Source organism: Fundulus heteroclitus, chromosome 17 (assembly GCF_011125445.2).
Source record: "Fundulus heteroclitus isolate FHET01 chromosome 17, MU-UCD_Fhet_4.1, whole genome shotgun sequence".
NCBI lineage: Eukaryota > Metazoa > Chordata > Actinopteri > Cyprinodontiformes > Fundulidae > Fundulus > Fundulus heteroclitus.
This window is the reverse complement of record NC_046377.1, coordinates 2,618,211-2,762,389: the sequence shown is the minus strand read 5'-3', so window position 1 is coordinate 2,762,389 and position 144,179 is coordinate 2,618,211. Positions and strand designations below refer to the sequence as shown.

The 144,179-nt window shown below is 41.5% G+C and overlaps 2 protein-coding genes and 2 long non-coding RNA genes across 8 annotated transcripts; 1 reads left to right on the top strand and 3 right to left on the bottom strand.

The window, feature by feature from the left end:
• Positions 1–344: 344 nt before the first annotated feature.
• Positions 345–854, bottom strand: LOC105933919. Its single transcript, XR_004933146.1, has 2 exons — positions 483–854; positions 345–412 (listed from the first exon to the last, which is right to left on the bottom strand). It is a non-coding gene; the product is annotated as an uncharacterized LOC105933919 (long non-coding RNA).
• Positions 855–15,185: 14,331 nt separating this feature from the next.
• nfyba (nuclear transcription factor Y, beta a) lies at positions 15,186–21,330 on the bottom strand. Of its 4 annotated transcripts, none has more exons than XM_021319103.2 (8): positions 21,200–21,330; positions 19,770–19,863; positions 19,558–19,688; positions 17,294–17,491; positions 17,000–17,078; positions 16,824–16,900; positions 16,438–16,446; positions 15,186–15,757 (listed from the first exon to the last, which is right to left on the bottom strand). In XM_021319103.2, exons 2-8 carry the CDS (start codon positions 19,861–19,863, stop codon positions 15,725–15,727), a joined length of 621 nt encoding a protein of 206 aa, XP_021174778.1. In that variant the 5' UTR covers positions 21,200–21,330; the 3' UTR covers positions 15,186–15,724. The 4 variants fall into 4 exon arrangements, with proteins under 4 accessions (XP_021174778.1, XP_036005058.1, XP_036005057.1 ...); XM_036149165.1 differs by lacking the exon at positions 21,200–21,330 and adding an exon at positions 21,081–21,177; XM_036149164.1 differs by lacking the exon at positions 21,200–21,330 and adding an exon at positions 20,898–21,061.
• A 14,788-nt stretch (positions 21,331–36,118) lies between these two features.
• chst11 (carbohydrate (chondroitin 4) sulfotransferase 11) lies at positions 36,119–131,517 on the top strand. Of its 2 annotated transcripts, none has more exons than XM_036149088.1 (4): positions 36,119–36,400; positions 104,259–104,344; positions 127,986–128,215; positions 130,144–131,517. In XM_036149088.1, the coding sequence occupies exons 1-4, from the start codon at positions 36,298–36,300 to the stop codon at positions 130,766–130,768; spliced, it is 1,044 nt and encodes a 347-aa protein (XP_036004981.1). In that variant the 5' UTR covers positions 36,119–36,297; the 3' UTR covers positions 130,769–131,517. The 2 variants fall into 2 exon arrangements, with proteins under 2 accessions (XP_036004981.1, XP_036004980.1); XM_036149087.1 differs by having other exon boundaries at positions 36,120–36,415.
• On the bottom strand, positions 42,657–43,628 carry LOC110368830. The gene is made up of 2 exons (XR_002428438.2): positions 43,484–43,628; positions 42,657–43,369 (listed from the first exon to the last, which is right to left on the bottom strand). It is a non-coding gene; the product is annotated as an uncharacterized LOC110368830 (long non-coding RNA).
• Positions 131,518–144,179: the final 12,662 nt, after the last annotated feature.

Sequence of the window (144,179 nt, the reverse complement as noted above, 5' to 3'; positions counted from 1 at the left end):
AGTGAATTTCACGAGTCAATCTGCTGGGCTTCCTTAGATTGAAAACTGTTTAGACAATCTGTCTGGATGATTTGATACAAGGGTCTTTGTCAAGTGCCTTGAGATGACATGTGTTGTGATTAGCCGTTATATACATCAAATGAATTGAATTGACTATTATCTTACAGAGCCCCCAGAATGCAGTAGGCAGGCTTTAAGGAAACAACTCTGGACTGATATCGATCATATTTATCTGACAGATTCATAGTTGTTCACGTAAATTATAAATCTTCTGTACTCATCAGGGTCTTATGTAGTTGTAAGGAACGGAGACTGGACCCAGTAAACAACCAAGACAAGGTCAGTGACGCTTTCAAGTGTTTATTTAATGGCGGTCGCACGGCAACCCGAGCGGCTCACGTCTGCAGGAACCCTGGAGGCAGAGCAGCTGGTTAATGACCAGGAAATGCTGGCGTTTGATGGACAGAGGAGTAGGCACTAACCTGGAGAGTCGGGTAATTCGAGCGCCGGCTAGTAACGAGGAAGCGGGGCAGAGAAACGGGGGTCCGGGGAAGGAGCCGAGGGGTTAGAAGTCCAGAGAGGGTCCAGAGACGGATCCAGAGCGGGTCGGGGTCCAGCCCAGGTCCTTAGTCCGGCTGAGTTCAGAGGTTCACAGGGGTTAGTCAGATGCGGTTACTCACAAACAGATCAGGGTCGGGCAACAGGCAGGCAGTCCAGATTCAGAGGTCCAGGATGAGTCCAGTCCGATGCAGAGGACCACGGGCTGATCGGTGGGAGTCCAGACCGGCAACAGAGCTTGAAAGGGGTTAGGCAGACTCAGAGACAAAAAACAGATTAGGTCGGGCAACAAACAGGCAGGCAGGCAGGCAGATAATAGAGAATGCTGGATAGCCTCACCGAGGTGGCACAAGACGTTCTGGCACTTTTGCTTGGACAGAAGGCTGATTAAATGGAGCTGGAGACAGGTGGATCAGATGAAGGCTGATTGAGGACTTGGCAGAATTTGGGCAGGTGTGTAGGGTGGATGATCAGCCCAGCAAAAGTACTGAGATCATTACAGTAGTACCAAAGTGCTTTGGTTAAGTCGATTCACAACAAATGTGTTTCTACTTAGTAAAATTATCAGACGGCAGGGGATAAAATCTGTTGTTACGCTGATGATACTCAACTATATTTGTCCATAAATCCTGATTATTCAAATCAGTCAGGTAGACTACAGGCATGTCTTGATGACATAAAACCCAGAAAGACTCTCTTATTAAATTCAGACAAGAAAAAGTTGTCAACTTTGGACGAAAGTATCTACAAAAAACTGTTTATTCTGTCAATCTGGATGGTGTTGGTGAAAGGTGGATGATGGACTGGTGGTTCCTAATTTCTAAAAGTAGAAAGGGAGGCATGTCTTTTAGTTATCAGGCTCCTCTCCTGTGGAACCAGCTCTCAGTTTTTGTCAGTGACACATACGGTCTACCATATGCATTCTCAGTATGAGAGGTTGCTGAAATTAATGACTTGATGTGGTTAACTTTCCATTGTCTATACATGCTTAAGGCAGCGGTAATGAGTCAATGCAGTTTGATGGTTTTGCTTAGAACACTAGTAAAAGTTGTCAAAAAAGCTGCTCTTGGCTGCATTATATCATAACTAAGGTCAAATTGGGATGTATACAGTTGAATTTGAAATTAGCTAGCACACATTCAGTAGATAAATTAGGCCTGTTTACTTTGAACCTGGACAAGTGGATTGATTTTTCTTAAAATTTCTTTATTTGTCTATTTATTTGAAGTAGGACAATGCACATTCATCAACATGTCAACTTAAAGCATCAATATAAATATGCCAGAATTACCACAACGGCTAATTTGCATCCGATGTCCTAAGGCAGGTAAGAACAGTGAACATTAAACATTAAACAAGACACAATGGGAGAGAACAGAGTGGACACAAACAGATGCCAATAACATAGTTATAATATGACATAAGTCTTGGTATCTAGCTGGTTATAGATCAGCAGAACTGAACCAAATTGAATCCCTATAATGAAAAATTGACGATGGAAGCATCATGCTGTGGAGATGGTTTTCTTCCACAGATCAATGGAGGTTGGTCAGAATGACGAAACCTGTTCAGTTGCTGCAAAGACAACCAGAACTATAGTAAGATATATCAGATTAGAGCTGCACAGTAGATCAAATCTTCTGTCAGTACCATATCTATGTGTGTGACGTTGTAATCGTGAGGGACTGCTGCAAAGAAATTATTAAGAGCATATATTATTTCAAGCGTCATGCATTAACACTCTGCATGTCTATAATGTCTTTAGGACGTCGAATGGACTCTAACTTCCATGAATGCCAACAACAGCAGTTTTTCTATAGCCGCTGAAATGTTAGGGCTTGTGAACGAGTGCCGAGGCTATCGTGTAACGGTGCTCGGAAATGAAGGTGAATTTCAAATAATATTATTACTGCAATTTCCCAAACACATTATCATTATTATATATTTTCCTAAAATTGTTCTGGCCCAGTTCAGGTAAAAGCATCAAGCCAAATGCCAGACCTAAATCCAGTTGAGAATCTGTGACGAAGACTTGAAAATTGCTGTTCCAAGACACTTTCCATCCAATCTTACTCAGCTTGAGTTAAGTGGGACAAATCCAAATAAATGGGACAAATCCAAATAAACTCAATGCTTCTCAGTTTTTTGTTTTTTTTTGAAGCCCATGTATCATTGTCCTTCTACTTGACAGTAATGTAATGTTTCATATTGGTCTATTTAACACCCTAATAAAATATAATGAAGATTGTACCAAACCAGGCACTGTGTATCCCATCAGTGTAACTACCATTATTCACAGTTTTTTTTGCAGCTTGTGGCCGGTTGTAAATAACTGCTTTCCTTCATGTGGTTCAGCTTAAGGGAGACTGATTTGATAGCCCGACGGTTGACGTGAGAACTGCAAATCTTTCATCGGCGACAGATACCCTCTGGTGTTTGCCTCTCTGTTCTGCATCATGTGTGGGAGACGCCGTGACACGAGAGTAATGAAAGCACGCAGAACACTCCACATCTCGTTATCAGCAGCCTGGTACCAGGCAGAGCCGCAGGCTGAACTAAGTATGCAGACTTTCAGTTAGGTGGTTCTGCTCCATTCAAATGTGTTTTTCACGCTTTGACAGCTCAAACCCCTCCTTTCTCCTGTTCACAAAAACTTTGCAGGGGAAAAAAAGAGGAGAGGTCAAAGAATGAGGGAAGGAAGTAGGTGACGTAGGATAAGGCAAGAAAGGAGTAGAAGGATGAAGGATAGAGTGTGTGTGTGTGTGTGGGGAGGGGGCATTCCCCAGACGTGTGGAATGAGAGGAAGGTTTCAGTCCAAGGAGGTCCAGAGGAATGAGTGACAGCAGGGGTCGAGCTAATTGACACATATCTCTGTCGGGCTGAGGCAGGACTTATCAGGAGGTGCTGCTGTAAGGATCCATCCCTGACTGACACCACACGGACTGTCAGGCTGATGCTCCGCAGATGTAAAGTGTCCTCCGTGAAGCTCCGTGATTAGATCTGTGCTTTTAAAGGAACAAAATCTCCCAAGATGGATTCCATTTCCCGGCACCGAACAGCAAGAGTGCACGAAACTCGTGTTTGAATACGCATGTTGAACTGTTTCTCCTTTTGGTTGGGCGATATTTTTGCTTCACTGTGCTTTATCTCTTAGCATGATATTTCCGCAGGATTTAATCCTGACATATTGGTGAGTTTAGTCAGTAATCTCTGCCTAAACACAGTCCCAACTCACCGATTATTCTCACCACTGTATAGAATGGTTAAAGTTACCACCTTATTAGTTTATTAAACCTCACTTTAGACATATTTTCCAGGAACCAGGGAATTTGTCCTGGGCTGCTGCAAAGCCATGGACAATGCAGACGACTCTCCCTGTAGCTCTACGCTTCTCCAGGAGTGAATACTGCTTGTCTAGACTTTGATGACTTTGGTTCCCTTATATAGGATTTTTTTTGACCAATCTGTATATTCTGACCCAATCTGTATAATCTGATTGAATTTGACTTTGTAAAGTGCCTTGAGATGACATGTTTCATTCAATTCAATAAAATTGAATTGAATTGACATTTAATTATTCACCTCCTCCTTGTCTAGTGCATTTACCAGGGTAACAACAAATTATCAGTATAGAAACTTATCCCAGAAGATGGCTCTGTCGTGGTTTTTTGTTCGACTCTGGTGTGGGCAGCAATTATAAACGCAATAGCAGATGTTCAGGAAAGTATTTCAGCATTCAGTATTCAGCAGGTATTAGGACTAGGGGGATTTGTAAGCTGTCAGTCTTCCTTGCAGGACATTATGAGAATTGAACGAATATTGCAAATCTGAGTTTACTGGTACAGAGATGTTCCAGGAGAACGTGAGTCGATCCACGGAGTTGAGGTTGGTATGTGTTCAAGGTAGCGTTTCATCCTTTCTCCCTCCCAGGAAGGAGCTGTTGAGGGAAGAAGCAACGGAGGGTGGATGGGCAGGTGAGTGGAGAGGAGTCAGAGGTAAAGACACTGAGGGCAGTTACCTGGAGAGCAGACGGAGATCTGGGTCGGTGATCTTCACACAGATGCCAGGAAACAGATTATCAGGGTGGCTTTTTGGATGATCTTAAGAGATATTCCTGGCATGTGTTAAGTGATATAGTCTGAAGAACATCAGGACCGCTCTGATCTCTCGAGGATATTCAACATGTTGGATAGTCTTGGCCCAATATCCTAGTGTGTGGTAGGACTGAAAGATATAGAAAAAAAGCATGTCGATAAAATAGAAATCATATTGATCGATATCGATAATTATCCAGAAATTCAAAACATATAAGTGCAGCCGTGGCCATTTTATGCTGATGCTTGGCACCATATTTTTAGATACAGAACACACAAACACTGAGTTCAAACTCAGCCCTTCATTCAATCAACCTTTTACCAAAACTACAAGTTTTTAAAAAAAGAAAAAAGAAGCATTTCTGAGTGTGCGTTTGGTTGGGAGGATGTCCATCCATCCATCCATCCATTTTCCGACCCGCTTAATCCCTCATGGGGTCGCGGGTGCCTATCTCCAGCGTTCACTGGGCGAGAGATGGGGTACACCCTGGACAGGTAAGGATGAAGATTGACAAGTTTGGTATCCAGAACAGGTGGTGATGGACTTTGCAAAGAGATTGGAAATGGTGTAGTGAATCCTTTCTTGCAGAAGAGGCAGGGACACAGGGTGACTCACAAGAGCAGAGGTAGGTGCACACAGGTGGATCTTGTGTAGGAGATGTAACCTGAAGGAACTCAATGAATGCAAGGGAGTGGTTGGTGAGACTGTTGCCAGACAACACAGGATGCTTGTGTGTATAGTGTCTCTGATGGTGAGGAAGGTGACAAGGTGGTTGAAGCTGAAAAAGGAAGAAAGTTGTGTGGCTTTTTAGGGAGGAGTTGAGACGGGCTCTGAGAGGCCAGGAGGCACTTCCAGATTACTGGTCTTCTACAGCCAATGCTACCAGGGAGACAGATAGGAAAGTATCTGGTAGTTCTTCTGGAAGGAAAGATGACGAGGAGACTTGGGGCTGAAATGAGGAATTACAGGAGTGTATTTGGAGAAAGTGATCAGCTAAGAAGAAGTGGGACACTGTGAGGACTGAAGAGCATCACCAGGACTAGAGAGATTCAGCGTAAAGAGAAGGTAGAGGTAGCTGAGGCCAAACAAATGGGATGCAGTGACTTGTATGATATACTGGACAATAGGGAGGGAGGGAAGGCTTTATACAGGTTAACGAGGCAGAGGAAGAGATGGGACGGATGTTCAGCAGGTTAGGGTGAGCAAGGGTGGAAATGGAAATGAACTGACAGGTGCAACAAGTGTGATAGGAAGGTGGAAGGAGTATTTTGAAGAATTGATCAATGAGGAAAATGACATCAAAGAGCAGAGGAAGTGACCTTTATGGATCGGAAAGTAGCAAATATTTATAAGGATGAAGTGAGGAAGGCATTAAAAGAATTAAAAGTACAAAGTTTCTCCTGATGATATAGCTGTGGTGGTATGGAAGTGTCTAGGACAGGCAGCTGTAGAGTTTTTGACTAGGCTTTGCAACAAGATCTTAGAGAGAGAGAGAGAGAATAAGGCCTTAGAAATAGAGAAGTGTGCTGGTGCCATTTTTTTCTGAAAACAAGGGAGATACACAAATTTGGGGCAACTACATAGGAATAAAGTTGGAACATCATACAATGAAGTTATGGGAAAGAGTAGTGGAAGCTAGACTGAGGTCAGAAGAGAGCATCTGTGAGCAGCAGTATAGTTTCATGCCAAAAAGTACTACGGATGCATATTTGCGTTGAGGATGTTGATTGAGCAGTACAGAAAAGGTCAAAGGGAGCGGCATAATATTTTTGCACATCTAGAGAAAGCAAATAACAGGGTGCCAAGCGGGGAGCTGTGAGAAAGACTGGAGGAGCAGAGAAGTATGTTAGTGTGGTGCATGACATGTATGAGAGCTGCTAGACAGTGGTGAGGTGTGCTGTAGGTTTGACGGAGTTCACGGTGGAATTGGGACTGCGTCGAGGATCGGGTCTAAAACTCTTCTTGTTCGCTGTGGTGATGGACAGGTTGACAGATGAGGTCAGACAGGAATCTCTATGATGTTTGTAGATGACATTGTGATCTGTGGAGAGAGTGGGGAACAGGTGGGGGGAAATCTAGAGAGATGGAGGTTTGCCTTGTAAAGGAGAGGAATGAAGGTTAGCCAAAGCAAGACAGAACACACGTGTGTGAATGAGAGGGAACCAAGTGGAGCCGAGAGGTTACAGGGAGCAGAGATAAGGAGGGTGGAGGATTTTAAGTACTTAGGCTTAACAGTATAGAACAGGGGTGTCAAACTCATTTCTAAATTGGGCCACTTTGGCATTATGAAGTCATTAAAGGAGCCGGTGTAGATGATACGTTTGATTTCATAATTTCATTCCAGTTCAAATAGAAATGTAAATAAAATCACAGTATCATAAAATTAGCACTCATAGGCCCATGACAGCTGTTTAACTGCAAAAAAAGTTGATATCGGGGTGAGTTAAACTTTAAACTCATCATTCTGCATCACTTATTCTCTTTTTGGACATTTCTGGGTTGTTTTAAGGTGTTGTGGTAAAATTGACATCTAGTGGCAGGATGCTGTTACTTCACAGTTTTAAAAAAAAATCAATATTTGTTACAGGAGGCACAGTTTCAGCCACTTTATACACTTTAAAAGAATATATGCCTCTACTTTATAACATTTTTTGGCTCTTAAGGGCCAGATAAATCTCCTCAATGAGCTGGATTTGGCCCGCAGGCCTTCAGTTTGACACATGGGGTCTAGAACAACAGTAAGTGTGGAAAATAGGTGAAGAAACATGTCCAAGCAAGTTGTGTGATAAGAGTATTAGCCAGAATGAAAGGAAATGTGTATAAGACAGTGGTAAAAGCAGCAATGTTGTATGGTTCAGAGACAAGGCACTGAGGAAGCAGAGATGAAGATGTTGTAGTTCTCTTTGGGAATGACAAGGATGATGGAATGAGAAATGAGCACACTAGAGGGACAGTTTGTGTTTGTTTTAGAAATAAAGAAAGAGAGGCCAGATCCAGATGGTTGGAAGATGTACAGAGGAAGGGTAGTGAGTAAATAGGTAGAAGGATATATGTAGGCTGGAACTGCCAGGCAGGAGCCCTAGACGAGGACCAAAGAGGACATTTATGGATGGAGTGAAAGAAAACATGAAGGTTCTTCATGTGAGAGCAGAAGATGCAGAATATAGAATTAGGTGGAGACAGATGACTTACTGTGGCAACCCCTGGAAAGGAAAAGCAGAATGAAGAAGAAAGAAGAGGGTGCTTTCGTTTTAAATTAGTTAAATGTTTTCAACATCATAAATTGCTTTAAGTTGTCTGGAATTCATATTTTCTATTCACTGTAATTGTAAAAGAGTTTAAATTGATATTTGGCAATAGATCCTGCAAAAATAATATTTCACTGTTTAAATGTATTATTATTATTATTATTATTATTATTATTGTTGTTGTTGTTGTTGTTTGATGATGATGATGATGATGATGATGATACATGTTATTTTATATATTTTTTTAACATACATATTAAAAATACAAATTTTTTGTATTTGACTAGTTGTCAAAATATTCCCTAGATTTTGCTGAAGGGTATAGTAGTAAATGTGGCTGAACACGAATGCATGGCACACTTTATAGGAGTATGTAAACTTTTGCAAGCCACTGCCAGTATAAAATGCTAGACGAAATGGCTATATTTGGGGAATGGCATAAATCATACGCTGATGATCTCATTCCAATGCTATGTTCTGTTGGGGAAATATCAACGCTGGCATTCAGCTGCTCCACCCATGTACAGTCTCATTGGAAGATTTTTCCCCCTGCAGAACTAATCTCTGCAGCCCTTAGTCACCCAAACATCTTGCCCATGTTTTCATTTCCTTGTGGTTTCTCTAGTGGAGTATCCTGACCTTGACAGAACGTTTAATAGTAGATCTGAATCGGATTGATAGTTGATCTCAGGATCACAGAATAACAACACAGCCCCTCAGAAACTTAGAGTGAGTCCCCTTTGAAAACGAAGCTAATCAATGATAGGACGCAGGCTCCCTGGTTTTGTTTGGAGCTGCATACTTTAAAGAAGACCTCTGGGCTATTGGATACAAAACGGCGGTCTACATATTTAGAGGAGTCCTACCTAATCTGGAAAAGGTGTCAATTTAGGTAGACTATAGGGGCAAAAACCTGCCTGAATTAAAATGTTTTTGCTTTTAGATCAAGATGGGACATATTATAGTCATCTTCGGACCAGAGCCTAAAAAGTAGACTTCTTCGTAAGTCATATTATATTCCCAGAAATCACTCCATATATTTATTACTTCAACACTGGACTGGTGTGACTCTTTCCTATCAGGAACTAAAAAAAAAATTTTGCAGTTAAATTTCTCTGTTTATTAGTCTTGATAAAAGTGACATCTGGTCTGGCATCTGTTCACCAGTGGCTCCCTTCCAGAAAGAGCCATAAACGCAGGTATTGCTGCCAGTTCCTTTTCTATAGCTGATATACCAGGGGCTCAGTTTCTGTTAAGCTGTGTTTCTAGATGGCACCACTATACGAGCTATAGCTATAACTCTTTATTTTTTGTTTCGTAAAGGGCAGTGACGGAACATTCATTCTGAATCTGTCTTGTATAAATAACCTACATTGATTGAGCTGAATTCAGTTAAACATGTTTCTGTACCACTGATTTTTTTTCCCTCATACATTTTTCAAATATAGCTAAATACTGCCATCTCATCTTGCTTTACATTTGTAGGTGTCATCTCTTTATTTGCAATAAGTAAAATTATCAGTGTATTCAATTATTATTTTTTTTATTTACTATTAACTATTCATTATTTGTTCATTAGGCATTTAATCAAATGTCACATGCTTAAAATATATCCACAGGATTTCCAGTTCCTATGATTTTACCAACATTCTCTATATATTTAATATTATTATTGATAAAAGCTATTTGAGTTCCATAACTGTGTAATATTGTAAAAATGGTACAAACTAAAAGCGACACATTTCTTTTGTTACATGTTATCTATTTATACTATAGAAGACATGATTAAGCCGGTGTGTATTTTTTTTATTACAGAAATTACCTCAGATTTAGACAGTTTAACAACCTTTCTTAGACAGGTGTAGTTCATACTCTGACTGCTAGACAGTGCCAAAATACTTCCAGTAGGCGGTATGAACCAGCATTACTGGTATGCGTATAAAAACCTTGGCTGATTTCATACCAGAGTAGGTTTGATGTCAAAGTGCGACAGTCGTCCAAAATGGACAAAGTCTAAACAGTTAACTACGGCAACTTGCAAACACATTCAGAGCTTTGACAACAGGCTTCACTGTATGTTACTGGGATTTTATGTGACAGACCAACACAAAGAAACAAATGTTTGCAAAACAGAAGCATAATAATCCATGTTTTTAAATTTTTTATGAACAATTATCTGAAAAAAAAAGAGCCAACATAGAAACTTCTGCTCATTCGCTTCTGCAAAAATAGCTCAAACTCAGTCAGAGTGGATGGTGATATATCATGCTTTTCAGTTCTTCCTTTTCACACTGAACCACTCCACTGTAAGTCTTGCTGGATGTTGAGGTTGCTTGTCTTCGGTAGGTTTGCAGTTGTGCCACACTCTTTCCATTTGCAGTTGCCACTTTGAACAGAGCTCAGCGAGATGTTCAGGGCTTGGGATTTTATGACTAGCGTCTCTACAATGTTCTCCTTGGCCTTTCTGCTGTATGTCTCACTCCTCGTGATGATGTTTTTTTTCTTTAATATTCTCTTATAAACGTCTGGGGATCTTCACAGCACAGCTGGGTTTATTCCAAGAATAAATTACACTTAGGGTGACTCAACCGTATTCTTAATTAAAAGGCGACTTCTTGAGGTAAATTGGTTGCCCTTAATTTTTTAGTGGTATCACAGTAAAGTCAGCTAATATATAAAACATCTTGAAAACCATGCCTTATTTTCTCTCCATTTGACAGCGAGACACTAATTTGTGTTGCTCCATCACATCTTAATAACACACATTCAGGTCAGTAGTTTTGCAACATGACAAAATGTGAAAAATGATTAACATTTTTACAAGATGTTGATGTCATAATGGCAACATCATTGGTAATCCAGCACGTGGAGAGTGTTAGATGTCAGAAACTGCGTAATGTGATTCATAAAACCTGCCGTGCATTGTAGTTCCAATATGAAAAAAAATTATGCTTCTTTAGAAGTGATACTAGACGTCTGAGCAAGTGTTCTCTGTCGTTGCACCTTCATATACTTCAATGAAATGGAGCTGGGAAAAAAACCCTCAGTGTGTGCCATTGTGGAAAGAGGCCATCTTGAGTTGTACTATAGTTTGTTATACAATATAGTCACCCTGTATTGTCTGTTCTTATTTATAGACACTTACTATAACAAAGGTAGGGGCACAGGATGAGGTCAGAGGATGAGGGTAAAGAGACAAATGGGGAAAAGGAGAAAAAGGAAAGGGAGGAGGTCAGGTTCTGTGAGTGAATGCATTTTTTTTTTTTTTTGAAGGCGGGTCATCGTGTATGTGTCTACCTGTCTGAAAGTCTGTGAAGGCATGTGAAAGTCGGCTGGCAGAAACGAAGTGTGCTGTTTATTCACAGAGTGGGAGAGGCTCAGGAAACAGCCAACAGGAGCTTCCTGGGGAAAGAGTCTCAGGGCCGATCCCTGAGGTTCTATTGGAGGAAATGAGCATTGTGGGGTGGCGGCTGCTTCCAAAAACAGGAACCCTGGAAGTGGGACTGCCCACAGGAAACGTGACATATTATATGTACATTATAATATCACAGAGAGAATGTGTCTTCTCAGGAATGACAGCACGACGAGAAATATAACAAGCTGCAAGATCTGAACAATTTCCTGAAACTACATGAGAGCTGAAGTCACCCTTAAATGTTCCTGAACCCCCTGCAGTTCAGGTAACAACTAGGTATTTAAAAAGACAGGTGACCCTTTCTTTCCCACTAGTTGACAATAAATTAGAATGAAATGTTCCTGATCTGTGTCAGTTTTTACCAGACGAAAATGTTGTAAAATGTTTACTTAATATTCTTACAAATCTGTTATTTTAGACACAAGTAAAAGCTTTAAACACAATACAGTGTAAAATGCAGCAAATGATTGGACAACATCAGCACAGCAATTTGATTGTGTGACTAGGTGTTACTGACATTTGTTTTACATACAGTAACTTTACCAATGTTTAGCCCTGTCCTCTACACGTAAAACAATCTGTTGAAATTTACCCAATAAAAGCTCTGCATTTATATTACTACATGTTCTTTGTGTCGACTTGAACCACTTTGGGCACAGCCTACATCGATTAACTTAAAAGACCAATGAGGGACTTTGGAAAATAATTATTTTCTTTGGAATATTTGTGATCGATATCCAGTCTCAGCTATAAGGGAAATCACCCAGCAGAAGTTTAAAACTATATAGACCAGTTAAAAAATAAAGATAACAAATGCTGTAATAAAACCAGCTAAATAAATGAAATTAGTTTACCTAGAAGGTCTCATACTGCAGGAGTATTCAGACCATTTATTTGAATAAACCCTGAATTTTTCTTTTCTGTTATTGCAGAACATACATTTGTTTTTACTGAAGGTTAGACGTTTGTATTATGCAAAGCTTTGACCAGTAATCTTTTCCAGGATTAGAGAGTCCGTTGTGCTTATTGACATATCTGAATTATGTACTGTACAGATAATTGTTACATGTCTGGGGTTAAATGTGAGGATGGGTAAACTGCATAAACAAACCTTTATTCTCATTTGTTGTTTTCTGACATCTCGGCTTCATCATCTGAACCAGCGCTATAACCTATAAGGGGATTATAACTTTTGACAGTCATACAGACAATGAAAGTGATAACCTGGAGCGCTTTCTAAAAGGTAACCTAAAATTTCTACAGGTATATCCATTCCTTTCCCCACACTCTAGATCTGGTGCTGACATGTGCACAGAGAGTAAGCAAATAATAGTATTTCCTCACAACTCCGTCATGTTGTGTGGAAATTGCCTCCCATTTTCGATAACCTTTGCGGTTAGCCTAACTAACTAAACCCTTAAGTCCTAATAAATTTTTAGATTAGATAATGTGACAATTTTGAAACTATCTCCACTGCTGTTGATTTCCTAAGAAAAGGAGTGCCGCCAAGAAGGGAGATTGGGAGGCAATGCTAACTCCTAAATTAATAAATAAATTAATCACCACCTCACTGACCCTCCCCTGATCAGAAAGTCTCATATGCAGAAGATAGAGAGAGAGAGAGAGGCTTCGGTGCCCCTTCTCGGTGTGTTGTGATGCCGTCTGTCTCCTCTCTCTCTTCAGCCACACGTGTTAACGGGGAGGAATCCAAATAGCCAGCAGAGCCGGGTTTGTCTTGAGTTCAAACGTGTGGTTGACATTCTCGCCCATTTATCTTGAGCAAGCTTTGACCCAAGCTGACCAAGGCAGCTGCTGTTAGATTGTTGCTTATAAGGAAGAGGTGCTGCTTGCCAAACAGTTGTCATTTAGATTTCTGTGTAATGTATTTTAGTTATTGAAATCTAGTGTCAGCCATAACTCATCACCTTCTTGGCCTTGTACTCGTGCCTTTCTCTCTAGCAGTGGTTCCGGGTTAGGCTTGAGACTACCCTGTGGGTCATCAAATGATTTATAAAATATAACGGTTGTTTTCTCTTAGTACAGCCACAAGCTTTAATCTTCAGTTCACAGTACAGACCAACAGAGAGCGGAGGAAAACCGTAAAGTGGAAGGGGAATTGCACAGGTTAGGTTTTTGAAAAGGCCTGACAGCAACAAAAATGGCTTCAGCTCATTTGCATTATTGGACTTTCCAGTCCTTAGGGAGGGATCTACATGCAACAGCTGTGGCCCGTGTCCTGGCTGGGTCTCTGTGCGGCGGCTCTTGTAGAAAGTCCAACTGATGTACACACCCTGGGGATCTTCCCCAACTCTGCTTCACATAAAGGCAGCAGTTATTCCACAAGATATATTTACTGAGCAACTCGTGTAGTTACAAATTATTGCTCAGTTTTTATATTTCACCTACGAGGTAAACAAAAAAATAGAACATATTAAAATACAATCCGTCCCCCACCCAACTAGGTTAGAACTTACAACAGTGTGGAACCAAAAACCACAGCCCATATGACCATAAAAACCAGGCAAGAGAGCCCACATTTTACTAAGCAAGAAGAGTTTGTCAGAAACACTAAACCCTATTCTTTCTAGATGTAATGGATTTCCAAGTTTATAAAGCCAGGGCTTTTAGGGAGGAGCATCTCTTATTTTCCAATGAGTAAGAAGAAGTTTCTGTGCAATGTTAATACAACAGGATATAAAACAGATTTACACTGTTCAGCGCCACGGTATTATCAGAAGGGCCAAAAATAATTAAAGGATCAGGATTCAACTGTACACCAACAATATGAGACTTTAAGTCAAAGATGTTTGTCCAGTTTTTTTTTAACCTCAGCACAATAATCAAAGCTATGGCTTAAGGTTATCTTCAGCTAGGGAGCATTTCCCACAGACGGGAGAGACCTCAGGGTAGATTTTATGCAAACTCTCTGGAAAAGTAGAAACGATGTAGAGCTTTGAATTGAGCAGCGTAAGAGCATTTACGGACACTCTCCAGGCCGTCTTCCCGTCAGGCATCAGCGATACCAAATTCCTCCTCCCAATTTAGATTTGATGAAGGATGAGTTCACTGGATTTATTGACATCAGATTCTCATATAGAACAATTCTTTTCACTACAAGGTGAAGTTTAAAGACATCAAAACAAGAACAAGAGAGAATTTCAAAGCTCGGTATGTGCTTCCTGCCATCTCTTATCTATAAAGTATCAAAAGAAATCACTCTCTGATAACTGATGAGGGAGGCACATCCACCGTCTCAGAGTGCCTTCTGCCTCCAAAGTCTATGGGGTAACAATACATCGATCCACCAAATAAATGATTAATGATCCAATTAATGCAAAATTCAAAATATTGATCATTTTGTCAGTTTTAAGAAACGCCTTGGTTTTGAAACTTAGGCGTGAGTCTATAGTGAACAGGTGATCTGTTATTTGAAGATTAGGAAAATGCTGATTTGAACACCTGTAAGAGTTTAGAAATAAAATGGTCCAAACTTGTTTTTTTGTAGTTAATATCCATATAAATAGCAGTGTTAGATGGGCAGATGATATCCCATTGTAACAGACTTTGTGACATTAGCAAATATCATAGACATTGTATTGTGATTTTCAAGCAGATCAAGGCTGCTGTTATCCCTGATGGCTGTGCACTTCTTTCTTGCAGCTCAACTTCCACACTAACTTATAGCTTGCACTTAAATGTGGGTCGGTACATTTGAATCTGGCTGCTTTTTGCTCATTTGGAGACGAGTTGGGAGCCTTGGCCATACGTTTCTGCAGCCCTGCAGTCAACTGACATATACAGGCGTATATGAGAGCTGTGAAGGAACGGAGGCTTGGGGGGGAAAAAAAAAACAAAAGAACAAAATCAAATCGCTTTTGAATTTTTATTCAAAAGGTTTCCATTACATTAAACCACATGGGTAAAATGTGTTCACTTCCAAAAGAGCTGCTGCTTGTTCTGATGAGGCGGTAACAAGGTGGCTCCTTCTGAACACAAAACGTTCAAAAAAAAAAAAAAACGCTCAAAAAAAAAAAAAAATAATCCCTCCCTAAGTAAATCCTCTCTAACCCACCCCACCCCCCACGATACATCAAAATGCATAAACACAAACATTAATACACAAGCACAAACAAAATTCAACACTAACCCAAGTAGGAGGACGAGTTTTTAAAATAAAGCCTTGTCTTTCCCAGCTGACTTGGGAGTTCTCCAAAACATTTGGTACCTCACAACTAGATACGACACACTCTACTAAACAGGTAGTGATTTCTCTGTACACGAGGACTTCTGCCGACGCTTCCCTTCCTTTCTATTTGACAGCCGTTCCCAGTGGTAGGATCAGAAGTCATCGGGGGAGCACGTGCCCCCCGAGTAAAACCCCAGCATTTGGGCTTGGCGTTGGTGCTCGTCATGAAAACTGGATCTGCTGTACAGTGGGAATCTGAAACGAAGGACATTTAAGATTAGAACAATCAGAACGTCGTTTCCTCCACTCGGCAGAATCTCAGATGGACTTCAGTGACTCTGTACTGAATTGGGTTCAAACTACCCAACAAGGAGAAACCAGTGTGTTTCTATAGAGAACGTCTATTTAGCGTATGGCTTGTTGATAACTTTCCATTTGAGGTTCTAAAGCGCCTACATCAAAGATGTGTTTAACTTCCTTTGAAATATTATTTTGTGACAGGCAGCTGCGTCCTAGATGCACAAAGCAGCGTTATCACAGATCCTTCTTCCCCGTTGCTGTTAGACTTTAGAACCATCGCTGCTCCAGGCAAACTCAACAACTGTTTACCTCCCTGCTGTTTTTATACAGCTTTTTCATCCTTCTAAAAATGTCTGCTGGTGTTTTTAGGCATAAATACACGTTTCTAAAAATCACCCTACTCAGTTGCACACTTATTTAATTTGTTGGGTACACTAGTTCTATGAACTAATAACTCCACAGTATTTTATGTAGCAATTTTGCTTTTTACTGTTGGTTCACCAGGATTTCCCCACTGAGGGACAATGATGGATCTTTCTCTACAGGATTTTCAGTTTTAAACTACTGCAATATACCACACCCATTAAAAAAAACAAAAAACATTGTATGTGCATTCATCTATACTATATACTCACCGTTGTGAACTTTATGAGGTAATCAATAGGACATCATTGTCACATAGAAGAAAAACGTTAATTTGAAATTAGTGGAAAGTTGACTGGAAGGTAAAACTGTCGCATGAACTGATTTTTGGGGTTTTCATTAGCTCTAAGATCTAAACAGTAACAGAAATAAACGTGTTAAATACATCACTGTGTGTAATGAACCTTCCTGTTTTTTTTTTTTTATTCATCCCTGAGATAAATGAACTTTTCAATGATCTTCTAATTTATAGTGAAGCACCTGCATGTGCACTGGGTTCATACAGCAGTATAATTCACTCACTGTCTCATTACTGTGTTTTCAGACTCCACTTTTCACCCAAAATAGCAAACCATTTCAACCGTGAGTGGAATTTCACCTGTTGATATGAGGTGGTGTATACCATGACGTTCTGCTGCTGACCATCTGTGATAATCCCAGTTGGAAGCTGATTCGCTGTGGAAACAGGAGGGGGAGGGGGAGATGAAATATGAGAAAAAGCTGGAGCCTAAATCAGAAACTCTTCATTATTTATAACTTCAGTGTTTCACTTACTGAAGCTGTCTTCTGTCAGGTCCTCGCCCAGGCTCTCTCCCACTGCCACCCCCGCTATCCCCTTCTCCCCCTTCATTGCCTGGGGGAAAAAAAAAAAACACATGTTTGCACTCAGCTACATGTCAGATATCAACAAAAATGATCAATTATCTGTTTATTCCAAGCTACTGCAATAGTAGTGAAAAAAGTAGGGCTTAGTGCAGCATAATTTAAACCAATTAGACTGAAACAGAGCTGGAAACCATACTGGGGCTGTGAAATGGCGCCGGGTGTAGAAGTGCGCTGTGGCCTCACCTCTCTGAACTTCTGCAGGTAGAGCTTGAGGGGGTCCACGTACATGTCGAAGCCCAGCGTGGACATGGCGAACAGGATGTCCTCCCCGTTGATGGTCTTCCTCTTCTCTTGGTGGCAGCGCTCGCTGGCTTCAGACGTGATGAAGCTGATGAACTCGCTCACGCACTCCTGCACGCACTCTTTGGCGTCTTTGGCAATCTGTGGGTTGAAGGTGGAACAGGAGACGGGCTCAGAACGTCCGGTGCTGAGAATGCCACCCGCTCAGGAGGAGCTGGGCTAATTTCAACATTTCTGCAGTCAGAAGAAACACTTTACACAATTGTTCAGAATAGTGAGAGAACCTTTTTTTTTTTTTTAGATAATCTTTCTATTCCTCGTTAAAGGCTGCATCCATGACTGAAGGGGCTACGGTTTTTGTCCATTTCCAGGTCAGTCTCATCATATCTAACAGTATGAATACTTTATTTTTTTGCAACATCACCAACAACGAGGCCCATTTTTGATGTTTCTGTAACGGAGTGGAACTTTAGACGCACATTTTCTGCTTTAAAGCGCCAATCTAAACTAATCAAAAGAAAGTGCTACAGAAAAAGAAGCCCATTTATAAAGACAACATCTAAATTAAAGCTACAGATTAAGACCACTTCAAACCATTATTATTATAAAATCAATTTAGGACTTTAGGCTGTTTGTGGGCATGAAAAAGTTGAAAAGATTAGAAGTGAACTTAACTACAAGGCTTTGCAAAGCAACAGGGATGTACCAAGTTTGTGATAGCTACATAAACTGCAGCTAACCCATGCTTTCCCGTCTTAGTCTTCCATCATCTCAATGATCCCATCACTCTGCGGCTTTATTCGCCCAACGGCTGTAGTTTACTAATCCATCAAACAAATAACTAGAGACGTACGATCCCTCGGCCAGAGAATCGATTTGGAGTTTCCCCTGGATTGCCTCTGACCAGTGAGTAACAAGTCATACATTAGAAAATCTGGCAGTTTTGCATCTAGCTAAACTAGATTTAACTATACTGAATGAATGCAGCTAAACGAAGAATTCTTACTAGACTTGCTCTCTAAATGGATCAGCAAACAGCTTTTACGCCGATATTCTTTTTCTGATTTTAATCTAAGATAAAATGAAGATGAGGGAGAAATCCTGTAGTTCACAAGAAGGATAAAACCTTGTAATTCCTTCATTTCTTTTGTTGGTTTTAAAACCCATTACCTGTGCCAGAGAACCTGCTGCCCTTCTTTTAGTTCTGCGTGTTCCAGTACTTTGAAAAGAACGCTTGGAATCAGCAGGTCAGAGCTAAACCGAAACGAAAATCAGTTACTGCCGGCTAAACCCTGGGAATCATGTCTGGATAGACAGTAAAACCGTAGAAGCCAGTATATTTAGGAGAGTCTGATGGTATGAAAAAGTACAGCCCATCCCTAAATAACATGAGCTTTAAACTAGGGCTCAACGATTTTGGAAAATAATCGAATTGCGATTTTTATATCTTAATATTTCGATTTAATGTTTTTTTTTTCTTCCAGTTTAATTTATCATGTCTTTTTAAACATATACAAACAACAAATGACTCTGTTTCATCGCCGTGCAGATCAGGTGCTAAAAGAGCCGCTGCGTCTCAACTCAGATCAGAAATGATAGCGTTCTGACTACCTTATATTTGAACCAAAATTACGATTTGATTTAGACTTTTCTCTGCATTAACCACAAGCAACAAAAATAGCCTCTAGATAAAGATGTTTGTAAACAAGGACTATTTAAAACAAGAACTTTTAATGTTTCTATTAATCAGAAAATTATTCAAGCGAACAGCTTTTATTTGATTTGGACGTCAGTCCTTGTTGAACATAAAGTGCAACCAACAAACAAGTCTATATATTAAACAGTTTGACCGGTACTTAATGCTGTGGTGAGATTCCTGAAAGTTTCTGCTAAAACAGTATGATCATATAAACTCTAAAACAAAAATTAAAATTAGATTATCTCACTGCTGCAACTCTCTTCCTTTCTATGTGGAGGCAAACCCACTTTAAACATATTACTGACACCTAAAGGACGTCTGATTCACTAATTGTTACATAGCCAAGAATTGCAGACCTCTGCGATTCTTTTAAATTGCAATTATATTGCTAATGCGATTAATTGTGCAGCCCTACTTTAAACAGGAGCTACATGGAGTGGACGGACTCCTATTAGCTCATGAGAAACGTTCCTAGTAATTATCAGGTCGTCTCTCCTCCCTTACAAACCTTTCCAGTCTGTGGAACGGCATTCTTCATGATGCGAGCCACATTGGCAATAGGGAGGTAGATGTCCTGCTCCCTGTAGTTCTCCTTGGTGCCGCCGTCTTCGTGGTCGTTCATATTCTCCTCGCCATCATCTGCAAAGCACAGTCGCATTAAACCCAATGAGCCGGTCAAAGGCCGAGCGCCGAGAGTGAAAAGTAAAAACCTTTCCATACCATCCTGGGGTTGGAGGACATAGTGGCCGGACGCCATGTACTCCCCTGTGATGCCCAGCTGGGAGGCGTCTGTGGTTGAGCTGTCCCCGTCCATCTTGGAAGACAAAAAAAAACCCAAGACCTTATTGCTACCTGCAGCACGTGTTCCTGAAAATCCGCTCTCTACCAAAACATATATGTGGATCCCTGCAAGGCACAGGGCTGGACGATGTAGAAAAAAAGCATATCGATAAAATAGAAATCATATTGATCGATATCGATAACTATCAACAAATTTAAAACATATTTTAAGTGCAGATCTGGCGGTTTTACACTGTTGCTTGGCGACCTATTTATCAGTAAAGAACACACAAACCAACTTTTTACCCAAAATGCAAGGTTTTAAAAAGAAAAAAAGAACGCATCTCTGAAGTCCTATAAGGGGGCGGAGCTTGGTTCCTCATCTGTGTTTCTGATTGGTTGGGAGGATATAATGACTAATATTAACCTACATGATAGGCTAGAATGCAAAAGGAAGTCTTATTCTATTTAACTTTTTATGACCCTTTTTCTATCATTTGATCGATATTTATCGTTATTGAATTATTATGACGTTTAACCGCTCGTTGATGCTAAAATTCCTCCACAGCCCAAAGAGAAGACCCCTGTGAGGGGACAAGATGTTCATCCTCCTATAACCTGCTCATTTAATCTGATAACGGGGTCAGTTTCTGCTGAAGGACCTCTGGGGACTTTTATGATCAGGCAGATGCGGCTACATCGGTTTACAATGACGTTTGTATCCAGCATCTGTTAAATCCTCATGCCTAGTTCATAAAGCTAGACCTGCTTTGGTCACTGGAGACGGATTTTACATGTTGAACATGAAACCAACGCGGTGTTACAATTAAATAACCACGCTTTTAAAAACAGTGTGCTCTATTTTTTAGAGAAAAAAAACATTAATTTTTTGTGTTGACCACCGGCATCCTGCTAGCTTTCTCCGTGTGCTAGCTTAGCAGCTGTTAGCCGAGCAGTTAGCTCCTGTTAGGCCAATAACCCGGAGCTAGCCTCGGTGGCGTTTCCCTCCCAAAAAGCCCGCGGTTCTAGCGAATTAAAAAAAAAAGCGACCGTCCCTTAGAATATTACCTTCTGAAGGTAAATTGTTCAGCCGCATAATGTCCCTCGCACACGTTCCTAATTTTAAATCCGCTGGAACCCGCGTCTGCGTTGGCCTGCTCCTTTGTCACCCGCAGCACAGAGAAAGACGTGGCCGGGGCCGCAGAGTTTAACACTTATTTTTTTTCCAAGTTTCGCCGGGCAGAGACTTGCAGATGAGCTGCGTTCATTCACTCAGACAACAAATGGAAAAAAAACTGGCAGTGACGGACATTTCCATTCGAGCTAACAAGCAATCGGTTAGCAATCATTGGCCGGAGCCAGGCACAAACCTGCAATGAAGCCCTGGTTGGTTACCTTCCTGAGACGGCTGTTTGGTTGGACAGAAAATGGCTGCGAAACGACCAGTCCCTGCGCGGAGCCGCGGCTGCACTACCGAGACTGACCAGCAGGGGGCTGTGCTGCCTTCCGGGACTCCTCGTAAACTCTGATAACGGAAAACTAAAACATGGAAGCTTTGGTTTCATAAAAATAATATTATGTTCGAAGGAAGCTGTTGGAGACAACAAATTGTTTTGTTTGTGTGTGTGTTTTTTAGCAACAAGCAAGGCACTAAAGCAAAATGGCAGACAACACATTGCACATTCTTTCCTTTTTTTCATAGTCACCCATTTATTATTTTATAATTCCTACTGTTAAAATAACATTAGAACGCACCGGCTCACAAGACGTGCCAGTTTTTTTTTTATTAATCTCTTGTGATGGCCCATAATCCTCTGAAATGAATATTAATCAAAGCAGATGCTTTAATTAAATAACTTTGTAGTTAATTAAAAAAAATCACTCCCAAAGGCTTTAAGCAAAAACAATAGATAGTACGCTAGCCTTCCAACCAGGTTTTAAACAAAGTGTCACTTAATTAATGTTATTAAGTGACACGTGTGCTAAAACGGGACACACCACGAGCCCGACTAAATATTTAATCTAATATTAAATTGAGACGTTCTGTCAGCAGATGGCGCCATTGTATTTTAAAAACTTGGTCATAACATTTGATTTTTTTTTTACATCAGATGAAAGTATCTTGATAAAGATTATTAGCAGTTCACTGCATAACAGTAAATATGCTTACATTTTTATTTAACTATATTCTATGAAATTTGTTGACTTTTCCCTCATGAGCAACATAATTGCAAACTGGCCTCTTTAAATATTTTTTTCAGCATGAAATAACTGCCATTGTAGCACATTATCCAATCTTGAAAATAAAATCTTAAGAAATATGTACAACACTGTCTGTTCACCAAATAACTCATTTAATGTGATTATGAAGGGAATTTGTTATGGGAGGGCGGGCAGAAAACACAAAACCTGTTAGACATTTTAATGTTTTTATCTATAGATATCTATAGTTACTTCTGGTAGCAACGTGATCTATCATTATGCTACCACCACTGTGCCTTACAGTTAGCACAGTCTGCTTGCGTGTGATAGCCTCACTTTGACTCATTCAAAGTTACTGCTTGTGTCCATATATTGAATATATTGTGCATTTTCTCTCATTCAAAATCAGTCCAAATGTATGATTACATGCTCAAATGTAAGCTCTGGATGTTAACAGAGAGGCTGCTGATATCCACAGGTCAAGTAGGAGAATTTGTCGACAGGACAACTATAAGTCATACACTCCGTTTTCTGGCCTTGATGTAAAAAATGGCAAAAAGGTGGCCATTGTTGAGTCCTGCTGCAGCACTATGTCTGTTGATGCAAGGTGCCATGTTATTCTGGTTTTGATAGACCTCACTGCTTCCTTTGACACAGCTAATCACAATGTTCTTCTGTCTCTATTAGACCACTGTATAGTTGTCTGTGGCACAGTTTTGCAGTGGCTTACATCGTGCCTGACAGACAGAACTTTGTCTGTAATGATCAGTCTACTCATCCTTCACTGTTCCTCTCTCCTGCGGGGTGCCTCAAGGCTCCATTCTTGGCCCTGTCCTTTTTTCTCTTTATTTCCTGCCTCTTGGATCAGTTATAACTCAGCACCAGCTGTCGTTTCATTGTTATGCTGATGATATACAGCTTTACCTATCCTTGCAGCCAGCTCACAACAACATTTATCACACCCTCCTTAAATGCATCACTGCTATCAAACAGTGGCTCAACCAAAAAATGTTCTTTTTTAAACGAAGAAAAGACTGGATGCATGCATTTTATTGGGTTAGCTTATTGCTACCACTGACGTTGGTTCTCTGAATTAAGAACAAATTGATTCAGTCGTTAATTCAAGCTTTTACCTTTTATGTCTGATGGCCAAAGTAAAACCTTTTCTGAATCATCCTGATCAGGAGAAGGTCAAACATGCCTTGATCAGTTTTAGAATTGATAATTGCATTGCCCTCTACTTCTGTCTCCCTCAATTAACTTCAAGTTGTCAAATGGCGGCTGCTCATCCTTTAACCAACACCTCCAGACATGGTCTTATTACCCCTGCTCTCTCTTATTTACATTGGGTACCTGCCTGTTTTAGAACACATTTTAAAACTTATATATTTTCTTGTTTTTAAAGCACATAATGGCCTGGCCTAACCACATTGTGTCTGTTTTCATTGCTGTGTGTTTTTATGATGTTGATTGTAAAGCAGTTTGGTTACCTTTTTTGCCTGTGAAAAGGGTTATTCAAATGATTGATTGATTGATAGATTGATTGGTTGATTGATTGATTGATTGATTGATTGATTGATTGACAGTTTTCCAAAACCTGAGATGACAAAAGACAAAATCTAACTTTTTGGTTGACATATAATACAATTACCCCCTGAACACACGAAATGCTCAGTAAAACATTGCAGTGGAAGCGTCTTGTTTTTTTCTAGCAGGCCCAGAGAAGCTGATCAAAGTGGATCGAAAGATGAATTGAGTTGTATACCAGACATACCATAAAGAAAACATGTAGGAGACTGCAGAAGACTTGAGGCAAGGTTGCGAAGGTTCGCCTTCCAGCAGGACCATAACCCTGAATACGAACGTCACACTTTGTTTTTGTCAATCACATAAAATTTTTATAACATATATTGAAGTTTAGAGTCATACCGTGTTCTTGACATACTGTAGAATTTAGCGATCTGCCTGTGCAGCGTGTGGTTTCTGGAGTCAGCAGTGTTGCTGTGGGTGCAGCTTGAGTTTATGTGATGTCTTTATAATTGACTCAGAATGATGTAAACTCAAATATTTTTTTTACAAACTGTTGGTTCACTGACCCCGCATAAATCTCCAGTTTCACTCTGAAAGGTGCCACATGCCAAAGAGTTGCCAAGTTATCAGCAGCAGCAGACATAATTGTTTTTAGATCTATTTGTGTGACAAATGAAAGCAGGGGTTCTAAAAGGGGAAAAAAAAGATTCAAACAGCATATGGACATTGTATTGGCAAGCAATCCTAAAAATGATTTTTTTTTCATCATAATATTGGAATGCCTACTTATGTTGGTGAGAACTTGCCCAGCTGGTGGTAATCACAGACTTATTGACAAGCTGCAGCTGACATGTGTTTTCAACAAGCGGAATTAATTTGAGGTTAAACCTTTTCTCCTGCTGAGTTTAATTAGAACTTTCAAATAATCTTGTAATAGCTTTAATCTTTCTCCAGGACTGCACCGAGTCTGTAACTACTTTACACCATGACCAAGAAAGCAGCTTTTGGTTAAACTGCATTGAATGGACTTTTTTTAAAATCCCAGACTAGCACTAATCTCCATCTGGGAAGCCTTTCTCCGAGTCAGATAGAAAGTCAGATAATTGAATCAGAAAGTCAGAAAAATGCCACAGATGGAGAAACTACAGGAAAATAAAAACACTCTTCCAGGTCTCCATCCAGAGTTGCAATGCTGTGAAAATACTAATGAAAAATACTCTTAATAAACAGTACACTTGTTCTGTAACCCGTATTTCTTGCTTTGTAGCTTCTCTGGTATCTGTGGTTGCATGGAAAGATGGACTACAGTTGTACTTCTAACTTCTTCATTTATATCCGAATAGCAGGACCGCATACGTAGAACCACAGCACATAGAAGTCTCCCTCAATCCTCCACCACCTCAACTGCTCCCCCTTTAAACAGGGTGAGTGGGGAACCGAAAATCATGAGGTGCTGCACAAATAAAAACAAAACCTTATTAAAGTCCCAGAATATCATTAACCAACAAAATACCAAATACAAAAAAATATCATTGATTGTATAAATGAACCAAGGTTAAAAAAGAAATTAATTTATGGATGATGTCATGCCCTGGTTAGAGAGCTCTGACAGCTTGTTCTCAAAACATCCTCCGGGCAAAACCTTTCTATCACGAGGCGTCTGACAACTAATTTAGGACTGGTCTGAAACTGAATGCGGGCGATGTTAAAATTGAAAAGCGGTACTTTTGTCCTTTCAAGGGATTCTGCACCTGAACTTATCACCAAGCAGGAAATGCCCTGGTTAGAATAAACCCTGTGTATGCCGCTTGAAATAGCAAAAGAAATGTCTCTGTTCGGTTGGAGAGTTGTAAAAAGAAACAAAAGTGCTTTTTGTGACATCCTACAGCTCCAACCCCAGGTCTCAACCCTGAGTGGCCATGGTGGTATGCCATTAAAACACACACACACACACTTCAGCTAACATCACCAGAGTTCGGCAGCTTCCAACTTGAACCTTAGTAGTTCTTAAATTGTTGTTCTTAAACATCCAAATCAGTTTCTGGTTCATCTGACAGTGACAGTTTGGATCTCCTTTACGTAGCTTTATCGCAGCTAATCATCCAGAAACTCTTTAACATCCCGGATTACATTTGAGGGACACGATTTTGTTCCGAAATCCTTGTTAGGACTGTGCAAAAAAAAACATTCTTTTTCAGCACATTGTTGAATGAAATCTCCCCAAAGGCATTATAGCGTCTCTCTCTTCCCACTCTTTTCAAACTAATATTATCTGAACACCTAACTGTAGTGGTTTACATCACAACCGGATACCACGAACACAATCCTCTTCTTTTGCACTATTCGGTAAATTGCGGCACGTCTTATTTGCAGTCGACGGCGGGATGTTTATGAAGTTTTTCAATCTGCAAAACAGCACGAGCACCTCCTGGAATCTAAATGGCGACAGAGAAAGGCAGACGTCGCCGAGCAACACGGATGCATTGCACATACTGTAACGCGGCAAAAGTTGCAGGTATAAACAATTTACTAACTGTTGTTGGCAGTTTGCGTCTCATTGTCATTCATTGCCAGGATCTGGTCATTTGCAGCCGGTTATCTTCCCAGAGCTTCACTTGCTTCACTGCATTCCTGAGTTTGTGATTTGTTTTTGGATTTGATTTATTCTCTCTGCTAGTGCAGCACTCCTTATTTAACATTTTGTTTCGCTATTACGGATCGTTTTTCTCCAACGGCTGGAGTTTACCTCTATTTGGGTCTCTGACACAACATCACACTATTGACTAGTAGATATTTAACCGGCAAAAAAACATCATTACAGCCAACCTGCTCTGAAATGTGCTCTTTGCTGAAGCACAACTCACATAATTATCATATTAATGAGCTTTATGGTAATAGGATGATCTGCGAGCCAAGTGTAAATGAGATTAAAGGGCAAAAGCTGGGAATGTTGAGAAGGACAACTGCTTAACCTGTTTAAATATTTAATTTCTATTGTCTCAGTCACCATGTGACTCTCGCCTCAGGAGGCTCGGGGTTGAGGAGCAAGGTGCTTATTCTTGACCTCACTGGACCCTCTTCCAGAGGGGCAAAGAGCGGTGAGTTTTCCTATCATCAATCATCCAGGTTCTTTTTTTTTTGTATCTTTCACTTTGTGTGTCTTTCTTTCTCTCTACTCTCCCCTGCCCTAGACTGGGTAGCTCAAGTTTAAAAATCACGTAATTTCTGTTGGAGACTTTGCTGTTCAGAAAAGCCATCAATATTCAACTCCAACGTGTGGCTGCGGTGTAGCTGGCATCAGAGATTGTCCATCAAGCTCCCCTTCCACAGCTCTTTCCCGAGGGCTTTTAAAAAAAAAACATCACTTTACGTACACATCTCAGTAGAACCATGCTGCTGAAGAATCTCGGCCATCCAGGACATGGCGATTCCAAAAAGTCTACACAGACTGGCTCTTCTCTTCTCTTGTTTTTAAAAAATGTTATTGGATTCTCAGTAAAACCCATCAAACAGCTCAGGGGTCTCATTTATAAAGCTTGCATGCGCACAAAAAAGGGGGACTTAAACTTGTATACGTCACTTTCCACGTAAAGGTTGGGATCTGCAAAAAAATAAAAACTTTGCGGGAAAATGTGCATTCCTCACGGCAACTCTGACCCAGACGTACGCTCATTTTGGAGACAGGGGAAATTGGCAACAAAGATGGTAAAGTAGTGAGTTGCAGTTAGATTGCATGATTATTCCTCTAAGACGTTCAATTTCACTCCATATCAGATTTTAATCATAGATCGACTTAATTATAAGCATTTAAAACCGCAGTGTTATTCATGCTTGCACTGCTAATCACCCATAAAATGTTTTTTTAACATGTCCTGTCTGGCAGTGTGGCATTAAGAATGGCTGTCTTAATGCCAAAGAGAGCCCAACAAGAATTTACTTTCACAAGTGGAGCATTAATGATTTTGCCACAGTGTTTCCCTTATTTATAGAAACAAAAAGCTCCATTAGATTTTATTCTAGAACTATTTCATGTTCAATGGACACAAAAACAGAAAGGTAGAAGAGAAAAAAGAAAGAGAAAAGGATGGGACAAAGTGCTAAAAGGGAGAAAGGATGACAAAAATAGAGGAGAGGAAAAGGAGAGAACAGGATAACATCCTTGGAATCTGCTTCTACACCTGCAAAGAGAGATATAAAAAGAGCAGCGAAACCAACCGATAAAGTTTCAAAAGGTACAAACAATCCAACGCCTTCATAACATCACTGAAAAATACACAGTATATGATATGTATAAAGTGACAGCTAAAGCTAATAATAGGGCTTTTCTGTATAGAGGTTAATCTGTAAGCACCTCAATCCTAGCACCTGTAGGTGTTTGACAGAGTGTAAAAATACTCAATAGTGGTTGTTAGGAGCTAAAGACCAGCCCCCCAGAGCGCTGAGGCAGACACTGGGGAAACCAGAACCCCAGACGCCCAAATTGTCCCAGTAGAGGGACAACAGTTCACAAAAGCTGCATTATGTAGAATTCTGCTATAACCTGCAGGGGACAGCAGCTACAACCCCGGGTTTCAGGGTCCAAACCAGAAGAGTGCAGAGAAAGTGCGCGATCATCATGCAGCACTCAGATGATCTCCCTGTCAGCTTCCTAAACTGCTTTTTGCATTTATTTGGGGGGTGGGGTGGGGGGGGGGGGGGGGTTTTTGTCATTGCGGGGAAACCTCTCAATCCTCATGGTCTCTAAATGTCGATCTGAACACACAGTCTCATAGGAATTTCAACACAGAGTACAGCTGTCGTTCGGTGTTTAAATCTGCAATCAAGTGTACTCCTTAAAGTAGCAATAAGCACAATTGAATCATTTCAGATAGAAATAACTAAAAATAGTGATGTGAAGAGCTAAAGGTAATTTTTTTAGATAGACTATGGTCTGATGTCACACTGCATCTCTGTTTGTTGTTCTCCAAAAATAAATATCACTTATTGCTCCTTTAACAAGTTCTTTTATTGTGAAAAACATCTGTGCTTTACCTCTGATTTACACATTTAATAAACTCCTTTCTGAGATTGTTTCCCCAGTGATTTTTGCCTTTTCTCCATGGTTGCCATTACACCATGAAAACAAAAAAAAAGATCAGCTGACCCATTTTTAACACACATTAACATTGAGGAAGTGCTTTCCATCAACCGTTTATGGCTGAATCTGGACATATAGAGGGCAGAAGGTGAGGCGGAACCTGGTACGCAAGCGTTCAGGTACAGCTGTGATAAAAGAAAATTGGAAGCTGGTATGTGTGCCCATGGTTTTACAAATGGGATTTTTTTTTTTTTGCCATACACCTTTTTCTTGGCTTAAGTGTCTCAGGGTTTTGTTCAAAGTTTTAAAAATGAGCCCCCAGGTGATGAACAGGTAGGCCAGGAATGATGGTATAAAGGCACGGACTGCCACCCAGAACAAAACAAGCTATTTGGATGGAGAAATACATTTCCTGCCTCGCGTTGTTCATCCGGCCTGTTTTCTGTTGTTTTTGGACTGGCTGGCTGTCTTCCACCTTCTTCTCTGCTCCACTCAGCTAATTAGTGGAGCAGCTTTACCTGCGTCGAGCCTGTCTGCTTGCGTGTGCTTCACCTGGGACTCTGCCTATTTACACTTGCCTCTCACAGCTAGTCAGTTTTACGGTTTGTTCTGATGAACCCGAACACAACCACACACAGAGCTTCGCTTCAAGAGTTTTATTAAGGGTTGATGGATTATGGATGATGAGAGCCAGAGAGTCTTTACCAGGGGTGGAGTAGGTGGATGTAGATGGCAGGAGCTGGCGGACTGAAACAGGAGAAATGTCATTTTAATATGCTCGACCTGTGAGAAGGATTAGTTTGGTGAATCTTGATCAAGTAAAGTCTTGGTTAAAGGATGGACAAGATGGACTGAACTTTTCTTTCTGCCAATACCTAATGATTAGATTATAAAGCTTTAGCTTCTGAGTAAATGACATTTGCAAATTAAGTGACATTTTGATGTTGTTTCTAATATATTTCTTTTACCGAATCTCAAGCTATATTTTGCCCCTGCCGAAACTTTGTGATCAAAGTTCAACCAAAGATAAAATAGCAATTGCAAGCAAAACCATCGGTGCCTTCATTCAGGCTGCTAAAATATACCTATTTTGTTAACAAGAGCCAGAAGTAAATGAGAGGAGAGCTGCCATTAAAGGGCAGGGTGGTGTGAAATGCTGGCTGCGAGGCTACCTAGCCTGGGTCCTGCACTAGAGGAAACAGGTAAAGACAGTCAGATACAGGCAGGGAACGACTGAGCACACTTGTTAGCCAAAATGAGCCTAGAGCAGTACTACTGAACTGGTCTGGTAGAGAAGTTTGTGGACCCTACTGGTTTGTTGCTGGTTTAATTCTAGACCTTCCTGGGACATGATAAAAGGTAAAAAGGGTACCTTAAAAGGTAAAAAGGGTAAACCGATCTGCTTCACCTTGTTCAAGGCTTTCTGGGGGAAAGATCTTCCACACTATGGAAGATAATGTTTGGGGTTCCTGCTCTGAGACCCACAAGAACTTATTACTGCAGACGCACTATAAATCCAGCTGCACACAGAAGGGTATACCCTGCTTTGACATCCACTTGGAGCTGCATCATTTCAGACACGTATTGTCTTTGCAGTTCCAGATGCACCTCTATGGTTATCGACAGGGTATGCTCAGATGTCGCTGTGACTATTTAAAGAGAAAAGCAAACAATGGCTTATCATATTAGTCTGTTATTGGCAATGTTCTATAATATTTCTTGTAGAACCAGCATATTTTGGGTTTTCAAGCTTATTAGTGGTTTTTCTTTTAAGCAGCCATGGTCTGCTTTTGATCAAACAGATTTTCATCGCGACATTTGTGTGTGGTTGTGTGTGTTTGTGTGTGTTTTACCTCTGATGGACCCTGACCATTGAAGAAAATAACACAGATGACAGGCCTTCAACACATATTGCAATGCAGTCCTCGCTCAGAAACAGGTTTCTGCTTGTTTCCTGGCTTTAATTAGTCCTCCGCTCATGCTGCTGCTTTCGTGGTGACACATTGAATAATATCCACTGTGTCTTTTTTGTTAAGTTGTTGAATCTGTCTCGCCTCACATCTGGCTGTCAAACTGATGATTTAGAATGCTTTGCTCTTGTGTTATGATGCATGAAAGAAAATAATTTTCCATGTTGGATTGGTTTTAGCCGCTGAGCTGATGACAAACAACGAAGACATCAAAGAAGAGCTACAGTCGGTGAGATGTGACGTCTCAATAAGTTAACGAGCACATTTCGGCTCCTGCCAAAATTAGCTTTAAAATCTTTACGCTGTAAAATTAAACCGTACGTTTCCAGACACCCAGAATAAAATATTACTGTCAGTATGTCAAAGTGTTGTAAAGACTGCCCACAGCCAGGTGCAATTCTGATGAAAAAAGCAGTGTGTCTGTACTTTATATGTGTCCCTGGTCCGAATAAACCAGTTCAGTGAAAAAATAATATCTGTGCCCCATACTTTATTTTTTTCTGTTGTTGCATTTATTTGTGTACTTACATGTTTCAGATTTATTGTCAGAAAAAAGATAGACTGAGTAAATACAATTTTATTCTTAAGTAACCTGGAGATCAGATCCTCCAAGTGCAGGGCCATGGTTTTCAACCGGAAAAAAGGTGGACTTCTGGGGCTGCGGAGGCTTCTTCCGTGAAGGGAAAACAAAGTGGAAGATCAACAAACGGATCAGCCCGACTGCTGCAGTAATGTGTACGGTGCACCGATTCATTGTGTTTAAGAGAGACACTGAGCCTGGTTCTGCTTCTGCTGAAGGCTTCTTCCTGTTAAAGTGCAGTTTTCCTCTCCACTGTCGCTTCACGCATGCTCAGTATGAGGGATTGCTGTAAAGCCATCGACAATGCAGACGGCTGTCCACTGTGGATCTACGCTCTTTCATGAGGAGTGAATGCTGCTTGTCAAGACTTGATGCAATCTACTGGGTTTCATTAAATAGGAGCATTTTTGACCAATCTGTCGATATGATTTGATTGAAGTTAACTTTGTAAAGTGTAAAGCGATTGTTCGGTTTAAAAGTTCTCAGAAATCTTTGCTCGCATGAAAAAAAATCTTCAGGTCGTATTTCTTTCTACTGAGGCCTTCCTCTTCTTAGAAAGTTGTACGCGGTTTGCTTCTTGCAACTCTCAGCCGTGTTCAAAGTATACGTTGTGAGCAGTGGAGCTACAATAAACAGCTAACACTGAAGCTAACCGCTAAGCTAACTGGATACATAAACACTAGAAGTGCGCATGCGCAACCAGCAAGCAGAAAATAGCAAGGAACAAACACGCACATTGGCGTTACGTGAGCACATCAGAATGATTGGCATGTGGGACAACCAATAGATGAGGTGAGGGCTTGTTGTATGTCATGCAATAGCATCTCAATTACGTTTAACTTGTACATTGACTAGGTTTCTTTGAAATCTTCCTTTTAATACAAAATGAAACATAGTCATCCAAAAAGCTCTACTTTTGTTCCATCAGTTGACAGATTATGCTCTCAGAAGTCTTGGGAATCTTTATTATGTATTTTTTTTTATGCAGACGTGATACCTTTGTGTTCTTTTTGCTCGGCAGTGGTGGTAATGGCCTTGGGATTTTTCAGAGGAGGCCATTTTTTTTTACCAAGTCTCTCTCCCTTTTCTTTTAGTGAAATAAAACCAAAAAAGGTGTTCACTGATTATTTAAAACGGGAGGCAATCACTTATTCACACATGGTCAGATTGTTCTGATAGTTTATTTCTTAATAAATGAACACATCATTGGAAAAAAAAAAATTAAAATTTTTATTCAGGTTATCTTTGTCTGATATTAAATTTGTTTGATGATCTAAGACACTTATGTGTGGGTAAACACTGAAGACGGAAAACACAAAATACCTTTTTTTAATAGAAAAACATTGATACAAATACTCTCCATGACCCTGTATGTCTGATTTTTGGAACTGAACATAAGACCCAAGCCTTGGGGTTTCAGATGCTAGGCCATCATTTAATAGAGTTGTTTATTATAACCAATCAAATCTAATTTGTTGTGAAGTGTTCTTAATTCAGTTGTGACATAAATGATCTATATTTAGGCATTAGGCAGGAGATCTTGACAAGCTTGTCTTATATAATTTCTGCTTCTACAATGAAACCACAGTTTAATATTCTTCAGTAAATACAATGTCTCAAATGGAGATTTTAGGCCAGATGTTTCTTAAAACCTTCCTTTGACGCTTGGTTTCCCTTCCACACAATCAAATGCTTGCCTCCTGTTATTCTGTAGGAGTGCTGCAGATGGTAACCCGCATATAGGCTCACACTAATGGTGATTTGAGTCTCGTTCTGCTATTAACAATGTTTTCAAAAACAACGAAAGATGCCCATGAAACTCTGGTCCTCTCCTGTGGTATTTCTCTGCACCAAAGCTGCTTTTCTAGGACAGATATTAGACAAAGTACAAGAGACTTTCAGTTTTGGAACCTGCTGAACAATTCCATTAGAGCAAAGTGTCGTTAAAACCTACACACATCTCACTGCAAGGTAACATTATACAATGAGGTCCATCCATCATTGCCCACTGCCCTTGGATAAGGTTCAGAGTTTCCATCTGATCTTTTGCTGTTGAGGCACTGCAGCTGAATGTGGAGAAGGTTTTAAAGCTGACACTTACCCAAAAATGTAATCATGCGCGCCTATAACATGTTTTGACATATGTTTTGACAACAGGGGAAATGTAAAGTTTATGAAATATGTATATATATAGATATATATATATATATATATATATATATATATATATATATAGATATATATATAGATATATATATATATAGATAGATAGATAGATAGATAGATAGATAGATAGATAGATAGATAGATAGATAGATAGATAGATAGATAGATCTTATGTTTACAATGTTAAAAATAACATCTTAATATCCTAAAATGTGAAACTGTATTGATTTAAAGGGGACATATTATGCTAATTTCACTTTTTTAGTCTTTAAAAATACAAGGCATTGGCTGAGAAGTTTGAAAAAAACTGAATAAGGCCTTTAAGTGAAGAGAAGCTATCAAAAGTTTAATGGAAATGTTTGTGAAGTGAAAATGTCTTTGAATGTTTTGTCTGAGTTGTGAGATGAAATATATAGTGTTCACAATTCTGGAAAGAGAAAAGCATGGAACTTGGTTTAAACTTTAAAGCAAAAATGATGTTTAATACAGGTGTTGTCAAAAATGCTAAACTTTGGGTGGTACAAAAACAAACATAATGTTGAAAGTAAAGGTATCGATGAAACCAAAGAAGATTGCCATGGTAACATAAATCCTGATGATAGTATTTCCAATGTGGATAAATATACAAAGACTGCGACCAGTTCAAGAACAAGTGCTTCCTCTGCAAGAATAAAAGCTGCTGCAGAAAAAGCAGCTCTTTTAGCTCATATGGCAGCTTTGAAGGAGCGTCACGCATTGGAGGAGCAAGAGCTATTGCTATTAAAGGAAAAAAATAGCAACTTCGAATGGAAATGGAGCTCACTGCAGCAACAGCCAAACTAGACATTCTTCAGGCTACGGAGGATCAACGTTCAACTGCAAAATCCAGCGGCATGAACTCTTATTTGGAAAAGTAAAGGAAGTCATTAACGTCTATCTCACCCAATCCTAAAGAAAAGGAGGACTAACCACAATGCAGACAAGACAACCAAGACGCGTATTGTTTGTCAGTGGAACCAATAAATACAGCTCAAAGAAAGGGAACAAACACTGCAGGAACAAATGACCAAGCCTTTTCCAGCAGCTCGTCCACCATCATGGAGAAACAGACTAAGATTATGGAAGCAGTCGGACATCAGCAGCGTTATTTGACTCTTCCACCACCAGACATTCCCGCTTTTGATGGAGACCCATTGGAATATCATCATTTTCTAAAAGCATTTGAGCAAGGTGTGGGAGAAAAGGCCAAGAAGGCAGACTGTATATATTATATAGAGCAATTTACAAGAGGACAGCCTAAGGAATTGGTCCGTAGCTGCCAGCATATGGCTCCTGAAAGTGGATACAGCATGGCCAAACAACTTAACTACGGCAGCTAGACATGATTCTACATGCTATGAAGCTGGACGTGACAATGGAAAAGATATATAATAAAATAAAATACACAGGGGACAGAACACAAAAATAAATAAGAAACTAAACAGGATAAAATTATAAATTACTATGGCAAAACCTTTGGAACAATAAGGAAGTACTTGGGAGAGATCAGAAGACAAACACAATATTACAAAGTGATTGTGGTCTGGCTGCATTCTGCCACACCTCTTCAGTCAGCACTTCATACCTCCCTTATCACAAACTTGTGATAAACTTGTCATGTTTTTGGATTATCCTGCCTTGCTACTGTCGGACATTAAACTTCCTTTTTCCGGATCTCGACCTGGGTCGTAGCACAACGACAAGACTTCCTTTGCCCCTGGATTTGTCTGCCCTGTTCTAATGCATGTGTCCTCTGCAGTGAGTGAGCCAGCCACCTCTGTCTGGTCTCCGGCTCGCTACTGCAGAGGATTTCAGATTGTTGTCCTGGTCTCATTATGAATAAAGCTTTTTAACGCAACTCAAATTTCAGGATCTCTGCCTGCATGTCCAAGAGCGTAACGCACAGACCAAAACCCAAGACCCAAGTCTTATGGCACACTTTGGATATCAACATGCGCAGAGACAGGACTGGTCATGTGGTCTTTGCCTGTAATATCTTCAAATTCATCATTGTATTTATTTCTAACAATCTGTATACAGATTTTGGGTCTTTGTGAAGCACTTTGTAATTTGCGTCATGTTGTGCGCGTGTTGAATACATTTCAACTGATGTTCTGCCACGCGGCGCATGAACCAGGGAGTTACTTTTGTAAAAAAAGTCCCTTCCACAGCAACGGAGACGGGGACATGTTCAAATCGTCGCTACGTGCCGGAACCCGTTCTTGATTTGTGCCATCGCCAGAGCAAACATTCACCGTTGTTGCGTAAAAGAACTTTACAAATGTAACCAAAGTTTTCCGTCTTCATCAGAAGACGTTGTCGTGTAAACAGGGCCTTGTGACGCTGCAAAACCTCGCCCAGCACCGTTTGGAATAACCCAACCTTTAGGGGGTCTACATTAAATAAGATGGTGTATTCCTAAATACACGTGCAAGAAGCAGATATATTGTAAATAACATATTAATAAATGTTACTTTTTAAAAGTATTTACTTATCCCTTTTTGAGATGATTTTGTCTTATATTAGGACACTTTCCCTAAAGCCAACTTCCCTTTAACTTTGTGATTTAGATCATTATGTCTCGCATCTATAAGCCAACTTCGGCCACAGTCCGTTCAGCTTTTGGAGAACAAAAGATCGTTTCTTCCGAAATAGCAGATCTGAACCAACAGAACATCCTTAGAAAGCCCGCATGCGGACGAGCTCATTCTGGCGTAGCGGGAGGGGCACCCCCTCCTCTCTGCCCACCCCCCTCCCCGTCCCGCAGCTCGGCTGTGGTACGCTCCGAGCTGGACGCGTTTGGCTCTTTTTTGACCGGCGAACAGTCCTCATCAGTACCGCGCAGCAGTCCCCAGGAGCTTCCCGTCGGTCGTCCCCTCTCCGACATAAAAAAGCCAGCCTGCAGCCTGCAGCCTCTCCGTCCTGATGAAGCAGACTCTGGGCGAGCTGATGAGGATGAGCAGGATATGCCGGATGGTTATCGCCACTTGTTTGGGATCCTTTATTCTGGTCATCTTTTATTTCCAAAGTATGTTCCAACCAGGTAGGGTCTGCTGCCTTTCTTCTTTCTGCCACTCTCCGGTGTCCACGGCTGTCTCCCTCTGTGCGTGTGTGTGTGTGTGCGTGCGCGCGTGCGCGCGTGCGCGCGTGTGGCTTTGTTGGCTCGCTGACGCGTCGATGCTCTGGCAGTACAGTAAAGCCGCCGGTGAGTACCGATCCCCGCTGGAAGGACGCAGCTCGTGGAACAGTGTGCGTGGCGCATCCACGGTGCTCGGAGCGCTGTCTTGTTGCGCTTTTTTGTCTTGCCCTTTGTTACCGGGAAGTGTGCGGTGTGATGTGGCCGGACTTGCTCTCTCTCTCTGTCTGTCTCTCGTCAGACAAGTGGCATGGGCATGTGGACATGTGGGGAGAGGACAAAAAAAAGAAGGTGGTGTTGGAGTGGGGCTTTGTCCTCGGAGGAAAAACGTGGCTTGGTGAAGGGAAGCACTGCGGTGATCAGATCGGGAGCTTTGGCACAATGTGGGCACCCGATCTGATCAGAAGAGCGCACACCGAGCTCCTGATCATCGTAGAACGCACGTCTGCGCGTACAGGGAGCGTAGGATCATGTGTGCTTTCTGAAAGGTTAAAAAAAAAACACATGGCCACAACAAAAGGAAGCCTCCCTACATCAGATTTAGGGGGTGGTTGTTTTGACTGGTTCGTTTTGTTTGAATTGATTTCAAATTGAGAGATCGGGCTTTGCATCTAGAGATGGAACGTCCGTGTGGCCGAATCCACGCCCCTTCACGGTGGTGGCACAGCGGGGGTCTCTGCGCAGCTGAATGGAGGAAGGCTTTGCGCTCCGACGATCAAAGCCCAGAGCGCGCAAGGCTGCTTCCCCGCGGCTCTATACGGCGCACGTCTTGACAGCTGAAAACAAGTTTGAAACTCTATTCGTGGCAAAAAAAATCACAATAAGGACGGATGATCAAAAAGCCGCGCAACTCTGTCCATTCTGAAAAAAGTTGAACGAAAGTCATAGTTTGCCGTAAGGGGATACAGCAACCATGTGGAAGAAGGATGAGTGAGTGTGAGGCAGGAAACTAACGCTTTACATTACCCCGAACACATCATCTCCACACTGGAACACAGTGGTGCCCTGTCACCCCAGGGCTAGGACCCTTAGCGCCCCTGGGTGGCAGTATCATGCTCTGGGGATGTTTTATTTTTTTTCTTCAGGGGAAACTAAGCTGAGTTGATGAGAAGAATACCTGTTAGAGGCTGCAAAAGACTTGAGGCTGGTGTGGGGGGGCCCAGGTGGGCAAATACCCCAAACACATAGCCAGAGCTAATGCAATGGTTTGGATAAAGGTGTGTTCATTTGTTAGAATGGCCCTGTCAAAGTCCAGTCAAATGGGATTTTTTTTTTAGCTCTCCACAGTGGCGCCTAATAGCTTTTGCTAAAATTATAGACTTTTGAGCGGTTTTTAAGAATATAGAATGAGATATCTTTACAGAAAGTCCATAGCAGAATGACTCCGGGGAGACGCTCACACCAAATCCGAACCAGGCGAATTGTTGGCGTTGATCGGCTGCTGTTGGTCACTTTACATTTCGCCTCTCTCTCTCTCTTCTCTCTCTCACAAATGCTGACAACGTAGCGAAATTTCCCCCCTAGCTCGCTTCATGGTGTCATCAAAAAGGAGAAATCCACTTCCCAGCTCCTTGCCGTGGCGGACAAGGGTTTTACCGAGTGAGTCACGGTGCCGTACGTAACGTGGAAAGACAAACCACGGCGTCAGCACCCCGGGGTCCACTAGATCACGAGTCACCAACCTTTGTGAAACTGAGAGCTGCTTCATTGGCGTTGTGTCATACGAAGGGCTACCAGTGCTGACCTTTGAACTGGAAGAGTCAGAGTTCACCTTAACTCTATGTAAAAATGAATGCATTTTTTCATGCTCTGTTATATGTATTGTCATTTTTAAAGCGGTATAAATGCAAGTGTGAATAAACAGGAAGAGTAACGAGCAGGCTTGAGGGCACCACATGTGGTTCTCGGGGGCTACTTGGTGCCCACGGGCACCACGTTGGTGACAGGATCCTTCAGAGACGTACCTGGTTAGGCGAGTACCACCACCTGGGGGTACTCAGGAGACGGATCCCTCCGGGAGATAAACCACTGCCGTCTTCGGCCAATAAATCCATCATTGTTCTGAAATATAGCTTATTTTTACTGTCTAAATATCCATTCATCCATTTTCCAACACGCTTATCCCTGCCGGTGCCTATCTCCAGCTGTCAATGGGCGAGAGGCGGGGTACACCCTGGACAGGTCGCCAGTCCATCGCAGCTGTCTAAATATGTAACATGTATTTAAAAAAAACATGTTTGCACTTCAACATATGGACAAGGAACATCCTGGACACGACGTGAATTGGCAGAAAAGTTCAGATTGTTGAACTCGAGTGAAATTGTGCTCTAGATGGGTCATCCAACGCGCTGTTCGCAGTTTGTTGCCCATTTCGCGCCATTCGCATCGCGGACCGTTAATTCTCTCCAGAGCGTGGGACAACATGTAAATCACTCACTTTATTTGCCATGTTCACATTCGGCGTGTACCACCTTAAGGGTTAACTTTTTGCCATTTTTTTGTCATGAAACACAAACTGCTTGTTTTCTACTACTCTATTCATAAAAATGCAACAATTCATTTCCTCTTTTTTAGAGCAATGGTAATATCCCTCCTTGTTCTAAAACATAAAATGTGGAAAAATTCTACTTATCTATTTTGTATCAATTTACCATAAAGAAAATACATTTTTACATTTAAAAAAACTTTGAATTTATAATTTGTTTTCCCCTAAAGATTATGTACTTTCTTTGCTGTAGGAGCATTTTTATTCCGGAGGCTCTTCAGATTGTAAAGGTTGCTGAACCCTGATCCAGACCTAAACCCAGTCAGGAATCTGTTGCAGGACGTGAAAATCCCTTTAAAGCTCTCGATCCTGTCCGACTGAGATTGAGTTAAGAGGCGAAGAATGACGGCACAAAATGTCAGTCTGTAGAGGAGGAGTACTGTGAAGAACCCCAAAAGAAAGCTGGCTCAGACTTTTAAATGTATTGTTGGGGGAAAAAGTCTTTTTTTTTACTTACTGCAGTGTTCAGTCTGGAAAAGTATGGAATTTGATTTCAGAACGTTCCAGGTCTGCAATAGAACGGAAAAAGAAACCAAGAGCATGGGACGATATTTATTTAATTTATTTTCTTACACATTTTAAAACCTAATCCCTTCTCTAGATGTCGTGTCCTTACTTCTTTCTTTACTCTGTGCCTGAAGTCCTTACGTGGTTTCCTTCCTATATCTTACAAGGTGCTTGTATCTCTAAGAGGGCGACGGCAGCGCAGGACCTAGGGAGTTCATCCTGGGTTGCTGGTCTGAACCCCTGCTCTGACGGTCTCAGTTGTTGTGTCCTTGGGCAGGACACTACACCCACTTTGCCTGCTGTTGGTGGTCCGAGGGCTCGGTGGTGCCAATTGTATGGCAGCCCCACTTCTATCAGACTGCCCCAGGGCAGCTGTGGCTATAATGTAGCTCACCACCATCAGCGTGTGAATGACTGATTGTCGTTCACCCATTATATATATATATATATATATATATATATATATATATATATATATATATATATATATATATATAATATATATATGTATATATATATATATATATATATATATATATATATCTATATATATATATATATATATATATATATATATATATATATATATATATATATATATAAAGCAATTTGGGGTCCTCAGACTTAATAACGCGCCATCTAAGTGCAGGCCATTTACCTTCCTTGGTTCTGTCCTTCCATCCCAGGGGCCCATCTTCCTTCCTACCTTGTTTTTCACTCCCTTCATTCTTTTATACCTTCCTTCTCCTTTCTTTTATCCTAACTCCTTTCATTCCTCATGTCCTTTCTGTCCTGTTGTACAATATAATACATTTCTGCCATTCCTCTATTTCTTCTTTTGTAGTACCTTCTTTCTGTCCTTCTGTTTTTCCTTCCTTTCCCTCTGCGTGTCCCACCGTCCTTCTTGTGTTATATTCACCATGTCCGTCCTTCTTTGGGTCATTCCCCCCTTGTGTTCTTACTTCACGTCCCTTGACATTCCTTCCTTGGGTAATTTCTCCTTCCTTCTGTGGGTTCTTCCTTCCTTTCCTTCCTTGTGTGTGCCATTCCTTCCTGTTTCTGGGTTTCATCATTCAAAGTCGGTCCAGAGCAGACATTCTTGAAATAAATCAGTAGTGAACTTTGGTATTTTAGATTTTAAAACTGAACACAGAGGACTCAGAATTCTGGAACGTTCAGTCAGGAAAAGTCCAGAATTTTCATTAAAATGTGTAGAAACCATGTTATTGTTTTTTTGATTGCCCCAGTTTATTGTATTGGGGGTTGCATTGAGTACATTTATTAACTTGGTTTGCTCTCAAGTCAACATTTCACTCTCCAGTGGACTGAAACGTTTCCCTCCTAGAAGTAGCTCCACGGTTCTACATGTGGCACTTGGAGCTACTGTATGTATATATATATATATATATATATATATATATATATATATATATATATATATATATATATATATTCTACACTTTCTTATGCTTTTTTTTTTTAACAAAGGTTACAGCTGTTACCAAAGGTACAGAACCACCCACCTCCTTGCAGTCTGCATTGCTCTGACACATGTGTCTCCTCTGTAGTACGTCAGCAGAGCTCAGCAGCACGTTTGTTTCCAAACAGCGAGCCTGGTTCACCACAGTCCTCAACCTCCTCCAGCACTAAACGTACAGAGGTATTCAGTCAGGTGACGTTTTGGATGCTCTGTAAGATCCAGACAGATCCTGTGTGTGCAGATCTACCTTTTTTTTTTTTTGACTCAATGGTTCTGCTGTCGCTGCCACCAGCCGCAGACACTTATTACTTCTAATCCCCTGAAGGAAAATCACCACGATGCTCTACTGTGGGAGACTTGTAGTCACTCAGGATGACTCTTACTGACTGGTAAAGCAAATGTTCTGTGGTCGAGAAGTTCTATTTCATATTGTACCGACATTTAAAGCACTTTTACCATACTTAAATATAAAAAGGGCACGGCATGAGAGCATAAATTGTTGTACTCAAGGCCTTTCCTGGCAGTGACCAACATTTGGTTTTCTTTGTTGGATTCAGTTTTTTTTATGTGGACTAGCACAAATGAAGTAGATAAATGTGCTGAGGGTTCTTCACTCAAGGTTGTAGATTTAAATCTAACAGATCTAAGTTTGTAAAAGTTAAAATATTCCTCAGTTTTGACCAGAAAGGCCCCAAACCAGAGATTGGCCAGTTTTCTGTAGGTCGGCTCTGATCAACAGGTCAGACACTCAAAAATGAGAATGTCTTTAAACAACCAGCTGCGTGTATTTAATGCGATTTTTAAGTTTGATAAAAATCAGACTAAGATTAGGGAAATTAATGTTGATGCACAAATAGTAACTCCCTTCATTTCTGTTGGAGTCAAACAGAAAATTAACCTTTTTCTCTATCATTTCCTTGGAATAAAAAAAAAATGAAGCAATCTGTAACCCAGATTGTCCTGATGTTGGCAAGGAAAAGCTTCCTCGGCATATTTCCGGTTTTTACTATGTAGATGAAATGAATCAAATGTAAAGAAAATGCACTGAATTAGCTGCATTGTGAACAAGTCACCGGCCCACAACAAGCCTCTGGGGCTGTTTGAGGGTCCCCCCTTTGCTTTAAACGCTCCATCATCATGATGACCGCAGGGTTAAATGGCTACTGAACTGTAGCCCTGATGTCTCTGGTTATGAAACCCTTTGAGCGGCTGGTGTTGAAGCATCTAAAGGAAATAACGGGCCCCTTATGGACTCCCTGCAGGTTGACTTACTGGGCAAAAAGCTCGGCTGTTTGCTGGTTCACCGTACCAGCCCCCAATCTGTCAGTGGATCACCAGCTTCCTGAATGACTGGCAGCAACAGGTGAGGGAGGGGGAGGGGGCATCTTCTCCGGATTAAGAACCATCAGAACCAGCTGGCTAGAGCTCCTGTCAAGTAATGGCCCAGTTATTGTCCAAGTGAGAGGTTAGGAATGATTCTGTTTTATCATTTAACAAAAATAAAAGCTGAGCGTTTTATTCTTTAAAAAGTTTTCGGATTTATAAAAACCCAGCGCACAGACACGATCAACTGAAAAGAATTTCATAAACGTGTCCTGCAACAGAGAGCCTCTACGGCAGGACCTTTCCTTTATTAATCATCAGCGAATCATCTTTCAGGGAGAGAACTGATTGCAAAATTTAACCAATTCTCTGTTAAGTTGCTCTTGAGGAGCCCGGGGTCGGGTTTTCAGTGGTGTGCTAATCCGTACAGACGTTGCATCAGAATACACACACACACACACACACACACACACACACACACACACACACGCTCTTTTATACACGGGTCACAATGCTGATGTCTTACTCAGCAGTGGCGATGATAGGGTGCTCCACTCTGGGTGCTCTGATTGAAAAGGAGCCGTCCTCAGCAGGATGTTTGTGCAGGAGTCTGGTTGTGGATTTAAACAGTGCAGCCTATATTTATGCTTTATTATACTGGTGGCACTGGGACTATTGAGAAGTGTGTGTTTAGTGATGTTTACTTCCCCTAAAACACTTGTTCTTGCCTCTGTCATTGCCTTTTTGACTTTTTTTTTTTTTTTTTTTTCCTGAAATGACTTAATCACCCAGCAATCTCCTCTGTCCTGACTCCACGCCGTCCTTCACTCTCGCTTTTTTCGCCTTTGTCTGGGGGACAAACACACCGCAGCGCCACTGCTGTCCGTCTGATGACGTGTCTCGCGGTGTCTCTATGGTTTAGGTATGTTTCGCCGGCCTGGGAATCCTCTTCAGGGCCCTAGTGTAAACTCTCACCTCTCTCCCAGGACCTCTGGGGTTACGACCTCTTGTAGAAAAGACATGAAGGTTGGGTAGGTGGGGGAAAGAAAAGCAATAATTAGCTATTTTGAAAGCAATTGAAGTTTTTTTGTTATCTACAGTGCTTTGCAAAGGTATTTACCCCATTACTCCAGTCTTGGCTGGCCTGTTTTTCTGATACTCTGTAACGGCAACAGCAACCGGACAGCACATCACAAGGTCACTTAATAGCTCATGTTATTATTTTCTCATTAATAAAACACGGTGACATTTCTGGAGACAGCTTTTGGGGACAGCTCGTCTAAAACACAGACTGTTCCCGAAAATTGTATATATATATATATATATATATATATATATATATATATATATATATATATATATATATATATATATGTGTGTGTGTGTGTGTATATGTTATATATATGTTATAACATGGATATATCTGTCCAGGGAGCTCTGCACCTGTCACCCATTGAATAAGACAGGGGTCCCCCCTGACCCCCGTTCATGCATGGATGGAACAACATTGATAACAATTATGAATATTATTTATAGTGCACTTTAAGTGTGTCAAAGTGCTACATCAATCATAAAATCTGGAAAAGCTGACCCTGTCGGGTGTCAGCTCCCCCCCCCCACCCCTCTGAGTCCGGGAAAGAGCCGTACGGTCAGACCTACAGCGAGATTCGTGTCTGAACAATTGGATTTACCTCCACCAGCTCCTTACAACAGCCACTTGACCCAAAATAGGCCAAACCAAGTTAGCACCAAAATAATTTCATAAAAAATAACTGTGCTTTTACCACTAGAGATAGGCACCACCACTCCTGCTTCTGCGACTGTGCATAAATAAGCATAAAGATAAAATATACAAACTATTAAAAAACTGGGATATTATTTGCTCTGGTTACTTTCTTTAAAACACCATTTATGAAACCTTTCATTGTGAATAAAGAAAAAAAAAAAAAGAAATAATATAAAACATGGCTAAATTATTGTGACCCTAACATCATGTATAGAAATATTATATAATGGCTGTGTTATTACACCTTTATAGTTAACTCAAAATCTGTTTGGGATGAAGCACAAACGGATATGATGCGACTAAATGAAAGTGATTTAGTGGCATGTTCAGATCAATGTTTTTGTCCAAGTTATAAAATGTTATCTTGAAATTGGTGCTGAATCCAAACACTCTTAGAAAACGCCAAAAGTTCTGCTCCCGTCTGAAATCCAATTGACAACAAACCTGGAAGCGCGTTAATCGGACCGAACGACCACCCATGTAGAGTGGAAGCGCACATTAAAGCGTGATGCAGTCTTCCTTCGTTGCTTTAAAGGTTGATTAACGACCGTCAAATGCAAGCGCTTGTTGGGCCAAACGAACCAGTTTGCTTTCAGAAGGCGAGCTGCAGGTGGTTGATATATCTCCTCTGGCACGGCCGATCAGTGGAACAGAAGGGATTCGTGTTAAAAGGAGATTTCCACGCCCGCCGCGATATTTCATCCAAATGGGGCCGGCTTGTTTGGTTTAGCAACCGCCCGCTGACAGCTGTGAGCGAGGACCTGTGTTCTGTCCTGTCGTCTCCCCGCGCTCCCGTCGGGCTTAAAGGCCACTTCACGCCTGCGATGCGTCTTTTCAGGCCTCATCGCTCTGCGTCTCTGGGCCTTTAAAGGTATTGTGGCTCCAGAGAGCGGCTCAGCTAATAAGGCAGTTAGCTCTGTGGGCTGCTTGTTTTGTGTCTTTGTAAAGTGCCCCTGGGGTATTTTTGAACTATGGTGTGTGTGTGTGTGTGTGTGTGTGTGTGAAAGAGAGAGAGAGAGAGAGAGAGAGAGAGCAATGGCAGCTCTGTTTGCCCTGTCTTCTTTCAGCTTGTGCCTGCAAACCTGCCGCAAAGTTGAAACTCACATTTCCCGTCTCCCCAAAAGCCGCTGCGCCTCTACAGCGGTCAGCTCGTTTTCCCTCACTGTGATTATTTCCCCCCTCTTCAGTTGTCTGTGTAAGCAAGGGACTTTTTTTTTAGAGCAATCAAAATAGAACAAGGTATTCCGGTTGGGGGAAAAAAAAAGGAACGAGAAAGACAAAATAGCAAAATCTTCCAACCAGGAATTTGTAAAGGAAACTTGAAATTCCTCACCTTCCCTGGTCTGTGGTGGCCGTGTTCAGCCGGAGGTTGTGCGAGGACAACGTGCAAAGTCCAAACAATCGAACTCCTGTAGAAGAATCTGTAAAATAACAAATACGGTTCAGTCCTCGAGGATCAATTCAAGACAAAGGTCACCTCAAGGCCCTCTACAGAAATGGCTCCGAATGCTATCCGACCATATCTGATCCAGTCTGGTTTGTGTTAGGGATGCACCCAGTGTGCGAAATACCTGTCAATATTTGGGGGGGTCCCCATCTCCCAATTGTTGCGCAATACCGATGTAAATTTTCTCAATATGCAGTAGGCCTATAACATTACAATGTCAAAGTCAAAGTTGGCTTTAATGTCAATTCTTCACATTCACCAGACATACAAGGACTCGAGAGGACGTTTCTCATTCACCAACAGTGAAACAGATAAAGTGCACAGGCACAACAGATAAGATCAGTCCCTAATACTAAAATTTAAACATTTTTAGTATTAATTGTTGTCAGCATTACGTCTTTCTTCTGTTTGGCACGCACATGGCTAATTTGCATACGCAAACAGGATTGGCTGGCTCCACTTGGTAAAAAACAGAACATATTTTCCCCTGGGGATTATTAAAGTATGTCTGATTCTGATATTTGTGAATAAATGTTTTGAATTTTAAATACTGGACATGTTGAGCTTAAAATTGTTTTAGTGACCATTAGTGACAAAAAATTTTTTTTAATTTTTAATTTTTTCGACACAATTTGAGACCCCCTTTAAATTTTGCCTTTGAGGCTTTCAGGGGTTCTCATGGGTTAATCAGGGGGGTCGAGCCCCCCCGGACCCCCCGTATTTCGCACTCTGGATGCACCAGTCGGGTGTTTCCTAGCCGATAACCTGGCAGAAACAAGAGAAAGAAGTGCGCTTCTGACTGTTTGATCGAGGTGAATCCAACAGAAAATGAAGACGTCAAAAGCTTAAGATGCGTATTTATTGGATCGGTTTCATTACCGGGAAAGAACAATTAGCTGATATTGTAACCTTTGTTGTTGGAACAATTGTTTAAACGGCAATAATCGTTTTTACCCGTCAAACTGTTCTGCCTGCTGAGTGGTGTACTGAAGGAGCCATTCGATAATGACTGTTTTATTTTCAGAGCAGAGTTTGTTTGTGTGGCTCTGACTGTAATATGTGACTATGATACATTTTCATCAAAATAGATGAATTAAAGAAAGAGCGTTCCATTGAATAAGACTTAATTGCTGATCAATATTCTCTTCCTCCAAGTCTAAACAGTCTCATTGAAAGTGAAAATCTTCTACAGTAAGTCCCGTCTTCTAGGGATGTGAATCCCAGGGGACGGATGTGACCCACAGAAGATTTAAGGAAGCTCTTTTGTTTCGGTGATCCCACTGATCCCTATGGCACTCCTTTCCAACAGTTTCGCTCATTGTCCCTTTCAGCTTGGCTCGCTCCCCTGCCCCTTTATGGACCTCTGTGTTTATTGTGAGAACGAATCCCGGACGTCCTGTTTGTGTAATCTTAGAGCTGTTGGTCTGCTCTGCTACTAAACCCTGGATCAAACATCCCGGGGGAAGGGATGCGGTGTCCTGCCATGACCTTAGTGTCTACATTCAGGACTGTAATCCACACATAAAGCAGTTTTTTTCTATTATTATTATTATTATAAAGCATCAAAAAAGGCAGTTTAAAAATCTAAAATTACAACTTTACCTCAGATTGGGAATTAAACTTTACAGATCTATAGCCGTTACATCACAGTGTTTCCTTGTTCGAATGACGGCGCAAGGTCACATAACCACAATACCGTCTATATTATGTTTAAAGTAAATATGAAATTGACTTTGTGGGACTTGAGGTCCTTTTGATGGGCTTTTGTTCTGAATAATGCATACGTACTGAGGTGACTGGTATGAAATTCAGGGTTCTACTGTGTGTTGAGTGGGTGTGTTTATTTTCGGACATTTCTGTCATGTTTTTTGGCTCTTAAACGTCATCAGATGATTTTTTTTGGGAATTAAATGTCTATCCTCTGTGATAGTCGGCAAGTGGAGGAATAACAATTCAATGGATTCAACAGAAATTAAATACGTTTTGCCGTGAGTTCAAAACTCCAGCATGCCGAGGTGAGTAAAGCATGCCCGTGGCATTGCACGAGACTGAAGAGTCTTCCTGATTTCAGCCGTAGTTCAGTCCTAGTCGGGTAGATTCTGTTGCAGCGGTGCACATATTTGGTTTGCATGGCATGCGAGAGCAGCGTGGAAACATTGAACAGCAATTAAGTAATCTGAATAAATCTGTGGCAGTCTTGTTTAGCCTTTTATGCAATGGGTTTTTAATGGATAGGACGGCAATGCCATCCCCCCTTCACGAAATTGGTGAATATCTGTTTTTTTTTAGCTTACTTTATCACAAGCTAAGTTCTGCTTGTTCGTTCGGTAGTAAATGTTCATTTGCTGTCAGAAGTCGACAACATGTCGCACATCCAACGCGGCTTTATATCCCTTCTCATCGGCTTTTTGATGAGCGTCCCAGATTCTGCTCTCGGATCTTTCAGCGCCACATTTCACATCTGGACTTGTGTGTTCAGGCAGCTGCTAAGCACTGCTCCGTTGTCAGACTGAGTTGGTGACCATCTGTGTGAGTGTCTGGACTTCATTACGGAGGTGATGAAAGAGCTGCCACAAAATAGGTCTCAGGAACACGCACAGACGCCCACTGTTTGAGTAACCTGCTAAAAGTAGGTAACGTCCCCTTCAGCAAGAACCAATCACCTGGCCTTGTGGAGGACATCCTGTATGGAAATACACCCAACATCATACCTAGAGAACTTTATCTACCAATGTCAGACACTGTGAAAAAATATTCCTCAGCTCAGACAAGCAAACAGGCTTATTCTAAGTGGGAAAAAATGCAGACAGTCCATGACACAAAGTGAGCAAATAAACAAGAGGGCCTTAAAGTCATACCCCCCCTCTATTTTTGCATACTTGATAACTTCGAGTCTGCGTCATCGGTCAGTCGACCCTGCCTGGGGGGGGATTTAAAAGACAGGCTCACTCGATGTCTCACAGCAGAGTCATAGCAGTGGACCTCCACATGGGAACTCTGCAGTCACCCCCGCCTTCTTTTCTCGTCTGAGAAACCCACATGTGTCTGGGGCGCAGGAGTCTGCCGCGTCTGTGGTTCTCCTCGTCAAACGGCAGCTTGTATAAGCGTGTGACTACAACGCGTCTCTTAAAATAAAACAGTGCGCAGATGTGAAGGATGTGCTGAGACGCTGATGAAATGATGACACAGATGATCGTATCTACCAGACGGTCCTGGTAGTCTGTTGCCGTTTTGAGTAAAAAGGGCAGAAGAGAATCTGCAGAACAGTGGTCGGAATAATCTCAAACTCCAGTATTGAACCGAACCGTATTACTTCTTTAGATGTATTCCTTCTATTAATAGCTTTCTACAGAGACAAATTCCCAGAGTTCCACTTGGTGAACTCTGTCGCATCGTCCGCCCCTGAAAATGAGTTTTTTTTTTTTCCCCCATGAGGAGGAGCTGGGAACTTTTATGATAGGAAATGTCAGCATCAGGCGCGTCGCCTCCGCCTGAACATCTGCCTGCCATGCATCGTGAAAAAGCATCTTAGGTCAGTCAGGTGGCTAAATGGATGTTTTGTCTGCTATCCATTTGACTTATGTTTAGCCGTTTTGCCTAAAGGGAAGGACTGCATTGTGCCAAATAGATCTAATCTTCCCCTCCATGTGTGCGTGTGACTGGCTTAATGCCTGTGCAGTGGTATTAGAAACACCGCTGACATGCGTTACGCTTCTGTGTTCCGCAATGACATCTGGACTGCCTTAAAGAGTAAAGAAAACACATATATAAAAAAAAGACAAAGTATTCCTTACTGTTAAACCAACAGATTAAAAGTAGCAACACTGATTTTCCAGATTCCATCTATTTTTATATGGGCTTGATAAATCCAGGGTCAGAGGGAGGCTGATGGCTATCCACAGGACCCACTTAAACAAGGTAAGGACATGCTAAGTCCTCACAGAAAGAATCCGACCATCGTTCAAACTTTGGGCTTTCTTGTCGCCAGGCAACTGTACTTACAATTGCATTTCATTGAATTGTCTTAAATGAATATTTACAGGATAAATATTTTGTAAATGACGTTCCAAGATGTCCGCCTTGCGGATCACCACTTTAATGTTAAGTTCAGGAAAATGTACGGATATCCCAAATCTTGTCTTTAAATTTTGTCTATATGATACATAAAAAAACCCTAAGAGCTTAACAGGATTGTTGAAAATAAGCACAAGATTTATGTGAACACAAGTATTACTCTTATCATTCCAGGGGGGCTTCCCAGAAATAAAATCGTATGTGCTGGCTAAAGAAAAACATTTTCAGTCAAATATATATATGAAATAAATAATATCCTCCTTGCTCACTTTCAACTTTCTACAGCAGAGAGAGAACCCAAACCTCCATTCAGGATTAGAGAGCAGCGAATTTCAACTTGTCACTCTTTTATGGTGGTTGCACTCGATCTTCTAAGTAAAGCCACAGCAAATAGTCAGAATACATCTCAATGCAAACAGATCATGGACAATAATTAATGAATAAAAGATGTTTAACAATGCGGCACGTTCCAAACATTTTACACGAGTGTCCATGTAAGCACGCGCTGTAAAAGTGCCTAAAATCTGATCATGTGGCACATTTCCTGGGAATCATGTTTGCTGCTTTTATTTTGGAATGATGCCACAGCATAATTATGATTATGCCATCCGCAGCATTTATTTTGATCTTGCTTTTAATAAACGGGTGCGACGGGCGCAAGACAGCTCAGGCAGTCAACTCGAGCCGCGCTGCTGCTTCTCAAGTGCGCTTTTACTCGCTGTGGAATATATCAAGCGTGCCCATACTGGGTGGTCCATTTAAGCTACAAGCTTTTTGCTGCTTTCTTTATTTCATGCACTGCTTCCTGCCTGCCTGTCGCCGCTGCTGCTGCCAGCTTCTGCCAGCTTCTGCTTGGCCCCTGCACCCATAGAGATTATATACATAGACGCCTCATTACGTGCTGGAGTGCATTGCACATCGTCGCCATATTGGATGGGTCTCTCTTACTCTAGGCAGGCATAGGAGCCAACGGGAGTAAACGCAGAGGGAGCAAGTTTGCCCGTATTTTCTGCAGCGTACGGTTGCAATAACCGGCGATAACTGCTGGAAGTAAATCACGCGGTGCAGATGACCGTTCTGGGCCGAGATTTGTTGGTGGGGGAGTTTTTACATTTTGAGAACTTTGCAGAAACCCAACGAATGGATCATGATTTCATGAATATTGATATTTTATCGCTGTAATTCACAAGCTAAGGCTTGATTACGTTCCTTGGAGTTACAGAGTACCGACACATGCAAGGGTCTTATGCTCCAGGCCCAGTTGCAAGCAGGGTAGTGTAAGACATTGGAATGACCTGGAAATTTTAAAGAACACATTTCCAGGCCTTTCAAAACACTGTTTGTATGCATGTATGCATGGACAGCACACAAAGATATGAAGAAATTATGGTTGATGTGTAGAGAAGGCTCAGGATAGATTGATTGTGTGAGAGAGTGAAATAAAGTTAAATGAACAATCCAACTTCTTACTTTATTAAAATAAAATTAATGTATATATTTATTAATGTTTAATAAAACATTTATATTTGTTTAAGAGCATAAAATAATGTATTTCAGCATGAAAACATGTTTTTTATGTGTGACAGTGTCCTGTATCATAATCACATTACTGCCGTTTGCAACAAAATCAAAACCGTGTAAAAACGGAGTAAAAAGTTATGATTTATTGTAGTCCAGCAAACAGCTTCCTCAGTACAAACAAATGCACTGGGAGTCATATGAGAGACCCATCCAAGAGGGCGGCCGCGCTGAAACGTCGGCTCCAATAGGCTGCATCGGTCCATGGGGCGTCTTCCTAGACAATGTCTATGCCTGCACCACCCTGGCATCCCTCTTAGGATCAAAGGTCAGGGCCTGTGTCCTCACTTCCTGAAATGCAGAAGACATGACTCGGGTACAAACGAGATCAAGGTGGCAGGACAGGTCGAGCTGCGTGGCTGTTGAGTGACGGGATCAGAGCCTAGACCTTTAAACATTTACAGGTATGTTTTCTGACTAATAGACGAAATTACATAATGACTGTGTTCAAGTGTCTGTTGTCTGGAGTTTCATGCTTTTTTTCCCTGTCCCGCTCTTTATAGAGTAACTTATTTGGTTAGTCAGTTTATCAGCTGGGGTAGCCAGCCTGCTTCAGCTGCTTCATAAACATGCATAAAGCAGTTCTAAAAGAGCATTACATTAATAAGAGTGATATGTCAAAGAAATTTGAACTTTTTTTAGTGATTTTGAAACTTTAACTTTTCTAAATCGTGGCGTACAGTGATACTGGAAATCGACTCATGGCTAGAGGGGAGCATCTTCCCCATCCTTACAGATGATTAAATGTGTGATTTATTTCAAATCTCAGATGTATTATAGTCATGTAGACTAAAGCTTTGAAAAAATAGCTTTGAAATAAAAAATTTTCCATAGCTTTAAATACGATGCATGGCGTTAAAGTGAAAAGAGGTTGTATGGTCATTAGCCTCGTTCTATTGGCTGTTTAGCTTTGGATGGTAACACTCAGCGGGGAAAAGCCATTATACATAGCCTTCTCTGCAGCTCTCAGGAAAGGCTAGAAAAGCAGAAAACACCAGCAGACATAAGATGCTGCTGCTAATAAATATTGATGTAATTATTAGGTTTTTACCTCAGATACTTAACTTGAGGTTTTTCATTTCAGTATTCCTTTCTAGATAACCTTTTGGGTGGTGCACAAAGGAAAAATGTGTCGCCGCTTATAGCAGCCATACCTGCAGCCGGGTCTTAAAAAGCCCTTTCAAATGTCAATAAGTTGACAAAGGATTTAGAGGATGCTTACCTGAGCATGCTGCAGGCGTTCAATGCAAAATGGTTCAGAGTGTGTTGGTGTGTGAAAATAAAGAGGGTGACAGTGTGTTAGTGTCCCTGCCCGCCAGATGTACTGTAGACTTTGTGGCGTAAAAGAGTTGAATCATGGCCTTAATTAGGTGGAGTTAGGCTGAACTGTGTCTCATTAAAACACTGGCGGAGGAACATTTAAGACTGCCTGCTCTGTACCAGCCACTGGCTCTTTATAAAGAACCGAGAGAAACTTTCCACTCCTCCGCCTTGTCCTCTTCTTGTTTTTGCCTTTCCGAAGATTTTGAACACACTTAGGAGCACTTAGTGAGCTGGGATGATGCTCTCTTGAAAAACTGGCCTTGACAGGTTTGTCTGCGGGTTGCATCATAGCTCCGTATTATCTGCCTTTAAGGGTTGATGCAGAAAGTCTAGGTTAAAGGAAGGATCCTGTGGGTCTACGGTTGCACAATGGGAACTGATTTTTTTAGATCCTCGTTTGGGACTCAGTTAAAACCTGAAGAGGGCTTCCAGCTGGTTTGCTGATGACTTACTTGGTCAAAGTGAGTCACGTACAAGATGGTCATTGGGATCCTAAGTCCCCCTAGAGCCAGAGCAAAATCCTGCACACCCACATGTGGAAGGTTCTGCTGTTCTGCTCTATAGAATAGGACACATCTGATATAGCTGATTATTTAGTTTGCATTTGGCTTCTTAATAGTCATGCTGCTTATCAGCTGTCACCCACAAAAACAACATTATCCTTAAAAAGACTGATGGGCACTGCTCCTTTGTTTTCCACAGCATGACAGTCCCAAAAGTACAGTTTTTCTTTTCCTAATTGTAAAAGACGGAGACATGTAATAGGTTTCTTTCTGCCAACTGTTAACCACCGCACAGCAACGAGTGGAGGAGGGGCAGCATAATGCTACCCTTTGCTCCATACAACTTTATATTTTTCTAGTACCAGAAAGCTGGCTGAAAGGAAATGACGCTCTAGTGGAAGACAACTGAACAAAAATGCCTATTGGACATCTGGTGATGCCTCAATTTGAAGGATGCTCGTCACTGGAAATATAAACAATGATACGTTGCGGACGTAGCCATTAGCGTTTGGAGGTTTGCTGATGCCTCGTCGGAGTTTGATGCCCCAGTCCATGTGGTCCCAAGCGCTGCATCCAAGTTCTTGACACAAAATGAAAACACTTTTATGGAAATGTGAGGTTTACATCTGTGGGTTTTGCAACCTTTGTGGTTGTACTGCCTCTTTCAACTCATTAACTTAAATGTGCACCAGATTGGCCAGGATAGGGGTCAGGTCATCTGAAGCTACTGGTACCAACGGCGGGGAAGGCAGGATGCGTCCAGGTCAGGATGAGTTAACTTTTCCACAATATGGTAAGATTTAGAAGAGCTAATGGAATATTTTTTTTGTTTATGGAAGAACTCTAAAACAAAGTCATTTAATTGATCCGGGTAAAAAATAGCTTTGCTTTCAAATGCTCTAGAAGATTTGTGTCTGCTCAACCTGTTCAGCCTTTTTAATGGGATGGAGACAAACATGCTGCTGGTTGCATGTTAAGTAAAGACATACTTACTTTTCCTCTTTAAAGGGCCTAAAGACATTAGGCTTCTGATGAATGAGTTTTGCTCGGAATCTTGTGACTTCTCCGATATCCATTCAGCGGGTTCTGTCAAAGGTTTCTTTAACACCAGTAGTGCGCATCTGTCTAATGATTTGATGGTTCCACATCATTAAACTAATTCCATCAAGTCCAATTTTATTATGTTGGATTATCTTTTATTGTATGGTGTCAAATTAAGACACGAACCCAAGTCTAGTTAGGTATGTAATTTCAACCAACCTATAATCCATCTGGTATGGATACTTTCCAGACACATAGTCATTATGCTCATTAGAGACTTGACTTGGACTTAAAAATTACTTGTCAACATCTCCGTTCTAAATGTTTCTTCTAGTATGTAAAAGATGAAAATGATTCTTGACATGCACCACCAAGTTTGACCAATAAGAAATGAAGGCATCCTTCAAAAGTCCTCTAGTTTTTATCATATTGCTTCCTTTTTCCCCCATATATTCCTTTTCCAATATTTTTTCATCTGGCATTAAGAGGAGTTTCCCCAGCATTGGTTATTTTGCCAGCATGGCTGGTTTGGCTCACGGACCCGGTGGGTTCTGCTACAGACTCAGCTGCAGACTCCACGGTGCAGCATGGCATTACAGAGCCTCCTCAGCTGGCCACACAGATGGATTCTCAAAGACTCCTCTCATGATCCTGAAGTGAGGTCAACGAGGACACGCTGGCAGTGCCGAGCAAACGAAACTTTCCATATTTTTCTGACTCAGCAAAAAGTGGTCATCTCTGCACTCTCATGCGCAGGACTCTCTGCGAGCATTGAAGACGGAGCCACACACTGATGTGACCAGGCGCACCGCACAAACGACTTCATTCTCTCAGAAAGTCTGCTTATCCCATTTGAGAAAACTGTGTGCATTCTAACATTTTCCTTTTTCATTTAAACAAGAAAAAAAACCCAGAAAATCAGATAGGGACAAGGAAAGGCCCTGTTCAAATGCAACTTTCATTTCAAATAAAAGGCATTCAGGTAGAATAATTCTTCACCTGCTTTCCCCCAGTCAGTCGAGACAGATGACCGTTCACACTGAGCCTGGTTCTGCTGAAGGTTCCTTCCTGTTAAAGGGGAGTTTTCCTCTCCACTGTCGCTCCATGCATGTTCAGTATGAGGGATTGCTGCAAAGCCATCCACAATGCAGACGACTGTCTCTGTGGCTTTACGTTCATTCATGAGGAGTGAATGCTGTTTGTCAAGACTTGATGCAACCTGCTGGGTTTCCTTAGATAGGAAACTTTTTGACCAATCTGTCTGTGTGATTGGATTGAATTTGACTTCCTAAAGTGCTTTGAGATGACATCTGTTGTGAATTGGCGCTGTATAAATAAAATGTAATTAATTGAATTGAATATGACTTAGAATGCAATTTTTTATACTCTGTAAAGTCCCATATGTGCACCTGTGAGTCTTAAGTGAATGTACAGTAGAAAAACAATCGCTGCATGTACAGGACAAAGTTAGAAACCCTTACTTCTGAGATGTCTAGAATGACCCCGTGAGCTCCTGAACTTTCCCTCAGCCAATCAGAGCGTGTGTCTTCCTGTCCTAGGAAACTTGTTAGGATGGTCAGTATGGGGCCCTTTACTCAAGAAAGCTGAAAGAGAGCTGAAACTGGTTCTGTACTAGTTTTATTTGAACCCATTTGGTCTTCCACAGCCAGAGAGCCTGCTTGGAGCCATGCTGCCACGTCATTAAATCTCTTTTCCAGTAAATGATTGTGGATTTGTTGTATTAGAGGATCACAGTGGAGGCAGGTAGCTCAACATCTCTTCGCCAATCCCTACACCCATTTCCTACCCGCACGTGGCCATTTTGTCCCTTTTTTACTTGCCTGTAAACATCCCCAGTTTGCATCCATCTACTTAAATCATTGTGAATCAGTTTATCTGTATTGGTAAAGTAGTTTTGACAAAGTATGGCGATAAGTAAACGCTCAGCGGCCGATCTCCCGTCAGTGTTAATCCACAGCGCTACAAACAGTGCTTCCAGCAGGTCTTGGGATATTAAACACTGACTGTGGGTATAAACAGAATAAGATACTGTATTTGGAGACTCAGCTGTAAATAAAAGCGGTCTGCACAGATCTATGACATATCGATGGAAATGAAAACACATAGCTAATGGCAGAAGACGAGGCCTTTTAATGCCAGTGCTTGTCTGACTTTTGTTCAAGCTGAATCTGACTGGTTTAATCATAAATTGGAAAGAACTAACTCAGTCCTTCTAAACAATGAGCTCATAGCATTCTGACTGGTTTCTGATGTGGCTCCAGCTCCTGATAACAACAGCTCTTTATAATGGCGTAGCTGGCTCAGGTAGCGGCAGTTTGGTAGGAGACCCCTACAGTAGAGTAAATGGGGATATTTGATAAGACATTCCGGTCGGCTTAGGCAGTAGATTGTCCGCAGAACGGCTTTAGTCACGTGTCCTGTGTTCAGACACCTGGTCTAGTGAAAACTGTGATGGACTTCTAAAGGTTTTGAGCTCCTAATCCTCTTTTTGAGCGAGTTTCTGGTTTGTCTTTGAGCTGCGACGGACAGCTGTTTTTTTTTCTGAAGCCCCTATCAGATGTTTAGCTTTGTTGATGTCAGGATTTCCGTAAAAACTGCAGGGGCCTCCTGATTTGTGTTGTTGTTTTTCTGGTAGGATTTTAGTAAAGGTGAGTAGTTTAGCTCTGTTCACCGATTTAACCAGCGGGAGTAAAGACATGAGCATTAATCTGGATTCTGTCTTTGTAAATGAGACCCAAAGCTGCGCCTATGTGGCAGTTAAAAGTCAAGGCCGAATGTATTGAGACTGGAGTTTTCTGTAACTGAGTCACAGCCAAACTACGGGGTTGAGACAACTATGACAGAATGTTAGAATACCAAAGAAGTAGCACAGCTGTCTGGTAGTACGCTTTTTTTTAATCTAATTTCTCAGCCGACATGATTTTTTCTCATATATATATATTTAGTCATATATATTTCATATATATTTCTTTAGTTGCCGATATAAATCTAATGTAGAGTTATGCATGTGGACATTCCTTAACTCTGGCCTGGTGTCAAAACGGTGACTTATAAACAACACTGCAAATCAGTTGTTAACTGGACTAGTTTCAGCTTGATCGCCCGTTGATGTCCACAATCCTATCTTTGTTCTGTTCAGTGAAAGCAACCCTAACTCCTGCTGAGGGAAGCAGGCGTGCCGTTTCAGTGTGAGTTAGGCGTTTCAAAGGAAGTGAGAGGAAACAGACGGAAGTAGCTATTTTAAAGAAACCTTTTTTTTCCAACAACAATTCAGAGATTTACACTGTTCATTGGGGCCACAAAAGAGCCAGGTTTAAAATGGATAACAGGAAGGCTGGAGGGATTACAGGGAAGGTGTTGGTGTTTAAGGTTTTGAGCTCTTTGATGAAACATTGGTCTTTGAAATTTCGCCGGGCTCCTAGGAATCACAGAATTACAGTAATGATCAACGTTGTACATACACACAGAGATGGCAGTTTTGGTAATTGTGTCCAAACAAACTGGGCCAATTTTGTAAAGTGATGCAAAAACCACATTTATTATCTCCACTCCGTAATAATTTCGCCTTTGCTTTTCAATACTAAAACTCTGTTTTACAGTCACTGCTGCTTTATGCAACAGCTGCTTCTGATATCAATACTTAATGACCACTGATGGCAGAAAGTGCCATTGCTATATAGTTTTATCACAGACAGACTGTGACTTTATTAATCCCCTACTCAGGTATCCCAAAAGCTCACCGGTGTAAAACCCTAACATGTAACATATACATAACAAGAGCAACCTTAAAAGTTTGAGCATGGGAGAAATGGCTGGAAATCCAAGAGCAAAGCGTGATAAATAAATAAAAACATGTTATAGTAGTACTGATAGTAATAATAATAATGGAGGACCTTCAGTCTCTTGCACATTGCCCATGTGAGGTGTCAACACAACGACTGCATATATTACTAAAAAAAAAAAAAAAATTACCAATAATGACAGTTTAGAACTCAATAAAAGGCCGCGATCAGAAATGGGCCTCACAATTCTGATTGGTGAAGCCCTAGTTATAAACCACACATGTTAATACATTGCATCTTGCTGCATTATTCCAAAGCACGCTGCGATAGCTCTTTATGCACTGGCAACCAAACATAAGCAGCTCTGCAGCACCCACTTACAGTGACGGAGAAGAAAAGCTGTTTGAGGCCGGGTGGTGGAGCAGCACTTCATTCTTAATCTGTATTTGAGTAAATATTCAGCCTCAGCATTTATATTGGATTCAAATTGTGTCTGGGAAAAGGGATTAAAATGTCCATACCTCTGCAGCATAATCTAATTCCTGTCTGTCACACCAAAGTCTCTTCAGACTCGGATAGAAGTGTCCTACATTATTCCTGAATATTTATTTTCTTCAGTGGCTTGCAAAAGCATTAATCCCCCTTGAATATTTCCACATTGTGCTATTTTGCGAGCACAAACTCATATTCTAGGCAATAGACCAACACAAGGTAGTGCATGATACATTGATCCAATTATTCTAGAAAAATAAATCAGTCTGTGATTTAATCTTGGTCTCAGTTCAGCTCTTCTATGACTCCCTTAGAGGTTTTGGGACAGCTCTGTCACAGTATTAGCCGTTTGTTCTGCCGGGAGTGGAAGTCACGCTTCCCCATCACATTCCAAGGCATTGAACACTGTAGGATCACCTGACAGACCAGCCTGCTGCCCACTATTTGAACATGTTGAGAACTTCAGACCAAGTATGGCTGAGTCTCAGTCTTCCACCACGGGAACGTCACGGCCCTCCCAGATCATGTTTGCCGCACAAGCAGCATGCACCACCGCAGCAGCATCAACACAACGGCCACAAAGATATTGCAACGATGACCTAATAAGGCTTAGTTTCACTCTACACATTGCAGATCTGATGAAGTGGGATGACTTATGCTGAAAGGGAAATTTACCCCATTGCTCACTGTCTGATTCATTTGGCTAAGAATTATCTGAACACCGTTTTTCCGGTACTCCTCATCATCTACCTGCTGTCACTGGTTTAGCTCCACAATCATTAGCTGTATAAGCTAATGAAGATAATATTAATGAAAATCAGTGTTGTAGTACTCGAGTCCGAGACTCAAACTCGAGTCCGAGTCATTAGCTAAATTTAGAGACTCGTGACTTGACTTGGACTTGAGCACTGATGACTCGAACTTGGACTCGGACTCCTACATTCAGATCATTCTGACTCGGAAATTGAGAAAAAGACTCAACTTTTTTTTATATCATTAAGCTATAATTTTAATATGTCATTAGAATATTATTTGGTGTATGATTTTAATATCTAAATTATTAGTGCAATGTGGTGGAGTGTGGATTTTTTTTTAGTTTAAAAACATGTAGGCTATGCTTACTTTAGTGCGGAACTTGGACTCGACTTGATCAATAAGGACTCGACTTGATCAATAGTGACTCGACTCGGACTTGACTCAGATTTTTTTTTAATGACTTGGACTTGACTCGGACTTGAACACTGGAGACTCGAACCTGGACTCGGACTCGAGGCATAGTGACTTGACTACAACACTGATGAAAATAATACCCTTTCTTGTGGTCGAGCAGTGGTACTTGACCGGAGCTTTCCATACGTTCACTACAGGTAGACGATGTGTACTGGAAAAACGGAGGGCCCATGAAGGGGCCTTCAATGTAGCCCCGCCCAGGACGGCAAAAGAACGAGAACGTCTCTCGTTGAATAAAAGCTGCAGCATAAAACGAGAATATCATCGTACGTTTTAACTTTCTAACAGTGTTAGACTTTTCAATGTGTAATTTTTCAATGCCAAATCTCTTTTCTGATGTCGCTGCAAGCTGTCACTGTTTTAGCTCCATAGAATTTCACCCAATTTATCTCAGCATAAGCAAACCTTTCACTCTCACGCCGTCAAAGCAACACGTCATGGTTCATTGCAAGCTTCTGACCCACATTCAGGAGAACCTTCAGGAGACAACGGTCAAAGCTGAACAAGGTTATTGGGCCACTAAGGAGATGTGTTTGACTGGTCTGGTAATGCTGGATGGTCGTAACCTAACTCTCGGCAGATTGATATCGCTCTGCCTAGCTTCACTCACATCCATCTGGGACCTCTCCCATAGAGAGTGATTTCTCCAACCAATTTTATTGTCTAGCCAATCAGGACGCAGGGCTGGAGTTTCATGGATGTGACGTAGTGGAGAAGCGACCGTGAGACTGTTTTGATAGCAATGGCGGCTCGTCGAGGAAGCAAGCGTTAACATTGATGCTGCTATTTCTTCCGTGTTGTCCAATCTACCTAATATTGTTTCATTAAAAGAACATCAGAGAACGGCTCTGAAGGCTTTTGTTGGTGGAAACCATGTTTTCGCCCTTCTCCCGACCGGATTTGGCAAGTTTTGTTTTCTGGGGCGCGTCCGCAGCGGACATCTTGTCGGTTAGCGCTAACCATATTAGGAGGCCTTTAGTCCTCAACGCGGTCGGCCCGGGACCCGCGGGCCGGGACCCGCGGCGCTTTGCCGCCTGTCTTCCCCCCTCTTCCTGTCAGCTCACTGTCAATAAAACACGTGCCACTAGAGCCGCAAACGCATAAAAAAATTAAATTAAAATTTTCCTGCGTTGCTCTCACAGCATCACGGGTTAGCTTCGGTGTGAGTGGTTGAAATAGGACGTCGATAAAGATGACAGACAAGTGGCTTATCCAATCATATGCAAGGAGTTTTGATAAGGCCCAGCCTTCAAAAAAAGCAATTCCTATGGAGAGGTCCTAGATGGATGTGAGTGGAGCTAGGCGGAGCGACATACAGCTGGCTAGGTTAGGTTAGGTTAGGATGGTGGCGCGCTGTGAGGAAAAGCCCAGAGATCAACGGAGGGAGTAGACATAGCATCTTGTTAGAGGAGCGATAGTATTCGATCTTCCTGGTGACCTGTGGATGACTTGGAGCCAGGGAAAGTGAGCTGAGTCCCAGGGTGCGGGTCCAGGTGTGGAGCTGTGTTGCAGTATGTAGTAGATAGCTGAGTGTTGGAGGGTGGATGGGAAGGCGAAAGGCGGGAGGAGTGAGGCGCTTGTAGCTGCTGGTCATGCGGGAAATTGTCTGTAAGGTTATGGCATGAGGAGTTTGGAGCATGAGAATCCACAGAGACAGCTCTAGGAGAGAGCTCAGGAGGTAACCTTGAGAGGAGGTAGCGAGAGCAAGGCCGGCATAAGCCAAGGAGCACAAGGGAAAAACTAGCGAGGAATACTCAGAGGGCAGGAGCTACCACTTGGGTTGATGCTCAGGCACGGAATGGCTGGCTGCCAGCTCCTCTAAGGCTCCAGCTGATGGCTGATCAGGAGCAGGTGGAGCTCAGCCCCACCCTCCAGGGAAACCCGTTTACTGCAGGAGAAGATGGCTCTGACACGGAGGGGCTGAAAACAAAGGCAATCAAAATGTCGAGGGGGGGTACAAAGTATTGTTGTATAAGTTCTTACATCTTCTTTACACGTGAATATGGGCTGCTGAACAATACTGTAAAAATAAAAGCAGATAAGGTGCATCATTTCATATGAAAAGCAGCTTGGAAATCTAGAAGGGAAACATTTGGTGTTGTCCATATGCGGGACTGATGCCATCGCCTGCTTGCAAGAATTATTCCTTCCTCCTCTGGTCCTCTTGTCTCGCCTCTGGCTCCTCCAGCTATTTCCCTTCTTTTCTGCACTTTGAACTTTTTTTTACCTTTTCCGTTCGTCGCATCCTTGTCCCTCTTCTGCTCCCATCATTTTGTCGCCGAGGTGCTTTCACCGGGCGGCCCAGACGAGGCCCAAAGCAATCAGTCACTCAGCGCCTGTGGGTAACTATCTGTACCCTCTTGATGTGTCTGTGGGAGGATCGTGTGTGCACCTGAAGGTTATGTATCCGTGGGCCTCATGAATCATCACTGACGGTGATTAGGGAATATTTATGATGTCTGGCTCAGCACCTGGCGCTCGCTAATAGAAATGGAGGAAGGTTCAGGGGGGGGGGGTGTCAGGTACAGGGAATGACGGAGAGTAACGGCGGGGGAAATGGCAAAATAAATGCAAAAGCCTCCACACCTTCCTCCTACGACCACATTGCTTTTCGGGTGGGATGGGGTTGCCATGGTGAGGGGGATTCAGGCCTTCGTTGAGAGCAGAGCGGTGTCCCAATTGGTTGTGGGGGGGGGGGGGGGGGAACTCTGAACGGAGTGTAAGCAGAAGTGTGACTTCTGACAGTCAGTGTGTCTCTGGAAGAGCTTTGTAGGAGTCTGTTCACGCCTCGTGTTTTCTGTGTGGGAGTTGGATATCAACCGGAATACGAGGAGATGAAGAATAAATTATGTACAGAGTAAGAAACATTGTGTCTTCAGACCTTGTTTACTCGGTGGAGTCAGGTAAAAACTTTTTTTTTTTTTTTTTCGGTGACATTGAGTTGTTTATTCCAGGCTGGGAGTGGATTTTTCGCCCTGTGTCCCTATGGGGTTTGTTGGCTCTGACACGTATAATTCCCTCCCCTCGTGCGTATGATCCTATATCTGTAGCTCAAGGCTGTGTAAATATCATAAAACCTGCAACAGCACGACTGCAAAGGGAAACAATCAGGATTCCAGATTAAAGATGGCACCATCAAGGTATTCCTCACTGTTAACGAGGTGCCAATTTAGTAAAATGACGCCTTTTATCCCCTCTAAGGACTGTAAGGCTCAAAAAGAAGGGAAAGAATCGCTGCAACTTGATCAATAAACGCATTAGTTTTGAATTCAGCAGAAAAGAGGAATATTAAAAGATTACTGACCATATTTGCATTAAAACATTTCTCAGTTAATTTTTATTCGCATAGAAAAGGGCGTCAGAGTTCATATGGTTGTATTTAGAGATCGAAAATGAGTTGGATCTTCATAGTAATGGATTTAATAACCAGGGGGAAAAAATGTACTTAAAATTTGCTTACTTGGATCTTTGAATGATTGTCTGATGTATCTCTGTGTTTATATTGGTATCAGTGGTATTTTGTAAAGGACTTTGAAACTTTAGTTTGAACTGATTTGAAAATCATTATTGTACAATAATCATTTGTAATTCAGAACTAAGCTGACAGTCTAACCTATGTTAATTTCCTATCTTTCTGATCTATTTATCAGAAGATATGTTCGGTACTAGTTGCTTGCTGGTCAATTAAATTTAAGTCCATAAAACCTATTAACCTACAACATGAACTTTAATGGACTTTCTTGTAAAAAGAGAGTAAAAACCAAATCGACAGGTTAAACACAAACTTTTAATAAAATAACACAGTATATACATAAAAAAGCATGTTTTATAAATTCAAGCACATTCCACCTGATGCCTTCACTGACTTACTTACCAGAAATGCTCCAACATTGACACCAATGTGTCAATGTTGGAGCATTGTCTGACTCCTTCTCCTCCAGAACTCTGAGTTTATCTCTAAGAAACAACTTGGACCATTTCCATCTGAATCTTCTCCCCTTATCAGGACAATGCAATCATTCCTTTTCTCTTAACGTTTGTAGACACATGGACCTAGCAATCAGGGGATCCTCTTCGCTGCCACATTAATTACTCCACTGACGATACTCCCACATACTCCCACACTCCCTCATTTTGGGCCAAACACCTGCATGAATAACTGTAGTAATGAATATTGAAATAAAATAGATTATCTGGCCACTGTTTTGTTTCCCCTTGAATGTCACAGAGATTACCTCACTTCACATTGCGCTTTGCATCATTACAGCTCCTGTAAACGGATTTGGCTGCATTCTGATCTGCTTTCATAAGCACGTCTATAAAGCATGTGCTCCATCATCAAAGCTGCTCAGTCGTTTTAGGGGCTCAAATGCAATGTATGAATCTCCCAGACAGCGCAGGAATCATAAATAAAATCATGCAAAGGCTGATCTCTCTTTCCAGGAACCCTGCATCCAGGTTCTCTCCCTCGCAGCTCGCGTCCCTGGACTTTCCAACCACGTCGCTTTTAGGTGTGCAACACCAGAATCAGAGGAGAACGATTCAAATTGCTTGCAGAATGGTCTTGGCTGTCTCTGCATCTATTTTTTCCCATTTCTTCTGGCCTTTTACAGAAGATTCCTAACTAAGAAAGAATCCTTCATCCTCATCAAACCCTATGGGATTCTGATTAAGCTATTGGAATCCATTTGTTATGGTCTGTGAAATGCTGGTAGCACCCTATGTATCCAGGCCTCTTTAGCTTGTAGTAAAGGTGAAAATATGTGCTTGTCTGCACTATTCTTAATCTTCAAAACCAAGTGGCGTTGATTCATGTCACACCTGCCGATGCCCTCCAGTGCCTTAAGGTGATATCTGAGGATCTCAGTCCTTTCTATAATACATCACTCGTGTCTTGCATCTCTATCTGACACTCTATATCGTCTCTCAAATTCTGATCCGATTGAATTTGACACATGTTCCTGCCTGGCTGCGATGCAGAATCAATTTCCCTCAGATCCCGCTGCCAAGCCGCCCACCCCTGCTTTAGATGTGACTGGCAGAAGACAGATGTTTTCTCTATTCCCCGCTCTGTGTCTCTCAGGGTCCAGCGGCTCATTGAATCACGCTCTGTAACTCGCAAACACTAACACTTTGGGCAAAAAAAGGGGGCTGTCCTTTGCACAGCTGTCTATTTTAGGGTGACTTTCAGTCTCTGAAAAAAAAAAAAAAAGACTGTAATTTTAAAGTACATAACTGCAGCCAGCATTAAAGGTTCCCGAGTGCACTGAGAAGGGAAGCTCACATGTTGGTAGAGCGACCAACATGAGCTCAGAATAGCTTTTAGTCAGGCAATCTGCCTTCTTGTTCCTCTGATTTGTGTATGAAAGCTTAAACAAAAAAGAAATATAAACCACGACAGACAAATCTGCAGTTTAGTTGCCTTTCAGCTCCGCACGTGAACCTCTGTCAAAGAGCGTCGGACTGCATGGAAGCAGAGGGGAAAGCAAGCCGGCGGTTTGAAGCTGTCGCCTTTTTTGGGGTTTTTTTTTGGCAGTAAAGCTTTTTATTTGCGCTGTTGCTGGCGCTTTTATTGGAAATGAATCGCCCTCCACATCTCCGTGGCGTCGTGGTTCCTTGCCGTCTTGAGAACTCTGGAAAAGCATGGAATCTGCTTTGCTCAGTTTCCAGGTTTTAAAAAGCATGGGGGAAAGGGAAAACTAGCGATGAACAAAAATGTGTATTTCCAGACTTTGTTCTTTATGCGATCGAAAAAAAAAAGACCCAAGATCTGCTCCTCTGCTTTCAGCTAGTGATGGGAACAGCGCTTATTTTGAGTGCACTGAATCACTAGAATCAGTAGATCAAAATGATTTGTTCAAAAGATTTGTGCACCGAGTCATTCAGTTCATTGAACTACATTTTCGGAGTCTTACAACTTAAATAGACATCATGGCTTAGGTCACATTTAGTGTGCTATTTATAGAGATTTAATTGCATTTCTACTTTTACAATAGGCAACAAGCATGACTTTTATGACACCACGTGTCATTTATAAAACTTTAACTGGATATTTTGTTCCTTTACAGTTAAAAACAGCTTATGAAGATCAGAGGGACTTACTGCTCCCTCCTTATCTTATTTTGAAGTTCTAGCAGCCGGAAGTCAGTCAGCTCAGAAACAGGAAAATATACATCTCTAAGCATTCTAATCAAGGCTAATCTAGTCAGTAGGAAAATAAAGTAGCAAGTAATTCAAATCCTGTAATAAGAGAAAAGGCAAGTTAAAAGAATAACTTCACAACAAAGGAAGCAAAGCCCCAAAGTGTTATCTCTTTAACACTATTGTGTCAGCTTGAGCTTTTACACTCTTTGTCATCTTGTGCTATGAGTAAAAAATAAATAAAAAATATTAATACGCTTGCTTGTTTCAGGGCAACATTTCATCAAGTACCACTAATGAACTCAGTGAGTTCTATTTTCACATAAGCAGGACGCAGCCAGCAGCTTTCAACAACATGATAGATTGAGAAAATGTCATAGATCATGTTTCATTCAGGTATCCGCCAAAGACCGAAGCTAACAATGTACTCTCTGTCTATTCAAACACGTCTCTGATCCTAAACGTCGTCTCATTGTCACTGTTTGTAACAAAAGCTTTAGCCTTGGGTGCACCATGTTTTACTCAAGACAATTCTCAGCCTTGAAAACCTGAAGACAAAAACTCAAGGATGCTGCGCAGCCATTATTGCATCAACTCGGGCTCACATGGAGGAAAATCTTGCTGACAATAACTCACCTGGGGGGGAAAAAAGATCTCTAAATCTTAAAGAACTTCAAGATAAGATGTTTAGTTGCAGTCAAGAACGCTCCAGGATATCCAAGAGGGTTCTGCGAGTGCGAGAACCGCGTTCTCCTGGGGAGTGGATGGAGTTACGTTGCCGTCGATACAAAAGCGTGCTCAACACTGGCAGTAAGTGTGTAAAAAATGTTCTATCAAAGTGAGTTAAAGGATATGAAACGACAGCCTTTTGACAATAAGGTCAAACCAAAGAAGCTAAAATTCAGGAACCAGAAATTTGTGGAAACTGATTTTCTTTTCATCCAAAGAAACAGGGCTTGCTTCCAGTTCAGTCCAAGATGAATGACGTGAATAAAGTTAGTGGTTAGTTACGGCTTACCAGGCCTGCTCAACTGGGGCTGTCATTTGCAGTCTTGGGCTTGGACTCATGTGTCCACCATTTATTTTTACTTTATTTGACCAGGAAGGACCAGCTGGGATTTAAAATGCCGTCTACAGTGAGGACCAGGCGACCACACGTTGATCCCCAGATGTTGTAGGCCCTCGCTGATCATCTGGCCAGCGGGTGGAGTGTTTACCATGCAGGGGATTCCAGCCCGTAGCCTTTAGATAAGAGGATGGCACCTGTGGGAGGTCCAGCGATGAGTTAGAAAGTGTGGCCGAATCATCCGAGGAGGAGCTGCTTGCATTGGACTGGCCGGCAGAATTTGCCTGCATGGCACCTGAAATATAATATCCTACCAAATATTGCACACATTGATGCGTCGGATCTAATTTGTCACCTGCAGACTTAAGGTCGATCAGATGGTTTTTGCCGAACATGGTTCCTGAAACGTCGCCTGACCCATAAATGAAGTGCTGGATCAGTTTACTCTCTCCTGGGTTCCTGAATCCAGGAACCCAGGAACTATTTGGTGAGGATTTGTGTGCTTTGCATTATGGCGGAGCACCACGTCAAATGAACCACGTGGAAAATCGCCCAGATCTTAACCCCTTATTGAACCTATGGCTGGTTCTGAAAGAATAAGCGAAACAAAACAGGAAACCAATGAACTGGGATTAATTCAAAGGCGAAAACATCAGGCCCCCATCAGTCAGGATCCCACCCAGCATGCCAGAGATAATTATATAACCTATGAACAAGAAGTGTAGATACTTTGAATACTGGCTGTGTCCATACATCATATGTGTATTTTTTATTAAAGCTTTTGAATATCGTTAAAAATTTTCGGTATATCATAGAAACCTTTGTAAGATCTAAAAAAAGAAAAATAAACCTCCGTTATGTAACAGCCAAAACGTTTGGCTGGGTGAGTAAACCAAATCTGAAATAATCCTTTGCTTTGCACTGCTGGAAAGCAGACGCCTCTTTAAAGTTCTCACCCAACCCTTTTAATGGCGAAAGTTGTTCTAAGTGAACCGACTGAGAAGTATAATGAAGAGGGAACGTAGGAGAAAGCCAAAAAAGGTAATAGGTTCATTTCATTTGCGGGCGTAATGAGGAATTGATTTCCCTAACTGCATCTGGGATGAAAGCAAAGTACGTGCTCGCTGCCGTGGCCTTGACAGCCTCTATAAGAGCTAATGAAGAGGAAAATGACAACATTCATTCTGCATACGCTGAAAGCTGATGATTCTGGAAAATAACACTTTACTCTTCCAGGGATTTAAAGACACGTAGCATTAGTTTTCTCAATCCAAATTCATCAACACACACGCACACACACACAGACTTGTCTGCTATCTGCCACGCATCCTACACTGATAATAAAGGACTTTTACTGATTGTTAGTTCGGCACACACAGATAGAAATAGAAATGCAGCCAGTCCAGGCTCACACACAAACTGAGATGTATCGGGCCGCTCAGTTAACGCCACTGTAACCAGATGCCCCACACCCACTCATTTTCAGGCTATTTTCAACTACATGTGCACACACACTCACACACACACACAGGTCCCAACATATTAATTATCCACCATCATACAGAGTTTATAGCTGTCTCCTCAGCTGCACGCAGTTATTTAGACGTCCATGCGCTGAAAAAACAAGCAAAGAGACAGGCCAATCTTATTTATCTGTTTGCAAACATGCTAACAAACTTTTTTAAGTGTTTTACTGGGGTTTTCCATGACAGAACAACAGAAAGTAGTGCATAAATGAAATGGGAGCAAAAGGATACAGAGTCTTTGAAATTAATTTCAGATGAAAACCTAAAAAGGGTTGTGTACATAAACATATTTACCCCCACCCCTACTTTGGTACCCATAAATCTAATCCAGTGTAATAAACAGTCTTCAGAAGTCCCCTAACTAGAAAATACAGCAATGGGTAGTTCAGCCTCAGTGGAAATCCAACGGTTCTTCTCCATCATCTGAAAATAGAAAGTGAATTGCACAATTACAAACCTACCAAAATATTACTGAAAAGTTTAATCAGAGATTCAGCCAACAGGCCACGAGTAACTCTGGAGGAGCTGCAAAGATCCACAGCTCAGGTGGGAGGATCTGTTGACACAAATGTGGCCTTTGTTGGGGAGCGGTGAGAGGAAAGCCTTAAGAAGTCCTGGAGCCGTAGGGGACACACGAGACTGAACAAAACTGAAAAAAATCAATCACCCAAACATTAGCTGCAGAGCATTTTTCATTCAGACAGGTTTATCATAAATTGGAGAGGTTAATTTGATTTGATGTGATTTAACTGGCTTTGCACACTGCCTTGAGATGATGTCTTGTAAATTGGCCCTATATAAATAAAATTGAATTGAAAATTTAATTGAGCAGTTGAAAAACAGACAGACCGACAAAGAAATTGTGCTAAAGCTCTAAATTACCTAAAAACAAATGGGAAATCAACAGTCAACAATATTTGTGATAAAAATCTAAAACAAATAACTATCCCAGCTATCATATAAATAGTATAGTACCTGCTAAAATTGTGGTACGATACAAATAAAATAAAAAGTAACGTTGTGTGAAAACCTTTGAGCAACAAAAACGAAAAATATTATAACAGTAAAACCTAAATAGAGAATAAATAATAATTTCCTTTAACTAAAAGCCAAACTAGATAGATGTATCTTTAGCTGGTTATTCCTACACGGGGGTGACAGCTTCATGCTGAGGAGCCGCTCTCAGCTGGTGGTTTTACAAAGTATTGACTCTGGAGGGCCACAATTTTCAGATCAATTTTTTTTTTTTGTCAAAGAAAAGATACAAACCATATAACATATATAACGACGCACTACTTTGTGTTGGTCTGTCAGACTAAATATCAAACATATACCTATAGGTGGTTTGTGGTTGTGTGTCTTCCCCTCAACACATGCACACATGTCAAACTTATTTCCAGTGTGCACATGGCGTCCTATGATCTCACTCATTGGCTTTAACGAGTGTGCGTCAGCATTCAGCAAACAGGAGCACTCTCCGAGTCGGTGTGTGGACGCGCTCACCGCATTTCCCCTCTGCTCCCTGCTGATTAAGGCTTTTGTGTTTACAGCCTAACAATTGCCAAACTTGTTCACACTTCAAAGGCGATTTGAAAAGCAGAGGAGCCGCGGCGGCGCATTAGAGAGCTCCTCCGTCATCGTGTCAGCATCATCTTATCCATCCTGTTAATCGCTAATTTCCAAAACGCTCTGTGTGTGGCCCCAGATGGTCAGATAATAGGCAATCCAATCAGGCAGAGAGTTTGGGCGGGCCGTCAGTTTCACTTAAAGTTTCAAACATTTCAAGCCGATGTGAGGGAATCTTGAATAGTGCCAGCTGGGTGTTTTCATGGTGTTACATGAGATTAAGTAGTGTTATTGGGTCAGTGCTGGGATTTCTGAGTAGCAGCTTTTGTAAAAATCCCGTAGCAGCGGTGCACAAGTGTGGCTTATGACGTGTGAGAGCCGAATTTGACGCCTTGTTTATAAAAACAGTCAATCATTTCTAATTTGAAAATTAAAATGTTCTCTAATCATATCTCCACTAACCTACAAGTTTAGTGTAGATTGTATGGTTACAGAGATTAGCCAAAACAGGTTCTTATTATGTGTTACGCTGTTTTTCTGCGTTAAAGGCTTGGATTATATCTGAGATTTCTCACAAACCCAACCCTCAAAGTTAACATGACTGCTGCACAGATCAAACATAGTAAAAGTTAAACTTCTTCTACATACTTCTGTTTATAGTAACATCCCATTCTTAATGATGTCACTCCACCTTTCATAGCCATGACTGCTACACTTCCTCTGGGAAGGGTTTCCATAAGGTTTATGGGAATCTTTGACCATTTTTCCTGAAGCGCATGTGTGATTTCAGACGCGGATAGAAAGGCCTGGCCAACAGTCTAAGATCCAGTTCTAATGTTCCATCATTTTGAGGTCAGGACGTCCCAGTTCTTTCACCCTAAACTCACTCATTCTTGTCTTTGTACACTCGCAAAAGTGAACCAGGGCAGTTGTCCACTTAATGTCAGCATTTCATTTCCAGTTACCAAAGAAAGAGACTTTGTTTGTTGGTTGCTACAAAAACATCAATTTAACCCTACCAACACCTTTTTAATGTATTAACTGGAAATTAAATGTTGACCTAAAGTGGACAACTGCACTGGTTCACTTCTTTGAGAGTAGATCTTGCTTCATGTACAGATGTGCAGTGGCGTTTAACCAAGAACGTGCCATCCCTAAATCACGAAGTTGGGATCATAGAATTGTCTGAAGTTTCCTGCTAAAGAATTAGGAGTTCCTTTCACTGAAACTAGGTCACCCAGCCCAACTCTTGAAAACAGTCCCACACCATAATGCCCTCTGCACCAAACTTTACACTTTACATAGTGCAGTATTCCTGACAAATGCCTAGCAATAGCTAGACAGAGAGGCACTTCAGAGAACACATCTCCACTGCTGTGGAGTCCCATGGTGGCATGCTTTACACCTGTGATTCCCAACCTGGGGGCCAGCTCCTTTAAGGGGGTTCTGGAGAGCTCAGAGGGGCCTGGGCTTTGTAGATATATAAAAATACCAACAAACCAAGACAGTTAAAAAGAACAAAGAAACAGTAGCCTTCACAGTGACTTCAACAGGCAGAGGCAGCATCTTGAAGTAATTATTGTGGACCAACTGGAGTACAATTTTTTTTTAAAATATGTCTTTCTCATCAAATATGCTCACATTTGTCACATTAGTCAAGTGTGTGTGCAACTGTCACTTTGGTGGGGGGAGGGGGGGGGACAACATTTACGTTGATGCAAGAAGGTAAGCGCAAAGCAATGCTTTTCCCTCCTGCATCCAGCGCTTTGCGTTCCACTTGGTGATGTAAGGCTTGGATGCAGCCATGGAACCTTATTCAATGAAGCTCCGTCACATTGCTCTTGAGCTAATCGAAAAGCCAGATGAAGTTTGGACGTCTGCAACTCCTGAGTCTGCAGGAACATGAAAACCTCTATTAAAATTTCGTGACTGGACTTGTTGCACAGGTGACATCCTATCACAGTGCCACGTCGACAGCGACCCATTCTTTCACAGAGGTTTGTACCAGCAGTCTGCAGGACTAGATGTTGGGTGTTATACACGCTTGGCCATGAAGGGACTGGAAAACAACTAAATTCAATGATCTACATTTCAACATTTTGTCCCACTATATAACCTCAGTAAGTGAAATAAACTGAACTTCCAATGTGATTAGCCTGATCATCTCATATCACAATAATGAGCAAATCCCACATAAGTATAATGATCACTGTAGGGGTCATAACTAGTGGCCCCTAGATGAACATAAAGCACGATTTCCACCTCAGTTAGTATAGAGACTGTATAGGTTCCAATACTAGGATCTACATTAAGACACTTGTAGCTATGATCTCTTAAGTTCTTTCAGCTCAAAGCAGATATATAGCTATGTATGACCTGATCTTCCCTTTCTGCCTTAAATCCTCTCAGGATTGTAAAACATGATGCATTTTATTCTATTTTCTCTCCCTGTCATGAAACAAGCCTTTGGGCTTTTACATGAATCTTTCTCGTTTTCCTCCATCTTAGAGTCTTCCTCTTCTGCTGCGTTATCCTTGAAGGTTTTTTCAAGTCTTTTCTCTCTATATTTAGTCCCTTGAGCCAGCTCTGCATCTGGAGAGATCTGATCTGGCTCGCAGCGGTCCTCGCCTCAGCTGAGTTTACCCACAAAACCTTTATTTGGAAAGGCCACACCCCAGAGATGAGTGAGAATAACTGAGATGGTGCTACCGAAGGAGAAAAAGGGAGATTGTAATAAAAAAGGGGGGGAAACAGTAAACACTTTCGTCTTTATGCAGAAGACTCACTTAACTTTACTTAGCTTGTCACTACTACTGACAACACAAGGATTTCTGTGTTTAAACACATCATTTTAACTCAGTCATACATACTTATGTCCCCTGTCAACTGCTGTGTTCCTCTTAGAAATGCATTTCCTCAGTAGCTGAGTTTATTACTTTCATTGTATCCTTAAAGTAGCACCATGTAACGTTTAGCCACTAGGGGAGCTAGACCTGTAACTTTTAGGTTTAGTGACCTGGAAGGCCACAGGTAACGCTGCACTGTCGCAAAATTAAACAGTCTCCCTCTGTGTTTTGGAATCTGATAGCAGACCAGTTAGGACCAGCAGATTGAGCAGTGATGGAGTTACTTGTAAAGACAAGACTACATTCACCCCTCTAGATTAAATCCTTCATCAGAGAACCAAAAATATGTCTGATAAGGTAAGTGTCATATCTGATTTGTTTTGTTGTTACTGTAACTACCGTAACGTAGAACAGGTCGCTGCTCTTGGTCACATGACCCGTTCTGGTAATGGCTTATTCCCGAATCCACTTAGGACCCCCATCCCCCCCACAAACACAGATGGAGCCTCCAACAAAGAGGAAAAATTAAACAATGAGGAAATAAGGTTGAGGGTGATGAGATGATGAGGGATGAGGATATGAGATGAAGAGGGATGAGGATAATGAGAATAAGGGAAGGAAGGGGAATGAGGTGAGACTGTGATTGAGGGTATAGAAGGGTGGGGTTGAGCGAGCACGACTGACCGAGAAGGTTAGGTGACTGAGTATAAATAAATGCTGTTGGGTAATCATAGGTGGGGTAGAGGCACAACCTTGCTCCTGGACCATTTCTTTTCACTCTTCAACCACATTTTTCACACTGTTCAAATAAAAGGCCATGTTGTGTTTTCAGTGTTGTGTGAAAGAATAATCCAAGGGGGTCAAAAAGACACGTTGGATTTCAATATGGATGCTAAATGTTTTAATCAGAACATATACATAAATAGCGTCTATTTATTGTCATTATTCTTTAGGGTCGGTAAAAATTTTCATCAGTTGTCCGACATATTGGATTTCTCCATGGCCACCGTTTAAAATCCACTTTTTAGATTCATGTGTAATTTCTGAAAGATGGTATTCCAAAGCACTTACATAATTGGCAAACGAAATGTAAAAGATACATGATTTTTTTTCTCAGTATTCTTCTCAGTCAATACTTAGTACCCTTTTTAGCACGAATATCTGTTCCAAGTACGCACATCTAGAAAGTGACAATGTTGCCAAACCATTCTTGGCAAAATAGCCCATGCTCAGATTATTATGTAAATTATCCATGAACATTAGTATTGTAACGGTTGGGGCTGGCGAACCCGAAATTCAGCCGGACACAGAGTTACGAAAAAAGGTGTTTAATGTAAAAAGGCAAAAAAAAACAACAACCAGGAGAGACAGAAAGAAAAAACACGGTGGCAGAATCACGAGTGACACCAAGTGAGATGCAAGGAGATGACATGACGATCTGGCAGTGAGTGACTCAGTGAGGCAGTTATATAAAACTTAATTAGGGAAAACAGGTGGGAATGGTCCGGGCAGATGACTGAACTGACTGGGGAGTGAACAGGGAGGTGGCAGGGGCAGGCCGACTGCTGAATGATGAACTGAGTAAATAGAGCAAAGTGCAAAACAAAACCCAAACTGTGACAAACTAAAACTAAGACAGAAACCGCATGGTGCTGCCACCACCATGTTTTACTATAAAGATTTTTTTTTTTTTCAGGAGGATGATCTGTGATAGATGTTTTTTATTGCATTATTCCATTCCTTTCATTTGATGATGCTGTAAGAACCTTCTGAATGCAGTTGGTTGCACTGGATGTTATTTACTGGTATCAGAGTAAAGTACCTGAAAACAAATGCTTGACACATTTTTCTGGCTTTTATTTGTAAAAAAAAAAAAAAGTGTACCAAAAAATCCATATAAGTTTGTAGTTGGAATGTGGAAAAATATGAAACGTTTTGCAGTCATCTGTTGCATTGTATATGTTTCAGTGTCAGAATTCATTGTTTCAAACCAGAACCAACAGCTACTACAACAGCAGCTACATTTATAGCTGCAGTCTTGTGTTTTCCAGTAAATTTAGTGTCTCGTATGTGAAACCAGTTATTTTTTTTTTTAGTTTCTTCCCTTCCACTGCTCCTTCCACCTACATGTTTTCTCCGCGAGAGAGCAGATCATATTTCAAGGAATTCAGCCGGGTGTAAATAAAAGGTCAAAAGCTTTGTTGTGATTCTACACATGCCTGCTGACTTCCAACTCTGGCCATGGGTCTGTGCCGACACACCCATGTTTGAAGTTGTTCAGACAAAAAAAACTGTTTGTCTATCAATGTTTTGTTGCAACTCTGCTGATGGAGCGCAACCAAATATCAATGAAATACTTAGAAGAAAGCAGCATAATTAAATTGGTACAAAATCTGCTACTCTACCATTCTATCTTCAGCACTGGAAGCCATCTTTGTTATTTAATTCAGATGTGCAAATATTCCTTCATTGGATTTCAAGTGCACACTTCTGTTGCTTAGTAAAAAAAAAGCATGTAGGGAGGTGTAGGAAAATATTACGGGAATATGCGTACGGCCGAACTCACTAATTACAGGATTTCAGTATGGAAATAACTCCGGTTGTCATCATCACAGTTTATACGCAGCACATGTTTGACCAACTGAACGTGGGCGGATGTTTCCTTTTTCTCACCGACTTCAAACGGTGGTAAAATAACAGGCAAGGAGTTAAATGAGGTGCAAATTGTAGCTCAAATTGGTTGATCAGGCAGTTTTATGAAAACACGTTTGAACCTCTTAAAAGCTCAATGATGTTCCCAGCATCTGACTAATTATAATCTTTTATCTACGACACAATTTGAATTTTAATTTGAAGATTTAGGGTCCATAACTGTGATGGAAGACATGGGGTCAAAAGAGGGAAACCTTCATAGCTTGGTTAGCTCTGGTGACTCCTTAAAATAGACATATAATGCTTTCCAGTACTTTCTTTTCACATTGATATCAGTGAGTTGTGGTCTATATAAAGTGGAACTGCAATACTTTGGTCTGTCCGGCTGAATATCGGGTCTCCAGCAGCATTCTTAACAGGAAACTGAACGGCTTGAATAATATGACCCAAACAGAGTATAAAGATATCTATGCAGCATCTGGAAGGACTACATTCACATTTTCTGCCCTCCCAGAGACTCTAAGCACACAACAGAATGCATTTAAGGGCTAAAAAAAAGTGGATTTTGCAAGATATTTCCCCTTTAAAATAGCTGTCTGGTGTCAGACTCAAAGAAGGGTAAAACAGGGACCATCCCAGGGCTTGTTTGGTTTTAGGGAACAACTGCAGACCTGGACTGAGTACATTGTTGGGCATTGGAAGGAGCACTTTAAGGATCATCTTTATCTGGTCTCCATGATCTAGATGGAAAGCAAAGTCTATTATAAGTTGCTAAGTCAGGTCTCTACAGTGTCGGGGCGCTAGTAGTGAACAAGATTTGCCCTGAATGGATGTTGTGGGGGTGTTGTGAATGATTTACCTGACTCCGCCAGATGGATTTGCTCCGCATATCCATCTGGAAACCTTCCGTTGAAGTAATTTTGGGAAGGGGCGAAAATACTGGTTAGCTGATTGGCCTATGTTGGTGATAGACGGGCCAAATGAACCAATCAGATCAACGAAGCATATGACGTACTCGTCAACATGCTTCGTCGTCGCTCTGTTACGAGCGACGACGAAAACACAACCACAAGCCAAGCTACTCTTGCTGCTGCAGGTAAAGGCTCGTTAGCTCAGCAAATAAATACTCTGTAATTCCGATAAAACTTGCTCGATAGCCACGCTAACGCTAGTTTCATCGGCTGAAGCCGCCATGTTCTTTAGACTGAACTGTCGCGCTTCTCGTTGCGTCACACCTCAACCCGCCTCAAAGCCAACGCTGATTAGACGTTCGTTTGGTGAACGGCTCCAAATTTTCTTTAACGGAGAGTAGCCAGACTGATCTGCGAGTGAAACCTTGAAAGCTCGCAAGATCAGGATGGTCTCACGAGGCTAGTGAATGATACCCCAATCCTAAATTGTTAAAGTCTGGGACAACCCTTTGGTAAGGCAGGTACGGGGATGTTGCCCCAGTATTTAAGAAAGTGAAATTACCCTTACTCTAGGATGCTGGAAAGGAGGCCCAAAAGCAAGAGCTGTGTCTCCATTCTCTGTACAAAGTAGATTTAGTTCCCAGTGCCGATTGGACTCTCCTACTGCTGCCCTCTCAACAACCATCCTGCTTCTGTACATCCTCTACACGTAAAGGAGTTCATGGTGTAGTATGTCTGGCTTGGTAACCTCACGATCTCTTCTTTGTGTTTTTTTGTTGATGTTGTGCTCCTGTTGGCCATATGGTCCATGCAATGACCATAAAGATGCACTGAGAGTCACATCTTCAAGTATTAAGTCATGGTTCCCAAAAGGAAAAAGAAGGACTGATCACGAAGGACATTAGCATGGAGTTGGAGATAGGGTATTTGTCTGCTGTAATAGTTGGCGTGGCTTTGTTCTGTTGTCGTGAAGAAACAGCTGAGCCAAAGAGCAGAGCTCTCGAGTTACTTGTCTGTCTTGCCACAGGCCATCCAGATGTCACAGCCAACATGTGGAACAAAGCGCCCTGCTCAAATAAGAGCAAAGTGACATTTTTGATCTACATGCACAGTATGTGTGGTGGAAAGCTTTTTGCTGCAAACTGCCCACTGGGACACATAGTGGTGACGGTGTCATGGCGTGGGGCTGTGGGAGTGGTGGCCTAGTGGTTAGCCAGCCGGGTGCGTGCGTGTGAGAGAGACTGCAAAGGTCACGGGTTTGAAACCTAGTCTGTCGCTCTGGGTCCCCTGAGCAAGATGCTTGAGTACAAATTGCTCCCTATGGGCTGCTAAGTTTGGCAACTCACTGCTCCCTAAGGGATGGGTTAACCACAGAGACAAAGTTCCCCTCTGTGAAGGGATTTTTTTTTCTTTATTTTTTTTTTTCTTGTTCCTCCAGCAGAGATAGGAAAGCTTGTCATAGTTGACAGGAGGACGGATTGAGATAAATAGGACTACAGGGCAAGCCTGGAAGAAAACCTGGGGCTGAAGGTTCACTGGGTAGTTGACAATGACTTCTCAGCCTTTTGACTCCAAGTTCTGATTCTCACAAGAAAAAAAAAAGGGCACTGCAGCTTTAAGAAATGATATTTTATCTTCTGTAAGCTGTCCCTTCATCTAAAAGGCATACACTGGGGGCATATTAGTTTCTGACAGGTAGAAATTCTCTGGGCTCGTCTGTCTCGGGCCACGTTGGCACACATCTCACACACATACCTGTGCTCTGTCAGAGTATCATCGGACTTTTCCACCACCCTCCTATCCGTCTGCTCTTCTCGCTCCCATCTGAAAGGCTCACTGTATCACTCTTAGTGACGTAGGTTTGGGTGTTGTGTCAACACCACGGCAATGCTGAGCTGACATTAACTAACAAAGGGTGCTTGGTGAGCTGGAGGCACTGGATCTGTTACATGGTTTAGGTGTGATAAAAAATAATTATCATATTTATTCTAAATTATAAACTCTTTTAGTTTCTGTTGAGCATTCACTTAGTAAGTGAGCAAAAATAAGAAAAAAAACTAGTCTGATGTGAGATATCAAAAACATAGTTAGGATAAATGATCATTTTTGCTGACAGTTTGAAGATTTTTCTTTCTCCAGTGTTACAAGAACTACGGTTAATTGTTATATTCTACATTTGTGAAAGCATAAATACAAACTGCACACCGACACCGTTCACATTTTCTGTTGCATATTTACTGCAATACGTGCTTAAGATTCCAACATGACTGCACATGCCTGGACATAAACAGACATTGCATGATCATTTCATCCAGCACCTGTGCACCTGCAGCTCCTTCATCATGAGCTTTGTCTACGTGCATAAAATTTCACGATCGGATAAAAATGTATTCGGATTAAATAAACGGATTGTGCCGTTTATATGGGTACACTATCAGTTAATCCTATCATAATGATTGTGTATATGCACATGGCTTTATGCAGAATATAACCACTCTGACAGGTGCAGTTATCAAATTCCCATAAAAAACACAGGAGAAGAAGTACTTCCATGTTTGATAAACAACAAAAAATAGTAAATAAAGCAGTGTTATACGAGTTTATCTGCGCCCAGACTGGACTTGCATGATGTTCTAATTAAGGATGAAATGTAACTGAGTATGCAACAATTTTGAGGGTTGGATAATATAGAAAAAAAGCATATTGATAAAATAGAAATAATACTGATTGATATCGATATTCATCAACCAATTAAAAGCATATATTATATGTGCAGCCCTGACCATTTTATGCTGTTGCTTGGCGACATATTTTTAGATGCAGGACACACAAACACTGAATTCAAACTCAGCCTTTTATTCAACCGACTTTTTACCAAAACTGCAAGTTTTTAAAAAAGATAAAAGTGTTCTCTGAACTCTTTGAAGGGGGCGGAGCTTGGTGACAGAGCATTCCTGGGTCTGTAGTATTAACCTACATGGCTAGAATTCAAAAGGAAGGAAAAATGTTATTCTATTAAACTTTTTATTGACCCTTTTTTCTATCATCGATATACATCTATTGATCGATATATATTGTTATTGAATTATCGTCCAGCCCTAATACATAGGTTGTAGCGGGAGCCCCGATAGTTTTTCTTTCCGACGTATTTCCGCCACTCAACAACGAAATACCCGGTGAATTTGCCTCATTCGGAACAACTTGAGCCTGACAAGTGTTTACATGCACGTTGATCAGATTATCAATCGTCATAAACCACCCGTCTCATTTGGATTACAATTTAATTTCAAGTGATCTTAATCCGATCATCATATTCCGATTGGCTTGTTTACATGACGCATTTTTATTCTGATCAGCCCTTTATTCTGATTACTTTTGTCCATGTAAACGTAGCTATTGTTGCTGCCCTACTTTTCCTGGAGCTGCACAAGTATAACGAGCAGATATGGGCTGGTTAATTAGTCGGGCTATCTGCCAGAATAGAGCCTGCAGGATCCAGTGTGCACAGCAGACATGTTGCTCAAAGCTTAGCAACCTGTGTTCTGGTGTTCAAATCATCCTGTTTAGACACTTAGACACTAAAAAACATTATTCCAGAAGTCCTGGTTAAATATCCATGGTCTCTGTGGCAAACTCTCAGTTTACTTGAACGTTTTTCTCAAAGAGCAAAGGTTCCCTCCGTGAACACCTCCCATGAAAATGACATATGTGCAGCCTCATTCTGGTTCAGCTCCAACAGTAGCAAGAACCTGCAGTAGGTCTTGCAAAGAAATTTAAGGGTTTTTTGCAGTCTTCTCTTGGCATCTTGCAGTCTGCTTCCAGGGTGAACCCTCCTGAACAAACAGAAGTCGGGATGTTGCCGTCTGTCCTGAAAGTCCTCCACTCGTAGACTATTTTCTGAACGACTGGCTGATTTGAATATTCTGTTGACACCTCTTTAAATCCCCTACCAGCCTCATAAACTGCGACGACGTACTTTCTCAAGGCCTCTGACCGATATTTGTGCCCCACCAAGGAGCTTGATCTCACTCCAACGGTCAGGAGCCACACCAAACTAAATCTCATTTACGGAGCTGAGTAATAAGGTTACAATCAGGTGCAACGGACGTGAAACACGTACAAAATCTGCAACAAAATCTGCAAAATTTAAGTCATGTCCTAATTAATTATTCATGTGAAATGTCCTTTTTTGTTGCATTTTATAATAAGTTGGAAAAAGTCATCTAAAATTTCACTTCTTTGGTTGTTTTTTCTTGAATTTTTCAGTATTGTTAAAACGGAAACAAAAGAATAATATGACATAATATGTTAACATATAGGCTGTTTTAGGTTGTCATAATGATTTCATGTGACTGTATATGTTGGGGACAATTTTAGTATTCTATTCGGATAATTTTGTGACCTCTCTGCAAATTATGGCTTTAGCTACAAGACGCAAGAGATCCAATGTCAGGAAGATCATAGAGGCACAACAGAACCTCTCTATTCTTGACAGCAGGAATAGGAGAAAAAGTTAAGTATTATTTATTCCCCTGAACAGAGCAGGTTGGGTCTTTTTCTTTCGCTGAAATGTAAAGGAAATGTGACGTTTAAGGAAGGAAAAGTTTGGACATAATCTATGGTGGTTCTTTTTCCTATTTATGTGTCATTTTAAGTGTGTATTCTTGTTGTTAACGTTGTATTAACTGGCGTTGGGCTGGTTGAAGATAATGTATTTTTCAGCTCATTCCATAAAATAGCGTATTAGATGGTCCATAATTATAATTATGTCAGGTTTTTAATGGCTGGCAGCAGAGTTTCACGTTATGCCAAACACATTTGACTGGATCCATCAAAGATTCATGCAGTGGCTGATGGGAAGTTGATGGCCTCTGCAGTACATGGTCACACTCTGCTGACCCAATCACCTTCCGCGAGAGGCATACCACGTTTCTGCAAAGAATTCAACACTTCGTGGCATCTTACAGTCGTTAGGCTGGAGTGCCGCGTGGCAGCGCACCATGGGGGGATGGGGGGGTGGGGGGGCTGTTAGGGGGTCCTTCCATGAAACAATGCATCTCGCAGCAGGGTGCAGGTCATAAACTCAGTAGCTCTACTGTGAGTGTTTTTGTTCTGCTTGGTAATGTGAAAACTTAAAGCCTGGCTTAGTTAATGCAAACGAGGTGCCTGGTGCATAACAAACAAAAAGGTTTTTATTATGCATTTAATGGATTAAACTCTGGGGAGTTGGCAACGGGGTGCAGCGTTTTAGAGTCTCTCTGTGGAGCGTCAGCCTTTTTTTTTCTTTTTTTTTTACTGTAAACAAGGAAGTAATACGTAAAGTGGCCATCATGTTAACTGATCCTTGTGGCACACACAAGAGTCACTCTGAGACAGCATCATGTCTTGTGTGGCTGTTAGGGACGTGTTTAGAGGAGAGGTGGAATTCAGCTCCACTCTAAGTATCAGATAAGCTGTTATTGACTTTCTAATCAGGTTGGAGACTAAGTGAGAGGCCATTGATCTGCGTTCTTTAACTGGCATTAAATGATATAAAGCTGATTTTGTGCATGCAACCTTAGTTCCAGTTCCCCACAAGCTAAAATGCAGAAAAACTAACCTAACTAGGCTTTAAAAATCCACATACAGAAGGAACTCTTGAGCAGTGAAAGTTTGCAACATTTTCTTCTAAGACGGCCACAGTTAAGCCAACCGATGAAAATGATTTTGTGACATAAACTTATCTTTCTCATTGTGTAAACATGTCGTTGTTTAGTAACCAGCCAGCAAACCGGTCTCATTCATACCAGACCATCAATTAAACAGAACCCTTTATTTAGCTACAATGATATTGTTCTGTACAATGACACCTGCTAAACCTTTCTGATCAGAGTGATGGTGTGAACTGCTATTAGAAAGACTTCTATACAGCCTTTTTAGTACAGGAACTTTACAGGATCCTGATAAATTTGCTATTTTGCATATGAATAAACCCCTACTTGGAAAGCTTGCACTGCTAGTTTTTACATTTCCACTTCCACCATGTACCCTTAAAAGAAACCATTTTGTTTCCAATCTACTGAAACCATTTCATATTTATTAATATTTCATTCTAATTATTATCTAATTATTTATTTTCGTGAATTATGGAGAGAAACAGTCTCAGAGATACTCAAATCCAGTGTCCACCCATTCATCTGTCCATACCTGCTTATCTATGCAGGGTTGTGGGGGTGGGAGTGGGGGTGGGATGTTTGGGTCTTAATGTCTATCGCTAGAAGTCCTTGGATGAGAGGCGGGATACACCTTGGACAGGTTGCCAGTCCATCACTGGGAAACAAAGAGACACATAGGTCAATCAGCCATGAACCCCCATATCGCCTGTAAAGAGACTGCTGTCTGACTTTGTGACTCAAAAATGTGTCCTATGAGATGCTAAAGACTGTTTGCACACCTAATGACAAAAAAAATTGATTCTTTTCAAATCCGAAATAACTAGGAACCATCTCCTCCTGGTAGATTTTTATTTAGTGGAGCCATATACCATAACCATATTTAGTTACAGGGGACAATAAGTTCAAGTACTCTAAATCATCGATTGTCGGTTCCAATACAAAATAATTGCTCTACCGGGTATGAAAATCCTCTGGTTTGTGGCAACATTCTGTACCTCAAAATCTTTGGCACCAAACATGTAAAACTGCAAAGGTACGAAATGGTGAAGGTATAACCATCACCTTTCTGTGGACAGCTATGTACATAACCATCTGCTTCAAATGTGATGATGGTTTCAAGGTTGATAAAATATATGGATAAACCGCAAAGCTGTTTTAACTGACTAACATTTGACTAGCATTTAACAGAAACTAATTTGTGTCTCATCAAAACAAAGTCAATAAAATATTATCTATTGATTCCTTTTTTAACCAGCAAAATGTACAGGTAGCTGTAAAAGCACAGCTGGGGATGAGTTATGGATTTTTATTGCAGGATTCTATTTAAGAAAGAAAAAATTAATTCAGGAATTTCATTCATCTTAGCAAAGTTCGGGTCATTTGCTCTAAGCCCAGTAGATCATTAAGGATAATTTGGACCTCACAGTGTTCTCTCTGTATATGTGTGGGAGTTCAACCTTTCTCCAGAGTATTCCTTACTGCTGACAGACAAACCTGTCTAATGGAGCTGTTGTGCTGAAGTCAGAACTCATCGACCCGTTTACATAGATGATTATTTAATTATGCTGGAATCAATGTGTCTAATGAGCCACAATGAGATAGAATAGAAGGTCAGATGTTGCAGATCCCTTTCACTGAAGTGTGCAACAGCAAGGAGACAAAGGCCATGAGCCACTTAGTTCTTTTGTCAGCGGTGTCGAGTATTTACTCAGAAAATTGTCTGTTTTATTTATTATAGCCTGAACTTTTCTCACCACTTTAATAAAAAACTTTTTGGAGGCAATAGTCTCAGGAAAACAAACATTAATGAGTTCCAGGGATTAAGCAGTAGTTCACGACTAAAGGGAGACAAAAATGTATCTGTTGCTAAGGAACAAACAAGCGTAAACGATAAATCACTTTTCTCACTGGATCCCTGGGTAAGAATTCATCACAAATTATGAATGTTTGCTCTGGAAATTATTTAGCTGTGAATAATCATTAGATTGTTTTGTTTTGGAACATCCATAAAGTGACTTTGTTAGCTTAATTAATGAAAGGAAAGAACTTTTCTAAAACACATGTTTATACATTAAACTTTATGCTTTTTATGAGCATACAGTACCTCTAGTACCTTATTCTAACAATATTAGTAGAGAGGAGCAGAGGTGTTGCTTAAAAAAGCAATATCAGTTGTCTGCATGTGACCTTGTCTGATCAAATCAGTGTTAAGGTAATATTATTGGGCCCTGGATATGAAGATTTGTGCTTTAAGCTTGTAGTTTTTGAGACTCTTATTTTGAAGCCAGAAAGGACGTGGGAAGCAACCTTTGCGTCAAATGTGTCAGGCCGGCCAACAAAGAGCACTGGAGACATTTCCTCTGAGTGAGATCCAGATGATTTATAAACTGTGTGAATTTAAACGATCACTGAAGGCTTTGAAGCCTCCTGCCAAAAAAATTGTAAAAAAAAAAAAAAAAATCACTTAGGACCCTCAATATAATAATCTTTTGTTTTGGAAAACAAGATCACTTAAACTGTTATAAATGTCTTTACCTGAGTTATTTGTTATATGGTAAATGGCTTGTATAGCGCTCTTACTAGTCCAACAACCCCAAAGCGCTTAACGCTACAGTCAGTCATTCACACATTTACACCCTAACGGTGGTGAGCTATGCTAATAGCCACAGCTGCCCTGGGGCTGACTGACAGAGGCGAGGCTGCCATTCATCTGCACCACCGGGCCGTCTGACCACCCCCAGCAGGCGATTCAGATTAAGTGTTTGGCCCAAGGACAGAACGACTGACAGTCGGACGGGGGGATCGAAACGGCAACCTGCCATTTGCAGGACAAACTTCCTAACTCCTGCACCCCTTTTGCGCTTGGGGCAACAGGGGTGTCCCATTTGTTTTACAAATGGGATTTCTATCATGCTGAACCTGAGCTGTTCCCTCTGCAGCGTTTGGCGAACCAGTCACTGTGCTGACAGAAAATCTCCATACAGCAGTGTGGTTCTGTGCTATGCACAATAGATACACCATCTAGTTATGCTTTATAAGACAAAAAAAGTGAAACGCCTGGCTGTAGAAAGCTGCAGCATGAGGCTAATAAAGCATCTCATGCTTGTAGTACGGAGTCCGTCTAACCTCTGAAGGTCTGCTGGAACCAGTCAGTTGCCCATCATTTCCCTCTCTAGATGATCACAAGCCATGTTTAGACCTAACCCTCCCAGATCCTTAGTACTGATAGATATCCGTCCTTCTCCTCTGTGTCTACTGTGAATTATTTCCAGTTCCTTGGAGCCTCAAGAAAAAATAAGCTGATTCTGTTTGAGCTGTTTTATGCTTATCTGTGCCAGGTTTTTGGTAAGAATAACGAACTGTCTTACAGGCAGACAGGAAAACAGGAACACAGCATGGAGAAATGACCACAACGGGGTATAATGATGAAGATGGAGGACCTGACAATGTGTGTGACAGAGCTGGCTGAACTTATAGGGGAAGAGATGGAGGGAACAATAGGTGGATTTATTAAGCAGAGGCCAACTGAGTGAGGCAATTAGTCTGCAGGAAAAGAAGGACAATAAACTAGGGAAGAGAAGAGGAATAACAGAACCTAACGTAGGTAATGACACCCCTGGGGTGTCATTACATGCAGTCCAGTTTAGTTTTGCATTTTTGATACCCTTAAAGTAACCACCACCCCCCACCCCCCAAAAAAGTAAAAACAACAATGACTCCTCTTTTAACTGCTAACCAGCTTTTAGCAATGAGACCCAAGTCTTTGAGGTTGGAATTCCTCCTTGCCATTACCCTAATTTTTAGCTCCCTAGTGATGGGTCCGGCAACACCGATGCGTCGGCGCATGTGTCGGTCTCATACAGCGAAACCCGTGTCGATGTGTGTATTGCTACGGAAAAGTCACGTGACCGATACAGGAACTGTTTCGGTCACGTGACCAATACAGCACCTGTTTCGAACTGACTGACGTGGCAAACTGTTTCTGTTCCCTCTAAGCTGCACGCGTGTGCATTCGCGCACAGCAGCGCGCACAGCAAAGCTATGCTGCGCAGTAAATAAAATCCAAGCTGAACTGTAAACAAAATAACGGTTAATAATGGTTAATTTTTAACTATTTTGCAACTCTGGTGTGATGGTGTTGTACCACAGTCTCGCTCTGTGAGCACAAGGTGCTGATCGGAGCGCACCACTGATGGATGGGTTGGGCAGACGCCTTTATGGTTGGGCGGGTTGCGCTGTGCGTCTTTGTTCTGAGCGTTGTTTCAGAAAAAAACGGCTGATCTACACTGAGTAGAAAGTTGCTACTCTGAGTAGTTTTTCCTCCCTTTGTCATACTCAGCATGTCCGATTTCAGAACAGATGATATCAGTCAGGTAACTAAACACAGCGCCCGATCAACCATTTGTAAAAAAAATAAAAAAGCCAGTCCACAAGCATCCTCCTTCACATTATTTATTGACTGTATCTAAAAAAAATCTAATATATGTTTAATTCAGATGAAAATATAAAATAATACAATGTAACATACAATGATTTAAATTGTATTGTGTATACTTGGTCATCAAATCAGTGTCAGTTAACTCTGTCAACCAGGTTGCCTGTAGGGATTTTTAAGGTCCAGCAGGTGTCAGTATTCAGTGACACAGTATCGGCACAGAGTGGCAATGTGTCGAAACGCTTCATGACGCCTCATCGACCCATCACTAGTTCTGACCTACCCAAATGTAGCGCATGTTCCCAATGTCTCTTCACATAAGTACATAGTACTTATGTACTATGGAAGTACATAATGCATTATAGTACATTATACATTATAGTACTTATACTATAAGTACATTATAGTACTTATAGTACTTATACTATATAGTACTTATACTATATAGTACTTATACTTATATAGTACTTATACTTTAAGTACATACATTATAGTACATTATACATTATAGTACATAAAGTACATTATAGTACTATGTACTTATAGTACATAGTACTATAAGTACATAGTACTTATGTCCTATGTACTTTGGCTTCAATTGGTCCTCATCTTACAATGCTGTTGTCACTCAGCCCCCTGGGAACAATAAGCGGCCATCAGAGCACTAAAGATTGGTTGGTTGGCTGATGGTCCTCTTTTGCATGTGAACAGCCAGTTTAGATTGTCCCAGTTAAACGTTTTGATCCACTATTCAAAGGCACTGCTTATAAGGCTGAGTTTACCTACAACTGAGCTTACCTGATCGGCTGAGACAAAACGTTTCAACAAAGAAGAACCCATCCAGAGAACCTATCCAGTTTCTTTTTACATATTTTTTTCTACCTGCATTATCAAGATGCATCAGGGCCATTCCTATGAACATTTTAACGATACCCTGGACCGCACACTAATAAAGTCTGTTGCCTCCTGCAGGTGTGGAAATGCGATGTCCCAGTCGTTCAGCCATTAAAAGTAGCACTGTAGGCATACTCAATGCTCATTTGCTGCCTAATGTGCAGTCATAGGTAAACAAAGGTTTCCTTCAGGTTTGTATTTTGCAGATGCGATTTTTGTCACCCTCCAACATCATTTAAATTTAACCTTTAGTGTAGGAAACCAGAACAGATTCCACCAGAAAGGAAGCCCCCAATGGACCAGCTGCGTGCAAGAAATGAGAACCTTCTGCACATTTTATGGAGAAAATGTCTTTTATTCAGGCTCTTGGCAACAAAAGCTCCCCTCCCTCGCCTGCAGCAGCCGGGGCATCACTCCACCTGGGTCTCATTCCTCATCTGCTTTCTCTTGTGAGCTTTTAGCTGTGGGCACAGCTGCGATTGCTCCTTATGTTCATCTTGAAGCTATTACTCATCTCCTCAACAATCACTTCACGTTCCCTCTTCCTCTGCTTGAGTCTGATTCATCTGTGTGACGTCGCCCATCTTTGCCTCCACTCAGGACAACGGAGCAGTTATCTGTTTTCAACCATTATCAGACCCCATGGCTCATACTCAATAACTTCTACTGTAGGTGGGTGATTTTATTATGTTGCATTTTATTTAATGAATGATGCATCTCTAAACTCCCAAGTTTCTGTTGAACCAGACAGTGTTGGTGCTGCTGAGAGCCTTTTCCTAAGAGGGGCAAAACACAAGGTGCAACCACTGATGGGACTTTGTGTTGACATTCAAGTCTCATTCCACAATTAAAGAGCTGCAGCTCGAACAATGTCACCTCTGCTTTGAAGAAATAATTGCAGACCTGGAGGAAAATGATTGTTAATGATAGTGACTATCTCATTAACCCGTAATTCAAAGACAAGGATTGTACACCGGTGTGTGTGAATGTGTGTGTTTTTTTTTTGTTTTTTTTACTTTGTGCAGCGTATACCTCACCTGGAAGCTGTCCAGTAATGACGGGGGTTTGTATGTGGCTCACGCTGTTTGTGTTGTAGCAAAGCTTGGACCTAATAATGATGCAATGCGCTGACAAACCGGTCATGCCGCCTGAAGGTTTTTCCATTTTGTCGGTGAACTGTATTGTACTTTGTGCAACCGTGTTGTCACAGCACTAACATTTTGAACTCAATAGCAATACTAACGGAGATCCTGAGTGTTTCATCAGAGCAGAAACACTTCCATTTCTTCCATTTCAGAAAAATAGAAGAAAAGACAAAGTGACGATGTTTTTTTATTGTACTAATTAGGACTATTAACTAGGTGCCAGTTCAGCATTGTGGAAAAAGATGTTTGGTATCCCTTACCTGTATAGGCCAATATAGAAGTGGTAATATTCAACGTCAAGGCATGGACCTTGGATTTAGTTGTGCATTTAGTTTAAAAAAACCTATCTTCATAAACAATGATCTGTGTTGCTACAAAAAAATTCAGATTATAGAGTTGGAATTTGGCTTCAGAAACATGAAAGCACGGATGGTGGTGGTACTGTGATGATGGAGGGAAATTTTCTTAGTACACTTTGGGTTCTGTGTTGCTCAGTCAGTTGCAATCAGAAGGTTGTGGGTTCGATTCCGCCTGTCCCATTTCCCCAAGGTGCCTACCGATCTGCATATTGATGTATGAGTGTTTGAGCGTGGCCATAGTGCAAAGCGCTTAGAGTGGTCAGTTTGACTATGACTAGAATGGCTGTTTAAATTCAGTCCGTTTACCATCATGTTGTGGGAGCGTTACATCAGGGTGAAGCACCACTTTGGATTCAGGTATGGATGCTGTGGAGACCACGTGAGTACAGTGGTTTTCACAGCAAGCTCTGAGTGCAACACAGCACAAATGTACAAAAGGTGGTGTACAAAAAAACAACAACACACACATCTTTGAATGGGATGGATATGCAGCTGACCACAAACTTGGGATTCTTTCAAATCAGTATGTACCAGAATTTTGAAGGATTCCTTCTGAATCTAAATCTCTGAAAATAAGAATTAAGGCTAAGAAAGCAAAAAGGATCTGACTCACTACAAACAAGGTGTACCTAATAAAGTGACCAGTGAGTAAATATGGTAAAATCACCAGACTCTCCTGGCTGTTAGGGTTAAGGTTATTTTTGCATTGTTGTTTTTCTTTATTTCACTAAATAACCTCTAAATAACCTCTTTTTTATAATGCAACATCTTTATACAATGAAGCCGTTGTCACCATGAATTGAAACATTTATTATGGCTTCAGATAGGTTGTAATTGCATTATTAATGTTTTATTAGCACATCAACTGCCCAGGCGGCTTCAAAGGAGTCTTTGAAGATGTTTTCGGTTTACCCTTCGAGTGCTGGATCAGATGTAATAGGTACAGATTGCTCTGAATGTCATTCAGCTATTGAGCTTCCCAATGACGATGCTGATCGATTTTTGTGGAGAAGTCATCTGACTTCACATCTCAGTTGCGGGCAAATATCCTCTCTTGTGAAGGTATCGTCAATGTGAAAAAAACAACTCCTGAATTTATGAGCAGCTCTTGTTTTTCAGAGAGTATTTCTCCAGCTTTAGATGTTTTATGCATCGCACCCTGGAGTCCAGATGAAAGACGCCAGGGATGGTCCAGGATCAGTTCATGCTCTGCTGTGTTGAGATTTTTTTTAGTAATTGTTGCTCTCTGTCTTGGAGACTGATGACTTCGTCCACCTGTGGGCTTTCTATGGACGCCTGCCCGTCCCGCCTGTCCGCTCCTGTGATGTTTTTGCATATAGTGTTCATGATAAGAAAGCAATTATTAGAGACGCATGAACAATAAGTAATTTATCATTATCATTTGCGTGAAGCCCCTTTAACAGAGGCGTTTTGGACAGACCAGTCAGCACCATTCCAGTTGAGCCTGACCTGAGCCCTGCCGGCTGTGTGGGTTGAAATTATTTTCAATTTCCCAATGCAGCAGAACCGGCCAATAGGAGGCACGCAGGCTCAGTGTGTTCCAGGGGGAGCGGTGGAGACATGGACTTCTCTTTCCAGCATCATTGCTTGGAAATGGTTCAGCTGAGGAGCCTCCTGTGTCACAAGGGAAGACATGATGTTTGACCGTGAGGCGAGGAGAAGCCCATGTGCAGCGATTCTTTACATCGGTTGGCGTATGCAGACGAAGATGGGCAAAAAGACAAACCCACAACCTTCTGATTGCAACTGTATTTTACCCAAATTCCAAGATTTATCTTAGAATTGTACTTCTGTAAAATAACAGTTATTCACACAGTGTCTTAGGCCTTAAGAGAGGTCCTAAAGTGAAAAAATGTTAGGAGTAGTCAGGAGGAGTTTTAGAGGGCCTAAGAGAAACAGAGAGATCTGATTGGCTGATCCACTCCTTAAACTGTGGAGGAAATGAGCACATAAACTACTTTAACAATCATGCAAAGATAATATTTAGATAAGATAAACTTTATAAGTCCCATAGGGGGTAATTAATTCGTTTCAGAGGCCCGTCGGGTTAAATGCACGGCTATACCTAACGGAATTTTATGGAGGATAAAAGAATTATAGAGAAATTAATCATGAATAAAAAGTGGAGAAATTAACAAATAATACATATAAAAGAGGTGATAAATCTTCTGTACTGCATGATCATTTTAGTAGCCTATATGGTCACCCAAGTGTGAGGCCATCTCCTCGCTTTGATTGCTGCACGGAGCGCTCACTTTTCAGGCTGCTGCAGAGTAACAGGCGCCTTGATCTGTGGCAATACGCTTTAAACTCTTTGTATTTGTGCCATGATCCGGGGGACCAGTTTAACTTTCAACACTCCCTCTCCTCCCACAGATAACTGGACAGGTGCGCTGCTCTTCGCTTTTTTCCATCCCCCCCCCTCCGTTTCATGTCCGTCCTTTGCCAAATATACAAGCCGGCAATCCCGGTAAAATGATGACGAGTGAGTGCGCATTAATGTCAGCTAGATAGGGTAGCAAAATGACTGGTGAGTCAAAAGAAAGCAAAATAATGACGAGGATCTAAATAAGGTGCTTTAAAACATTTTTGATGCTAGCTTTCATCGTCACGACACATTCCTTAATCCAGTCTAATTTCTCTCCATCAATCACTAGGAGCGCATTTGTGTTTTGTTTCTTTCTTTTACTTTTAACCAATCACGGCTCTTGAGGAGTTTTTAGGCTAAGATAGGAGCTCTCTGAGGATCTTTGTGAATACGGGGACATATGCTCTGCAGCTTTCTCACCCAAAAGGGCCGTACTGTTCCATCAACTGTTCCATGTCTGCTCCCCTCCATCTATCTGCTTTTGCTTTTGCAAACTCAAGGAGTTTCTATACACGTCCTGCCAAGCTTTCACCTCGCAGTCCAAGTGAAACGACTTGAATTATTTTCTGGTGATCAGGTGCATCTTTTGGACTGGAGAAGTAAGGTCCTTGTGGTTCAAAGGGGGGCTTCCTGCCAGGCTCCCTGCAGGGGTCAGACCCTGAATGTGGACATACTGAAGCTGAACTCAAATTCATATTCAGCGGAGGTAATGTTGCATTGCAGGTTTTCCGCTAAGAATCTTTATGTTGGCAGGGTCCAGCTGATGATTGTTGCCCGTTAGCGTCAAAAGAGGAAGTTATGACCACTATTGCTATATTCAGAATGACAGGCATATATCATTGTATGATGTATGACAAGCAAAGCCAGCAGCATCACCCGTGCCTTCATTCAGAAGGACTTTTTCCAAAAGCTCCAGCTACGTTGTCTCGTTATGTTCACTCTGAAAGGGTCCCTTTGCCATGTAGAGCCAAAATGGAGATCTGCCTGGGATCTCAGAGAGGTTATCCATGACATATGACACAGAGTGGACAATGTAGCCATGCTTTCTTATATGCAACTAAACATATACAACCAACATCAAGACAAAAACGTCCTAATAATTTGTAATGTATTCACAGGCTGTGCATCAGTGATGCTTAAAAATGCATCACAGTGCACCCCGTTCATGAATAATTTACACAATATGTAATAATGTCTTTATAGCTATAAATAAACCCTTTATCTATTTTTCTTCCCCATTTTCTGATCAGTTGTTAACAAATTACCATTAATATTCTAAAACATTTTGTATTATGTATTTTATTAACAAAATAGTTTCTAATTTAATGATAAAAGGTTTCTAACATTAATGTTGCTCTTTATACTTTATTTGTATGTTTATATATTGGATTGGGTCTCTTACCTTTAGCCGAGCGACGTACACATTTGCTCATACCTGCGATTTACCGTGAGGTTTGTTAATGCAGCCAGAAAGTTTGCAGTTCGTTCTAGTTTAACAATCAGAGAATTTGGCAGTTTTGTTTCATTTTTTTTTGTTTTTTCCAGGACTAAAATAATGATCTTATCCTGTTGGTTTTGATTTTCACAGTCAATCAAAAGGGCAAACCCGTCACCCTGTGAAACAGACTGGGGATGAGGTAGCTCTGCTTTCCATGACTACCTGATGTCTCTGTTCTATGTGGGCCCGGGGGTGCAGCGACTAATTGCCTGTGTCTTCTCCTCTTGTCTGTAATCATCATTAACGTGATGAAATCCGGGGCTTTAATTTGAAAGACCTGCGTGGAGTCAATCATCGCTCCGGAGTTGATTGGTTTGATAGCCAGCGCGCAGGCGGAATAACTTTTCTCACAGAGCTTAGGTTAATGAAGTTGTGCCAACATCGCTAATTACTGTATCTGTATACTCCTCTGTCTGGCCTCCATTGTTCATTCATATCCCGCTCAGGCTGCAACATAACAGAAGCGAATAGCAGAGCTTAGACCCAAACAGTGCTGCGCATTGCTGTGCGTTGGGCGACGTGGAAGCATCTTTCCAACGGAGAAGCGAAGATTAGCAACAAATTAATCCTCCTCCAGCGGCCCGTAATCCTCTGCTGATAGATGGCGGCAGATGTTGCGCGTGGCTGCAGGCTTGTTCCGAGCGCGCGGCAGAGTAAATGTGTCGTACGCGAGGAGCATTGATCCGAAATCACAGGCTGTGAAATTACAGTGCCGGGGTAATATTCTGAAGGAGCCTTATCGAAGCCCTGCCTGCTGAGAGGACGTGCCGGCTGTTGTTTAGACGACTTCCTTGGTTCCTCGTTCACGGTCCAAACCGGCACCCTAATGGAACCGCATGCCAGAGTAATTCCCACACTGAGCTGTGGCATAGAGCTTCTTGACAAGTAAACAATGAGTCCAATGTCTCTCACCGCATCGGTAGCTAAAGTAAAGCCGGCCGTTCCTCTGCTACGTGCGTTTACAGCTCAATCGTGTTTCCATATGTGTGAATGTCACCCTCTGCTATCGTTAACAACACACAGTGGCCCAGCTACACAATAGAGCTGCTTCGTAACTACTGTCAAGTTGCAATTAGCTTCACCTTTTCATTGTTAGAGGGGAGCTTTGACAGCAGTCATTGGTAAAATAGTAAAAAAAAAAAAAAGTAAAAATGCGACAGAATATAACATTTCTGCAATTTCATTAGTTCTTGATAACAAAACCATTGGCCCTCTAGCCAGACTAGATTTGAATGCTCACGTTAGCCTCTTTGTTAGGACCGACTTCTTTCAGGTTAGACTGCTGTTTAAGGAGAAAGCTTACCATCACAGTGGGATTTGGAAAATGTGACCCTTATGTGGTTAATATTAGGCTGGATCAGTTTTTATCTCGTCGTCTCCGAGGTCTCCAGAATTCAGCCAAAGCTACAGAGAAAATCTTGGTTTTCAGGAGTATCCTTTTGCACAGACACCCATGGATCCTAAATGTCTTTTAATAGTAAGCTCTGAGATCATGAAACCGGGGGCTTTTTCAGTCCGAGCCCCCAAAAGAACACATCTCTTTGGAAAAGCATTCATCTATTTGAGCGTGACACTTGATTGGTTTTATTAATTAGATATTGTCTTTACTTACTGGTTTGTCTGCACTACTTTCTTTTATTTGCTTGATACACTACTAGATTCATTAATGCTTTGCCTTTACAGCACTTTGGTACAATTGATGGTCAGAAATTCCTAAAAAAAGAATCATGTATTTAGAAATGTTAATGTTCTTCTGGTATACAGTCTATTTGTCTCTGGCTTGACTCTGACTTATTCTACAGACCTAGCAATCTTATAACCACACAATGCTCCTATAGAACCAGTCTCCTTAAACTCAACTTCAACAACAACAATAATAATAATAATTATAATAATAATTATAATAATAATAATAATGCATTTTATTTGTAGGCGTCATTCTCAATGCTCAAGGTAACCTTACAAAATCAACAATAATAATAATCTCAACTTGCCTTTGTTGGAACTTTGAAGCTCAGGAATGTTCCTTGGAAGTAAAAAGGGGGTTGCTGGTATATATTTTCCATTTTATGTTTCGCTTCATAACACTTGTTGGCTCTGCATTATTTATTGTGCTTTGCTGACTGTGGTATTAAATGAAAAATGTACACGATAACAAGAAAAGGCACAGGGGTTGCTTTCCAAGCTAAAAGGCCTACAAACAACCCCGACTTCTTATTTTGTCCAAATATTTGAGTGTAATATCCCGCAAATTATTTGTGCATGGCATATTGAACGGTGCTCAGGCAGTACCTGTCAGCACCGAGGAAATGAAGAAGTTTCCTCTTTCCCATGACCTTATCTGACTCCGAGCTGTGGAATCCAGCCAGTCCAAGCAGCGGCGGCTTCTTTGTAGGAGAGACGCTGAGTTCCTGTTGACTGAGTGGGCATCCACACTGAGCTCTTCTGGCTGCTTTTCTGTCTCATCCCACAGGTGCCTTCAGAAAGTGTCTAGAACCAAGTCCGGCTGTGTTAGTCGAAGGCGGCGGACAGACCTCAGACAGGATTATTCGAAAATGTTTAGCCGTCTGCTCCGCCGTCCGTGTCTATGGTGTGCATAATTGAGGAAATGCCTCTAGGCATCTGAGCAGACCGCTGTACGGAGATAAGTCCTGTGGGGACAGATTGGATTTAAATCTTACCTCAGAGCGTGTGTGTTAGCAAGACTGTGAGGGTAAAAGGGTGGCTTCTCTTCTTCAGAAAGTGGATCTTTCATAGAAACATGTGGTAGGACTATACCATCATACCATTCTTATAGTGTACCGCTGTTTTTAATGAGAAGCCAGGGAAAGGGCTGAAGTGATACGGGTTTGCTGGAGCTGTATGGAGCAACGAGTAATCCAGCACCCCCTCCTCCATGTGTTGCTGAACACTGCCGGTCAGCTGACTGAAAGAAGACTACTGTGCTTTTTCTTGACTTCACGTCGCATAAAACATGAACAGTCATGGCACTGGAACCCCAGGAGTGTACCGTACTCTTACTCAGGTAACGTCCAGACAAAACTGTGGGGGGAACAGCATCGTTTGGAGAACCTGAGGGTATCAGTTGAGCAACAAGGAGACAAGGCTTTCAAGGAAAACAAGAAACTGGCTCAAAGGGACCAACTTGAGGGACCAACTCAATAGTTATATGTAAAAAATCAGGCTTATGATGACCTGAATAGTAAAAATTCAGGTCATCATTTTCCTTTGTCCATTAACGTTCAGCTCTCCTAAACATTATTCTGGCAGCATGAGTGGTTTCATTCAACCAGTATTGAAATTTAGCTTTTACTTGCCCAAACCTAAAGGGGAGGGGGCACATGTAGAACCTAAGAAGGTTTGGCATGGACTATGCGTGGATCTGGGAAGGCTGCAGTTCTGGTTATAAACAACAGAGAACTGACCAGCAATGAATGGGTTAAAAAAAACCTGCTGGAAAACTGCAAGAGAATTACCTTTGCTACAAAGGAGAGCATGATCATATTTTTGTATAATTTTGGCCAAGAACTTAGAAAAGTCATTTAAGGAGGCATTATTGTATATGAGAGGCCTGTAGACCACAGCGCAGAGACCAAGCCAGCTCAGACACAGTCAGTTCAAAGCTACTAGGTGATGCTGACAAAGACTGAGGTTTACAGTCATAGTGGTTGTTAGAAAACAGTCTCTAGTCCTCCTCCTCTGACCGACATTCATGGGGAGCTTATTGAGCAGTAATCAACGGTAAAAGTTCAGTAAAAGTGCTGGGTAATGCATGCACAGACTAATGCCTAATGGTGTTAAGAGATTCAAATGTCTGGAGTAGTGTGGGCTTTATATAATTTACCACCCCTTAGCAATGGGAAGTCGTTAGGGTCGACGTTGGCCCGGCTTACAGGGGAGATGTAAATGTAAAGATTGGCTACACTTGGTGACTCTGGAGATCCCACGGCACAACCATGCTTCTGTCTGTAAAAATGATCACCAAACTTGAAATAGGTTGTGGAAAGACAAAAGGTCCAGTAGGGTACACATCCTGTTGTTTAGGTCACCGTCTTGTTGAAGACATTTCCTGGCTCTTTCTACTGCCTCTGCTGTAAGTATGCAAGTGAAAAGTGAGGTGACATCAAACAACACCAGAGTTTCTCCTGGCACCATCTTTTAATATTTGACTTTGTTTGCAAAGTCTTCGGAGTTTTCTATGTGATGTGGTGTGTTTTGTCTTCAAAGCGAAACGTCTTCAAACTTTGGGGAAAAAAAGTCCAGTTGTTTTGTTTTTTAACTTTTTTTTTGCAATGATCACGACCTGGATGACTGAGAATCTCCACCAGCAACTCAAAATACAATGACCCCAGTAGGGACCAGAACCCAGGACTGGTGCCGCTGGGCATCAGAGCTCAAAACTGCAACACCGTGCAGCGACGCCTATGCAAAAAACAAGAAATAAACATCTACAATCACTTGGAACAGAGATATTTCACAGAGATATTTATGCTGTTGTATTCTGTATCTGTTAGTTTATTGCTGGTTCATTCTTTTTGGTATTTTTCAGAATCAGAATAGATGCAAGATTCCTCCATGTGTTTTTTTTTAGGGATGAGCCAGCATGCTTCCGTGGGCTGAAGTCCTTCTCTAACACGCCTCCCATTTTAGAGAATGGCTTGTTTGCTCAATAAAGGGACCAATAAAACGGGAGGATAGCATCTAATATTGTTCACACTTGTTCAACCCAATGTATTTTGGCATCCGTCGTCGTTAGAGCACGTCTCCTTGGTGCCAGCAGATAAACATCACCGCAGCTGCGGGGACTCATCAGTGTCACATTGTTGCACACAAATACAAACACTGAATCCTCATTACTTTATACAGTCGGTTTGTCGATTCTGTCTTACATGAAACGATGCACAAACGTGTGAGGGGAGTTGAAAGAAATGCGGCGACTGCTTCATTTCTTGTGTGAAGCATCGATTGGCAGTGCGCAGACTGCAGAGCGCGGTGCTGAACTGCATTATTGAAGACCAGCTTTGGCAACCGGGCCATCAATCGCCAGTGCTTCTGTACAGGAGTGTGTGTTAGCACAGGACGTACGGGCATTGGCCGCTGCTCTCCGTCTTTCCCCTCATCTGTTGAAGGTCACAACTTTCTGTTCAGGCTCATTACGCTAACAAGCACTCAGCTCTACCCCCCAGCAGGGTTCTGTCAGTGAGCCTGGGTCCTGCCAATGGACCAATCAAGGTTCTCATGCGGGAGGTATCTAGTAAGCTGTGGTCAGCGCCAACCTTGGCATACTCTGCCCTTTACTTCTTGACAAGGAATCCTTAAAAATCTGCAGTCTTTCTCTCTTTCTCTAATTTGCATTGATGTCTGCTGCGATGACAGAAATGCTCACTGTCTTCTTTTTTTCTTTGATTTGTGTCTCAGAAAAAAAAGGTGGAATGCAACATGTGGGTCAGGGTGAGTGTGCTCAACCAGAGGAGATGTATGCTGGTGTCTTGTTCACAAGTAGAGTACTGGCAGAATGAAGCAGGAACCACAGTAGATAAACAGATGAAGGCCTTGTCTACACAGTAGCAGTGTTGTAGAACTCGAGTCCGAGACTCGAACTCGAGTTCGAGTCATTAGCTAAATTTAGAGACTCGTGACTTGAGCACTGATGACTCGAACTTGGACTCAGACTCCTACATTCAGATCATTCTGACTCGGAAATTGAGAAAAAGACTTGACTTTTTTTTATATATCATTAGGCTATAATTTTAATATGTCATTAGAATATTATTTGGTGTATGATTTTAATATCTATTAGTGCAATAGCATGTTACAATGGAACATGGTCTTGACTTGATCAATAAGGACTCGACTTGGATCAATAGTGACTCGACTCGGACTTGACTCGGACTCGACTCAGATTTTTTTTTAATGACTTGGACTTGACTCGGACTTCAACACTGGAGACTCGAACCTGGACTCGGACTCGAGGCATAGTGACTTGACTACAACACTGTAGCAATGAGGACATTATCAATCAATCAATCAATCAACTTTATTGTCAATTTCTTCATATGCTCCAGACATACAAAGAGATCGAAATTACGTTTCTCACTGTCCCACGGTGAAGACAAGACATATTTACCAGACTAAGTACACAGACAACATAACATTCAGATAAAAGTAAATAAGAGGGCACATGCAGTGAAGAAATAAATAAAAGCAGCAAAATTTGGTTTTAAAATTGTACATGGACAGTCAATAAAATATTAATGCAAAAATAAAATATTAGTGCAAGAGTTCTGTTTTTTAGTATTAATAGGAGTCATTATGTAAGAGCAGCAGAAGTGCTGTATCTGGACACATTACCCTAATCTTTCATGTTGAAGGTGCTGAGGAGCATTTAGAAACAGAATCATCTTTAATTTATTACGTTTGTGCACACAAACAAGGAATTTCTTCCACTTTGCTCTCAATAAAGACATTTTAAGTATAAATGTATCCGATACAATACAAATAGAAATCCATATGTTTGAGTGGTTCACCTACATTCCAACCACTCACCTCTGGTCACAATTTTGATTATGATGACAAGAAGAAGTGGCTTAAATGAGATGCTCAGTAGGGAGAGCGGGCTTTGCCTCGGAGATATCATGAGGAGATCCATAACACAGTAGAAGCTTGGACCTGATCTGCTGCTCTTCTGCACCAGAGCAGAACCAGAGATTCTGGCATCTAACTCGAATGCTTCTTTTTTAGAGCTTTTCAGGCTTTATCCCACTGCAATGGGACAGACCCAGAATTCAATGTAGGAACTGAACTCACCGTCTTGTTAACACAGAAAAGAACCAGACAGTGCAGTCAGGCACCTGAAAACAGAAGTTTTACACTATATAAAAAAGACACATAAGCCATTTTTCTCACCGTCAGACATGACATATTAATATTTACCTATTTTAGGTCTGCTAGAATGACCAAAACTATTTCTATTTGCTAAATCCTGGAAAAATTAGCGATTTGGACAATAATTGAGTACTTTGATCGTATTCAGAAGTTTACATACACTAAGATTAAAGATTTAAATAATTTGGGAATGCCCAGATGATAATATCATGCCTCACAAGCTTCTGATAGGTTTATTGACAACATTTGAGTTGAGTTGAGACACATGTGGATGTTTTAAAGGAACACCTAGAACTCTCTGCCTCTTTGTGTAACATGTTGAGAAACAAGATATCAGGAAGAGAATTGTGGACTTACACAAGTCTAGTTCCTCCTTGGGTGCAATTTCTAAATGCCAGAAGGTGCCACGTACATCTGTTCAAACAATTAAACACAAATATAAACACCATGGGACTGTCCAGTCATCACACCGCTCAGGAAGGAGACGTTCTGAGTCCCAGAGATTAACGGGCTTTAGTCCGAAATGTGCATACCAAAAAAAAACAAAAGATCTTGGGAAGATACTGGCTGATGCTGGTAAACCGTGTGTCACTGTCTGATCTGGACCAACATGGGCTAAAAGGCTACTCTGCCAGGAAGAAGCCATTACTCCAAAAGAAACCCATAAAAGCCAGATTGCAGTTGCAAATGCACACAGGGACAATGAAGTGATTATTTGGAAAAAATTTTGACGAAACTAAAATTGAACTGTTTCGCCATAATGACCATCGTGGAGGAAGGGGAAGCTTCCAAGCCTGAGAACACCATGCCAACTGTGAAACACAGGGTTGGCAGTATCATGTTGTGGGGTTGTTTTTGTTATTCTGGCATTTAGCAAATAGAAATATTTTTTTTTTGGAAATTCTGACGGACCTATGACGATAAAAGGGTTATTCAGATTTCATGCCTGACGGTGAGAAAAAAAGCGTATATTTTTATCTAGTGTATGTAAACTTGTCGATTCAGCTGTGGACGTGAGGAAGACTGCTGAATGTACTTCAAACTGAGCAAGATGGGGATAAAAAGGGGATTCAAGGGTTTTTTATTGTGACATTGTTGTAAGAGGGATTGTGCTGAGTTTTCAGAAAGTTATCAGCTGGGATTTTCACTTATATCTACTTCTTGTGTTTACAGAGAGAGAGAAAGAGAACATAAATAACTCAAATAAAAGTCTAGTGAGCAACAGTGGTCTTGAGGTTGAAGGAGTTGGACAGAGTAGTTGAATCAATTAATCAATCAATCAATCAATCAATCAAGCCTTTTTTTCACATCCACTATAATTGTGACCAAAGGTTTTAACAAACCAATATATGCACAGCAAAAAGGTAACTAAAAGTAAGTGAAACTTTCTTGAAATAAGTGTATTTTTCCTTAATTTGAGGAGCTAAATAAGACTATTTGCCAATGGAATACGATTTTTGCACTTAAAATAGGAACAATTAATCTCCATCATCTTATTTCAAGTGCAGTATATCTAACTATCTTATTTTAGCAGTAAAAAATACTCATTCCATTGGCAAAAATAAACTAATTTCAAGAAATTATTACTTACTTTTAGTTCCCTTTTTGCAGTATTATGGTAGCAAAAACACACAAATAGATTACAGAAAACATTAAAAAAAAACTGGTTAAAAACAACGTAGATGTAACAACATAGATATAAGCGGGTAGATACAACCAGAAGGACCACCTTATTAAAAGTCTGCCTGAGTAAAAAAGTTTTGAGGTTTGATTTGAAAAAGGCCAAGTTCAGCTAGACATTGAGGATTTAGTAGAAGCTCATTCCAGCGTCGCAGTGCGGCCACAGAAAAAAGATCATTCAGCCCAACATTTGGACTTTGCTCATGGAACCGTGAGTAAACGTTGAATGACGGATCTCATGGACCTGGTGCGAATAGAAAAGCTCAATAACTTAAGAGCTTTAAAAACAAATAATAAAAGTTTAAAATCTATCCTAAAACGGAAGAAAAGCATATGTGGTCTAATGTGCTCCCATCTGGCAATGTTAGGTAAAATGCCATCTCTAACACCTTGAAGCAGCGCAGAGTCCAGTGCAGCACCTTTTGAGCATCTCTGCATTTCAGCAGATTCTTTCTGAAGTCACCAAAGAAGGAAACTAACTTTTATGTCTAAACCTTGTCACTTCAAATGCATTTAATGTGAATTATGTTTATAGTTTGAAGGAAAACCCTATAGGTAAAGATTATTGGGAATAAAGTTGTATTTTACAGCAGGCCACCCTTTAAGTATGGAATGGTTACAAGCGTAACAATATTCATCTTTTCCCCTACCAACAAATAGCTTTTTCCTGCAATGTGAATGAATAAAACTGGACAGTTTTAAGCTTTACTGATGCTCCAGACTTATAAACGCGATACCATTTGTTAAGTTCATCATCGGCTTTCCACACTTCCAAAGCTCCTACTCATCCATAACCATAAGGCAGATGACTATCCATCATTATTTACTTTTTTTTTTTTCTTGCTTGTCAAGTCTGTGGTGTCCTTCATCATCTCACCACGGAGTAATTTCAAGAAAGTGTGTTGGAATCGAAGTGTTGCGCTGGCTGCTCCTGCTGCTCCCTCTGCCAGTAGCCGCTCTGCACAGCGTTGTGTGAGGATCTGAACTCCTGCCAAACAAACGCTGAACTGCAGCTTTGCCCTTGGCGTACAGTCGGCTTGCTTTCATTATTCATCCCTGTAGCTCCAGGCGTCTTACCTGCAGTAAATGGTTATTACCCCTGGTGGTATGAATTGTCATAAAATCGGAATTTGGGACGGTTTAGAAAATGCACAGCCTGAGATTTTATTCCTGTCTTCACCGTGAACCAAGCTGAGCTAATCGTGTTTGTTCGTGTTTGATTTGACTTTATTCCTTCCCTATTCTGCGTCCTGCAGGGGTTTGTTTGTGTCTGGCATCATATCACATCAGTCTTTTAGTTTGCAACCAACCTCAAAAAGATGGCGTTCAAGATAAGACCCAAGCTAGATTTGACTTGGGAGTGGAAAGGTGGACCTGGGAAATATCTCACACCTGAGTTGAGCATGTTGTACAAATAGGGAAATGGGTGAGATTTGCTGCTTGTTGCTGTGCTAACTACCTTTAGCAATTTAAACCAGAAATTGAATTTCTCCAAATTCTGAGGACAGAAATTTGAATAATAACTTTTGTGCACCCGCTTTAATGAGATACAAATCATTTGAAGTGGAAATAAATAGTTTATAACTGGATTATTCATAATTTCTCGTAGGCATGGCAGCCATGTTGGATATTGAAGTCAGGGCTCCAAGAACACCTCTGACCTTTAAAGTACTAACTTCAACTTCTTCGTTCTCATTGTCAGTACTGTAGCCACGCTAGTCATCTTAAAGATTAATTTCCAAAGATGTTCTAAAAAGAGCAAAAACGTGTTTTGCTCCATAACTGCAGCCTGAAGGTCATGGATATGGGGAAAGAGATCCCGCTGTTGTCAGACCACAGAGAGAACAGAAGTAACAAAACATTCAGGTCACCATACAAGAGGATAAACAGGACTAGGTTTAAGTGAGATTAGTGGACCAGTTAACAGTAGTTTTTTTTCCTTCTTTTCACAAATAGAATAAATAATGAAAGTTTTGTAAACCACAAACTGTGTTTTTAAGGTCCTGAGATCAGTTTACAACAATCCAATCCAACACGTGTCATTTTTCTCTCTAACCTTTACTGGTTAGCCACACTATGGAGTCCTATGACGAATGCAATAAAGCATTTGACAGCTTTAAAAATAATGGATCTCTCTTCTTTAATGATGCAGCCTGTGGCAGAGGCATTAGGTTGGACTCTAGAGTTTGATTTCAATCCAAAAAAGGTCTCTCTTATGTAATGCTTTTACGTTTTGTTATTCTTTATCACTTTATGTTCTGTAAAGCATTTTGGATTGCCTTGTGCATGAAGGTGCTATATAAATACACCTGCCTTGCCTTTGTCCAAAAAGGTCCAACTGGCTCCTCTTTAATAATACCAGTCCATCCTAGTACCCCACCTCCACCTTGCTGGTGTCTAAAATGACGAGGAGCATCCATGTAATCTGTCGGTAATCTCCTATCTCGTCAATCCATAAACCCTCGGAAGAATCAGCCTTCGGATATTTGTTGGCCCAGTCTGGGTCGTGTTTTGTTCGTTATTGGTCCAGTTTTAGCCCTCCTTACGTTGGCCATGTGTCTGAGCACTGTACACCTTTTTGATGAAGCTAATTTGTGTCTTTTTTAAGTGAACATGTTTCTTTGGATTCTGTTAGCAACAATACATTTGATGGTTCTGTGATCACGATCCAATAATACGCCAATTTTAAGAATTCTCCATCATTCCGGAAGAATTTTTAACACATTTTGACTTTTCACAGTCTGTTAATCTATTTTAGTGCATTTTGCCTAACAAAAGTAAAATGCCTAATATTTAATTTTATATATATATATATATATATATATATATATATATATATATATATATATATATACACTCACACACACACATATGACTGAATCTGCATCTCAACACCTCATGGTGTCCACATAATAGATTCAGACATTTGTTCTTCCTGCGTCTGTTCTAAATGTTCTCTTTCCTTTTTCAGTCATGCAGAGGAACCCCTTTGTGGTGGATGGCTGCTGCAGGAAAGGCTCCCGCAATGCACTGCAGGAGCTCTACAGCCCCTCACAGGTAGGATGAACACCCTCCCACAGAATAAATGAATTCATGGTTTCTTCATCTGCAACCACATAATATAAAAGGAAGTTATGGAAGTATCCATTGTGAAAGCGTTAAAAGTCTTAGTATCCATGGCTGACATTTTGACAAGAACTTTGTCATGTTTAATGAAGAAAAATTCTAAAATGACCCATTTTACCTCGTTACACCAACAAATATCAATGTATTTTATTCAGAATTTACTAGGACATTACTACAATCCTAGAGACCCTTGACACTTCACAAAACAGATGGATTTACACTGGAAATAAAATCCCAGATTACTAAATAGGTAACTTCTGAAGGTATTGGTTGCACACTTTTATTTAAGGAGTTTAGTGTAATAGAGGCTGACACGCTACCCTGAAAATAATTAGAAAACCATATACCACTTCCAAATCTATCACATAAAATCCAACTAAAATGCATTTAAATTGATAGTTATAATGTGGCAAACATCCATCCATCATCTATAAGTGTGTATCCTTTCTCCAGTCCATACAACTATTCAGGCACACCTAAGGTCAAATTTGAACAGAATTAACCTAAATCATGATTTGGCACTGTGGGATGCACAGAGAGAACATGCAATCTCAGAAAGACCCGGGCTGGAATTTGAACCCAGAACCTTCAAGGCAGCAGTCCTACCAACAGCGGCACTGAGCAGCCCAGTGGGAAAAGATGTGAATACTTTTGAGATAAATTAATTATGTTTGGGGAGAATTATAAATTAGCCCTCCCCTTCTGTGCCTGGACTAATATTTCTTCACTTCTGAGTTGCTTTGAATATTATTTTAAATGAATGACAAAGCACATAAAAGGCAATTTCAGGATTTCAACAGAAATGTAGAGTCCGCTTTGTAACACGTATGTTATTGGCCATTTAATTTGGGCAAGTGACAAACTGAGCAAACTGTTGAAACGAACGTGTTTCCGCAACAACCAAACCTTAAGTAACCAAGTTGGTGTTTTTACTGGACTTCCTCTGAGGAAAAAACCTTTGCATTTCTCCTCGCCACTCAGCCAATCACTGAAAAGCAGTACCTTCAGTCAAAGCTCCTCTCGAGTCCACTCGCTTTGACCCCGTTCTTGAGTAGGGCCGGAGAAACCCGGGCGGGCCTTTAAAATAAGCTGCTCCTGATACACTCACAAGCAGGCGGAAAACCGAGCCGGTGGACCCGGGGCTTTAGACTTAGGTCCAAAATGTATCCCATTCAACACTGGAGGTGGGCACCAGCAGTATTATAACAGTAACAGGCTGTACGGAAGAAATTTCATGGAATTTAGTGGGGAAAAGAAAGTTGGCTGCAAAATGTGTTTAAAAGGTGCTGCAGAAACTATTCCTGTCATAGGATGGATTTTTCTGTCACAACTACATGCTGTGGAAATGTTTTATCCTAAATGAGGCACATTAAAACTCAATTGCACCAACATATGAATGAAGGGTTGCACAAAAGCTTAGAGCTGTCCCTCCTTTTTTCAACGTTCCTTCCAAGCCACCAGACTTTCCTGCAGTCTTTTATATTGGCCTTTAAAGTGATCAATGCAGGATTCCTACACAGCCTGGAAAAGTATGGAAATGTATGGAATTTCATCCCAGTATTTTCCAGGCATGGATCGGCATAAAGAAAGAAAATAAGAGTATGAATATATTTGTTTACAGACTTTATTCTCTTTTCCATTGACTGAAAGCAGTTCTCCTACCTTTCCTTCTTCACTTTCTTTGTCTCTTTCGTGTCTTTCCATTATTTCTCTTTCTTCCTTCCTCCCTTGTCTTTCATTCCTGCCTTCCTTGTGTCATTCCAGCCTCTCTATGTAGAGTTTCTGGACCAAATCTAGTAAAACCTGAAGGACACGTCTGAACACCACTGATGTTTAGATGTTTTTTAGTAGTTTCAAAACCCCTGGTTGCTTTGTGCAAGATGCTTTCAGTTGTTACTCTCTTCACTGTCCTCCTACCAGTGCTCTAAAGCTACCCCTGGTTTTATGCTCTGTATACCCCCCCCCCCCACCCCCCACCCCACCCCCACTCTGCCTGTACCACGCTGTACGGTGTTGAACTGGCCATTTATCACCATGCACACAGGGAGCTTTAAGTGCTTTTCTGGATAGCCAAGATTAGACCAGGTGCACACAAACTCATAGTAAGCTATTTTTTTTTTTTTTCACAGAGAATTTTTCCACACATTCTCACTCCTGTGAAGTCCCATTGATATGTTTCTGTGTGCACAGCAGGAGCTACTGTAGCTTGAGTAAACCGTAGCCGGGTCCTTGAAGTAAGCGGTCAAGAGAGCGGCCCGCCTTTGCTCTTTGTGTGTGTGTGTGTGCGTGTGTGTGTGTGTGTGTGTGTGCGTGTGTGTGTGTGTGTGTGTGCGTGTGTGTGTGCGTGTGTGTGCGTGTGTGCGTGTGTGTGTGTGTGTGTGTGTGTGTGTGTGTGTGTGTGTGCGTGCGTGCGTGCGTGTGTGTGTGTGTGTGTGCGCTTTTCGCTGACAAAACAGCGGTTTGAAATATAAGTACTCAGAGTTGCAACATTTTTGCAATGTTTTGATTAGCAGGTTTAAAGACACTTCCAGACGTACGGTTTCAACAGGGGTACAGTTCTATTTTAGCAGGTTTATTTGAAACTCAAGTGAAAAATATGTGTGAATGAAATGACACAATGAAAAAGTAGATTTGGTTTGGTTTCTAAGAAGTGAAAATTATATTAAAACATGGTCTTGCTGAAATGTCTCACGCAGATGCACCCACATTGTGTATAATTGTGTTAATACCTGAATAAAATGAGTACCTCTATTCAGGTGGACATTGCAGTTTGTGCTCCGGTTTAGACGAAACGTCTACAAGCTGGCCGCACGCAGAGTGTGCTACGGTTATTTAAAACATAGCAGTAGCGAACGGGAATCAGCTGCAAATCTCACGTTTCTCCTTGCTAACAGTTTTTTTTTCCTCATAAGGACCCAGCAGCACACCGGCAACGTTACAACGTTCTCGTGCTCTAGAACCGCAGTTACATTTCTGTTAGACGCTGTGTAAAATAAAGTTCTGAATTTCAAGTCTAAATGAAACACGTAGATATGCATTAGTTATGAGAATGTGACGCACATGATGATGTGATAACATTTTAAATGTTTAGGCTCCATTTATTGGGTCTCTGGTTAAGTCCACGGTAATGATTGTCTGCTGTGGTTGCACATCCCGTCTACGTGCAAACTGAAGTTTTCTTGAGAGAAGTCGGGCTTTTTTTAATAATAATTTCCAAAGTGGCCATTTTTGGCCAGTTAGTGAAAACAATGATGTAGAAGCCACTTGATGTACGCCTTTATCACATTCTGTGCTACAAACTACAACACTGGAGCTATTCAATGGATTTCCCCACCTTTGTCATGCTTTGTCTTCACACTAGCTATGCGTACATGTGCGAAACTCCTTGATTGGATTGAAATGTATTTGGAATGAACAAGAAAAAAAAACATACATTGACTACATTGTCTATTTGGGAACATAATCAACTAATCTATTAGATCATGTTGTTCGTTTAACATGAGCCAGGCTTTATTCAGCATAAACGCAATTTGACATGCAGTTGCCTAAAGAAACACAGAAGAAGAAGTTGTCTATGCTGAAAAATAGTGGAAGTGTACAAATAAACGTGGACGTGTTCCAAGAACGGCCAAGATGTTACTGCACTCGCTAATATATAGCTATTGGTCTTCCTGTGTTACAGGGTGAGAGACGTGGGGCACGCGTGTCAAGTCAGGGCGGTTTGCCATAATCCAAATGGCATGATCGGAACAAGTGTTTAGATGGATGCTGTTCTGATTTACAATCTGCATAAACCCGTCTTGTTCGGAATACAATTTAATTCCGATTAAACTTGATCATTTGACGTGTTTAGATGATGCATTTTCATGCATATCGGCCTTTATTCCGATTACTTATTTCCATGTAAACATTGGTTCTGTTTCTGTCACTTGCAGGATATCACCTGAATCAGTTAATGTGTGAGAGGTTAGTGGAGTTAAAGTAACCATTTTGTACTTTTTGGTCATTTTGCATGTAAATTTTTTTGGTACAAAAAACAACCTTCTGCCATTTAACGTTTTGTACAGATCATATCTATTCGTACCCACTTTGGGGGGCTTTCTTACGGATTTAAAAAATCTAAATCTACTCTCTTTTTTTAGTGTAAGGAAATGTGGCATGTGACTCCAATAAATATTATCTCTCAGTGCAAGGTCACTTAAGTTTTTCTGTTTGGATCAGAGGTCCATATCTTTCTTATTTCATAACAGTCAACTATCCCAAAGGAGATCAGAACCACAATCAATCAAAATAGTCTAATACTGGATTCTGAAAGTGCATCCAAATACATTAAAATGTGCAATAAACTTGAACATTTATGTGATAACTTATCTTAGATGTATCAAAATACCTTTCTACCAAGAAAAGTAAACCAATAATGGTTTGTTTACAGATGCAAAATAAAGGTTAGGATTAAATACCAAAGTGTTGGCACAAAATGTAGATATAAAATGTCAAAGAGATGAAATGACTCGAAACCTAAAGAAACCACGTTCTGGGATCCATCCCGTCTCTATGCGAATAATGTTAACTTATCACCACCAACTGGTGTGGAATAGGTATTAGAGGTTTTTTTTTTTTTTTTTTAAATAAATCCCGCATGATTGTTTTTAAAACAGTGAACCACATCTGTTGAAATAAAATAATGCAGAGCAATATAGTGTGGGCCTCAGGGTGCTCAAGAGTTTCAAGTAGGATTTTTGACTACAGCTTGTACGTTTTAAAAAACTCTGAGTCCATTTTTTTTTCTTAGTTATTCATATTTTGCTTTCATAGTTATGAATATAATTACCATAAAGTCAAGCCTTTCATGCTTAGCTTGCAGGCATTCAGGTACTTTCATCAAGCCTCGGAGACAGATAATTGAAGTGTTTTACAAATAAGTGTAATCAGTGGAGAGAGGAATGTGTCTGAGTGCGTCTGTGCCGGCGGATAGAACCTGTCTGGATTGTTCCACCCACAGCGAACGCTACAGTCCTGTCATCTGAGTTTATATACTCTCATGTCTCCTTACATGCCCTTACTGGAACCCTGATACCACTGGGCCATAAAGGAGCCAGAGCAACTCACAGGGTGCCAACGTTAAAGCCTCAAACAGGAGCACACACCACTGCTGGGGCAGTGTTTGTGCAGGAAGCTTTAAGTCATGGTTTAAAGACAAAGGCCTCAGACGAGGAAAATCTATTATTTCTCGCTCTGCATTCGAACGGCGTTGGAAGAAAAGGAGTAAAAGGATGGGGGCCAAAGAGATTTCAGAGGGATAAATCATTCTGTTTTTCCTCTTTGATGGAGGAGGCAGTGCAGAACACAACCGAAAAACCCGAATAAATCAGATATTTTGTGTTTGCGATCCCATAAAAAAAAGCAAAACTGCCTCCTAATCTGCTGTAAATTTCAAAAAGACTCCGTGCTCTTTGAAGCGTCGTTTCCATTGAACATTTATGATTTTAAGGCCCAGTTTGAACGGGCTTTTTTATTTCTCTTTCCTTCTGAGATATTTAGCTGTTATAGGTTTTGTATGGGAGGGATTGGGACATTGTCTCACAGGTTACATTTACAGTGTACATGTAAGGGAGAGCCTTTAAGCCGAGATACAGCGTCACTCCATACAAAAACACGGTGTGTAAATCACTTCCTCTATGCGCTTGTTTAATAACGTTTATTCAGAATAAAGAAACATAATTGACTATGATGTGTATATGAATAAAACTATTTACAATGAGAGCGGGGTGTTATAATAAAGTTAATATTTAAAGGACTTGGAAGTGATTGGAATAATGCTGTTGGAAAAGGGGTGGGTTAAAGATAAGTTTATGAACGTCTGCATGTTCTTTGTGTTTTCGTGTTGATTTCTTTTCTTTTGTCGAACAGATTCCGAGTCTCTGTGAGTCACCAACAGCTCATAAAGACGTTGTGGAAGCTAATGTAACACGGTGGTAAACACGCTTTTATTTGCAGCGTATTGCTACATCAAGCTCAAAAGCCCTTCAAAAAGCCCGTATAAAATGATTCATAATGTTTTTGCAATGTTTTTGGAAATGTCTTTAAACTTTGTGGTTATACCTAGAGCGGCGCTCTGGGGTCACACCACGCATTCAAGTTACATAGGCAAGTTTTTGAGAAGGGCGTGTCCGCACGGAGCAGCCATATACAACAAGTGCTGAATATTGATAATTTAATATATCTCATATCAAGCTAATATTTGTTGTCAAAACTTAAACTGTGCTGCTTTAAAATAGGCTTTCCATTGAGTTTTAACTTGGGCACCAACAATGATAATCAGGACGCTGGACAGCGTTCTGTGCTCCAGCAATGTTAACATGGTTTTACAAAGCTACTGTAATGTTCAAATACCACATCACCTAAAACACGCCTCGCTTCCTGACGCATCTACAAGTTGGCTCTGGATCTCTGCTGAGGGAGGAGTTTACCGAAACGGCGTGCTAATGCCAGCTGGAGACCTCTGTTAGATGACAAGCTCTGGATCATAACCCGGATCAGAACCCCTTTTTATCTGCAGCACTTAGAAATACCCTTTTCCTTCAGAAATTGTATTGAGTGGAGTATTTTTTTTTTTTTAGCATCGGTATTGAGTTTGAAAGGTTATTATGGTGACAACCCTAGTCAAGGTGGACGTTTTTTTTGCCCCCCCCCAAGGAGCATAAACCTCAATGCACAGATAAAATGAGTAAAATGCTCTCATGAGAGACACTTTGATGGCTAGGAGGGAAAGTCCAAGCAGTTTTAAATGATCCTGCCTGTTATACCCTGTTATTATACTTTTCTCTTTGAAATACACTGGTGCACACACACACACACACACACACACACACACACACACACACACACACACACACAGAAACCACAGCAAGTTGGTCTCAACCCAAGAAGCTGTTTATGCAGACCACATTCTGGTCTATATTTGTAGGCTGCATAGCTACTATATAGATACAAGCATTTTCTACCTTTGTGAAAATGTGCATGCTTCCCTTTGCCTGTCACTCTGCTGCTGGTAGCTAAACCTGAATTCTTCCACTGAGAATGGCAACAAAGGATTGATTGATTGATTGATTGATTGATTGATTGATTGACAACTAATAATCTTGGTTTTATGTTATCATATCTGACAGATTAACACAAAGTGGTGCATAACTTAGGGAGATGGGGGGGCAAGAGCTAATTAGCAGCTTCTACTATTCCCTGTATTTAGTTTGCCTTCCAGTAAAATCTGACCAGCTTCACTGTTTACCGTGTCCCCACAGCATGATTCTGCCACCGCCATGTTTTACAGTTGGGAGGGTGTTTTCAGGGGGATGTGCTTTACGGTCTAACCTTCTGTCACGTGGTCGCTGTGTCGCCGATGTTGCTTGTAACAACAGATTCCCTCACCTGAGCTGATGAGTTCTGCAACGCATTGGTAGTTATCGTGGGCCTCTTGGCTGCTTTCTAAACTAAACGCTGCTTTGGGGGTGTGCTTTGGTGGCGCAGTGGTTAGTGCGCGTGACCCATGTACGGAGACCTTAGTCGTCGGCGCGACTGACCCGGGTTCGACTCTGACCTGTGGTCCTTTGCCGCATGCCCCTCTCCGTCAGCCCACTATACAAAAAATGAGCCACTAGTGCTGTAAAAACCTCAAAGAAAATGCTGCTTTTTCCTGGAACATCAAAAGCCTGAAAGTAGTTGTGTTCACTGGAGTGTTCTTAGATCCGGTCAAAGGTTTCTGCATAGATACAGTAAATTCATGCCATACATTTAGGATTATAATTGCAGAAGCAAAAGGTTAATTTTTCTGTCATGTCACAATTTTATCACATAAAATCCCTATAAACGCCATTGATTTGTTGATTGGTTGAAGCGTTAAAAAAAATTGTGAAAATTTTTGAATGTTATTACTTTTGCAAGGCACTGTAAATCCACCCTTCTGTCTCAATGGTTATATAAATTTGACCAGCACTGTCGTGTTTCCTGAAAGCTTCCCCAACAACATGCAGAATCAAACTCAGCACTCAGGCTTACCTAAGGAAAGAGTTTGTTTTCCAACAGGGTAAATGAAAAAGTGCAGCTGGAAGGCTTCTGAAAGGGAGCTTCAACGGCGTTTGGGGAACAAGAGGAGTGGTTAGGTGATGCAGACAGCGAGCAGGAAGCACTGTGTTATCATGGATGGAGGATTTTTTTTGAAGGGGGGGGGGGGGCGCCTGAGAAGGAGGATTACTTTCTGTGAAGTCGAGTTCCAGGACGGATCCCAGTGTGATAATGGTGTTATGGGTGTGAGATCTGAACAGAGCTGGAGAGCGGGGCAGGCAGGTGTCAGCTGGAGGCTTCAGAGCTGCAGTGGATGACAGTGGAAGGGTTTCCAGAGAGATCTGTCCTGAAGAAGTTTGAAAAATGACTTGAAGTGGCTTTGAAGCCAACAGGAGCTCCCATTCTGAAAGACGCGCGCACACCAGGATCCTGACAAGCGCAGGGTGAGGGGCTTCTCAGGCGTTGTGTTTGTGGCATTCTGCTGATGGTGCAGTCTGGTGAAAGTTTTATGCATATTTGAATTCACAGGAATCTCAAGTTGCTAATGTTTGCAGAATCCTAATGCTGCAGCTTTGCAAAAGCGCCGGAGAAAAACTCTGAAGAAATAAAAAAAACTTGCGGGTAACTGTACTTGAAACTCCTCAAACACTTTTTGCCGACCTCGTACGGAAGTCTGCCTCACCGACGCGCGCTTCCACAAAAATCGTCTGTTCTGCAGCGGCAGCATGTCTGATGCAGTGCCTTGCTCCACCGTTGTGCATTTTACAGTTCCTCATGAAGGAAAGCTGTGTCAACGTTTACGACAGGTGTTCCCCTGAGAAGGAGCCCCGTCCCGTCATGACTTCTGCAGGTTTAATGTTACCGTGGGAGAGGGGGAGTCAGGTGTTTGACATGCTGGTAATTTAACCAGAAGAGGTCGACCTTAAGTTCACTGACATTGCTTTATACTGGAGCCGTGTATTGGGTTTGGACAGATACCACTCCTCTGACAGAACGATGTCCTTCTCAGGGTGCAAGAGCATAGCTTGGATCGTTAAAAAGTCTAATAGCTCCCATTTAAAAACGTCCAAGGGGAGAAATTCCTTTGAAACTTCTTAAAAAGAAATTACTCTGTTAGATCTTCTTTTTTTATATTACAAAATTCCAGTTATTTCCAAAATATGCAACAGTTCTGTCTTATGTGACACATCAATAAGGTGACCAGAGGTGGATCTATTTTTTTTAAAGTATCCCTGTTTATGCATGTGTCTGGATGGAACCAGGATGTGTTAGGCCTTTAAAGATATACCGCTACCTTTTCTAGACCAGTCTGGGCCAAATCCTGCTCGTAACATGATGCGTTACAAGACCCTTACCCACACCAGAGCTGGTTTGTCAACTTTAACTGGAATAAGGTTTGTTTTGGATGTCGAGCGAAAGGAAAAAGCCGATAAGAAAACTTGTGCACAAGCCGCAGGGATAACCGCTGCTTGAATGGAGGGTTGTGAAGAAAAGCCCCTTCAAGAGTTTGGTGGAGATTTACAGCTGTTCTTTAAGAGCCACCTGACAGACGGATCACATCCCTTACCTCAAGCCCCCCCTGAACTGGAGTCAGCGCAGTGCCCTGGGCTAAGGAGAAAAAGACTGGACAGTTGGTCAGTTGTCCAATGTCCTCTCTTCACTCGAAGTAAATAGTAATCTTTATTTGGAAATCTAGTGCCTGGACTCTGGAGGAAGAGTGTCAACGCATATAATCCAAGCTGCTGGAGAACCAGGGTGAAGTTTCCACAGTCAGCAGTCAGGTTGTCTTCTGCTGGTGTTGGTCCACTGGGCTTCATTAAGTCAGGCATCAATGCAGCCATCTATATGACATTTTAGAGCTGATGTACTGAGTGCATATACAGCACCTGGCATATTTCTGCAGGCCCCTTTTCTGTAATAAGAATTCCCTTTTTAGTTATATGTCATTTTATTCGTTTTCTGAGAAGCTGCATTTCGGGGTTTCATTAGCTATAGCGACAATCATCTAAAATAACTGACAACACATGTACATAAATGCGTCACTCTGTGTGGAATAAATCCATACAGTGTGATGTACGAGCTTCATATTTTAACCTGAATTACAGAAATAAATGATATTGAATTTTATGGAGCTGCACTTGGGTGTGCTGTTTGTCGGGCCTTACGGCCGACACCTTGATGCATTTTTATTTTGCCTGGCACAGGAGGTGCTTACGGTTCTGCTGAGATTTTTTCCAGCCCTGGTTTTGTGAAGCTGCATAAATGTGAAGCAGGGCTGTGCCCAAAGAGAACGCGTGTTTTCAGTCGTCCCTCTGAATAAATACAGTTAAGCAAACATTTCATCCGACCCCTTTCCCCGGCGCTGTGAGCGCAGGTAGTCGGGGAGTCTGGGAAGGGGTCTGCTCCCGCTCGTGTGGCCGGGGTTCTCATAAATGCCAATTTAGGAAAGTTAATGTGCTGCCTGACCCGGTGGAAAGGATAAATTTGCCTCATAAACTCTTGGCATTGTTAAGGTTTTACAGCAGAGGCTCACCTTGTTGCCTTTTTACACAGTCTCGGGTGAGGTATTGCCCAGCTGAGCTCCAGGTGCGTGTTTGGAATGGTTTTTATACACTGGCAGCTTTATCCGGCGTGCTGGATGAATGTCCGCTCAGTGTTTGAGGAAGAAAGGTGCTCGGTGAACACCATTGGTCTTTGTTGAGATAGACTTTGAGCACAGCTAATACACCAGAACCAGAAAGACGGAGCACTGTTTTGGGCGGAGGTAATAAAGCGGGGGCAAAAAAAACCTCATCTCTTAACGTTACAGACGTCGGAACTAAAGAGAACCTAAATTCAGCTGCAGCCGGAGCGTGCATAGTCGTCTTCTATCATACGGGCAGAGAACTCTAAAAGCAACAGCAGGAATTTCTTGTTCAACAGTTTTGCACAATCAATCAGGCAATACATCAGGGGGGAAAAAGAAAAGATTACTGCTGTGAGCAAACTGCAGCGAAAAGTTATTACCTCGCACAACTCCGGTATCTTTGGAATCAATCATAAGCTTATAGTTTTTTTGTAAATAAGTGAAGCCCAGGGAAAGCGCTCGCTGTCTGACTCTACTCATCCTACACACCTATTTTACTGCCGTACTTGTATAGATTGTACAGATTCTGCAGACCTCCAGGGGTTTCAGTGCTCGTGTTCGGCAGGATAAAAGATGAGCGTTATGAACAATGAGTTCAACCAGAAAGTCAAACACTGCAAAAAGAGAACTAAAAATAAGTAAAATTTTCTTGAAATGAATGTATTTCTCCTGGATTTGAGCAGGTAAAAAAGATTATTTGCCAATGGAATGAGTATTGTTACCCCTAAAATAAGATAATTAGGCATACTGCACTTGAAATAAGCAGATGGAGATGAATTGTTCCTATTTTAAGTGCAAAAATCTTATTCCATTGGCAAATAATCTTGTTTACCTGCTCAAATCAAAGAAAAATACTCTAATTTCAAGAAATATTTTCTTATTTTTAGCTCTATTTTTGCAGTGAACATTCGGTACGCTTGCAGACCAGCAATGGGTATGATGGGGATGATTCAGTCTTCAAAGATCTGGCATAATAGCGCCGTTCAGATCACTGTTCTATGTGAAACGTAGATCCAGCATAACCCCACTTCACGGATCACATTTACAATTTACACGTTGACCAGTGAGGCATCACTGCAAAAACGGGACTAAAAATAAGTTAAACAAAAAATTTAAATGAGTGTATCTGTCCTTGATTTGAGCAGGTAAATAAGAAGATCTGCCAATGGGATAATAGTGTTGCACTTAAAATAGGAACAACTCATCTCCATCACCTTATTTCAAGTGAGGGATGTCTAATTATCTTGTTTTAGGGGCCAAAATACTCATTCCGTTGGCAGATAATATTATTTACCTGCTTAAATCTAGGACGAAAACACAAATTTTAAGAACATTTTACTTATTTTTAGATCCGTCTTTGCAGTGATGCTGCTGGGATTGTGCAACTAAAGGGGTGTAGCAAAGAACTCAGCTTTAACCTGAGTACTGTGAGCTGCGGATTTCTATATTTGTCAAAGCTCTGTGGTGCAATTCTTCACTCAGGCTATCCAAATGCATTCAGCACCTCATATGTAAGCAAAGTTGCCGTGTGCTGCAGTCAAGGTGTTAAAATCTGTTTCAGATTCTGCTGACTGTTCTATTTGTCAAATTGGACCGACAATAGTCGTTTTTGCACCCAGCGTAAGCTTTACGTCACGTTCATTCTGCAATCCTGTCTGACCCTTAGATCTGATGGCCATTGCAGGGCTCAGGGAAGGTCAGCGTTCACTGGATGCATTATCAGCACTAAAGGAAAGTTGATAGGGGATGCATTTTGCCAGGTAGTCATTAAATTGCTCAGGATGGAACCAATGGCTACACGAGCACACCCTCACACACACACAGCATTCTTTGAATGTCCCAGGACTGACCAAAATAGAGGATTGTCATATTGTGTGCCCAGCATTATCTGCCATTCCTACACAGATCTCAGGCTCTGTACAAAGTATCCTGCATTCCAACGCCATCTTTTTCACAACGGGCATTTACTAGTCTAAGGATGTTGCAGTGTCGAGGGGAGAGGACTGACCAGGCCACATTTGCAGACAGACACAGTGATGTTGCTCCTGGCATCGTGATATAAAGGGTACAACATCAGGTTACCAGGTACATCACTATCTGACTTTACTACCTTGTGTTTTACGTGCCAATGGGCAGGTTGAGGTCCCCTGGTGACCTTTCAGGTCCGCTCATCTTCCCTGTGCAAACATGTCTAACATCACCCTGGACGTCAAATTTAATGCAGCGCTGAGCTGCCAGATGTCGAAGGTTGGTAAGAACATCTGTGGAGCCTGCTAGTGACCAGTTGTTTTAAATCATCTGGAGCAGGGAAACATCTAAAACCATACATGAGCCAAATTCCCATCCCTTGTCTAGCTATGTAGTCTCCTTCTGCTTTAAAACCAACCAGTAGGTTTAAGGTGCTCGGATCTGGTATATTATTACACTGACCGGCATGAAACACTGATTATCTCTTCATTATGGCATCTGTTAGTGGCCGGGAAAGTTTAGGCAGCGAGCGAACATTTTGTTCTTGAACTTTATGCGTTAGAAAAGGGAAAATGGGCTCTGTTAAAATTGAATCCAGTTTGACAAGGGTCACATCGTCACGGCTCCTTGACTAGGTCAGAACTTTCAAAATGCAGCTGTTGTGCAGTGTCCCTGGTGTGTAGTGGTCAATATCTAACAGCAGCGCTCCTAGAGAACGTTATTCCATGTGGGGAGTGAAGTCTGGCCCGTGCGTTCCAATCAAACAGACAAGTTACTGTTGGTCAAATTGCTCAAGAGACCAATGTTGGCTGTGGTTGATAGGTGTCAAAACACATAGTGCGATGCAATTTGCTGTGTAGGGGGCTGCAGAGCCACAGCCCGGCATCCACTGCTGGAAGCAACGACAAATCCCAGGTGAGAATCAGAACTGGAGCGTGAGGAAATGACCTTGCGCGGGTGGTGAGAACAGCGAAGGGGATTGTGCAATGCCGTCTGCAGGATCTAGACTCAATTTATGCAGAATGAGTCCAAAGAAGGGCCAGGTGCATCTCCACTGGTCCCGCCCACCCAGGCAATGCGCTGTTTGCTCCCCTCCTACCAGGTAAACGCTTCAGAAGCCTCAAAGCTAAAACAAATAAACTTAGAAACAGCTTCTTCCCCAGAGCTGTGAGGGCAATCGCCCCTTGATGGGAGACTGTAGTCCAACGCTTTGAAGTCACCTCCACTGTTACTAACACCTTCATAAGTTACAATCACCTTAATGTTACTGCCTACTGCACACTATCATCTCACAATATCTAAATGCATGGTGCTGTAAACGAAGCCTCAAATCATCATTGTTCAATAAGCTCCTTACTACCTCATTATGTGTTATATGTGACTCTCCTGAATGCTACAGAAAAAATTGTAACCCTTGTTCATCGCCTTATTTTGCCGTCTTTATGTGTAATGTGAACCGGAGTGGCCAAAGAGAAAATTTGCCGCAGTGACAATAAAATACTCTTGAGTCTTGAAGCAAGGGAAGAGGGTGGCTGGTCTGATGCATCATGCCTGCTTTTACATTGTTCCTGTGCATGTGCAGCATCACTTAACTGGGAAAGACGCGGCACTAAGTCGCACAATGACGAGAAGGGAAGGAGAGACAGCGGGGTGCTCCGGACGGAGCTCTACTGGGAAACCTAGAATCCTGCCATCCATATGGATGCGCATACCTCTACCAGAGAGGCCTGTTTTGGCAGCTGGTCATGATGTTATGCCTGATCCCACGAATTTCCTTTTATCTTAAAATTCAGAAGATAAGGCACTCTAAAAGTCCTACTGTCGCTCCACTGTTGCACTTCCCCTGCAGATAAGTGACATTTGAGAGGGAATCAGAAAGTCCTACTTGCTTTTGTATCATAAAGGCGGACCCCTTTATCTTCTAAATGGATCTAATTCTAAATCAAATTATCTGATGCAAAACTGACTGGTTCACAAGAAGTCAGGAGGCCGAGGATTCGGCTGCTTTGAAGAGCTGTTAATCTTACTTTAGATTAACCTCAGTCTGCTGGAGTTATTGAAAACTATAGATTAAAACCTGCGCTCCGCGGCTTGTATCTTCCTGGGAATCGCGTCTTCCCTCCCCTCTTTAATCTTTCTTCCTTTGCGACCATCAGCGGATCAGAAGGAAGCTTTTCATTACCACCCTTGCGCAGCACCTGATCCTTAGATCATATTTCAAACTCGGCGTTGCTCTCAGAGAGAATAATACAGCGGTGGCAGGGAAATGAATACCGGAGATATGGAAGCACGTAACCCTGCATATCTCATCGCCTTTTTCCTCACATTCCAACAGTAAATATGAGGCGAGGAGACGGAAGAGAGGCCGTGAAACGCACAGAGGGCTCTTTAATGTCTCCTGACATGGCAAGATAAGAAAGTGGAGACGATCCTGTTTGTGTTTTCGTTTCACGGCGCATGGAGGTGAGATCAGGTGTAAATATAAACAGAAAAGATCCTCTGTCCGGCTCCCCGGTCGAGAATTTCCCAGGGAGACTGAATTTACAGGGCCGTGCAAAAGTGTTCACGCTCCTTCGACTTGCACATGTACGAGCACATTTAATCTGTTTCGTGCTGCGTTTCTCGATTGAAGCACGTTGAAATGAAGCTCCTGGGACATTGTCGTCTTCAAAAGTGATTAGTATTGTAGATGTCGCCATTCTACTTTGTACTCTGCATGTCCAAACATATGCTCGTCCGCACAAATGGGACGTAATTTGAGAAAAAGCCCCGGTCTAACTTGGAGACTGTTCTAACACGGCGGTGTATTTTGACCTAAAGTGTTCCACTGCAATACATTCAGGTGATCCTGCTTGGAACGTCAACCTCTGTATTTAGCTCCACCTCCACGTCAGCTTCCTGCTATGTTCTGACAGGCAGACATTCGAGCCAGACAGAGTTTGCATTTCTATTGAAATTAATTAATTTAAAACAAATTAATTTCTATTGAATTATTGTCCCCTCCTTGCTTTTATTAGGGAAACCCTGGTTACATTTGTAAAGCTAAGGGGTAGGGATAAGCAAAACACTCTGTGACCTTAGGAACACAGAGATAATACCAAGCAGTCCACACAGTACATTTATACATAAGCACTCCAGTTCATCACAGTTTCAGACATATTTAGAAAAACACTTATCATCACAACATATTTCTCTGCTTTCTGCAGGCTTTCTGCAACGATAAGAGAGAGAGAGAGTAAATCAATACACATACATAGTAAAATGAAATAGTAACCACTGGTCTATATATTCCAGCAAATATATGATTAACACAATAAACCTAATGAACAATAAACTAAAGTAATGAGTGATCAGGCATATACAATACACTTTAATAAAACCTTAAAACTTCTTAGTAGTAAAGAGTATATACGTAATAAATGCAATGAACTTAGTAGATAATAGTAAGATAGAAAATAGTAAAAATAGTAAATAGTAAAAATAATTCTATCAGATATGCAGACAGATTAAAGAGCTTGGCAAGGCTTACAGTCATGAAAACAGTCCAGGTAAAATACCCAGAAAAGCAGAGAAGCCGAGGAGGAGGGTAAGACGAGATGAGGAGAACCAGGAAACAAGGTCAGGAACAGGCAAGGAACGCTGGACATCTACTCACTCAGTGACTGTGAAGCTCCTGCATATAGAGGAGCAGAAACAGGTGAAGGCGGTCTGGCTTATTGTGCTACAACGTCAGAGACAGCGTGTGTGTGTGTGTGTGTGTGTGTGTGTGAACTCTTCTTAATTACTGCGGAGCAAATAGCCGAGCCAGAGACATGATTCATGACGTCCAGAAAAATAAAGAAAAGAAACAAAAATCAACCCAGACAGTCATCGGAAGGAGGGCAAGTGTCCAAGAAACAAGATTAGAGTTCATGTGGACGACTCTGAGGTTGTCCTATGGGGACCAGGAGTTCAGGTGCATGATCAGAAAATCATCCCAGGCGGACTAGCAGTTCAGGTGGGTCATCCCTTGGAGGCATGGAGATCAGGGGGCTAGCGGGGCGCAGGAGGAACCTTGAAGGCCTACGACGCAGGCACAGGGTTCTTGAAAGCCAGCAGCGTAGGTGCAGGCTTCACGTAGTCTGGCAGCACCGATGCAGGACTTTAAAAACCAACAAGGCTTTGAAAAGACATCTTTATAGCTGTAAAAAAAAAAAAGTTTAGCTAAACTGTAAACCAGTTACTTTTGAGCATACCCCTCGCTACCTACAAAAGGAAACCATATATACCATGAGCTGCTGACCGGATCAATTCTCCAGCAGCAACACCAGGAATAAGATGGACAATCTAAGCCTGCTTTAAACTTTGCTGCTTTGAACTTCTCAACAGAATACAAATAGACGGCAGTGTTTCTTCCAGTTCCCAATTATGTTGTTGGTCTATCAGACAATGAAGTACCAACAAAAGAAGAATGTTTAAGGGGTGTGAATATTTCTTCCTAGGCAGTCTAGCAAAGTCTGCCCCATGTTGGAAAGACTCGTACCGTTGTGTCTAAAGTAACAAGCACCATTTGCATTCTGTGGAACAAAGTCATTCATCATACCGAGCAGTGGTGTGGGGAAACTGCTAAGCTGGACATTAGAGGTCGTCGTAGGGCCACGACCAGTTTGGAAGAGATCAAATCATCCTGACCGTATGAGTCAAACTGCTAACTGCTTTTATTGCCACGCTTTAACGACCGCCGCTGTCTGTCATTCATCCAATGCCGACCCGCCGCCGCAGCAGCAGGTCCATTTTACGGCAGAAATGTGCAATCAAGCCGGCAAGTAATGGTTTCCGTTCTTCCACGGGAGCAGACTGACACGCCAGAGGTCGGCGACCTCCATCACAACTGTATCGACCAATCTCTTCTTTCATCTTGCTTGCCTTTCTGCCCCCCACCCCTCCCTCCCTCCCTCCCTTCTCCAGCCTTTCATCTGAACTGAACAGAGAGTCGGCGGCGGGAATGGCAAACCGTGATCTAGTGCCTAGAAGAGAGATAAAGCGAGTGGAAAAAGGCAGAGGAAAAAAATGACAAGATCCCACCCCACAGTTTTTCCCTCATGTTAATTACCGCCTTGCGCTGCGGGATGGAAGGCTGCACGCTCGCTGCGACATCTGTGTGAATAATAGCTTTATGCCTCTGAGTAAAAGAAAGGGAGAGGTGGGGGGGGGTTTCATCACAACAAAGCTGCTATTTGCTGTGAGATTTAAAGCTATTGTGGGCCTTTGATGTTTTCCCGATGACATGAATAGCGAGGAGTGACGTGCATCAGAAGAGCGGCGAAGTGACAGAGGGGCAAAACGAGGCCTTCCTCTTCATCCGTCACCCTTTGTCAGTTTTCTCCCCCCCCCTTTTTCTAAAGCAGCACAAAGACGGGGGGAAATTGGTGTTTGCACAAGGTGAGGCAAAAGGAAGGAAGAGATTTTTGTAACTTTTCATGTTTTCATAAAGAAAACTCGTACACGGTCTGAACATGGAATTGTTTTTTTTTGTTTTTTTATTCAGGATAAAAAGACCATTAGAACCACGAAGGCATACATAATAGCCGAGGATATCAGCATGGTTCCCACAGTCTGGGAAAAAAAATGGAATTTGATTAAAGCAGAGACTTTATACCTCAATGTCCACATGTTGTGTCCTGCTTTCTGTCCTTCCTTCCTTCTTTCCTTCAATCCTCTTTTATGTTTTTCTTTGTGTCCTTCCTTCCTTCCTTCCCCTCCCCCTCAACCACTCCACGGGGGAGCCTGAACACAGTAGAAATATCTGTCAAAAAGTAAAGTGCACATTTGCATTTAATATTTTAAAACGAATGTAAAAGACAGAGTGCGGAGAGCTTAATGTCTACATAAAAATTGTGCAGGAACCTTGCAGTTGTTCAGTTCATTCTAATATTTTTAATTATGAGAGTTACAACTTCTTTATTTGCCGGGTGAGGTTTTCTAACTGTTTCTCTTCTTGTAGTTATTCATCTGTTTTTTTTTAATTTAGCTTTTACTTTTCACTTTATGAATTAACAAGCATTCATTTGACATTTATTATTTTGTGTGTAAAAAAAAAAAAAAAAAAAGAACAGCGTACAACTGCAGACCTCATTAGAAGCAAGAAATGCTGTAGCCTTTTCTGAGCTCAATTTCTGTCACTGGGCTTTCCTAAATGAACTTACTGAGTGCTTTAAAAAAAAAAACAGCTGGACATATTTACCAATTAGAAGTATTTCCTTTGTATATACTAGATAACCAAATCTGCTTTTATCAGGAAAAGGACTGCAGCAAGCGTGTCTTAATTGCGCGGGACTCTGATGTCTTTGTTTTGGCTGCAAACCCTTTTAATGCGATGCCCAAACAGACCTTACCAGATAACAGGAAGGTAATACCATAACTCTATGATATTAACAGTGCTGTAGAAAAGTGTTTTCCATCTGACGTTATTGTTTTTGTCACACTTGATTGTTTTCAATTGCCGGACTAATATTAACGCCAGACAGAAGATAACGCATGAAACTGCAAAAAGCTGCTTTCAAATGTTCAAAGGAGGAAAAAAGCGACGCAATCCAAACTGGCTCTATATTAGAAACAGTAATTGCCTCCTAAATCTGATAACTGCTTGTGGCACCCTCGGCGGGGAAAAAAGACTGCCGTCAGGCGTTTCTCGCTAACCAGCAATGATTATTATGCATAAGCATGATATACATATAATTATAATAAATTCAAAGAAGCCCAGGAGTTTAATTTGCTTCTCAGCGCTATGACTTAACTTTGACCAGAGATGAGAACACATCACTTAAAGGAAAAGCACATTTCATTAACAGGACAATTCAAAGTGCTGTACATGAACAGAACATAAGAAAAGAAAACATACAGAGGAAAGGACATTGCAGTGGAATAGTAGCAGCAGGACAAGAGGAACTGGACTATAAAATTAATCTAATGATGTTTCAGTGAACTACAACAGTTTGAATTGAACATTAGCATTTAAGGGAAAATGTGTTTTTAACCTTGATTTAAAGGAACTCAGGGTTTCAGCACGTTTTCTTCTGGGAGTTTGTTCCAGGTAAGTGGAGCATAAGAACTACATGTTGCTTCTCCATGCCTCGTTCTGGTAAAGAACAAGGGGAAGAAGCACAATGTCCTACTAATTGCATCAAAGTATGGTCAATTTATATGGCGCTTCTTTAGTCATAGTGGTGTTTCAAAGCACTCTGTACTGGAGCCACGTTCACCCAATTGCACTTTGAAAGAGACACACAATCATAAACTGTAATAACCGAACCAAGACTGACAATATAAACTACCTCTACTGACAACAGTCAATGTGGGAATGTTCAGAAGAATTACTGAGTGAGCTTTTTGCTAATCTTGGCTGAAAATATCTATTCTTTTCTGATTTCCATCGTCTCTATAAGGAAAAGGAAGAACAGGCTTTTGAAGTTTCTCTCCCAGGATCGTTCTCCAACAGGGGACTGGCAATGTTGACCATAAATACCCTAAAGGAATTTCCTCTGTCAGTTTTGCTCCGTTGATCAGGTTGGCAAGCTGGTGATTTTATTAGGAGAGGGCAGAGCTTCACACATCTCACTTGCTCTGGTTCTTAGTTACATCTTCTTCTCAAGTCATCTCCTCTGTTTTCCTAACGGTGAGTGGTTCGGCTTTTAAAGTCCTCTCTACTTCCTGTTTCATCTACAGTTGGTAACGTCCATTGCACGAGACACTCCCTATGACAAGTTGTAAAACCTTTATGTGTAAAGGCTTACCTCACTTTAATAAAGGCTGTGATATTTCCTCACAAAACATCAATGACCACATTCATGTTCAGGCCCGGACTACGTATTAAATCCATACTCTATCAATGATAGACAAGTCACATGGCCTATTACATTCCTTAGATTCATTCTTGAATTCAGTCTTTGTGTGGGTATGACCATAACATGACCATAACATGACCATAACATGACCATAACATCCCCCATAAACTGGAATTATAAACTGAGTCTGAGTTGACCTGCAGAGAAAAAGGGAAACATCTGATTGCTAGTTGCATGCCACAAATTCTCGTCCTGGTTTATAACCCAAGTGAACTTTAACTCAAACTGAAGGCTGGACATTCTCCTTCAGAGTTTTTTTGGTAGAGTTGAAGTGTTGCTTTTCATCAGCTACAGCAAGATCTGAAACAGCGAAACCGTGCAAGACCATCGCACTAACACCACAATGTTTGACTGTAGGTGTGATCTGTTTTTTTGGAATGCTTTATTCATTTTTGCACTCAGCAAAACCTCTCAGGGATGACATTGTTGCCCTGCCTCTGTCTTGATGGAAAACTATGAATTCAACAAACGGAAACAATTAAGACCTGCAAGGTTTTAGATCTTGCTTTGGGTTCTTGCTTAACCTTTTGGATGAGTTGTCGATGAGCTGTCGGAGGAACTTGGGTAGGCCGGCCAATCTTTGTCCAGGTTTTCTTAGTTTGTGGATAATGGTTCTCACTGTGGTTCGTTGAAGTCTGGGAGCCGTTGAAATCACTGTAATTCTTTCCAGACCGACGGATCTCAGAGATTTTGTTTATCACCAGTACTTGAATCTCTACATCAGTGCACAATGCCGTCTCAGTATTTTGGTCCTTTAGTCTACTTCATGGCCATGTGCACATGACAGCGATCCTTTGAAAACGGGATTGCTGGCGCGCCCGTGGCGGAGCGGTTAGCGCGAACCATATTAGGAGGCCTTTAGTCCTCGACGCGGTCGGCCCGGAATCGACTCCGACCCGCGGCGCTTTGCCGCCTGTCTTCCCCCCTCTTCCTGTCAGCTCACTGTTAAAACATCATTCCTTTAAGCCAAGCCAATAACAACCCTAACGACTCCTCATTACAGAGGAGTGGACCAGTTTTGGTTCAATCTGCTGGCTTAATGACTGTAACGGACCCATTACTAAGGGGTGGACCTGTTTCGATTGAATTTGCATGTTATCTAAGCCATTACAAGGCCTTTGTTAGGCAGTAGTATAAAGCTTGGTACTCATCATTACTCCAGACTTTTTCAATTGAGAAAGCTTCCTGGAGAGGAAGCGAAACGTCTTCAATTACGGAAAACAAGTCCAGTTGCTTTGTTTTTTTACCTTTTTTTTTTGGAATCTCCATGTGCACAACAAAACTGTGCAATTTCCCTGCCGTGCCACGAGGAGGCAGTATGTTCGCTAAAACCCAATAATATGGACGTGTGTAAAAACACTGCTGTTTATGATTATTTTTGAATTGAATATTTGTTTTATGATCTGAAACATCTAAGTATGATTAAAAAGCAAAAACAAAAAAAAGTTGTATTAACGGACATATGTAAGTTAACAATGTGAATGTACTTTTATTATGTAACACATGGTCTGAGGGAGAAATCGCGTGTCCCTCTTCTTCCCCTTATTGATTTTGCAGAACATAAGGTCAGCCGGCATGGATCTGTTTGACCTGTGTCCCAGTCAGACATCCAGCAATGAAAGCCAAGCATGAAGTGTGACTGTCCTAAGTGTTGTTCGCTGACGTGTGATTTTATGTCATGTGTTCTAATGTTTCTGTCATGCCTTGTACAGTTTGGCCTTTCCACATTTAGAGCTGAAGCAGAATCATAATGTGCTGATTATCGTGTAAACACGCAGCAGAGATGGATTTTTCCCAAATCTGTTTGCACCCTCCCTCCCAAAGACAAATTTGTAGACGACGTCTACGATGCTTGGCGGTTGTTTTTTCTCGTTTCATGGCAACAGCTTCCAGCAGGCGTTATCACTAAAAGGCCATCCTTGTTAGGAATGGAACGACGCAGTAAACATTCAGGCCAAGGTATAATCGTCTTAAATCCTTTATGGAAAACACGGAGCTGCCCTTAAGGGGAATTCAGACCCAGAGGCAAAAACATCCAGAAAACTTTTTGTGGATGCAGATCCCTCAAGCTGTCCTCAATCTGCTTATTCTTCTGCATCAGCTAACTCCCACTATGCTGCACTCCATTACAGGCTTCACTGTGAATATGAAATGTGCCTCCAATAGAAGACGGGTGGCTGCATCCGAACGCTTAATATGGTCTTTATTCACTGATATCAATATTTCCTTCATATCCATGAGTAGAAAAATGCAGTCAATAAAGCGACGAGTGGGATAAAAGATAGGATGAATCACGTCTATCTTTCCTGGGTGTACGGCCATCTTTCACTCCTCATCTACCGTTTCCTTTTTTCACTGACTTAATTCACTTTGAAGAGCTTAAAAGCTCGCTAAATGACAGTAAATGTCCTAAACGATCGTCCCTATGCTTCTGAAGAAGGGGGATTTATCCGTTGCTTGTTAAAAATTCTCAAAAAGTAGAAAAAAGCCATTAAAGGCTCTTTTTCAAAGTGAATGTCAATGGAATTTTTTATTATTATTTTTAAACAACGTTTTTCAGGACACTCCAGATTGGTAAGTATAAGCACAGTTTCATGGCTTTTGGTCGCTCCATAAGCTTTTTGAAGCTGGCCCGGAGTTGTTGGGATGCAGCTACATGACTTGCCTCCATATAATCACAGGCAGTAGACCGGTAACAGCTAACAGGACTTGTGTTTGGCCGAGCATTTCAAAACCCCTTGAGCTCAGTCCAGAACTGGATCTCATACCAGGACACCGCTCCTACACAATACTATAATATAAATTACTCCAGCAATTTCTTGCACCTTGCTTATAAATGCAAAACGGGACACATTTAAAGTCCAATAATACGCATATAAAACCTTTAATGCATTTATGATTTGTTCCCTGGAGTTTAAGACCTTTAAAGGGACGCTAACATTTTCGCTCCTATTCAACCCGTGGTCCTTTTTATTGCTCTGAATTCATACCCGTCTCTTGCTGTATTCTTTTTTTCTCCCCGTCAATGACGTAGTTGGACCCATCGGGAGCCGCTGTTCTCCACCAGGGCAGGAGAGACCAGGTGGTGGATGCCTGCAGGGTGAACAACGCTTCCAGTCGAAAGCGGAGGGTTCTGACTCCCGGGGACCTCAAGCACCTTGTGGTGGACGAAGACCACGAGCTTATCTACTGCTATGTCCCCAAGGTGGCCTGCACCAACTGGAAACGGGTAATGATGGTGCTCACCGGCAGGGGCAAATACAGGTGGGTGACGGATTTTTACGGCACTGGGATTGTGCTGATGTGGCAGGCCTGGCATTACGTATGTTCTAAGATACCAGCATGTAGCATTTGCTTGTTTAACCTGGAATCAAGGGGCCACAGGCTTATCTGGTGTCACAATGATTTGGGCCACATATAAAATAATCTACCTTCTTGAGTTGAGCTGTTAACAATAATAAAAACAAAATGTATAAAAAAGTTTTTTTTGTCAATACTCTAATGAATGTGAACAGTTAAATACAATAGGTAAGGCAAGGCAAGGCAAGGCAAGGTAAATTTATTTTTATAGCACATTTCAGTATGAAGACAATGCCAAGTGCTTTACATGATTAAAACATTGGAAAATAAAACAGAATAAAAACAAGTTGGAATAAAATGTAGAAACTAAATAAAACATGGGAAAATAGAAACTAATAGCAAACATTGAAAACAATTGGACTACAAAGTTGAACTAATGATGTTTAAGTCATGTCATGCTTACTTTTCATCATGAAATCAAACATTCCACCCAGGGGAAAAGATTGGCCCTGGAAACATAAGTATTCACACCCATAGCCTAGTATTTTTGTGCCTTTGGCAGCAACGACAGGCTCAGGCTTGTTGTGTACGTCTCCACAAGCGCGGCACGCCTGTTTTCAGGTCATGTTTCCACATCATCCCAACAGAACCGCTCATGCTTAGCCATTTTAGAGTTTTCCAGAGATTTAAGTCCAAGCTCTTGAATGAGTCTGTCAAGGACGTCCGCAGAATGCACCTTATCTTGACTGTGTTCTGCTCGTTGTTGCATTGAAATATAAACCCTGTCCTTAGTCTGAGCTCTAGAGCGCTCCAAAGCAGGTGTTCTTCAAGAAACACTCTATACTTACCAGCTTTCATATCAACCTTTATCTCAGGGGTCTTCAATCCCGGTCCTCAAGGTCCAGTGCCCTGGAACTCTGAGACGTGGCCCAGGTCCATAACACCTCCATTCCCTCTTCAGCGTGCAGACAAGTTCTCCAGAGTCCTGCTAATGAGCTGGTTATTTTTGACTCTGGTGTGTTGAAGCAGAAACACATCTAAAAGTTGCAGGACACCAGACCTTGAGGACTGGAGTTGAAGGCCCCTGCTCAAAGTGGACCAGGGTCCCGGGTCCCCACAGCTTGATGCTGCCACCACCGTGCTTTACAGTAGAATTACTGTTAGCCATATGGAGAGCGGTGCTTGTTTTTCTCCACACCTGAGACAAAAAGTTACATTTTGGATGACTCAGACCAGAGAATATGATGTGATCTCATGATGTGACAATCTCTAGCATAGAGGCCTGATTGTTGGAGTAACATTAACGATGTTTGGACAGCCAGGACAAGGAAGGATCAGGGTGGGTCCAAATGTCTCCCATCTCCAAAACAAATATAGAGACCACAGTGTTCTTTTGGGATGTGTAATGCTGCAGAGATTAGGGAACTGCCAGATTTGTTATTTCACACAACCTGGCCTTTGAGATCTATACACAATTCCTTTGACCTAATGCTTGATTTTTACCCTAAGAGCTGTCCACTCTGAGACTTTAGATAGAAATATTTTCCATTTATCTGAGTTACCCGAGGTGAATTTCAATCAGCTGGCGAAAGGATCTTATGATCTTATGATCTTATACATTTGTGTTAATTTCTTAAAGTGTCAGAACACACGTTTTCACTTAGTCATGATGGGTTATTCTGTCAAATCTTTTAAAAAATGAAAAAATAATTTCCAGAAGAAGCCTGTAGCCTAACAAAATATGGATGCAAGTTGCTTATGTGATGCTCGGTCTGATCATCAGGATATCAATATTCAGGGGTCTCAATGTTTCAAATGGAAAATATTACTTGTTTAAACTGGGCTTGTTCAGTAATTGCTCGTCTTATTGTCCTTGCACCTTTCCTGTACAGTGACCCCATGGAAATCCCTTCCAATCAGGCCCACGTTCCTTCCAATCTGAAGACGCTGAATCAGTACAGCATTGCCGAGATCAACCATCGCCTCAAGAACTACTTCAAGTTCCTCTTTGTCCGTGAGCCCTTTGAGAGGCTGGTCTCCGCTTACCGCAATAAGTTCACCCTGAAGTACAACTCATCTTTCCACAAGAGGTTCGGTACCCGGATCATCAGACGCTACCGCAAGAATCCCACCCAGGATGCCCTGATCAACGGTTCTGATGTAAAGTTCAAAGAATTTATTGAGTACCTGGTGGACCCGGCCACGCAGCACGACGGCCCACTCAACGAGCACTGGCAGACGGTTTACCAGCTTTGTCACCCATGTCACATCCACTATGACATGGTGGGCAAGTATGAGACCCTTGAAGAGGACGCAAACTACATACTGCGCCTGGTGGGCGTCGGTGACTCCCTGCGCTTCCCGAGCTACGCAAAGTCCACCCGTACCACAGACGCCATGACTGCTCAGTTCTTCGGCAACATCAGCACTCAGCAGCAGTTCCAGCTCTACCAGCTTTATAAGATGGACTTCCTCATGTTCAACTACTCCAAACCCAGCTACCTGAGGCTGGACTAAATGACAACAGAGCTGGTCCTCTGACAATGGCTGCCTTGTTTGCAGGAGGCAAACAACACGAGTGAAGTGCAAATTTTGGACGAAAACTTGATTTTAAACACTGTCATTGTGCTTTGTTGGTGTTGTGTCTGCAAATGGATATTTACCTGAAAGGTTGGAGTAAAGCGTGCTTCTGGTGGGGGTGGGCGTGGGGGAGTTGAAGGATGTTCCAGCCAGCAGACCCAGAGCACAGATATGATGCGAATGCGGGCTTACAGGACCCAACACCTACAAAAAACTGAAATGTCTGGGTGAAGCAGGTCTTCAAGAAGAACTTATCTTCAGAAGATGAACTTTTATCGAGGGATTCTTCTGATTATGTTCACTACATCAAAGGCTGCCTAAGATTCTGCAAAGCAAACAGCGGCCAAACACACCGACTCCAATGCATTGAGAGCAAAGCTCACCACCCCCCCCCTCCTCTTATCTAAGAAACTCCGCTAAATTGTAAAGCAGTTCTTGTCCTTTGCTGCACTGTCAGCATGGTGAGTTAATACCCCTTACCCATGGACCATTACATTAGATTCATGTCAAAGAAAAATTGGCTTATATATCCTCAAGGGTGCCTTTAATATATGGCTCCCTATTTCACAATGAAGAACTCACCAGCGATAGCCATAGCAGTGTATCCTTCAATCAAGTGTTTTACATAAGCCAGTGTTGGATGTTGGCAGAACAGACCTCCCACGTTTCAACTCAAAAGACTTGGAATCCTTCAGCATCATTGACATTTACAGCGCCTTGCAGAAGTATTCAACCCTCTTGGTATTTTTCATGTTTTTTATTTTTTTTTTTTTGCCTCAGAACCTGGAATTGTAATGGATTGCTTGAGAGTTTTCACCATTTCATTTAAAGAACACGTCTGTTCTGTAAACCTTGAATCTGAAATACATTTTTTTATTGTGACGCAAGCAAAAAATATAGAACAAAATAACAAGAAAATGTCATTTTGGCCCATTTCTCGAGGCTAAACCGCTCCAGGTTCTTGACGTTGGATGGTTTTCACTTGTTTAACAGGGATTTTCAATTCTAACAACAGATTCTTAATTGGATTGAGGTTTGATTTTTGACTAGGCCAATCCAACCCATTTAAATGTTTCCCTTTGAACCACTCGAGTGTTGCTTTAGGAGTATGCTTCAGGCCATTGTCCTGCTAGAATGTGAACCTCTTGGTGTTCTTGGTTTGATGGGATTGTTGGGTTTGCACCAGACAGCGTTTTCCTTGCTGGCCCACAAGTTTAATAGCACCTTCCTTCATAGATTTGGGGAGTAGCCCACGTGCCTTTTGGCAAACTCAGAACATGCCTTCTCATTTTTAACACCAAGTAATGACTTTTTTCCCCATAAAGCCCAGCTCTGAGGAGGGTACAGCTTATTGTGGTCCTAAGGACAGATCCTCCAGTCTGCTGAGGACCTCTGCAGCTCCTTCAGGGGGACCTTTGGTCTCTGTGCTGCCTCTCTTTTTGCCCTCATGGCCGAGACTGTGAGTTCTGGTGGGCGGGCATCTCTTGGCGGGTTTGTTGTGGCTTCATCATCTTCAAATGCTTTACATTTGAAGATGATGGCTCTGATGGCGCTCTGGGGGAACATCAGATTCAGATCATGTGACACTTAGACTGCACACAGGTGGAATTCATTTAACTAATTATGGGACTTTTGAAGTTAATTGAACCTCTTCTGTGCTTAATAGCAAAGAGTGTGGATACACGTGCAAATTTTCTATTTTTTTATTCTTTCTTTTATACTGTATATTTTTTGTCACTTCACTTCACCAACTTATCGTATTTTACAGATCCTTCACCTAGAATAAGATCAAATAACATTTCAATTGCAGGTTGGAGTAAAACAAAATATGTCAAAAGCCAAGGGGGGTGAATACTTTTGACAAGCACTGGATCATTTCTGTACAGATCAATCAGAATGGCTAAACATCTTACCCAATTTAAGCAGCAGGACGTGGAAACGAACGGGATGCATGAATGTTAACAGTGTACAAAAAAAAGACACAGCGAGTCAGCGAGGCTTTGGAAGAATGATAGTCACTGGATCATCGAGCCACCATGCCCCTCATAGGGGCCCAGTGGACAGAGGCGGGAGCTGAACCGACAGCCAGGCTACCAGTCAAAGATGTCTTTAAATAAATTAAGATTACCTTTTTTTTGTCGTCTTTCTTATGTTTTGCTTCTGTTATCTTATTAAACGTTGCTGCAAGCAGCAAAAATAAAAACATATTTAATTGACTCCGCTGTCTGAATCACGAGTGATTTAATGTGTTTCGAACGCAGAAAGCTTTTGTCTTTTTAAAAGTGCGGAGTCTTTTCTTTCCCGATGGAAGCGAGCGGTGTTGGCAGCTGGTCTGTCTGCGCGGTCCTCAGGTCAGCGACGCTACTCGAAGTGAAGTTTCAGAGATTTGTTCGCAAAAGACTAACGAGAACATCCACCGTACAACCTGGAAGATAACAAGCTACAGCTGACCCACAAGGCTATAGTGCACCTTTTTTTTTTTATAACTAACTAACCGAGGCAGAGGTTCTGCCTGCGGTTGGATTTAACTTGCCTAGATCTGTATTATCAACTTTGCATCTAGGACCACGATAGAAGCTCAAAAGGACCAGGTCTAAAAAAAAAAAATTCAGGAATTTTGCTTATAAGCCACCCTCTGTATCATAGCTGAGACAAATTTTAAAAAATGTGTATGTGTTTGAGGGTCATTAAGATAATAGGATTTTCAAGCAGATATCTTTCCTTGCAGTGTTCTTCAGATTTATCTAATTAAACGCTGCATTTTCTTCCCATAACACACGTCAGCCCGTAGCTTTGTCCTGTGTCCGCATGAGATGGACAAGGCTGTTAAGGTTTTTGTCATTTGATGTCAAAATAATAAACGTTTCAGAGTTCACATCATTATGTATAATCCCCCCCACACACACACACACACACACACACACACACACACACCAAATCTTTATCGTTCAGACTTTTAATTAACTGCCTTCATCCCACCATCACGCGGTCACAGACTGTGTGACATACTGTAATGTGATTGTAATGCCCAGCGACGTCAAGGTTAATACCTATTGTCTCTATTGAGCTGGAATCTAGATCCCAGGCTATTGTGTGTCCATTTTGCAGATGGTAAAGACGAATGGATGAATGTCAATGTGACCATAATTTAAAGTCCAAGTGTTCGATTTACGCAATTATTACCGTGCTCTACCCAGGCAGACGGTGTGCCTTTGATTGGTAAATCTAACACATAAACCCTCATGTCGAGGCTGGTCATTAATCATTTCTGGTAGAATGAGAGGTGGCGTCACACCACGTGTGGCAGAGAGCAGTCAGTGTGTCGCAGCTCTAAAGTTTAACAGAATTTAACAAACATATATATACACTTTAAAGTGTTTTTAGCATCCTATTAACAATCAGCATTATCAGCACAGTTAGCGTCATGAACAACAGCTTCTGTATCTATTCACTGTGGAGTTAGGAGATCCTGATCTTAACTGTGAGATTTAATGTTTCTGGAGAGCCTCTGTGCTTCCTTTGACTTCATTTTGACACACCTTCCAGATGCTTAAAATAGCTGACTGAGTCCTATTCTGGATTGTTGTTTAAAGCCCGATGATCATCCGTGAAGGCTGGAAAAAATGGGACGATTCTGCTCACCAGCTGATACCCCAGTGCATATGCACTTCAATTCAATCTGGCTGCCTCACAAACAGTGGTGATGTCTACCTTTAAACCTTTAAGTGACTATAATAAATAACATGCATTCTAATCCGCAAATACTGCTAAAAGGTTTTAGCATTTTCCACATCCCATTGGTCTACCAGTTTGCCGTTGAAACATAGATGTTGGATTTTCCATTAATTCTTGGTTTGAGTTCTAATTTGAAAGCAAACTCCTGGCTGCTTCAGCTTTAGTCAGTTAAAATTTCTCACAAGTTTCCAACTTTCAGAAAACCCAACTTGAGGATTGATAACCGTCACACCTCTGGAGTGAGACTCACTCTTATCCAATATATCTCACTCCTTTTAACGGCTCTTCCATTTTTCCTTGGGTAGATTAATCGTAAAGAGCGAGAACTTTACTTTACATACAGTACACTTTTCACTACTGTATGTGTAACCAGATCTGTGTATGTTGTGCTGGTTGTAAGTGAAGGATTTGCCGTAACACTGTTCGTCTTTGGAAATTGACTTTTTTTCTGTTTATTCTGACAAGAACCAGAAAAAGAAAAACAGCCACGTTATGGACTGCCTGCTCCATGTTCTCTCCTGCAGAACAATTTTACAAAAGGGGCAGGAGGGCGACCATGTCGTACAACTTCTAATGATCAACATCATGAGCTTTTATGCACTTGACATACCTGATAAGAACAGTAAGCAAAAAACAACCACATTATGGACTGCCCGCTCTGTAGAAGGAGAGAGCCCAGGGGGTACAGACAATTCATTTAAATAGTACCACCGAAGAAGAAATACAGAGGAGGGGCTCTGGATCTTAAAGTCACATGCTTACAAAAACAGTGGTTCCCATAGAGTACATAGTCACATATAAGCACTATTTGGGTAACAGGCGACGTTTTGTGTGATTATAACAAAGTACAAATGGAAACCAGTTATGTATGCTTCCATCAGCGATCTGGCTGGCCACTTCAGTTACTGCTGAAAATGTCAGGATGAGGTTGTCCAAACCTGTGGCAGCAGTCACTAGGAAGCATTGATACCATGCAAACTTTATTTATGAAGCACATTAAATGGACCACAGCTGAAACAGTGTGGCACGTAACTGCAAACTATAAAACAAAAGGAGAAAAACTATTGTTTAAATACAACATAAAAGCTATAAGAGATTAAACACAGTGAACACAATTACAAACAAGTAAAGTTAAATTAAGTATTGCTTATGTTGAAAGGCAGAAGATAAAAATGTTTTTTTAAGAAAAGCAGGGAGCGAAGGATCCTCCCTTATGTGCAGGAGAAGGTTTCTCCACAGTTGAGGAGCAGCGACAGTGAAGGCTCTGCCCCCCCCTGAGCTTCCTCCTAGACCTTGGTACCTGCAGGAGCTGTAGGTCCTCCGACCCGAGGAACAGAGAAGGTAAGCAGGGATGAAGAGGCTCAGAGAGGTACAAGCTGGGCTACATCATTGAAATACCAAAAAACTCTTTTTAAAATGAACTCCACAACCAGCCAGTGGTGTGAGGTCAGAGCAGGGGTGATGGGTTGTGTTTTTTTTAATAGCATAAACATTAATTACATGGATATCCTGCTCCTTAATGGGTCCCAAGGAAGACCTTGGGCGTACCACAGGGTATGGGGTTGTGGTGGGGCCCACTCACTAACGTGTTTCACTTCATGCTCCCCACAAAGCTGCAAACCCTGCTCAATGTCAAACAGCGACCTTGAAGTTTGCTTTGCAAGCACACTTTGCCTAGTGAAACCGGCTGTTAAAGGCTTAGTTTAACTACACCATAAATGGTCAGATGTGACCTTCTAGCAAAATCTAACAATGGATGCAAGGGCAGAAATTCCATTTGACTGTTGGGGAGATAAAACAGAGAGAATTTTGTGGCAGAAGCCAAAAAAAATATGACATAAAAACGCACACCACCAGAGGGTATTTCTTACCATCTGAATCAGCAGTGCTGATTCAGCACTGGCAAATATCCAATCAAATAAGGCTTTTGAGAACTTAATAGAAGGCTAAATATCAAAGTTTTTTTTTTTTTTTTTTGTTGTTTTTTACCGTCAACAAAAAGGTTCAATCTGTCAAAAGAATTTAGACAGTTGTGATTTACAGTCTGTCCCGAGACTCGGCTGAAGAAATCTGGGCTGATTCCAAAATGTTAATGCATTTTGTTCTATGGAGAAGTGGAAGTAAATATAATGTGAGACGTGACTTTTTGCTTTTGTATCCACTTACTGGACGTCAGTTATTTGTGCTTCACAGACACAGCTCCTGTGCCTCCCCGCTGTGTCTGCTGTTGGGACAACGCACCAAACCACTGGACCCACAATAAAGGGGAGGGGTAAGGTATAAATATATAACTTGACCCGATGAATGGTCTATTTCCCCTTTTGTTTGTTATTATAATGTTTAAACAGACAGGTTGCTCTGATAATTTCATGGAGGTGGGAGGGGGAATCTATGGTTTTCTTGTTTGGGGGGTCCACTCCACTCCCCCCATGATTTCCGAGGGGGAATTTAATGAATGGATGCTGAATCTAAAACTATCTAGAGGTCTTGGTGCTTACAGTATGACAGGAGCGTACAGCTCTATTTTACTCTGACGCTTTACGGCCAGTCAGACATCTGGCTCTGATCGGTCTGGCCTGCAGCCGTAGCCCCTCGTCCTCCGAAGATATAAGGACTGTATTCCAAGCAAGATTCAGGAGCACGAAAAATATAAGTGCTCCCCTTGCACATTAGCTCTCCTGCTGATTTTTAATGCCGGCCTGCTTCATACTCAGCAGTTTCGCAAGAGCGTCTGAGGCTCCGTTTAAACAGCTTATTTAGCCCCTAACATGGAAAATGAACAATACCCAAAGGTCCTCTTAGCTGGCAAACAAGCTATTAAAGAACACCCATATCCTTTCACTCCGTTTTCTCCTCAGACCAAAACTCGTGTATACATATTTTTAAAAAAAAGCATAAAAATAAAACTGAAACGTGGAAATGTTTAGTTTGTTTTAATGCGCACAGGAAATCAGTTGCACAGAGCCCCATCCATTGGCTCTAGCTGGGAGAAAAACAAGTTATGGACGATTCAGAGAGTTTTTGTTCATATATATATATATATATATATATATATATAGATATATCTATATCTATATATATACTGCTCCATCGTCTCATGGTGCAGCAGTATTTATATCCAAAGCAGTAGCTAAATTTGTTCTTGTTTTTCAAATATGTCTGCCAAAAGGAACATAAGTTGACTAAAGTTAAGTGTTTTTCCCCCTGTTACAGTACACAACATACTTTCTGGTCATACTTATACCTTATAAGTAATACTTATACCTGTAAGTAATGCATGGGCTACGTCGTCACATTGTTAGTTTTCCTCAAAGTTTTCTGTGGTATTCTGAGCCTGTACAGCAGATTACTTTAACCGCAAATCTAACTTCTAATCCAACAAACTGGTCTGCAACCTTCAGGAAGACAGAGCAAACTTATTTTACATCAATATTGTAAGTGCTTCTTGCATGAACGCTTTTTTAACCCGATTACATGAAAAAGACAAAAATCTTGGATTTATGAGCTGTATAGTATGTTTTATGTCAGAGTAGGGGTCCTGCTAAGGAAGAACTGAGAGACATGCACATCTCTCCGAGTTCAAATTTATTGCAATTAAATTATTTATATTTTGTGTAATGGGATTTAGCACAAGCATGTGGTGCTGTGCAGCCTCTCTTCTGCGGGTCTGCTCCAGGGCAGCTGTGGCTACAATGTGGCTCACCACCGTCAGGGTGTGGATGTGTGCAGGAACGACTGACCAGTGTAAAGCGCTTTGGGGTCGTCGGAATTGATAAAACGCTGTACAAGCACAAGACATCGGCAGTCCTCAGGCATGCACTCATATAGTAATGTATAAACACAGCTGCTTTTCAAAAACGGAGGTGGAACAAGGCTGGTCAGAAACCAGCAGAAGCCGTGCACTGCAAAGGACTTCAACTGCAGCTGATAACACCAGCGACGCTGAAAAACCGACATAATTTATAGAGAAGCCAAAACACAAGTTGGTTGAGTAACAGCACTTACAATCTCACGTAAGCAGATCCCAAACACACAGCCACACAAACAGCTGACATGCAGCAGGAGTAACAAAGCCCGTCCATCAACACCTGCCACTCATAGAGTGGGACCGTTTCACCAGAATTGCAAAATGGTACAAAATAACTTGGTTTATTCTTATTTTGTTAACAGTTCAGCTTGGATTTTAATTGCTGCACAAGATAGATTTGCTGTGTGTGCTAAATCCAGAAGCAGTGGAAACGCTGGACTCAAGAGTGTCATATATGCACCCCTCAAGTTCTAGATTTTATTTCTTCATCTTTTTTTCTTTTTTACTTGGTATCCTTTTGCTTCCACTTCCTACTGTAAATGTGCCCTTCTTGTGTTGATCCATAAAGCACAATCCCAATAAAATGCTTCCCGGTTTGTGGTTGTAACGTTGCAAAATTTGCTTTGATATAGAACGAAGCACGATGATTTCCAAAACGTTATGTCCTGTTGTAACACTCTAACAAATTCTGTAAGTAAAAGAAAAATGCATAGACAGGCCAGCAACAACTACAACCAGTGGCTGATTTTAATATTTGCCATATGGCTCTCCAACCAGGGCCTCTCTCCTCTACCACTCCTCTATCACCTGATGATAGAGGAGTGGATGCTAGCTGTGGTTGCCACACAGTCAATTCCTCCATTATGATTACTGAAATCTGAAATACGACTGATCATTCTTCAAAAGACAGAATACTTTGATGGATTGGATCTGAATGGATTTCTTCTAAAATGACCAGGTGTTCTGGAGATTTATGTTTATGTATATGTGACTTCTGACATCCGTGACCTTGAAACAGAGTGCACTGAACTGCACTGCCTGATAACGTTCCATCACTGTCAAAGACAAATGGCTGCCAGTGCTATCTGGGACAGTACACACACACACACACACACACACACACACACACACACACACACACACACACACACACCTGCACTGTGATTTTTCCCTGCTTTCTGTTTTAGCTGTAGTGTCAGAAAGGTCCGACCAGGGACCTCAAACTGTAGCTTTCTCAGAATTTTTCTGTACGTTTGTTAATGTATACAAGGATTTATTTAGCTCATTCCTTTGTTTTTCCCTAGGTATGTCTGTAATTTTTTTTTCTGTTCATGTACAGCACTTTGAATGTCTTATTACTGAAAAGTGCTTTATAAATAAACTTACCTTAGTTCACCTTTACATCAGTAATGAAAACACAAATAGATTCTTGTCTATACTCTTTTATTTAATGATTGGATTGAGATTGAGATTCCACAATATGTGGAATTGTCAATCTTGGAATTCATTCTACACTGTACAATTTTAATGTGTGAAATTTTTAATCTTAGTATATAAATTTCTTTTTACTAAAACAATATTAATAAAAAAAAAAAGTAAAAAAAAAAAGGAGGGGTTACAGAGCTCCATTCAAGCGAGAAGTGTTTACTGGAACCCTGATATGCCTCTGTGGTGTGATCTTTTGTTCTGCTCCTTGTCTTCTTTGCGTTTCGTAAAAATCTGCCCGGATGAATTCTTTCCTAACAGACACACAAACAAGATTGATGTGGGTGGCAGGTTTAGACCGCGTTTACAGCCATCAGATTATGCTCCAGCATCACGTGTGCCCGTCCTCCAGGAGCGGAGGCAACAGGCCTTTTCCAGCGGTTTCACATGCTACTGGAGATGTCAGCAGGGTCTTTGGGGCTTTTCAATCTCCAACTCGGCGTGCATTAAATTGTACATCCTGTTGCTTCTGCGAGATTGAAGGGGATACATGGTGGCTCCATAGTGCGTGTGCGCTCTTGTACTTGCAGCTGAGCCAGAATTTACAAGTAAAGTGAGGACCTTTGTTTGGTCCTCCCTTTTTTTCTGGGCTAGAAGTTAGGTTTAGCACTAAGGTGTCAATTAGCTTTAGTTATATACTGCTAAAGGTTGGGGTCAGGGTTAGGCCATAAGGCTTGAAAAATTAACGGAAGTCAATGGCAGTCTAGGCACGGTCCTCACTTTGTACTTTAAACAAAGACGTGTGTGTGTGTGTGTGTGTGTGTTAACACTCTGCCTTGGTGGGACGGTCTCCAAAGGAAGAGATGACACTCATTCCATCATGCGTCGCTTATTTATTTATATACAGACAACTACTCATGCTGCCTCCGTGTCGCCACGGCAACAGGAATCTGCACTCTGCATATCTTACCTTGTAGGACAACAGCTTTCCACCCTGTTCTGAATTCAGGCATGCCGACTGAAATCAAGGTGAACCGGCAACGGCTTAAGGTAGGCGCGGGTTACGGGATCACGGGGTGACGTGAAGCTTGCCCTCTGATGTCTGCGTAATAAAATCACTCCGACATAACCTTATGATCAGTGATGAAGTGACTACCACTGAACACCTCTTGAATGTAGCACCTGTTAGTGGGTCGCAGCATTGCGGTATGGAAACTGATGTTAAAACAGGAAAACTTGGCCAGCGTGAGCATTCGAGTGAATTTGACCGGTTTCCATTGGTAACGGCTCGGTGACTGAGTCAGAGCAACCAGGTCTGCAGGAGATTCTAGCAAAAGTGATCTGAGAAAACGGTGACATGGTCATGGGTTGCCAAGGCCTACTGATGGCCGCAAATTGTTGAAGACCTCAGTGCTGGTTCTGATTGAATGCTCTCAACGTTCACAGTGCATCACATCACTGTATATGGGGCTGCCAGTGGTCCAGTGTCCACACACACTGGACCACTGTACAAGCATTACAACTGGACCAAAGAGTTTCATTGAAACAGCATTAAAGATGTTGACTTTCCCTTGAAACGACCTAGATTTCCTTCTGATTGAGCAACTTCAAAATTTGTTTGAGGTCCAGTGTGAAGCTTCCACAGCCAGGGATGATTTGGAGCCCTGTCTCCCGCCGGTGTCGGAGCCACTTTAATTTATCAACTCTAAGGTTAGAGCAGCTGCTGAAAAGATTTAAGGAGATGGTCCGCGCTGCCAAAAGTACCCCGTACCCGATTTACCGACCGTGGCGTCGCCGTGCCTGATTGACCAGCAAAGTGGCCTGTGTTTAATCAGGAGGATGATGAGAAACAGTTTCATTTTCAATTCAATTTATTCGCAGTAAAGGTCACCCCAGGACACTTTACTAAGCAGACAAATCCAATTTATAATGATAAATGATAAAGGCTTTCAACACAACTTAAGTCAGATCTTTTGTAATTCATGAGGAGTTAACAATCATGTATGTCATATTCCAAATGAAGGGCTTTTTAACTGGATGTTAAGCTGTTACTAAAGGTTTCGGTTTGTTATCTGTAACACTCCTGCTCCCTCTGCACCGAGCTAGAGTCAGAGCTACAGCTGCTGCGTTTGTTCCTCGGCCCACGTCTCCGTCTGTGCTTCGCTGCTTGGGCTCTCAGCGTTCTCATCACACCGACCCCGTGCTCTGCTACGCACCGTGCTTTCTGCAAAGTGGGCTTGGTCGGGGAGGGACGGCTCCTGCTCAATGGCATGTAAAAAAGATGAAGGGGAAAAGAGGAGGAAAAAAAACTATTTTCATTCATGGATGCGTGGAATATGTAAATGCTGAAACAGTTTCTCGGTTTTAGGCTCAGATTTAACCCTCCATCAAGTTGTTTTAGATGATTACCATCGAAACAGGCATTCCTACTGTAGCATGCCATCTAGGATGAGACTTTTCTGATGGTTTTATGGGATTTTAATTCCTTTAGAACCGGATTCCATAAGCGTAGCGTTCAAATCCACATAACACCACCGTGAGAGCTGAAACACATTACGTTTGTGTAGCTTATCATTTCACATTGTACATTTTTAAATACTGACTTGAATTGATGTAAAATAAACATTGACAAACCTTTCCTAAAATCATACGTTGGTATGTATTATAAACAGTAGCCATCTTTTTATCTTTTTCTTTGTTTGTTTTTTGCTTTCTAATCCAATGTAAATTTGCTTTGCAGGGTGGGCATTATAAGCTTATTGCTTCTGCCAATACACCCTTAATTTATTTTAATTTATGTTATATGGATATATGGACATATACTGTCATTATTATATACTTGTATGTCTGAAATAAATAAATAAAAATAAATAAATAAATAAAATGCCGTATTTGTGGAAAACAAGCTAGCCGCCATTACACTGCGCGGGACAGGAAGTACATGCTCAACAAAATAAAAGCACTCACCTCAAACCGTAATGCAACAATGATCCAAAGCCCACAGCATGTTTTAATGGCAAAAAAAAAAAAAAAAAAAAAAGTTCTGGAGAGTGTCCAGTAAAGTATCTTTGTGTCATATAAGTTGTGTCTTGATGATCAGAGATGAGCAGGAAAATCTGTAAGGGTGCAAATACTGTTTTTTCACAGCACTGCAGCCCTTGAAGCACTGACTCTGGCCACAGTTCCCACCTTGGCAATCGCTCTCAAACTGATGATTGGGCTTTGCTTCATGCTCCTTGCAAGGCTGCAGTTTTCCCTGTAGCTTGCTTCTCACCACACATTCAACTCAACTCCCCATTATTGATCTTTGATAAAGCGATCTCTTCTATGCCAGTGACCGTTTAGAGCTCATCCTCCTACTGGATGATTATCAGTGACTGTCTGCTGGACATTTAGTCCAACCTAGGTAGGCCATAACGTAACCATACATAACATTCTGTTTTTAAAAATGGATTTATTTGGGTCTTATGTCACATGGAAACGATCTGATTAAATGAGTTTTGATTGGGAGCACTGTTGCCTTACAGCAAGAAGGTTCTGGGTTTGAACCCCAGGTTGAGTTTGCATGTTTTCTCTGTACTCCAGCCTTCTCTTACAGTCCAAAGATGTGACAGGTAGGTTCATTCTTTTCTCTAAATTGCAGGTATGAGTGCGTGCATGGCTGCTTGTCTCTTTGTTGCCCTGTGATGGACAGGCGACCTGTCCAGGATCTACCCTGCCTCTCACCCGATGACTACGGGAGATAGCCACAAGCCCCCTTGTAATCCTGCGTAAAAAAAGTGGGTGTAAATAAAAAATGGAAGCATGAATTTAGGATTTTTCTTTAGTTTGAACCCAAGATGTAGCAGGGATAATGTTCTCTGGTCATCTGTGCTGACCAAAAATGAACCACGCACCGGTTTTGAAGGGCATGGGGAGACGTGGGGTTCGTTGTTGCCCAAGGACAATTCAACATGTGTCACGGTGGGCGCAGGAATGGAACCGACAGCCTTCCAAAAAAAAAGAGAAGACTGCCAGCGCTACATTAAGATTCACTGTACCCTGCCGAAAGCATGGCACAATGAAATTACAGGGAGCTGCTTTTTGGTGGGCGTCTGAGTGCAGCTGCTTGCCTGATGTCTTGTCAGCGTGTGTGTGCAAGCACACACACACACACACACACACACACAAACACACACACACACACAAACACACACACACACACACACACACAGTGATCTGGCAGGGTTGGTCGTTCTGTCTAACCTTGTGGCTCAGACTGAAATACACGGTGGCCTTCCACCCTCTCCAGCTATAAACTCTGTCATTACAGGGAGGCTACGCAGCAACTACTCTGTGTGTTAGCGCGTGTGTTTCTTTTCCAATGGTGGTTGAAAAAAA

Bases quoted from the DNA above. Each gene is read 5' to 3' on its own strand.
- nfyba (XM_021319103.2), bottom strand. From the start codon at position 19,863: ATGGACGGGGACAGCTCAACCACAGACGCCTCCCAGCTGGGCATCACA. The intron at 17,492-19,557 runs GTTTGTAAGGGA...TTCAACCCACAG, and splicing joins CCGTTCCACAGACTGGAAAG to ATTGCCAAAGACGCCAAAGA. The intron at 17,079-17,293 runs GTGAGGCCACAG...TTTTTCCCCCAG, and splicing joins ACCTGCAGAAGTTCAGAGAG to GCAATGAAGGGGGAGAAGGG.
- chst11 (XM_036149087.1), top strand. From the start codon at position 36,298: ATGAAGCAGACTCTGGGCGAGCTGATGAGGATGAGCAGGATATGCCGG. The intron at 36,416-104,258 runs GTAGGGTCTGCT...TTCCTTTTTCAG, and splicing joins CCAAAGTATGTTCCAACCAG to TCATGCAGAGGAACCCCTTT. The intron at 128,216-130,143 runs GTGGGTGACGGA...TTTCCTGTACAG, and splicing joins ACCGGCAGGGGCAAATACAG to TGACCCCATGGAAATCCCTT.